We start from the raw sequence: 144,179 nt of genomic DNA, 5'->3' as shown, positions 1-144,179 counted from the left end.
CCCCCCCCCCCCCCCCCCCCCCTCTGGGCTGCTGCCGCTGTCGATCTATTTTCCCTTAATGTTCCGTGAGATAGTCAAGGAACGGTTGCCACCGCCTGGAGAACCCCTGAACCGATCCTCTCAACGCAAACTTCATTCAGTTTTATGAACCCTGCCATATTGTTTATCCAGGCCTCCACGCCGGGGGTTTCACTTCCTTCCACATAAGTAAGATCCTTTGCCGGGCTACCAGGGACGCAAAGGCCAGAATATCGGCCTCTTTCACCTCCTGCACTCCCGGCTCTTCCGCTACCCCAAATATAGCTAACCCCCAGCCTGGCTTGACCCGGACCTTCACCACCTTTGAAATCACCCTTGCCACTCCCCTCCAGTACTCATCCAGTGCCGGACACGACCGGAACATATATGTGTGGTTCGCCGGGCTTCCCAAGCACCTCCCGCACCTGTCCTCCACTCCGAAGAACCTGCTCAGCCTTGCTCCCGTCATGTGTGCTCTGTGTAGAACCTTGAATTGTATCAGGCTAAGCCTGGCACACGAGGAAGAGGAATTTACCCTACTTAGGGCATCAGCCCACAGCCCCTCCTCAATCTCCTCCCCCAGCTCTTCTTCCCATTTTCCTTTCAGCTTTTGGGGCAGCACGGTAGCACAAGTGGATAGCACTGTGGCTTCACAGCGCCAGGGTCCCAGGTTCGATTCCCGGCTTGGGTCACTGTCTGTGCGGAGTCTGCACGTCCTCCCCGTGTCTGCGTGGGTTTCCTCCGGGTGCTCCGGTTTCCTCCCACAGTCCAAAGACGTGCAGGTTAGGTAGATTGGCAATGCTAAATTGCCCTTAGTGACCAAAAAGGTTAGGAGGGGTTGTTGGGTTACGGGGATAGGGTGGAAGTGAGGGCTTAAGTGGGTCGGTGCAGACTCGATGGGCCGAATGGCCTCCTTCTGCACTGTATGTTCTATGTTCTATGTTCCTCTACCAGCGCCTCCCCCTCGTCTCTCATCTCCTGATATATTTCGGACACTTTGCCCTCCCCGACCCATACCCCCGAAATCACTCTATCCTGGATCCCCTGTGTCGGGAGCAGCGGAAATTCCCTCACCTGTTGCTCGTAAACATCCTCACTTGCATGTATCTGAAGATATTCCCCGGGGGCAACTCATACTTTTCCTCCAGCGCGCCCAGGCTCGCAAACTCCCCATCAATGAACAAGTCTCTCAATCTCCTAATTCCTGCCCGATGCCAGCTCTGGAACCGTCCGTCCATCCTTCTTGGGACAAACCTATGGTTATTCCTGATTGGTGACCACACCGAGGCACCCGTCACCCCCCTATGTCGCCTCCATTGCCCCCAGATCCTTAAGGCTGCCACCACCACTGGGTTTGTGGTATACCTTTTCGGGGAAAGCGGTAGCGGCGCCGTCACCAGTGCCTTTAGGCTCGTTCCTTTACAGGACGCCATCTCCAGCCTCTTCCACGCCGCCCCCTCTCCCTCACTCATCCACTTACAAACCATCGGCACATTGGCGGCCCAGTAGTAGTCGTCCAGATTCGGCAACACCAGTCCCCCTCTGTCCCTGCTGCGCTGCAGGAACCCCCTCCTTACCCTCGGGGTCTTCCCTGCCACACGAAACTCATAACACTCCTGTCTATTTTCTTGAAAAAGGCCTTAGTGATCAGAATGGGGAGACATTGAAACACAAAAAGAAACCTTGGGAGGACCATCATTTTTACCGCCTGCACTCTGCCCGCCAGTGAGAGCGGCGGCATATCCCACCTCTTGAAATCCTCCTCCATCTGCTCCACCAGCCGCTCAGATTGAGTTTGTGTAGCGTTCCCCAGCTCTTGGCTACCTGAATCCCCAAATATCGGAAGCTCCTTTCCACTCTCCTTAACGGCAGGGCGTCTATCCCTCTTCCCTGGTCCCCGGGGTGTACTACGAAAAGCTCACTCTTCCCCATATTTAGCCTATATCCCGAAAAATCTCCAAACTCCCTCAATATCTGCATAACCTCTGTCATCCCCTCTACAGGATCTGCCACATATAGCAGTAGGTCATCTGCGGAGAGTGACACTCGATGTTCCTCTCCCCCTCTAACCACCCCCCTCCATTTCTTAGAGTCTCTCAACGCTATGGCCAGTGGTTCAATTGCCAGCGCAAACAGTAATGGGGACAGGGGGCACCCCTGCCTTGTTCCCCTATGTAACCGAAAATACTCCGATCTTTGCCGATTTGTGACTACACTTGCCACTGGGGCCCCATATAGGAGTTTGACCCAACTGACAAACCCCTCCCCGAACCCAAACCTCCTCAACACCTCCCATAGATACTCCCACTCTACCCTATCGAATGCCTTCTCTGCATCCATCGCTACCACTATCTCTGCCTCCCCCTCCGCTGGGGGCATCATTATCACCCCCAACAGCCGTCGCACGTTGACATTCAGTTGTCTCCCCTTTACAAACCCTGTCTGGTCTTCATGCACCACCCCCGGGACACAATCCTCGTCGCCAGCACTTTTGCCAGCAAGTTGGCGTCTACATTCAAGAGCGAGATAGGCCTATATGACCCGCATTGCAGCGGATCTTTATCCCGCTTCCGGATTAGTGATATCGTCGCCTCCGACATTGTCGGGGGTAGAGTCCCCCCTTCTCTGGCCTCGTTAAAGGTTCTCGCCAGCAGCAGGGCCAACAAGTCCACATATTTCCTGTAAAATTCCACCGGGAACAAGTCTGGTCCCGGGGCCTGCCCTGCCTGCATGTTCCCCAGCCCTTTAGTCACCTCATCCACCTCAATTGGCGCCCCAGAACTGCCACCTCCTGCTCCTCTACCCTCGGGAACGTTAGTTGGTCCAGAAACTGTTGCATTCCCTCTTTTCCCTCCGGGGTTTGGGACCTATATAGCCTCTCATAAAAGGTCTTAAACACCTCATTTACCTTCCCTGCTCTCCGCTCCGTAGTTCCCGTTTCATCCCTGACTCCCCCAATTTCCCTCGCCGCTATCCTCTTACGAAGCTGGTGGGCCAGCAGCCGGCTCGCCTTTTCCCCATATTCGTATCTCATACCCTGTGCCTTCCTCCACTGTGCCTCTGCCTTCCCTGTGGTCAACAGGTCAAATTCCGTCTGAAGTCTTCGCCTCGCTCTATATAGACCTTCGTCCGGGTCCTCCGCATATCTTTTATCCACCCTCAAAATCTCCCCCACTAATCTCTCCCTTTCTTTGCCCTCTTTTTTCTCCTTGTAAGCCCTAATGGAGATCAACTCTCCCCTAACCACCGCCTTCAGCGCATCCCATACTACCCCCACCTGGACCTCACCATCATCATTGGCCTCCAGGTACATCTCAATACATCCCCGCACCCTTCCACAGACCCCCTCATCCGCCAATAGTCCCACATCCAGTCGCCAGAGTGGGCGCTGTTCCCTCTCCTCTCCTAGTTCCAGATCCACCCAGTGCGGGGCATGGTCTGAAACGGCTATGGCCGAATACTCCATTCCTGCCACCCTCGAAATCAGTGCCCTGCTCAAAACAAAGAAATCTATCCGGGAGTATACCTTATGGACATGGGAGAAAAAGGAGAACTCTTTGGCCAACGGCCTAGCAAATCTCCACGGATCCACTCCCCCCATTTGCTCCATGAACCCCCTAAGCACCTTGGCCGCTGCCGGCCTTCTTCCGGTCCTGGATCTAGACCGATCTAACCCTTGATCCAGCACAGTATTGAAATGCCCCCCCTTTACCAGGCTTCCCACCTCCAGGTCCGGGATACGTCCCAGCATCCGCTTCATAAATCCCGCGTCATCCCAGTTCGGGGCATATACATTTACCAGCATGACTTCCCTTCCCTGCAATCTACCACTCACCATCACATATCTACCCCCGTTGTCCACCACTATATTCCTAGCCTCGAACGACACCCGTTTCCCCACCAATATCGCCACCCCTCTATTTTTCGCGTCCAACCCTGAGTGGAACACCTGTCCCACCCATCCTTTCCTTAACCTAACCTGATCCGCCACCTTCAGATGCGTCTCCTGAAGCATGACCACATCTGCCTTCAGTCCTTTTAAGTGCGCGAACACTCGGCTCCTCTTAATCGGCCCATTTAGGCCTCTCACATTCCACGTGATTAGCCGGATTGCCCCCCCCTCCCCCCCTGCCGATTAGCCATCCCCTATTCTAGGCCAGTCCCCCGTCCAGGTCCCGCGCACCCACCTGTCCCCCAGGCGGCGCCCTCCCGTCCCGACCACCTCTTCCCTTGCCAGCTCCCTCTCGCTCCCAGCAGCAGCAACCCAGTTGATAACCCCCCCCCCCGCTAGATCCCCATATAGCATGTTTACTCCCCCCATGATACTTCCGAAAGCCAGCTGACTCCAACTGACCCTGGCTTCCCCCACTCTCTCCTTGACCTATCTTCCCGCCATCATCTCCCTAGCACGGGAAAAAACCCGCGCTTTCCATGGCGCAGCTCCCCCATTCCCCATCCCCCCCCTCAGTCCCTTTTTCCACCGGCGCCCACATTTCTCAGTGTCCCCCCCCGTCAAGAAGAGAAAAAACCCTGTCTATCGTCTCGATACTGTGAACCTCCCATTCCCCAATTTACATTTCTATACATCGACATCGCGTCTCCCCCACAGCATCAGTCCCTCAGTTCTGGTCCAGTTTCTCTTCTTGGATGAAGGTCCATGCCTCATCCGACGTTTCAAAGTAGTAATGTTTGCCTTGGTGCGTGACCCACAATCGCGCCGGCTGCAGCATCCCAAACTTTACTTTCTTCTTGTGAAGCACAGCCTTGGCCCGATTAAAGCTTGCCCTCCTTATCGCCACCTCCGCGCTCCAGTCCTGAAACACTCGTATCACCGCATTCTCTCACCTGCTACTCCGTACCTTCTTGGCCCAGCTCAAAACGGCCTCTCTGTCGGTGAAGCGGTGAAATCTCACCACTATCGCTCTTGGTGGTTCTCCAGCCTTTGGTCTCCTCACAAGGACTCGGTGAGCCCCTTCCACCTCCAGTGGGCCCGAGGGGGCCTCAGCTCCCATTAGCGAATGGAGCATGCTGCTCACATAAGCCCCAACGTCAGCTCCCTCCACTCCTTCGGGGAGACCCAGAATCCGGAGGTTCTTTCTCCTCGAGCTGTTCTCCAGGACTTCGAGCCTTTCAATACGCCTCTTATGTAGCGCCTCGTGCATCTCCATTTTTACCGCTAGGCCCAGAATCTCATCCTCGTTTTCGGATGCCTTTGCCTTCACCCCACGGAGCTCTATCGCCTGGGCCTTTTGTGTTTCTTTCAGCCCATCGATTGCCAATAACATCGGCGCCAGTACCTCCTTCTTTAATTCCTCCACACACCGTGGGAGGAATTCCTGCTGGTCCGGGCCCCATGTCGTCTGGGCTCCATCCGTCGCCATCTTGCTTCTTCCTTCTCTTCTCTGCCGCTGCTCCAAAGGATCCTTCGCAATCTGGCCACTATCACCGATCCTTTCCATACACACCCGGGGGGACTCCTTCCTTCGTAACCCCACACTGGGTTTGGTCCAAACAAATTTCTGTTGGGGCTCCCGAAAAGAGCCCAAAAGTCCGTTAGAACGGGAGCTGCCGAAACGTGCGGCTTAACAGTGCATCGCCGCAACCGGAAGTGAGGCATTCATTTTGATTACTCAAGGAAATAGCTGACAAATATGATAGACTGAATGGATTCCTACTGTGCTATGTATATCTCTGGTTGAATATGAAGAATTTTGTCAAGGCAATGTGAGGATGGAAAGCTTCTTGTACAATATTTATATCTCTCAATTAATGTCACAAAAACAGATTATCTGGTCTATGGGAGTTTGCTGTGCAAATCAATGCTATATTTCTTACATTACAACAATGGCCAGACTACACTAAACCATTCACGTGATGCAAAGCACTTTGAGACATCCAGTGGTTGTGAAAAAAGCTATTTGCATTTAAGTCTTGCTTTACCTTAATCCTTAGACCTGGCCTCAACCGCCCAATGGGCTCTAAAAGAGGACATAATTTGCAAAGTTGCAAATGGTGCATGTCCTGGCATGTGCCCGACGAAAAGCTGTGGCCTCAACTGCATTCAGTCAGCTGATTTTACATACCGGCAAAATAAATATTATTTCATCAATTGGGTTATTGTAGACCATAAGTCAGAAGTCTGAAGACCTTATATAGTCATAACTGAACATACGAACAAAAGATAAACACAAGTCAACTGCATGAACTTCAGCAAAGTGAAAACTAATATTAAAATACTTGGCATATGAAACTGGAGCTGTTGCGATTTGGTTATATTTGTTGGTAATGGTGCTTGACTTGATGCCAATATGTTTGAAAAGCTAAAAGAAATCCACAAATGTTTGCTTTCAAATCAAAGAACGTCATGTTGGATCATAGGAGGTGATCCCCCATCATCAAAATGAAACATGGTCAACTTATTTGAAGCAGGGTTCATTATACATATGATACTCTTGTTTATTCGTAAGAACAATACCCTCAGCTTGCATTTATATAGTGTCTTTCGAATAGTGAAACATCCCAAGGTGCTTCACCAGAGCTCTAGTAGACAGCGTAGAGAGGCAAAGAGGTTTCGGGAGGGAATTCCAGAGGTCTAGACACCCGAAAATACAGGTGGCAATAATAGAATGATTAAAATCAGGGATGCACAACATCGGAGGAGCACAGAGATCTCACAGAATTGTGGAGCTGGAGAAGATTACACAGATATAGACAGGTGAAGTCATGACGAGATTTGAAAACAAAAATTAAAACTTTAAAATTGTGGTATTGTCAGATCGGGGTTAATATAGATCAACGAGAACACGGGTGAAGGGTGAACAGGACTTGGTGCAAGTTAGGATATAGGCAGCAGAGCTTTGGATAAACACTTAAAGCAGTTGACAGGCACAATAGCAATGGTTACATATATTCATTTTAGTTCTTACGATTTCTTTCTCTCTGAGTCAATGTTGTGGCCCCACTTGAGCACATGATCCAAGGTGGGACTTCACTGTAGTTGTAAGGGTGTGCTGCATTATCAGAAGTGATGACTGGATTCTCTGTCGTCGGGATTCTCCGTTACGCCGGCAGCTCGGGGATTTTCCGACGGCGTGGGGCTGCCCACAATGGGAAACCCCATTGGCCAGCTGGCGAGACAGAGAATCCCGCTCGATATCTTTTGACCCTCAACACGGGCCTCCTTCTCCAGCTCTTCATTTTCCTCATTATCCTCCATCTCAAATAACATAGCGTCTGCCCCCTACAGGGTCCACTCCCCTGCACACGGCGACTATTTTGGAAACCGTTGTAGGGGAACACTGGAGTTCCAAGTCAGGATGGTGTGTGGCTTGGAAGTGAGCTTGGAAGGGAATCCCGTCTCCCCCTCCCCTGTGACTCCCACCCCACTACCTCCCTCCCACCAACACTCACCTATGGCCTGGGATCCAGCAGTGATACGCGGCCTCAGGCGAATGTCATACAAGCAGCTGCCAGTCAATAGAGCTGCTGTCTTGTAATTGGCCCGGCTGCTCTCGCCGGATGGGACTTCGGCCACCCCGGGATCAAGGCTGGCCCTCCACTGGCCTGTCAAATGTCTGAGAGAAACAAGATGTTGTGGACCTTCCCGAGAGAAGCAACGCAGAGTTTTCACCGGCTCTCCATCCCGTGGCTGGAACACATGTGTCAAGGGTGAGCAAGCATCCCAGGATTGGGGGCTATTCCTACAATTGAGGTGGTTGGCCTGTGTCTCGGGTTCTATGTTGCTGGACTGTCCCTGTGACTTAGAACTTGAAATTATACACAGCACACAACTGTGCACATTAGTGCACCTTACTGCCCTAACTGCATAGGTCCGCCGACAGCACTCCTCCACCCCACCTTCTGATGGTTCTGTCAGCACCACTGCCAGCTTGTACAGTTCCCCCATGCCAAAGTGTCCCTTAATTTTTTTTCCCTGTGCATTGGTCACCCTGCCCATTGCCTCTACAAGATTCCTCCCCTCGCATACCTTCCTGATGCCTCTAATTGAAGCCCTTACCAAGTAAACGGTGAAAACAAGACCTGAAATGCACCAATTGTAATGGAATCAATTGTACATTCAAATTTATGTTGAGTTTATATGAAATTCCCAACTAATCACAATAGAAATTTTAAAAAACATGTTTATTCCTAATGTATTAAACTATGGATCACAGTTGCAATTTTCACATGAGAATCATGTATGGGTTTTAGTATAAGCAGCAATAAGTGTCAAGATTTTTTTTAGAACCTCTTAACTGTTGTCAGCTAATTTTCTTGACAGATTGAATAACTTAAAAGAATCCATGCCAGTGAGAACTGCACATGATATAGCCAAAAGGACCTCTCCATTCTTATACTCTGTTATCCTTAAAATGCAGTAAAAAGATTGACTGTATGGCTGTAATTAAAAAATGTTCCTAACTTTCAAGATTTATATTATTTTGCAAAGACCAACAATGTTTCTTCAATCCCTATAAGTACTGTAAATATTCTTTCTTTATTATATGCCAACACTACTTAAAGTCACTCAATTCTATGTAATATTCTACGAGATGAATCAAACTATAAAGACTGACATAGCCAAACAGTGAGCAATCTCCCATTACAATGTCAGGTTGCGTTTACTATGTGTTTTGAAACTCTAGGCATAAGAACGTTTAAGTCTGACGATGTACATTCAAAAGTAAATATCTAAGTCTTTTCGAGTGGAACTCTGTAGAATCCTAAGACTTGACGTTCAACAGTAAAAGTGAGGAATTTCAGTATAAAATAATTGACCAGTCAAATCAAATCTTTGGAGTATTTTTTAAGTTTATTGTTTCAGGTTTCTTGGATCCATCCTCTATGTGTTGGGTTGAGAATAGAATCAATGCATCAATGCTGCGTCCAAGGCCTGTGATGCTGTCATAATATTTGCAATCACACAAGTCTTGGCACTTCAGGGGACAGACCTATTGCCACTGCATCACATTATTTGACAGTTTACATTGTTACCTTGGAAGGTCAGTTATCACAGTTGATCCACCCTGTCAAGGTTCTTCCTGACAATTATTGTTTTTAGCGATTCATCCTCCAGCCCCAGCCCTTCCTTATTCATATGGAGTATCAGACTCCCCGCATATTTCTAGGTCAGGCTTCTGCCACTTATGTCATTTCCTTCTGGCATGCTGACAAGGAATCCACAAGGCAAGGGTCAAGCTTCCATTTTATTGGCCTATCCTTCAGCTTCTGGGTCAGCCTGAGTGCTACTAATAGTCTGTTATCAGCTCCTTCAGATTTGAGAGTTGCGGAGGAGCTTCTTCTTGAGGTGGAGTACATTTTCCTATCTTTTTCGGGAAACGCAAACCATACTTGTCGGGCAATCCCATTGCCTTTCTCTTGACTGGAAAAGAATTATTGCCTATGCATCCTGGTTTTATATCAGCATCATTTATTATTGCCTGTCACTGAACGAGATACGAAATATCAATTCCTCAGCTGTTAGGGAGGGGGGAGGACGCTATAAATAGCAAAGGACTGCGACCCGGAAGGAAATTATGGTAATTTCATCACAGAAAAACCCTCTAACATGCTGAGCTTTTATTTTTAATGCTAACCTACACTGAAACACGCACTGCTAAGAGTTTATGAAATGATTTTCAAATGTGAAATGGGGAAGGGGGGAACTGCAACACAATGTAATTCTATTATAAAAAGATCAATTCATTTATTTCATTCTTAACTTAATTAAAAGACAACTTGAATTAGAGAAAAGTCACGTCATTTTAAAGTTACCAACAAAACAAACATAACTTTGTTTGCTCTTCTACACAAAAGATTATGGTGACTATGAAATGATCACAGTGCATGGCCATGGCACAGGAGAAGATAGTTGCTCAATAGTTAGCAGTTTGTTTAATTCGAGGCTCATAATATAACTGCAAGGATTTCAATTTGTACATGGCAAGTATTGTAATGTCAGACATTTTTACACATTTTGGAACTTTTATGCAACTCAGTTTGTTTTTTGCGCATATGATCGCTAACCTAAATGTCATTTGAGAGGAATAATCCCACCATTTAACATTCCTCACTATGAATCCAGTGCCGGTTGAAATAAATTTGTAGAAATCACTAATCAAAGACATGCAATCCTGAAACTCATAAACCTCTGTGTCAAAAGAGGCTTCAGTATTTGCTGTTATTTTATGCTTAATATTAAGGGCCTTATTTTAACCCCCACGCACCCTCTCCCCCTGGGCCTGCTGGAAAAGGTTGTGGTGAAGGGTTAAGATGGCACAAGAGTTTGTGACTTGTTCCCTCAGACTATCTTAGCTTGCCTGAATTTAGACACAGGAAGACGATTGGTCCCAGAGGAACAGGGGCCCAATTGAAATGTGAAGTCTCATCCCAATGAGATCATCAGAATACTCATGTCATCTTAACGGCGGCCAACTAAGAGCCACCCAGTCTTGAACCCATCACTGAAAATTAGCAGTAGGCAGCATCTTTGCTATATATAACCCAGGTAACTTAGAAGCTATATAACATTTTATTCATTACTTGGGAGCCAGATGAAGAGAAGAGCAGAACTTCGAAGATGGGCCTTCTGGAAGAGCGATGGCAGTGAGGTTATCTTGTTCATTTAATGCCTACTTCCCAATCACAGAAGTTCCATTTTTTTTCCTCCCACCTTGCCCCAACATTCCCTCCCTCTGTGCCTGCTTAAAAACTTGCTCCATCTCTAATTCTTTCCAGTTCTGATGAAAGGTCATAAAACCTTGGGCCCAGTTTTAACTCACTCAAAACTCAAACTTACACAGTTAGAATTAGGATCAGTTTCTCTCTCCACAACGTGGTGTGTGACTGGCTAAGCAATTCCTGCACTTTCTGTTTCTGTCTCTGTATCCTCATCCCTTCCTTGCTCCATGTCACTGTTTTCACGCTGAATGTTCCATCGACTGCCCTGCACTCTCATCGACTTCCCCACATGAGTGGATGTCAAGAGGCCAGTGGTCTCTCACCCACAACCAGGCTTCCTCCTCCCCTAATCTTCCTACCCGCTCTGAAAGTGGCTTTGTTTGCTTTCAAAGTTCAAATACCTGTCTGCACTTGCTGTAGTTTTACAGAAAGCATAATACACATTAGATTAAGATAGAAGTTTAAATATCAGACACAATTCTTTTTTAAATTAAAAATCTCTGAAATTTTCATCGTGTGTTACAATCCTCAAAAAGACCCGTAACTTTTTTTTAAAAGAAAGGATGAAACCCCAATGAAAGGAAAAGTCCCGGACAAGTCTTTTCTTTTTATAACCTTCCCTGTAAGAAACCAACTAAAATCAATATAACTCAAACATTAATTAACAGGTGAAGGATATTTGAAATCAAAAGGTACATTTAATTTTAATTAGTTAACACAACACAAATACACCTCACATTGTTACAAGCACTCACATTACTTTGTGCACAAATGTGGGACCACATGAAATCTTTCCAACTGCACCTTCCTTTTGTAGGATCTCCCATTTCCCATTCAACTGTTTTGGTTCCTGAGTCACAAACACCAGCAGCCATCTTCCATCTGAAGTACCTGGACACAGTCACCGCCAGTAGGGCGCAAGTCTACAACCCCTCTCATGGGTCACAACAGGTTTTTTTTATTTGTTTATTGGATGTGGGTATCGCAGGCTGTGCCAGCATCTATTGTCCATCCTTAATTGAAGGGGCAGTTAAGTGTCAACCACACTTAATGCATAGAATCCTCAGATGCTCCCATCTTTGACATCTTTAAATGGTCTGTGGCAACACTGAAACAACAGCTATGGGTATTGTCCAATCCACAATGCCTCGCTCTATCTGCCGTCAGTGTTATCTCCTTTCCAGCTGTATAACATACACAGCAGTCCAGTCACTGCTCTATTATATGAGTTGTGCTTCAATATGAGAGCCCATTTTAAGACTACCAAACGAAAAACTGTTTCATTCAGAGACAGCATAATATGTTTTCTCTTTGTGCCAATTCCCAGTGTTGAGAACTTCCTGCCACAAAGGCAGGCTGAAGAAACTCAACACCACTGCAATTAGCTTTCTACTTACCCTTTGCTTCTTCACTATTCATCCCCGTGCCATCCACCAGATCACATGAGAATTTCTTGGAACCTAATGATGCCATAATCAGGAAATTAATTAAACCTCTTTCAAAAAATTGCCGTGTCCACTTTGTTCTGAAAGGGACACCTCACAAAAGAAAATACAGGTGCGCATGGATCATCACACATGGAATGAAGAAATCTAACATTCCACAAATATAATTTAATTTTTTAGGACCAGTGAGGTTGTTCAGCAGTAATTAAGACCATTAAAAGGCCAATTACAGCTCCTTGAACAAGGTATAACCTTTTCAAAGGTGCTGACAGTGAGAATAATTGTTTGCAAAGTAAAAGTTCAAGTTACTTCCATTAATTGTTGTCTTCCATCGACAAGAACTTCAACAGTGCACCCTGCGCAAGAGCGGGTCGTCAGTAACAGCACATCTGGATTTCTGTGTTTAACTGTATAGCACAGATGTCGTAAGTTGCTGTCAATTTCATAAATCAGTAGTTGTGTGATTTCTGGAAAGCTTGGTGTCCAGATTGCATCATCTCACAATTCTATAGTCTAACTATAAAATGTCAGCTATTAGGGTAGAAACTGATTCACTCTCATTTTCAGGCAGAACACCTGTACTGGGCATGAAGCCTTTACTTAAACATGTGGGCATCATAACATAGAGAAATTAGTCCCAGTGGCTCATTAACATTAAACAATCCTCTAAATGCTACCTGCACAGCTTATTGGCACCCATGTGGCAATAAGATTATTTAAAAGTAGCCTGGACTTCTTAAAAGGGAGCTGCACTAAGCTGCTAAACACTGGAATCTCTCGTGGACAATTCAGACATGCCTAAAGCAGCCAGTATGAGTGGACACAGATGCTGCTATGCGGGACCTGGTTCAGACAGTTAACAGAAGGAGTGAGGGGCTGTTCAGGTTAAGGGGTGAAAGTGTCTCCAAACAGGTAGCCAGGCAGCAGTGGCAAGACATGGCAGAATAGGTTAACAGCAGGAGGAATGAACCCAGAACATAACTGCGGTGTCACAAGAAGTTCAATGGTCTCACCCAGGTTGTTAAGCTAGGACACCGACCTCAGATCTTAGTCTAACTCTGTCCTCAGCTCAGTTTCACATGTAACCCCACTACTTGCAAGCTGTCCTTTCCCCCCATTTCTTTCCCCCTCTTACAGTCACTGCAGCACATTTCACTCCACCTCATTTTGCTACTAGTCACATATTCAACGCCTGCTATTCAGAAAATCCACAGAATCCCAGTAGGCAGAAGGAGGCCATTTGGCCCATCGAATTTGCACCGACCCTGCGAAAGAGCACCCTATCTAGACCCACTACCCTGCCCTATCCCAGTAACCCCACCTAACCAATACATCTTTGGACATAAAGGGGCAACTTAGCACAGCCAATCCACCTAACCTGCACATCTTTGGACTGTGGGAGGAAACTCTAATTCCCAGAGGAAACCCATGCAGACACAGGGTGAACTTGCAAACTCCACACAGTCATCCAAGGCCGGAATCAAACCCGGGTTCCTGACGCTGTGAGGAAGCAATGCTAACCACTGTGCCACTGTGCTTATGCGCCACCATGCCGTGTTACTTTCTTACTACAGATCTGACACGTTTCACACAATATTGACACTATTCCAGCAGGACCTGCACGTCCTCAAAACATCTCATTAAGCTACCAAGAATCCTGTGGAGAAAGCCTGCCTATGACACAGGAAAATAGGCATGCACAGGAGGAGGTTGAGCCTACTCCATGTCCTGTACCCAGTTGAGGAGGAGGTTCTAAGGATTGTGGATAGAGGTGATTCAGGCCACTAGCTACTGGCATTGCAGGAGGACACATCCGGCATGGTTTTAGTGCACCTTATCCTCCGTTTCCCATTTCAATATCACTCTGTATACTCTACTTGTCTAAATGTAATTGCTTTCAGCAACCATTCACATCTCTCTGCTTATCCTTGACACTAACTGCCCATATTTTTCATTTCAAATACAGAAGTTGTACAAGGACTTGGCATCTGACAAAGAGGAGAGCAGCACAACAAATGACACGCATCAACTGACCTTAACCTTGCAGGCACCCGCTCTGATGTTGGCACCATGCACAAGTGTAGCTTAGATTGGCCAACACTACTTCGATATTAATGATTTGGATGAGGGAATGAAATGTAAGATCTCCAAATTTGCAGATGATACAATGTTGGGTGGGAGGGTGAACTGTGAGGAGGATGCAGAGATGTTTCAGCGGGATTTGGACAGGCTCAGTGATTGGGCATATGCATGGCAAATGCAGTACAATGTGGGTAAATGTGAGGTCATCCACTTCGGAGCAAAAATAGGAAAGCAGATTATTATTTGAATGGGTGTAAATTGAGAGAGGTGGATACTCAGTGAGACGTTGGTGTCCTCATGCATCAGTCACTGAAAGTAAGCACGCAGGTACAGCAGGTAGTAAAGAAGACAAATGGTATGTTGGCCATCATAGCGAGAGGATTTGAGTATAGAAATAGGGATGTTTTACTGCATTGTATAGGGCATCGGTGAGGCCACTGTGGAATCTGTGGAATTCACCACCACAGCAAGTAGTGTTGATTCCCAAATTTCTTTCTCCGTCAGTCTGGCCTCAATAAAAGTCGAGATGGATTTGCAAGTAAAAAGAAGTTATTTTATTCAGCTTGCAAGCTACCTAGTCCACAGTGATACAGATAACATGTTGCTTTCTGCAGCCCCGGGAACTAAGTGAAGGTCCCAGACAAAGAGATCAGTACTCATACATTCAAATGGCATCAAGTTTCACATATTCGACACCCATAGGTCATCCTATGTCCCTCCTGACTTGTTTGATCTATTCTGATTGGCTCACTTCCAATCCCTTTCTCCGGCCCCTATCAATGCAGCATCACTCTCATAGACACACCTCTTCCTGCTTTTTCCATGCGGTCTAAAATCCTTTGTCTCTACTTGCCAGAATCAAAGTGGCTTATTTCTACATTACATTAACTAATATCTCTAAAGTAACTATTTTATATCACATTCGTCAGTAGTTGAGGCCAAAACATTGTGTAATTTCAAGAAGGAATTAGATATAGCTCTTGGGGCTAAAGGGATCAAGGGATATGGGGGAAGGCGGGATCAGGGTTTTGAACTTGATGATCAGCCATGATCATAATGAATGGCGGAGCAGACTCGAAGGGCCAAATAACCTCCTCCTGCTTCTATTTTCAATTTTCTATGTGTGCGAGAGAATCGACAGAGGGATTGGATGACCCAGGAACCAAATTACCCAAGGGAGAGTTTGGACCTAAATCTTGCTGCTGAGGGTATAGTTAATAACTTTGATTGCCCACACGGTAGACAAACGATAGTTGTACAACATGAACGACTTAATACACTGGGCTGCTTATGAATGAGTTTCTGCATCTTAACACAGTGTATAACTTTGTATGGGTGAACACAACCATGCAGTCAACCATGGAGCAAATAGAACACGAACGACCTGGAACTCTAAGATCACTGCCTGTATCCTGGGCTGCTGTGGGAGGCGAGGGAGGAGACTGCAGGAACTCTGATGCCACAGGGTAAGTGCCAGAGGATTGGAGGACAGCTAATGTGGTACCATTATTCAAGAAGGGAAGTAGGGGAAAAAACAGTCCATTACAGGCCAGTGACTCGAACATCAGCGGTAGGGAAATTATTAGAAAATATCCAAGAGACAGAAGTAATACCATTTGGAGGGGTAAGGAATAATCAAGGATAGCATGGCTTTGTCAAGGGGAAATCATGTCCAACAAATTTAATTGAATTTTTTGAGGAGGCAACTAGGTGTGTAGTCGAGAGCAATGCAATTTATGTAGTCAACATGAACTTCAGTATGGCTTCTGACAAGGTCCCACATGCGAGACTAATCAAGAAGGTAAGAGCCCATGGGTTCGAGGGCAATTTGGCAAATTGGACCCAGATTTGGCTTAGTGGCAGGAGGCGGAGGGTGATGTTGGAAGGTTGGTCTTGTGACTGGATGCCTGTATCCCATGATGCACCACAGGAGTTCTCACTGCGGTTGTGTTTCTGCCTTTCAAGGCAGGAAAGGTCCTGGGGGAGCCTTAGTTTACACTGCACTCTGTTCTCAGACAGAGTTGCGGGAATTCTGAGTCTCATCCCACAAGCACGACTGTAGTACCACGAGAGAGGCAAATGCTGTCCTTTCTCTAGATGGCAGTATGCCTACTTCCCCCTCAGCCTCTCAACAGCTGCCTTTGTTGGTGTCAAGCAGCCAGTTAGGCCAGACTGCCCCAACCACCACTGGGGTGCATCAGTCTGCAGTCCAGCCTTCTAGCCCTGAACTCCTTGAGGTTGCCCACCACGGCCATCTCAAGTGTCCTCTGTGGTAGTCTTTGCTAGACTAAGTTTCTTCCATTCTGAAGAGCAGTGAATCAAGAGGCTGCACTTTTCCAAGCAGCTTGTTGAAGACCTCGGTAGGCTCCCGCATTAGGACCCACTGCCAAAGTCATTGCAGCATTTAACGTCTTTGCCACTGGCTCCTTCCAGTCTGCCACAGGGACATTCCCCAGCCTGTAGTACATTAACACCGAGCCAGTACATCATCTTTCCCATTGACATCAATAGTCGACAGGATTGAGCCCGGGATCTGCTGGAGTGTCTGGCTTGCCTGTGCACATGTTGCTATCAGTTCACCACAGCAGCAGTCAGTAGCTTTCATTATCTGCTCATTCCCTGTCCTGAAAACTTAAACACGGCCCCTCCCCATTCGCAGTCCTTGCTACATGTTTCACGACTCCTCTCAACCCCTCAGTAAGGAATGTCAAAACCATTCAGTTAACTTTTTATAAATGATGTACTGGCAATGGAGACTCAGAAGCTGATGTAAAGCCCAGTGTTTCATGGAAAAGTGAGGAAGGAAGGAGTCCTGGGACTAGTTTCTGGCTTTGCAAGAGCTAGGGTATGAGTAGAGAATGCGATCAGTTTTTGTTGTGATTAAATGTAGGAGGAGGGCAAATTAGGGACCAAAAAGGGGATTAACAGATGGAGGCAGGGGGTATAGATGGGGTATTAAATTAATTATTTATCAAGGAAGAAGATGCTACCCAGACCATGGTAATCTAGACACTAGAGGAGCATAAAATTGATAAGGAGGACGTATTGGCCCGGCTGTCTGCACTTAAAAGTTGATAAAGCACCAAAACCGGATGAGGTGCATCTGAAGGTACGGAGGGAAATGAGAGTGGAAATTGCTGAGGCACTGGCCATCATTTTTCAATCTTCCTTAGACTCAGGGGTGGTTCCAGATGACTGGAGAATTGCAAATGTTACACCCTCGTTCAAGATCAGGGGCGGAATTCTCCGCAATCGGCGCGATGTCCACCGACCGGCGCCAGAAACGGCGCGAATCAGTCCGGCATCGCGCCATCCCAAAGGTGCGGAATCCTCCGCATCATGAGCGGCCAAGCCCTAACCTTGAGGGGCTAGGCCGGCGCTGGACTGATTTCCACCCCGCCAGCTGGCGGGAAAGGCCTTTGATGCCCCACCAGCTGGCGCGAAACTGACTTTGCCGGGCGGTGCAGGCGCCGGAGCGTCAGCGGCAGCTCACGGCATCCCCGCGCATGCGCAGTGGAGGGGGTCTCTTCTGCCTCCGCCATGGTGGAAACCATGGCGAAGGCGGAAGGAAAAGAGTGCCCCCACGGCACAGGCCCGCCCGCGGATCGGTGGGCCCCGATCTCAGGCCAGGCCACCGTGGGGGCACACCCCGGGGCCCGATCGCCCCGTGCCCCACCCAGGACCCCAGAGCCCGCCCGCGCCGCCTTGTCCCGCCAGTAAGAGTGGTGGTTTAATCCACGCCGGCGGGACAGGCATTCCAGCAGCGGGACTTCAGCCCATCCGGGCCGGAGAATCGCTGGGGGGGGCCGCCAACCGGCGCGGCGCGATTCCCGCCCCCGCCGAATATCCGGTGCCGGAGAATTCGGCAACCGGCAGGGGTAGGATTCACGCCAGCCCCCGGCGATTCTCCGACTCGGCGGGGGGTCGCAGAATCCCGCCCCAGGTCAGCAAGAACTTCCGGGTGCGGCTATGCTGAGCTAAGTCGCACGTTCGGCAGCTCCCGCCAGAAACTGACTTTTGGGCTCTTTTGAGGGGCCCCAACGACAATTGTTCGACGGTTCCCAGTGTGGGAAGGTGATAGTACGGTTCCCCCGGCACTGTATGGATTGGACCAGGAGTGGAGCGGTCAAGATAGTGATTTTAGTGCAGCAAAAAGTGCGAGGGAGGAGAAGCAAGATGGCGGCGGGCGGAGACCAAGCAGCGTGGGCGCTCTGGTCGCAGGAACAGCAGGAGTTCCTCAAACGCTGCTTTGCGGAGCTGAAGGCAGAACTGCTAGAGCCGATGAAGGTGTCGATCGACAAGCTGGTGGAGACCCAGAAGGCCCAAGGGGCGGCGATCCGGGAGGTGCGGCAAAAAACCTCGGAGAACGAGGATGAGATCCTGGGCCTGGCGGTGAAGGTGGAGGCACACGAGGCGCTGCACAAGAAGTGGCAAGAAAAATTTGAGGAAATGGAGAATCGGTCGAGGAGGAAGAATCTCCGGATTCTGGGTCTCCCAGAGGGAGTGGAGGGGTCTGATGCCGGGGCGTATGTGGTCACGATGCTCGATGCGCTTATGGGCGCGGGAGCTTTCCCGAGACCCCTGGAGCTGGACAGGGCTCATCGAGTCCTGGCGAGGAGGCCCAAGGCCAACGAGCCGCCAAGAGCGGTAATGGTGCAGCTCCACCGCTTTATGGACAGAGAGTGTGTCCTGAGATGGGCCAAAAAAGAACGGAGCAGCAGGTGGGAGATCACAGAGATCAGAATATACCAGGACTGGAGCGCGGAGGTGGCCAAGAAGAAAGCCGGCTTCAACCGGGCAAAGGCGGTTCTACATCGGAAGGGGGTGAAGTTCGGGATGCTGCAGCCAGCGCGATTGTGGGTCATATTTCAGGATCAGCACCACTACTTCGAGACGCCGGAGGAGGCGTGGACCTTTATCCAAACTGAAAAGTTGGACTCGAACTGAGGGTTTGTTGGGAGGAGGTGCTTAGGGGGCTTACTGTGTTTGGGGGGATGCTCTGTTCTGTTTTCTTTGGTGCTGGGTGGGGTTGGGCGAAATGGTTCGATGTGGGGGCTGTGTGATGTGGGCGTCGGTGTTGGAAGGACAGGGCTCCACGGAGGCCCGGGGATGGGGAGTTGAGACAAGGCCGCAAAGAGGGAGCTGTGCCAGAGTGGGCGGGGCCGGCTTGGATGGAAAGCGCGGGCTTTTTCCCGCGCTGGGGAAGGAAGGGGGCGGGGCCGGGGAAAAGGGCAGTGCTGGAGAGGAGCACACGCTGATTGCCAGGGGGAGGTGGAGGGATTCTCACATGGGGTTGTCGATGGAGTGGCGGGAGAGGCCGGGGTCAGCAGGAGTCAGCTGACTTACGGGCGTGCCATGGGGGGAGCAAAACGGCTAGAGGAGGATCTAGCTGGGGGGGGGGACGGCGACGGGGTGGGGAGGGGGGGACTGGGTTGCTGCTGCATTGGCCAAAGGGGAGCTGGAGCTAGGAGAGGGAGTCGGGGGGGGGGGGGGGGGTCTGCCACCTGGGGGAATGGAGGGTGCGGGAGGCGCGGGCACGTGGCTGGCCTAAAAAGGGAGATGGCTAGTCGGCAGAGTGGGGGGGGGGGGGGGGGGGGGGGGGGGGCCTGACCCGGCTGATAACTTGGAATGTGAGGGGCCTGAATGGGCCGGTCAAGAGGGCCCGGGTGTTCGCGCACCTAAAGGGATTGAAGGCAGGTGTGGTTATGCTCCAGGAGATGCGTTTGAAGGTGGCAGATCAGGTTAGGCTTAGAAAGGGGTGGGTAGGGAAGGTCTTTCACTCGGGGTTGGAGGCGAAGAATAGAGGGGTGGCGATTCTGGTGGGGAAGCGGGTGTCATTTGAGGCGCTGAACATTGTGGCAGATAATGGAGGACGGTACGTGATGGTGAGTGGTAGGTTGCAGGGGGTGCGGGTGGTATTGGTGAACGTATATGCCCCGAATTGGGATGATGCCAGATTCATGAAGTGCATGTTGGGTCAGATTCCGGATTTGGAGACGGGGAGCCTGATAATGAGGGGGGACTTCAACACGGTGCTGGACCCAGCACTGGACCGTTCTAGGTCCAGGACGGGTAAGAGGCCGGCTGCGGCCAAGGTGCTCAGGGGGTTTATGGACCAGATGGGGGGAGTGGATCCATGGAGGTTTGCCAGGCCGGTGGCCAGGGAATTTTCCTTTTTTTCCCACGTACATAAAGCCTACTCCCGGATAGATTTTTTCATCGTGAGTAGGGCGTTAATCCCAAGAGTGGAGGGCACGGAATATTCGGCCATAGTCATTTCAGATCATGCCCCGCATTGGGTGGAGCTGGAGTTGGGGGAGGAGAGGGACCAGCGCCTGCTGTGGCGGCTCGATGTGGGACTGTTGGCAGATGAGGAGGTGTGCGGGCGGATTCGGGGGTGCATCGAAAGATACTTAGAGGCCAACGACAATGGGGAGGTGCAGGTGGGGGTAGTCTGGGAGGCGTTAAAGGCGGTGGTCAGGGGAGAGCTAATCTCCGTTAGGGTCCATAGGGAGAGAAGAGAGGGGGAGAGACTGGTGGGGGATATATTAAGGGTGGACAGGAGCTATGCAGAGGCCCCCGAGGAAGGACTACTTAGGGAGCGACGGAACCTCCAGACGGAATTCGACTTGCTGACGACTGAGAAAGTAGAGGTGCAGTGGAGGAAAGCGCAGGGGGGGGCGTATGAGTATGGGGAGAAGGCGAGTCGGATGCTGGCACATCAGCTTCGGAAGAGGGAGGCAGCGAGGGAGATTGGTGGAGTTAGGGATAAAAGGGGGAACACGGTGCGGAGTGCGGTGGGAATAAATGAGGCATTCAGGGACTTCATTGAGGATCTGTACAGGTCGGAGTCCCCGACGGGGAGGGGGGGATGCGGCAATTTCTAGATCGGCTGAGGTTCCCGAGGGTGGAGGAGGAGCAGGTGGTTGGGCTGGGGGCACAGATTGGGCTGGAGGAGCTGGCCAAGGGACTAGATGGCATGCAGGCAGGGAAGGCCCCGGGGCCGGATGGGTTCCCAGTAGAAATATATGGGAAGTACGTGGACCTGCTGGGCCCGCTGCTAGTGAGGACTTTCAATGAGGCGAGGGAGGGGGGATCTTGCCCCCGACAATGCCCAGGGCGTTGATCTCTTTGATCTTGAAGCTGGACAAGGACCCATTACAGTGTAGATCGTACAGGCCGATCTCGCTTCTCAATGTCGACGCGAAGTTGCTGGCGAAGGTTCTGGCCACGAGAATTGAGGACTGTGTCCCGAGGGTGTTTTATGAGGGCCAGACGGGATTTGTGAAGGGTAGGCAGCTGAACACCAATGTGCGGAGGCTCCTTAATGTAATTATGATGCCTTCGGTGGAGGGGGAAGCGGAGGGAGTAGCGGCTATGGACGCGGAGAAGGCCTTCGATAGGGTGGAGTGGGAGTATCTTTGGGAGGTGCTGCGGAGGTTTGGGTTCGGGGAGGGTTTCATCAGTTGGGTTAGGCTACTATATAAAGCCCCGGTGGCGAGTGTGGCTACGAACCGGCGGAGGTCGGAGTACTTTCGGCTGTACCGGGGGACGAGGCAGGGGTGTCCCCTGTCCCATTTGTTGTTTGTACTGGCAATTGAGCCACTGGCCATGGCATTGAGGGAGTCCAGGAACTGGAGGGGATTGGATCGGCGGGGAGAGGAACATTGGATGTCGCTGTATGCCGATGACCTGTTATTGTATGTTGCGGACCCAGTGGAGGAGATGGCGGAGGTCATGCGGATCCTCAGGGAGTTTGGGGACTTTTCGGGGTATAAACTTAACATGGGGAAGAGTGAGCTCTTTGTGGTGCACCCAGGAGACCAGGGAAGGGGGATAGATGAGCTTCCGCTGAAGAGGGCAGAAAGGAGCTTTCGGTACCTGGGGATCCAGGTAGCTAGGAGTTGGGGGGCCCTGCACAAGCTCAATTTGACGTGGTTGGTGGAGCAGATGGAGGAGAATTTTAAAAGATGGGCTATGTTGCCACTCTCGTTGGCGGGTAGGGTGCAGTTGGTTAAAATGACGGTCCTTCCGATATTTCTCTTTGTATTTCAGTGCCTTCCCATTCTGATCCCTAAGGCCTTTTTTAAATGGTTAAGCAGGAGCATCATGGGATTCGTGTGGGCGAATAAGACCCCAAGGGTAAAAAGGGTTTCCCTGGAGCGTAGCAGGGACAGAGGAGGGCTGGCGTTGCCGAATCTATGTGGCTACTACTGGGCGGCCAATGTGGCGATGATCCGTAAGTGGGTAATGGAAGGGGAGGGGGCGGCGTGGAAGAGGCTAGAGATGGCATCCTGTGTGGGCACGAGTCTGAGGGCGCTGGTGACGGCACTGTTGCCGCTCCCGCCAACAAGGTACACCATGAGTCCGGTGCTGGCAGCGACTCTGAAGATTTGGGGGCAGTGGAGGCGTCATGGGGTGAGGTGGGGGACTCGGTTTGGTCCTCAATTCGAGAGAACCATCGGTTCGTCCCGGGAAAGATGGATGGGGGGTTTCTGAGCTGGCATCGGGCAGGGATTAAAAGAATGGGGGACCTGTTAATTGATGGGACGTTTGCGAGCCTAGGGACACTGGAGGAGAAGTTTGGGCTACCCCCGGGAAACGCTTTCAGGTACATGCAAGTGAGGGCGTTCGTGAGGCGGCAGGTGAGGGAATTCCTGCTGCTTCCAGCACACAGAATTCAGGACAGGGTGATTTCGGGTATATGGGTCGGAGAAGGCAAGGTTTCGGCGATTTATCAGGAGCTGCAAGAAGAGGAGGAGACCTCGGTGGAGGAGCTAAAGGGCAAATGGGAGGAGTCCGTGGGCTGATGCCCTGAGTAGGGTTAATACTTCCTCCTCTTGCACCAGGCTCAACTTGATACAGTTTCAAGTTGTTCACAGAGCGCATATGACAGGGGCGAGGTTGAGTAGGTTCTTTGGGGTGGAGGACAGATGTGGTAGGTGCTCGGGGAGCCCAGCAAATCACGCCCATATGTTCTGGACGTGCTCGGCGCTGGATAGGTTTTGGAGGGGCTTTGCAAGGACTATGTCCAAGGGAGTGAACGCCCAGGTCAAGCCGAGCTGGGGATTCGCATTATTTTGGGTATCGGACGGGCCAGGAGTGTAGGAGGCGAAAGAGGCCGGTATTCTGGCTTTTGCGTCCCTGGTATCCCGGCGGAGGATTTTGTTACTGTGGAAGGATGCGAAGCCCCCTAATGTGGAAGCCTCGATTAATGACATGGCAGGGTTCATCAAGCTGGAGAGGATAAAGTTTGCCTTACGAGGGTCTGTGCAGGGGTTCTTCAGGCGGTGGCAACCGTTTCTAGACTATCTCGCGGAGCGTTAGGAGGAGGTCAGCAGCAGCAGCAGCCCAGGGTGGGGGGGGGGGAGGGTTTTTTTCTTTTGGGGAGGTGTTTGGGTTAGGGTGGGGTGTTTCCCTATTTGTGTTTTTATTGTTATATGGGGGGTTATGGTAGTTTGGGGAAATGCTATGTATAATTCTTGCGGGTTGTGTTCTTATGTTCTTGTTTCTTTTTTCTGTAGGGGGGGGGGGATTTTGTTGAAAATCTGTTGAAATTTTGAATAAAGATATATTTTTTGAAAAACATTTGGAGCGAAATTCTCCATCCCGCCCCGCCACATTTCTGCCCCGACCCGCCGGCGGGATGCTCCGTTACACCGGCCGGTCAATGGGGTTTCCCATTGTGGGGCAGCCCCACGCCGTCGGGAAACCCCCGGGCGCCGGCAAAACGGAGACTCCCGCCGGCGGAGAATGACGCCCCAGGTCAGCAACTACAGGTCAGTCAGTTTAAATTTGGTAGTGGAGAAACTCTTAGAAACAATAATTTGGGACAAAAGTAACAGTGACATGGGCAAATGTGGGTTAATTAAGAAAAGCCAGCATCGATTTCTTAAAGGAAAATTCTGTTCAACTAACTTGCTGGAGTTTTTTGAGGAGGGAATGGGGAGGGTTGATGACGGCAATGCTGTTGATGAGGTGTACATAGACTTCCAAAAGGCAGTCGATACAGCGCCGCACAACTGACTTGTGAGAAAGTTACAACTCATTGAATAAAAGGGACAGTGGCAATATGGATGTAAAATTGGCTGAGTGACAGGAAGCAGAGAGTAATGGTTACCGGATGTTTTTGCGGGAAGGTTTGTAGGGGAGTTCCCCAGGGGTCAATGTTGGGACTTGCTTTTCCTGATATATATTAATGACCTGAACTTTGGTGTAAAGGATATAATTTCAAAATTTGCAAATGATACAAATCTTGGGAGATGTTTACGAGAATGGTTCCAGGCATGAGGAACTTTAGTTATAAAGATAGATAGCACCCTTTTCCTTGGAGAAGAGAAGGCTGAGAGCAGATTTTGAGGTATGCAAAATCATGAGAGCTCTGGACAGTGTAGATAGGGAGAAATTGGTCCCAATTGCAATAGGATCGAGAACAAGAGGACACAGATCTAAAGTCATTGGCAATAGAAACAAAAGCAATATGCGGGAAAAAATGTTCACACAGTGAGCGGTTAAGGTCTGGAATGCACTGCCTGAAAGTGTGGTAGAGACAGGTTCAACTGAGGAATTCAAATGGGAATTCGGCAGCTATTAGAAAAAGGAATGATGTGGGGGCCTCGCATGAAAAATCAGAAAACCTAGCAGCAGCCCAGCAATTCATTCTCTTAACGATCCTGTCTCCAGACTCATGCCACAGAAATCTACAATTGTGCTTTTAAGAGGTGCCACTTTAAATAGGCCTTAGGCAGCCCACAGGATATTGCACTGTGAGAAGAGGCAGACAGCCATTTCCCAGTGCGATCAGGTGGCTAGCCTAACAACACTATAACGCAAGGCCAGGGCATTACCCTGACAATGTCACGGGGACTTTCCCTGCCTGCCTCCCACCCAATTCACCTGAGGAAGGAGCTGTGCTCCGAAAGTTGGTGATTCGAAACAAACCTGTTGGACTTTAACCTGGTGTTGTAAGACTTCTTACTGTGCCCACCCCAGTCCAACGCCGGCATCTCCACATCATGCATATTCATGGCATGTGGACAGAATTTTCAGGGGCACTCCCTTATGTTAACGTGATATTAAATAGAATGTTGTGTCGATATCTCAGGGAAAATACTTCCAACTTTAGATTTGCTTGGCAAAACTATGGAGAAAAGAATCTGATGATTTGAGGAAAAGTGCTCTATTTCAAGGCAGTGCCACAATACAAGTAGCAATAGCGCTACTGGAGCTGCTGTGGAGGGAGGAAGAGGTTATTCCAAGTACAGTTAAGAGTGTTGTAGTTTGACCACTATTGTTTCTGGTTTCTTTCTTTACTCAAATAAATACAAAGTTATAGACAAATTCAATTGGTGGACATTGATGGGCATATTACTACGATATGTTCAAATAAAAAGAAAGGTTCCAGCTAAAGCTGCTTAGAAGTTAGCAACTCTGGGTACATTGAAATAGAAATTTGTGCTGGCAAATGAAGAAGACAATCAGCAACAGCAAAGATGGGGCGGACACTTGTTGTTTTGAGAATTACATTGTCAGTCCTTTCATTCCAGATACATTTCTGGAATGTTGTTCATACAGCTAAGGTTCTTCCAAGATGTACAGTGACAAAACATTGTGCCTAACACAACCAGAGGTTTTAAAGAAGCATTTGTTGCCATCTGAATTTGTGGTTGGAGTTTGGATTGAATTGGATTTGTTTATTGTCATGTGTACCGAGGTACAGTGAAAAGTATTTTTCTGCGAGCAGCTCAACAGATCATTAAATACATGGGAAGAAAAAAAAATACATAATAGGGCAACACAACATATACAATGTAACTACATAAGCACTGGCATCAGATGAAGCATACAGGGTGTAGTGTTAATGAGGTCAGTCCATAAGAGGGTCATTTAGGAGTCTGGTGACAGTGGGGAAGAAGCTGTTTTTGAGTCTGTTCGTGCGTGTTCTCAGACTTCTGTATCTCCTGCCCGATGGAAGAAGTTGGAAGAGTGAGTAAGCCGGGTGGGAGGGATCTTTGATTATGCTGCCCGCTTTCCACAGGCAGCGGGAGGTGTAGATAGAGTCAATGGATGGGAGGCAGGTTCGTGTGATGGACTGGGCGGTGTTCACGACTCTCTGAAGTTTCTTGCGGTCCTGGGCTGAGCAGTTGCCATACCAGGCTGTGATGGAGCCAGATAGGATGCTTTCTATGGTGCATCTGTAAAAGTTGGTAAGGGTTAATGTGGACATGCCGAATTTCCTTAGTTTCCTGAGGAAGTATAGGCGCTGTTGTGCTTTCTTGGTGGGAGCGTCGACGTGGGTAGACCAGGACAGATTTTTGGAGATGTGCACCCCTAGGAATTTGAAACTGCTAATCATCTCCACCTCAGCCCCGTTGATGCTGACAGGGGTGTGTACAGTACTTTGCTTCCTGAAGTCAATGACCAGCTCTTTAGTTTTGCTGGCATTGAGGGAGAGATTGTTGTCGCTACACCACTCCACTAGGTTCTCTATCTCCCGCCTGTATTCTGACTCGTCATTATTCGAGATCCGGCCCACTATGGTCGTATCGTCAGCAAACTTGTAGATGGAGTTGGAACCAAATTTTGCCACGCAGTCGTGTGTGAACAGGGAGTAGAGTAGGGGGCTAAGTACGCAGCCTTGCGGGGCCCCGGTGTTGAGGACTATTGTGGAGGAGGTGTTGTTGTTCATTCTTACTGATTGTGGTCTGTTGGTCAGAAAAACAAGGATCCAGTTGCAGAGTGGGGAGCCAAGTCCCAGGTTTTGGAGCTTTGATATGAGCTTGGCTGGGATTATGGTGTTGAAGATTTAATTTAATATTAAGATTAATATTTAATATTTATTAGAGGCCAAATAATTTCTAACTCCACCTGAGTTCCCAGGCAGAGCTGTGTCCCACTTAATTCCTGGTTGGTGTCATACCTACAACAGAGTTTATCAGATAGCGCTGTGACTTTGTTGGATGGCATTTCAAGAACATACGTGCTTCAGTTGCTTCTGTTACAGACTTTTTCTCACGATCAGATATTGCCCTTACTGGGATGTAATTATTGGATCATCCATGAAATTTCTTTTTGGTAAGTAGGACAATGTCTGAGGTCCACTCAGAAAGCACAGAATCACAAATTTGCAGAGACATCTCCAGCCCCAGAAAACACTGTCCATTGGTACAGTCACAATAAGCTAGTCATCGAGCACGTGAATCTTTCTCGGTTGATGAGATTGATGATGGGAACAGGTATAGTAATGCTGATGCAATCTATTACTCTATTTGTTTCGTACAGCTCCTGAAGCATCATGAAACCTTTTGTGAATGTTCAAAAACAATATAGAAGTGCAGATTGTTATTGTATATGGAGGCACAACAGCAGGACTGAGCATGTTACAAGGGGGCATAACTATAAGGTTCAAGGTGGGAGATATAGGAGAGATGTCCGAGGTAGGTTCTTTACTCAGAGTGGTGAGGGTGTGGAATGGACTGCCTGCTGTGATAGTGGAGTCGGACACTTTAGGAACTTTCAAGCAGTTATTAGATAGGCACATGGAGCACACCAGAATGACAGGCAATGGGATAGCTTGATCTTGGTTTCGGACAATTCTCGGCACAACATCGAGGGCCGAAGGGCCTGTTCTGTGCTGTACTGTTCTATGTTCTATGTTCTATGTATTTCCTGGACATGCACCCGTGCGCATATTAGGATAGGTCAGGAGACAGCCAGCCCGAACTACTTTGAGTGCTTTTTACTTCAGGGATACGAGCAGCTTTTGTGACCCTACTGTGCTTCAAATGATTCAGTTCTCTGGTCTGTGCCTGTAATTCCCAATTACATGATTGTTCAAGGCTTGTGGTGCACAGTAGAAACAGTACCATTTGCAAACAAAGTCAAGGAGATTGATTTCCTCTTAAAACTGTAAATACCTGAGAATAGATTGGGTTTTCACTGAGTAGTGTACGTTAATCATTAACTTTAGAAAATATATTTATAGATCAATGCAGCTTTAATAATATTACAATGTGAAACTGTGCTGACAGCATGCACCAAATCCACAAGAAATCCAACTTTCTTCAAATGAACTTCCTACATTTACTGTAAATGCTCATTCATTGGTAAGAAGTATTGTTATCAGTTGACGTACAAGTTTGAATGAATATTTTTCTTTTGCAACAATCAGTTCAGATTGATGAACTGACTGCTTGGGTGAACCATTACATCAGAATCAGGCTGTCTTTTTTTTTAAGAAAAGTTAACACAATTGAAACCTTTTTTGACCTTGGGAGTTTTTGACAACAGCAGTTTTGCTCAGTTGGACACAGACAAAAAGTAAGTACAATGCTAAATGACCTTTCAGTCTTTCCCATTTGTAAATGGAGCAGAATTTTCTTTGAAGTACATTCCTGAGACAGCACCTGGTTACAGGTTTGAAGGCAGGTCAGAACTATAGTCAATTATGACATTGATTTAATGGACCAGTCGGAAGAATGGTTTTAGTTTGGTATTTTGGTCATCTATTAAATTGATTTAACTCAATTTACGAGCAAAGACCACTGTGACTTGTTCATTTGCAAACTGTCCCCGCTTGTGAGCATGGTAGTGACTGGTAAGCACTATTGATCAAGGGTGGCATTCTATTGTGAAAGAATCAGATACACAGAGGCCTTTGAGTGAGAGGAAACAGCACCCCTTGTAGCCAGGAGAAGGCATTTCAAATCATTGTCAACTAGCGCAAACATGACTCCTTGTCATGGGGTTCATTGCTCGTTACACTTGCGCAGGCCTCTATTTCCCTGATCCTTAAGAAGCACAAGGACATTATGGAATGTGGGTCGTTTCAACCTATTTCACTTTTGAAAGCAGTCGCAAAATTACTCGCAAAGATGCTGGCACTGCGGTTGGAATCCTGCCCCCCGAGAGGTGATCTCGGGAGACCAGACAGGCCTTGTCAAGGGTCGGCAATTGTCGGCCAATTTACTTTGGCTATTAAATATTGTCCTTCCCCCCTCTCTAGTGCCTGAATTGGAGGTGATTGTTTCCCTGGACTCTGAAAAAGCTTTTGATAGGGTGGAGGGGAATATATTGCTTTGAGATTCTTGGGAGGTTTAGATTTGGGTAAAAGTTTATATGCTGGATTCATTTACCGTATAGGGCTCCCACTGCTAGTGTCTGCACAAATGCTTTGAACTCTGGTTACTTTCTGCTGAATAGGTGCACGAGGCAGGGATGCCCATTGTCTCTGCTCCTATTTGCTTTAGCAATAGAATCGCTCACTATAGCGCTGAGGTCTTCCAGCAAGTGGAGGGGGATAAATCGGGTAGAGGTGGAGCATAGAATGTCCTTGTATGCAGATGATCTGATTCTTTATATTATGGACTCAGTATTCACTATGGATGAGATAATGAAGCTACTTAGGAATTTTGGATCCTTCTCTGGATATAAATTGAATTTGGATAAGAGCGAATACTTCAAGGTTACCTTCTGGGGTGTGGAGCCCATCTGGGGACAATACCTTTTTGCCTTGCCAGATCAGTGCTTTCATTATCTGGGTATCCGGGTAGCCCACGATTGGGCCTCACTTCATAAACTAAACTATGCTGGTCTGGTTAATGGGGTCAAATCTAACTTACAGAAGCGGGATAACCTCCCTCTGTCCTTGGTGGGCAGGGTTCAGACCGTTCAAATTAATGTCCTCCCGAGATTTTTATTTCTTCTTCAGTGTTTCTCCATTTTTTCCCCAAGTCCTTCTTTGTCAGAGTTAACAAATGTTACACGAGGGAGATTTAGGAACTTAGGTTCAGAAATGAGGCCCAAAAGTAGCAGGCAGTTTAGGGGTTAAACAGACTGAGGGGGAAAACACCTGCTATCATGGAGTCAGAGTGATACACCCATACCTGGCCGAGTTACATTGTCTCAGTCAGACTTAAACTCGCTAATGAGAATACACAGGAGGCCCCAGATCCATTCTCTTTCGGGACACTCCTGTATGACCAGCCATCAGCCCATTACAGAGTCTGATGGCCTCTTTGTCTATCAATGGGAGGTTTGTTGCATATCATTAGCATGGCTCTATTCTTTTGTGCAGCACGGTAGCATAGTGGTTAGCACAGTTGCTTCACAACTCCAGGGTCCCAGGTTTGATTCCCGGCTTCGGTCACAGTCTGTGTGGAGTCTGCACGTTCTCCCTGTGTGTGCGTGGGTTTCCTCCGGGTGCTCCGGTTTCCTCCCACAGTCCAAAGATGTGCAGGTTAGGTGGATTGGCCACTCTAAATGGCCCTTAGTGTCCAAGAAAAAAGGTTAGATGGGGTTACTGGGTTACGGGGATAAAGGGGGATAGGGTGGAGGTGTGGGGCTTAAGTAGGGTGCTCTTTCCAAGGGCCGGTGCAGACTTGATGGGCTGAATGTCCTCCTGCTGCACTATAAATTCTATGATTCTTTTGTAGAAGCAGGAGTGGGCCATCAAACAGCCAAGGTAACAATGATAGGTTCAAGTCTGGAACCCCAGAGAATCTTTGTTTGCGGGGCTGGGCAGAGCTTAGAAAGAGAGGAAAATAATCCTGTTTTGATCAGGTAGAGGAGAAGGATTTGGAAATCAGCCAAGAGAGGTCATGAATGTTGCCACCGAGGCAGGCTTTGGAAAAGGATTCTAAATGCCTGTCCTTAACAAAAGAAAAATGTATTGGTGAATGCAATATTGTCTTTGTCTGCCTGTGTAATTGGCATGGGAGCTGCATGTTCTGTTAAAGTGCTGTTTAATGGGAACTAATGTGTTTTTTTAAATTAAAGTACCCAATTATTTTTTCCAATTAAGGGGAAATTTAGCGTGGCCAATCCACCTAACCTGTACATCTTTGGGTGAAACCCACGCAGACACGGGGAGAATTTACAAACTCCAGACAGACAGTGACCCAGAGCCGGGATCGAACCCGGGTCCTCAGCACCATAGGCAATAGCGCTAACCACTGCGTCACTGTGCCATTAGGGAACCAATGTGTTCATGTAAAGAAACTATATGTAATCTGTTGTTGTTTGGGCTGAAGTTTAAAACTTTTAATATTGTTTTCTTTTCTTTTGTTTTAATGAAGTTTGTTTATAAAATAACCAAGCCCTATTATCACACCTGGAACTAATCAATCTTTCCGCACCATCTTAAAACTTAATAAAAGTTATGTTTCTAGTTCAGTCTCTTAGCCATTGTTGAGAGCTGACCAGATTACCGTAACACAAATTAGTATCTTCTTACATTTGGGCGGTTAAGGTCCCAAGGATCCATAGGGCGTTCCTTATGAGACATAGACAGTCAGGTGGTCTAGCCTTACGCAATTTGTTATTTATTATTGGGCAGCCAATATTGAGAACGTACTGGGGTAGCTTAGTGATCCGAATTCTATATGGGGACAAGTGGAGATGAGTTCATGTAAGGGTTCTAGTCTGGGTGCCTTAGTGACTGCCTCGCTGCCATTCTCTTTTCTTCAAATCCGGTAGTGGTGTCCACCCTGAGAATTTGGAAGCCTTTCAGACAGCAGTTTAAACTTAGCTCCATGTCCTTGCTGCAATAATCATCTCTTTTTGGCAGCGGGTTTAGGCTCGACGCTTAGGTCATGGGAGCAGAAAGGTTTTGAGGGGTTTGGGGACTTATTCATGGAGCGAAGGTTTGCCAGATTTGTGGGGCTGTCGGAAAAATGACAACTCCCTGGTTCCAATCCATCTAGATATTTTCAGATCTGTAATTTTCTGCATACGGCCTTTCCCTATTTTCCCTTGGCACCACCTTCCTGTTGAAGAGGAGTCTGTCTTTGGCCAGGACTGGTGGGGGGAGTATGACATGTTTTTATGACCAGAGGAGTATGACATGTTTTTATGACCAGATCCCACCAGCGAAGTCAGCTCTGTTGAATGAAGCAAAGGTGAAATGGGGGAATGAATTGGGTCCTATTCTGGATGATGAGGTGTGGAGCGAGGCTCTTCACAGGGTCAACTCCACATCCTCTTGTGGTCTCCTTAGTCTGATCCAATTCAAGGTGGTGCACAGGGCTCACCTGACCAAGATGAGGAGGAGTTGATTTTCTTCTGGGGTGGAATACAGGTGTGAATGTTGTTCTTGGGGGCTGGCTAATCACTCTCATATGTTCTGGTCTTGTCCCAAGTTAGTAAGCTTTCTTCAACACCATGTCAGAGATACTTAATGGCGTTCTGGAACCATGTCCACTGGTGGCCATTTTGGGGGTGTCAGACTTGCCGGTGCTGTAGATGGGGGTGAAGGCTGATGTTGCTTCATTGATAGCCCAGAGGTGAGTTCTACCTGGGTGGAGGTCTCCTACTCTGCCCCTGCCTTGGCTTGGGTGGGTGACCTCATGTGGTTCCGACATCTGGAGAAGGTCAAGTAAATCTTTATAGGGTTGAAAGAAGGGTTATTTATTTCCTTTTTCATGGAGTTAGTCATCGTCAGTTAAGGGGGAGTTAGGTTTATTGGTGTTCTTTATTGTTGATTGAGTTCATTTTGCATTGTGATTTGAAGTAACTGTTATGTTTCCAGTGATAAAGGTTTCAATAAAAAAAATTTTTTAAACTAGCACAGACATCTCAGGTAGTCTCCAGACTGTTGGGTATTTGGAAAAGGATAGGTAAAGCTGGGAGTACAGGAAATCAAAACATGTGTAACAAAAAGCAGCTGTCAGAGTATTTCAAATAATGTGCAATTGTCATTATTAATCCAGTAGGATAAAACTTCCAATCAGCAGAGCCTAACATGTCCCATCTATAGCTCTGTGCGTTAAACAATTAAGCATTATCAGTTTAACATAAAAATAATTCAGGAGGAATGCCTTGAGGATTGGTATGTATATTTCACTGATCAGACGTTCCACCATAACAAGACAGATCCATATGTTCCCATAATCTGTCAGATTAAAGAAAAGCCTATTCTAACTATAGCACCAATCAAATTCAGTTCCAACCAGCCTACTATCTTTCAGTCACCTCTATGGCCTTCAGCATACTAAATGTATAAACGTTGCTGGAAATATAGTTTGGGTTCTTTATATATATAAATATCAAATTGTATTACATCTACAAAACAACCTCAACATGTTGGGTGCTGTTAGCTGCAACATAGCACTAACAGGCACCACAATAGCCAATCTGTCAGATTCAGTGGGCTGGATTTTCCGCACCCCGATGCCAAAATCCGGTTCGGCGACGGGGAGGAGAATCCGTTTTTGGGCATGAAATCGGGAACGGCGCCGGTTTCGCTATTCTCCGCCCCACGAAAATTGGCGTACTCGGGTAGTACGCCATGCCGAGTATCCAACGCCTCAGGCCATTGCCTGAGGCCCGCCCCGCTATTCTCCGTCCCCGACCGGCTGAATTCCCGATGGCATGGTTCTAATATGGTCCTGCTGTTCGGGACCCTCGCATGGCGGCTGCGGACTCAGTCCGGAGCCGCCACAGTCGGGTAGGGCCGATTGGAGGGCAGGAGGAGCTTCATTCGGGACTGGGAGCTATGTGTGTGGGTGGTCTGGGGTGGGCAACGGCCAATGTGGGGCACTACTTCGGCGGTCCAGGTCCGCAGGCTGAGTCTGTCATGGAGCACGGTGCCGCCGCTGGAGGCTGCCGCCGTGCGCATGCGCAGCCTCTGACCCGGAAGTGCAGGAGGCCATATCGGCAGCTGGAGCTGCGAGCTCTATGACAGCTGCCTGCTAGCCCCCTGCAAGATGGTGAATCTGTGGCCTTTTGACACCAGTTTTCCTGGTGTAAAAAGGACCACAGTTTCCACGATGGCGTGGGGCCATAGTCCCTAAAACGGAGGATCCAGGCCAATATCTCTGCTGGCTCAATGACTTCCAGATCATGTTGAGTTGCTGATTCCTATTGAATCTCTGTCAACATGTTTAGAGTTCCCAGCCAAGCTTTAGACTTGAGATAAGTGGTTGTTGGGAAACCATAGATCAGTAAGCGGCTGCAGTAATGCAGCTTGTAGAATCATGTGAATTTGGATAGTTAAAAGATGTATTCCCTTCGCCAAACAGACCCCTCAGTGAGAGAACACCTACTGAAAGGGGAGAAAGTTACAGTCAGGAAAGTGAAAGATGTGTGTAGGAATGTGGAGCTTATAAAACTTCAGTTTGAGCAGATATACGGCAGAGCAGACCAGGAGATACATTATGCTGAGAGATTTCCCGGGCCGAAAGAGCACAGCAATCATCGTCAAAAGGCAGGATGCAAATAATGCAGAAGACATCATACAAAGGAAAAGGAGAAGTGCACAGTGTGGAGTAAGCGGTGTTTTCACTGGAAGAAGCAGAATCGTTTTGCACACAATTACTTGGCTGGATTGAAGCAAAGCAAGACTATACAGTTGGGCACTGGAGAGATATCAGCAGAAGAGTCTGATGATGCAGCAGATTTGTTCAGTCAAGTCTATAGGTGATAAATGGTTTGTGACTGTTACAATGGTGACTGCAGAAGGAAAGTATCAAGAGTACATGAAGTTTCAGACAGACACTGGGGCGCCATACAGCATTATGACCTTCATAGACCTGTGCAAAGGAGCTCAACATGGTGATCCGAAAATGAAGCTCTTGAAAGTATGTTTGAGGCTATATGATGGCACGATACTCATATTGAGAGGACAGGTTAGTCTGAGAACCCAATGCAAAGGCGAGAAGGAAGATCTAAAATTCCAGATCATAGATGGGACCCAATTGAGAGTTGATAGCATTCATTCAAGGCTTTCAAAATCTCTGTTGTCTGTTTTCTTTGTTCATCAGTTGGTTTTAGGGTGATATACAGTTTGTCGTCCCTCCCCAGTAGTGTTAGAAGTGTGGCTACTCTTATCAGTTTCAGCTTGTTAATGAGATCTGTTGTAACTCGTAGTTTCACCATTGCAAGTGGAAAAACTGCCAGTTCTTCAAGTATCATCACATTTTGTTCCTAAGGGAGCTAGGATTGGTAAATTAAGTGCCATGTTCACACACAGTATTTTACTTACAACCTTCTGTTTGCTTTTCCTTGTCCTTTTTAGCAGCTTTTTGATGATTTGAACGGTTGCATGTGCCATTCTGAGCTGTATCTTCTCTGTAGCATTTTCAGCATTTCAAAATTCTCTTTTATCCCCACTTCCTGATACCATTTGTCAAGTTCAAAGACAGTTGTGCTTCTCAGCATCTTTGCGAGTGAGTGATCTTTATTCACCTGATTGTGAATTACAGAGGCAGAGCCTCACGGCAGAAGTAACATGACAGCAAGGCAGCAGATAGGACATGTAGTACTGTTACATTTCAAAACCCAAACACCCAACTTTTAATAACGAACGGACGATCCAAACAATGCTCACAGGTGAGGAAATGCTTACTTGACTCAGATAGCAGAAGCCATCAAAGTCTGTCCATTCATGAGAGGAAGAAAGAGAAGAAAGCTGCTGAAAACACTTGAGATTTAAGGCAAATGTTTGCATGCTACCTGCAAAAGAATACATATGTTGCCTCCACAAGTCGAAAACATCTGCAGGTCACACGTTGGAGACCACGCTAAATACTTGCAAGTTGTTTTGCATAATTGTTAGAAACATTGCAAAAGTCTTCAAAGACTAAAGAATCACTGTCAGGATTCAAATTGACCTATCAGTTCCCAAGACTAGTGTGAAAGATGTGCCATCTTTTTCACCTCACTCAACATGCACAGTTAATTCTTTCTGGTTCTGCTATTGACTAGTTGTTAAAAGTATAAACTTAAAGGATGTTCAGTAATTATCAGAATCCATCACTTGGTTAGGAATTAACAAGATCGTAGAACACATCACAAAACATAACTTCCTCCTGCTGCTCCAAATGGGGAGATTTGAATTTTCCTGTAGAAGACAGGGAGTAAAACTAAAATGTTCTTCCTGTGACTCTCTACAGAAACCATTGAATAAAAATTAGTGGAGGGGATCTATAATGGGATGATGATCCACTCCATCACACTACTGCCTATGGGTGAAGATGAAGCGTTGCCATGTGCTCTCCATCTACAGCGGCAGGTCAAATCCCACAAATTGGAACTTCAGGTGTCTTTTTTGATGCTGAAGCCAATTAGAACATCACCTCTCTTATCTCAGAGATCGATCTGAGATCAACTAACTTCTCGTGATTTTTACTAAGGCTGGTGTTCTGCTAGATCCACCAGTCTGAGACAGATGCATAGAGCTCCGTCTCCTGGAAGATAAAATTTTAACACGAGCAAATATAACCTGAAATCCTGAACTTGTTTAAATTTGAGATGACTATAACTGCCTTGAGTGATGTCTGAAACACAATCGTTCAAAATCCGGACTGGAGCCAAGCAAGGCTGTGTGATAGCCCCTACACTACTTACAATCCACAGACAGTGGTAATTCACCTCATCATTTTTCAACTGTTCTCTGGTGTTGGTATTAAATGCCACCTCGATGGAATTAAACTCAGTCGTCTCCATGTTAAAATTAAAATGACTATCTCCGGATTCATCCTCCAGATTCAAAGGGAAGACCATTGAACAAATGCTAGTGTCCTTCTTGAAGCCAGCTCCACAAGCATTCAGGAAAAACTACTGAAAAATCAGCTTTGTTTGCTTGGACACTGTTCCCTTCCAGTTCCTGTTTTCTCAATTCTCAAATGGCCGACGTTCCAGGGGAAGTCAAAGAAAATGCTTCAAAGATGCCCTGAAGCTCTCCTTGAGGTGCCCTCAATGACTGGGAAGTGCTTTACTAATCATTCAAAATGGCACCAACTTGTCAATAAAACTACATCATGCTTTGAGTCACAGCGTCTTAATGATGAAGCAGAGCAGTGGAGGAGAAGGGGAGATCTGTGGTTCAAGAATCTGCCTATTCAATCACATGAAGTGGGCGACACAGTGGCACAGTGGTTAGCACTGCTGCCTCACAGTGACAGGGACACAGGTTCAATTCCGGCCATGGGTGACTGTGCAGTGTTTGCACTTTCTCCCTGTGCCTGCATGGGCTTCCTCTGGATGCTCTGGTTTCCTCCCACAGTCCAAAGATATGCAGGTTAGGTGGATTGACCATGCTAAATTTCCTCTTAGTGTCCAATGATGTGTAGGTTAGGTGGGGGTACAGGGTTACGGGGATAAGGCGGGGGAGTAGGTCTAGGTAGGGTACTCTTTCAGCGGGTCGGTGCAGACTCGATGGGCTGAATGGCCTCCTTCTGCATTGTAGAAATCCTATGATTCATTGAAGACCCGTGGCAGAAATCTGCAACCCTGAGTAGATATCATTCTTGAATTGAGGTTAGCTGATGTTGACTCTAAAATGATTCTACTAATGTTTATCAACTGCATTTGTTCCAAATTCAAGTTATATTAAATGCAATGCAAAGCAAAGCAAGAGATGCATTTTGAAGCATTTTTGGAAGTAGGTGCCACTGGCACGAACAACACTGATCGCCTATCCCCACAAAGGTGATGATGGGCCTCATGCATCTTAAACCACTGTAGTGGCTTACTAGGCTATTTCAGTGTGGGGATGGAATCGAATGTAGGGTAAGGGCAACAGATTTCCTTCCCTGAAATACATTAGTTGTTGCCCTCTATACAGCAACATGACAGCTCCTTGGGAACTTCTCACAGATAGAAGTTTTTATTTCCTGGTCATTTTTAAAAACTGAAGTTTAAAATTGTCATGGTGGCTTTTTTAACCGTTGATTAATAGTCCAGGTTGCTGAATTACTCGTCGAGTAACTTAACCACTGCATTAATGTGTCATTTCACTTCCTGACTCAAAATGCACTAAAGTTGGGTGGAATCAACACATAAGTAGCAAAACCAATTACGTCCATTTGGGTCAGAATATGAGACATTGCTGCCCTCTTCTGAACAGCATAGGTATGAATTGTACAACTCATAATTAGTGCTGATGAGACATATAGTTGAACTTGACATTAAATAACCCACATTTTGCAAAGACTGTAGCCTCCAGAGTCTTCAGAATGACAATTTTTTAGAGCAGGTTGGTGAATTGGAATGTATCTTCATATTGTTAATGACCATACTTCAAATAAAGTTAGACCAATTAAGTTTTGCCCTACAGATGAGCCCAAACTTGTTTTGGGAAAGATAAAACTGCACATCGAATATTTAACGTATACTTCAAATGATTTTTCTGCACATTGAAGATATTTAATGTTCATTTTGGTTAATAATAACCATCTCCACTCCTTCATAGTCTTCTTTCGTGTACTCATTAAATTTAGCAGAAGTTTTTTCAAATGCCTAATTGGAAAGGGTTGATGGATTATTCATACAGATTCAGAACTGCTCTGAGGATTGCAGCCACTCAAAACTGAGTTCAGTTTAGTTTTCTCTTGACAGGAAAAATAAAGTGTCTGGATCTTACCTCAGTAACTAATTGTATTCCTCCCTCCACAAATACGACTCTGAGATTGTTTGCAGCAGGATTGCTGCTGTTTTAGCACAGCAGCAGTGATCTATGGCATGCATAGATTTAACAGGTCCACAACTCGCAGAGCAAAACCAGTCAGATAGTTCCTGCAAATTGACTTGTTTAAAAACGCAGGTGTTGCATTCATAGAATCCCTACCGTTGCAGAAGGAGGCCATTCGGCCCATCGAGTCTGCACCGACCCTCTGAAGGAGCACCCTACCTTGGCCCATTCCCTCACCCTGTGTTATCCCTTGTGTCTGAATAAAGCCCGTTATCTTACAGTTGAAGTAGATGCTTTATTTGTATGAGTTCCTTCTCTCTCCAGCGCTTATACCATGTTACATCTGAGCTGCCTGTCTGCGGCCTGCTCACCAGCTGCCGTTCCTGTGAAGCGTGCCTCTGACTTCCTATCTGTCTGTATTTATACATCTCCCGTGCTCCCTCTAGTGATTGCTTAATTGTATTGCATTTACATTGACCCCTTGTGTATATACACAGAAATGCAAATCACTACATCCCCTCTTTTTTCTTTTACATATTTTCTGTACAGTGTTAAAGAAAATTGTACAAAACAGTTAGATTAATTATGATATGTAAATCTGTACAAGTGGTGATGATTTTGGTTATTATACAAAACCAATTAATATTTATGAGTACAATCTTAATAAAAAATTTATGAGTCCAAATTTTCTGAATTTGTGCAGTTGAGTTTTTTTTCTGTTGTTGATGTGGTGATATTGATATTGTAACTTCTTTGTGAATGTTGCCAGTGTTCTTGTGTTTTAAGTAACCAACACATCATCACCGAGGTATTCGAATGGTTGAACCACTGATGTTGACTGACTTGGACTTTTTTCTGTGCTTATGGTATCGCTTTAGTGTGTCATCTGCCTTGAAAGCTGGTGTGCTTGTTTGTTCTCGAGCAAGTGTGAATTTGTGAGATTCGTTGTCATGCGCTAGTATGTTTGTATTCTTGTCATTGTTTTGGAGTGTGCTGTTGCATTGTCCATCATGTGCAGAGTTGTGCCATGTTGTACGGGTCGTTGTTTCATTGTTGTTCTTTCTTTATGTCTTTGTTGTTTTCGTTGTTGTTTTTGTCATGCTTGTTGTTTCTGTTTCTGTTGTTTTTGTTGTTCATGTTGTTTTTGTCATGCTTGTTGTTGCTGTTGTTGTCTTTGTTATGCTTCTTGTTGTTGTTTTTGTTGTTACTCATAGTTTTTGTTGTTGTTCTGGTTTCTGCTGTGCTTCTTGTGGTTTTTGTTGTCTTGTTGCGCTCAGTGACTGTTCCATGAGGATAATTTGAGTCATTCTCCAAGTTATTGGCGTCAGTGTCCTTTGTGGTATCTGCTATTTCATTGAGCGTTTCTTCTTGAGGATTGCAAGAATGATCTGATGTGCATTGATCTTGGTGACATCAGTCATTTGTGGTGGATTTGATTCCTCTTCTTTGCTTCCTTAGTGCTCCTCTTCTGGAGTCAAAATCTTCAAGATTTCATTTACTTGTGGGTAGTTTCAATTGTGGATGAGGTTTCAATTGATGTGGTCTCACTGGACTCATGGGTAGCTCTACTCGGATTATTGAGTTCTTCTGTACAGACGAGCTGAGATCTGTCAGTCTCGCTGTGTTCCTGCACGTCCTGTATGTCGATTGTGATCACATTGTCACTGTTTTCACATACAGTGGGTAGACTTACATTGTCTTTGTGTTGATTATGTGAGCTGGGTAGACTTTCATAATCTTCTTTTTCTTGTTCAAGTGAGGTGGATAGACCTTCATGATCTTGATCATGCATGGCATTCACTATGGAGTCTTTAATTGCTTCCATTTTGGAGTTTGTCAATGAGATCTCTGTGGAGGCTTGCATCGCTCTCTCTGTGGAGTCTTTCATTGCTCTCTCTGTGGAGTTGTGCCGTGTTCTCTCTGCGGAGTCAACCTGTGCTCTCTCAATGGAATCGGTCAGTACTCTCTGTGTGGCGTTGTGTTCTTCTTGGCTATTTGACAGGTTGCTGTCATCCAATGTATCGACGATCTGCCATTGCATCATGGTATTGGATTCATCTACCATGAGTAGAGTCATATTGAGCTTTGCAACCGTGTTGCTGATGCTCTGATTAGTATATCCGAATAATTCAGCCATGTCTGAGTAGTATTTTTCGATAAACAAATCATCTTTTTTTGTTTCAGGTTTGTTATTGTTCTCTTCATGTTCAATGAACAAATCATCTTCCTTGGTTTCGGATTTGTCATTGTGCTCTTCACTTTGGGTGGTGCAAATTGCTTGTTCCAGGGTGCTGCAAAATTATTTTCAACTGCTGTTAGAAGTTCAGGCAATGTTGTGCCTTTTGAGGTTGAATTTGTTGGTTTTGTGCCTTTAAGAGATGTTTGTGATTTTCGGGCATTTCCCCTTTAAGTGGGCGTGGTCTGTGGCTGCTGACATCATGACGTTCGTTGGAATCGATTGCGCATGCGCAAATCGATGTTCCTTTACTGTGCACTTTTTTGCAAACCGCGCATGCACGACTTGCACATACGCAGATCGATCGACGAACGGTGTTCGATCTTCTGATGGCGCATGCGTGGCTTGCGCATGTGCAGACCGATCTGCGCCTTTTGTTCCCCGGGCAGTTTAAAATGTGCTCAGACACCATTTGAACTTCTTCAGACCCATGAAAAAGAACTTTTACGGTGTTTTTTTCTTGTTAAAAACTTTGCGATCTGCACTTGTCAATCGCGATTTCCAACATTAAACCTTTCTGTTCAGGTAATAATTGTTTGAGTTTCGCATCACTCATTCCCTGTGCAATTTGGTCTTCAAGCATTGAATGTCTTAAAACAGCATCGTTACGGGTGTTAAGTGATCTTCAAATTTTTTGAGTATTACTTCTAATTTGGTGTTGTCTTCGCCTTTCAAGTATTTAAACCCATTATATATTTCTCTAAGCTTCATGTCCTGCAAGGAGCAGTGCTACTTTCATTTCTTCTGAGGCCATGCTCAAATCATTAGCTATGATATATATGTCGAACACTTTATGTTTAAAACTTTTCCATCTATGACTTAAATTACCGGTTGTTTTCAACTGCGGTGGAGTTCCAACAAGTTTCATCGAATCAGCGAAGTCTCACCACATCGAATGTCCGGTACGTATTTTCTTGTCATTTCAATCTTTCTGTGTCTGCATCTTGTGTAACCTTATAGTAAGCATTCTGAAAATTCTTGGTACCATATGTTACTCGTTGTGTCTGACAGTTGAAGTAGATGCTTTATTTGTATGAGTTCGTTCTCTCTCCAGCGCTTATACTATGTTACATCTGAGCTGCCTGTCTGTGTCCTGCACGCCAGCTGCCGTTCCTGTGAAGAGTGCTTCTGACTTCCTGTCTGTCTGTATTTATACATCTCCCGTGCTCCCTCTAGTGATTGCTTAGTTATATTGCATTTACATTGACCCCTTGTGTATATACACAGAAATGCAGATCACTACACGCCCTACCCCCATAATCCCACTCAACCTTTGGACATTAAGCAGCAATTTATCATGGCCAATCCACCCAACCTGCACATCATTGGACCGTGGCAGGAAACCGGAGCACCCGGAGGCAACCCACGCAGAGGAGAAAGTGATTCAGGTGAGGAGAGGTGGAAAGGTCGCTTTCTTTTCCCACTCATTTGACCATAGCAGTTTTTAAAAAGGATATGCTGGTCAATTCACTGTGTTTAACTGAATTTACTTTCAACTGTAAAAGGCTCACAGAGGCAGGTTTCCTTGTAAGATATTTTAAGAAAAGGAAGTGTTTATTGTACTGAACATGCAGCCTAATAAAAATAATAAAGATGCTCTGACTCTCCGACACTCATGCATTCTGCAGCTCACACACACACGTAAGTTACAAAGTGGGAGGCTAGATTAAGCAGCATCATAAAGTCCAATAAAGTTAGTGGTGTATGGATCTCATAGATTGATGACCTGGGTGGTTTCAGGTTTGGCTTGATAGTCTCCCACAATTCAACATTAAGACAGTCTAAAGATATTGATGGACAATTTATTTCTGTTCTTCTTGAAGCAGATGCTGTGATGATTGTTAAAACACTGACTGTGGTGACTGGATAGTCAAAATGGCAGCCAGGGCTCGAGCTGACAGGATGGATGGAGAGAGTGTACCCAAGCAGGGTTCCTGCTACTCAGGTGACCATTCTTCTTTTTCGTACCGAGAACAAAGCTATTTCTTAAACACAAAGGAGGGTCAGTTGGCTCATCAACTCTCACCACTTCACCAGTTAGCCAAACATGGTCATACTGAGTTGATTCCAGGTCAATGGTTTAGATATGATTAGATTATCATTGGACAAGTTCCTTTCTCAGCTAGGGTCCATTCCCCAAAGTTATGTCTATTGCTTATCCCCATCCAGTTGAATCCACAGGTTATTGCCTGGATGAATTGGTCAGGAGATGGTCCATTTATACTCCTCCAAGGTGATTGTCCCTGAAGGAGTTTTATAGACAGGTTGACTCCATTTTAAAGTCTTTTGAATTCATGAGCTACTGTCATGGCAAACATTCAGCCATCTTAGAAGCTGTTTTAAATTATTGGAACACTTCTGCCTTTTGAAATTCAACCAATGGTTTTCAACCCAAAAAATACACAAAGTTATTTTTGGCACAAAGCATTGTTTTATGTTTCTGTGAAATGTTTCTGAAAAATGACTGGCTTGGAATTGACTGATCTTTGACAGTGCGGTATATTTGGAACTGACTGGGACTCCTGGTGGCAACATGTAGATGGAGGTCACATACTGGGTGGCTACCGCTAGAGCTTTTGTTTTTTGGCCCTTTTCACCTGGTTTTAGGGGCAAATTTTATATGAACGATCTCCAGTAAAGTTGTGGTAATTATGGGATGTCAAAAGCCCAACGGAAGAATACGGGCCGAAAAGAAATGAGCGTTAGTCCGCCTGAGAGCACGGATTGGGTGCGGAGTGCTGTGGGAGGAAAGATGGCAGGAGCTAGCTCGCCAGGTGGGGCTGCGCCCATTAGGGTGGATACATGGCTGAGGTGATAGTAGAGGAGAGGTGTTGAAGGTGGTGGAGGAGGCATTTTCACGGCACAGCGACCAGCTCACCTCGATGGGAGAGGAGCTGCGGAAGGTGGAGGAGAGTTATAAAGGGCAGAGATTCAAGGTGGAGGACCTGGAGAACAGGCCACAGCAGCAGAATCTGCGGATTGTGGACCTGCCTGAGGGGCTGGAGGCCGACGGAGTGTTTCTCGGAGATGTTCGCCAAGTTGTTGTGGGAGGAGGAGACAGCTCCCTCTTTGAACTGGATGGGGCTCATCGGTCGTTCCTGCCGAAGGCGAATGATCCACCAAGAGCTGTGGCAGTCATTTTTCACAGCAATCAGACAAAGGTGAAGGTGTTGAGATGGGCCAAACTGAATCGAGAGATGAGGTGGAAAGGCAGTAGTATTCGTATATATCAGGACGTCACGGTGGAGCTGGCAAGGTAGCGGGCAGCCTTGAATAGGGTGAAGGCAGCACTTTACAAGAGTAATGAGCAGTCTGGGGTGGTCTACCCGGCGAAGTTAAGAGTTACGCATAACTCCAAGGACTATTACTTTGAGACGGTGGAGGAGGCGGAGGCATTCGTGAGGACTGAAGGATTGGGACTGAATTGAGTTTGGACTTTGCTTTCTTTTGTTGTGTTTGGGAGGGGGCGATTTGGGGACGTAGGGGTAAAGTGTTGGGATTTTTCCCCCCTTTGTTTGGGGTTTTTCATGTGGGGTTGTTTATAAGGGCTGGGTGTGTGGGGAATTTTCTGTTGTTTTTGTACCGGCATGCGGGGGGGAGGGGGCTTTGGTGGGGCCCACCTCGCTAGCAGTCCTAAGTTGGCTAGTGAGCGCGAGTGAGGTGGGGGGAGTAGCTGTGGCTGGCCGAGCCTGTGTGGATGGGTTTCAATGGGCGTGGGAGGTGTGAATGGAAGGGGGATAGGGGTAATGCAGAGAGCAGAGGTTTCGAGAGGATGTGTTTGTGGGGTTTCTGGGAAGGTGGGAGGGGTAGCTGGTTGATGGTGACTAGGGGAAGGGCCTGGTCCGGCTCATGGGGCAGGGCCAGGGATGGTGGTCATAATGTTCTATGTTCTATAACTGATAGGAGGGGTAGGGGATGTGAGAGACAACCAGTCCAAATGGTAACGTGGAACATGCGGGGGTTGGGTGGACCGGTGAAGCGAGCGAGAGATTTCTCGCATCCGAAGAGCTTTAGGGCCAATATGGTGCTGTTGCAGGAGACCCATTTGAGGGTGATAGGCCAGGTTAGGCTTCGGAAGGTTTGGGTGAGTCAGGTGCTCCACTCGGGCTTTGAGGAGGACCCAGGTGGTTGCGGTATTAGTTGGTAAGATAGTTAGGTTTCAGATGCAGAAGATGGTGGCAGACCAGGGGGGCAGATACCTTATAGTGACTGGTGCTTTGGAGGGGAGGTTTGTGGTGTTGGTTAGGGTGTACGTCCCATATTAGGATGATGTAGTTGTCATGTTGGGTGTTCTGGTTCACAAACAAGCCAACAATGCTGGAAGTGGTGTAACGCTATTTTATTAACTGTTCAACTATGCTAACATACTGTAAACGTGGGTATAAGCAATACCAGCTTAACTGTGGACCCTTTCCTATCACTAACTATGGTGAGGCACTCAGCACATGGTGAATGTCTGTGATGTAGGCTGTGAGCTCTGTGCTCTGAGCTGGCTGCTGCTAGAATCCGCGGGAACTCTCCTGTCCCCTGTCTTTATCGTGCTTGTGCTCTCACTGGTGATTGGCTGCGGTGTTATGTATGCTGGTTGGTCCTACTGCATGTCCATCAATGTATATATGTGATTGCACCATAATGTACTGATGTATATTATGACATCCCCTTTTTTACAAAGAACATGTGCCTATGTGAGAATAAATAACGTGTAATGAGTGTATCTGACCATGCGTGTGCAGTATTTACATAACTATGTACATGAGGCTAGTCTAGATACACGGGAAGGTGCCTGGTGCAGAGAAAAGAAAAACGGTGTTACACCAACAACAAAACTAATAACGAATGCTATAAACAAACTAGTGAAATGCTGAAACAGGATGAAAGAACAAAGCATTGAGTCCAACATTGTAAGGCTCATAAATCAAGTCTCTGAGGTGGGCGACAAATTCTGGTTGACCGCCTCAAGGGTGGGTCAGGAGCCACCGGCTGAGGAACAGTCTGGGCCACGGCGAAGTGAGGAGGATGCAGAGTATCCGGAAGCTCTACAAAGTCCAGGTCGGGGACAACAGGAGGGCGTGGCACCGATGGAGGATCACGTAGCGAGCATGGAACCAGACGAAGAGCACGCCGATTGCGGCGGCAAATGGAGCCATCAGGCAGACGAACCAGGAATGAGCGGGGAGCCACCAGCCGAAGAACCACAGCAGTCGCAGACCAGCCACCCTCCGGAAGATGGATTTGGACGTTGTCACCTGGCACCAGAGCAGGAAGATCAGTCGCTTAAGCGTCATGCGCCGCCTTGTGCTGCGTGCGAGACTGTTGCATCCGCTGAAGGACCGGAGCATGGTCGAGGTCTGGGATGTGAATGGACGGTACAGTGGTCCTGAGGGTGCGACCCATCAGCAGCTGGGCTGGTGGCAGGCCCGTGGACAGTGGAGCCTAGCGATAGGCCAGCAAGGCGAGGCATAAGTCGGATCCTGCATCAGCAGCCTTGCAGAGGAGCCTCTTTACGATGTGGATGCCCTTTTCTGCTTTGCCATTTGACTGGGGGTGCAGGGGACTGGACGTCACGTGTACAAAGTTGTACCTGCTAGCGAAGTGAGACCATTCCTGGCTCGCGAAGCAGGGGCCATTGTCCGACATCAAAGTGAGTGGGATGCGGTGACAAGCAAAGGTCTCTTTGCAGGCACGGATAACAGCCGATGACGTGATGTCGTGCAGGCGTACAACCTCGGGATAGCTGGAACAATAATCAACTAGGAGAACATAGACCCTGCCGAGCGCATGGAACAGGTCCACGCCTACCTTAGACCAAGGGGACGTGACCAACTAATGGGGCTGAAAGGTCTCCCATGGTTGGGCCGGCTGGAACCGCTGACAGGTGGGGCAATTGAGCACAGTGTTGGAAATTGGATGGAAGAATTGTTGGTTTGACACTCAGGGTTTGAAATGCTGACCATGTGAGGAGATTGGCGGAAGCACCAGTGTCCAGACGGAATCTGATCTGGGATCGATTGACCGTCAGGGTGGCACACCACTCGTCGTCCGGATCAATGCTGTGTACCAACAGCGACTGGTGCTTTCGATTCGGGGACAGCCTGTTCTTGGTTATGACGGCGACTCGAAAAGGCTCCCTGTCCTCGGTGTCACTGGTCTGCATGAAGTCAGGATCGGACTCGGTGAAGGTGGGTTGGATTGCCCGAAGATTCCTGCGAGGTTGGTTAAATCGTTGCGAGTTGGCAGGCTGGGCTGCTCGACAGCAGGCAGCATAGTGGCCAAGCCTGCCACAGCGTAGGCACTGTCGCGATTTTGCAGGGCATTGCTGCTTTAAGTGGGCAGAGCCACAGTTGCCGCATGTCATGACGTCAGTGCGTTCGTTGCGCCACCGCGCATGCGCGGTATGGTCTAGCATGGTGCAGGCCTGCGCATCGCATTCCTCCACGTCACCGTCCCCTCGTTTGGCGCGTACAAGCACGGGAGGCCTCGGAAAGCGGACAAAATGGCCGCCCTCCTCCAGACAGCGGCCCGGGAGGTGTTCGATCGTTTGGACCCGTTCCGCCTCATGGGGTCCTTGCCGTGCCGTTTCAGCTGCCTGTATGTGGGAGTACCGGCTGGTGGCATTCTCATGCAGGACACAGGTCTCGATGGCAGTCGCTAGGGTTAGTTGCTTAACTTTAAGGAGCTGCTGACGCAGGGTGTCCGACATGAACCCAAAAACAATGTGGGCGTGTATCATGGAGTCGGAGGTGGGCCCGTAGCCGCAGGATTGCGCGAGGATGCAGAGGTGTGTTAAATAGGATTGGAAAGGCTCGTCCTTACCCTGCAAGCACTGCTGGAACAGGTACCTTTCGAAGCTTTCGTAGACTTCAACACTGAAGTGTGTGTCGAATTTGAGGAGCACCGTCTTGTACTTGGTCTTGTCCTCGTCGTCCACGAATGTCAGGGAGTTAAAGATGTGGATGGCATGTTGCCCAGCCGTGGAGAGAAGAAGGGCTATCTTCCTGGTGTCCGATGCATTCTCCCTGTCCGTGGCCTAGAGGAAGAGCTGGAAGCGCTGTTTAAATATCTTCCAATTTACCCCGGGATTGCCAGCGATGCGGAGCGGCGGCGGCGGGTTGATGTTCTCCATGCTGTAAGATGCCGGAATGCTGAGAAGTTGCAGGTAGGTCTCACAAGTGCTAGATTGCGGCCACTCCTTGTACCATATTGTGTTGGGTGTTCTGGTTCACAAACAAGCCAACAATGCTGGAAGTGGTGTGACGCTATTTTATTAACTGTTCAACTATGCTAACATACTGTAAACATGGGTATAACCAATAGATGCTTAATAGTGGACCCTTTCCTATCACTAACTATGGTGAGGCACTCAGCACATGGTGAATGTCTGTGATGCAGGCTGTGAGCTCTGTGCTCTGAGCTGGCTGCTGCAAGAATCCGCGGGAACTCTCCTGTCCCCTGTCTTTATCGTGCTTGTGCTCTCACTGGTGATTGGCTGCGGTGTTATGTATGCTGGTTGGTCCTACTGCATGTCCATCAGTGTGTGTATGTGATTGCACCATTGTAGCCATGTAAAATGGCTGACTCCCGATTAGAATGGCCAAACCCCGATTTAAAATGGCGAACGGAAGAGGCTGATGGGAAAATCAGCCAACAGGACTCAAACAGACAGCTGCAGGTAAAACAGTGTATTCGCCTCTGGAGAAGCCAGACCAAACCGATACCTGCAGCCATCAACATAACAACACCCCAGCAATCTGCATAGTAATCAGCCATCCCCGGGAACAATTGCTACAAATTAGCAACACAAAGCCGACCCAGACCTTTCGGCGCCAGCAGGAGCTGACACAAAGAAAGGTAAACGACCACCTCTCGATCAAGGAATCGCTCCAGTATTGGAGAATATCGAACCAAGTGATTGGGACCAAGTCCAATCACTTGGAACCAGGTACAAGTTCCGCAGCGAGAGGCGGGAAGCCCCTGGGGACTATAAGAATAGGGGCCAAGTTCAAATCGACCCTTCTTCTCCGCTGCGCACCCTTCGAGACCCTTGCTGAAAGAAACCGTAAGTTTTACTCCAACGATCACTACCAGATAGACACTCCTGACTATCGACCTGTACCAGCTTTTGAATCCCGCAGGCTCAGAACCCATTCGAAAGGCCATTCATTTCCCTGACCTGGTGGGCCATTTCCAAAGTTAAGTATTGGCCTGTTAGTGGTAGGTAGTAGTTTAGAAGTAGAATTATTGTATAAGTATTAATTGCGGTATATAATAAATGAGCGTTGATTTAACTCTTACCCAGCGGTGTGTTGGATTATTAATCATTACTCGGACTTGAACCACATGGCGGTATCAGAAAGATACCTGGTGACTCAAGAGCAAAGGTGACAGAATTAGAGCAAATAAACTAAGGCTAAAACGAGCAACACCATAATGTACTGATGTATATTATGACAGTAGTGTTTATGAAAAGAATGTTGGCTGCCATACCAAGTCTGGACACACATCAGTTAATTTTAGGTGGAGACTTAAACACTGCGTTGCATCCGAAGATGGATCAGGCCAGGCCACATTTGTTGACCCCTTTAGAGAGGGCGAAGGTGTTGACAGCATTTATGAAGTAGATGGGGGGAGCGGACCCGTGGTGGTTCTTACATCCAGGATGTAGAGAGTATTCCTTTTTTTTGCTAGTGCATAACGTATGTTTGAGGATTGATTTCCTTATTATGGGGAGGTAGTTGTTCTCGGGGGTGAGGAAAGCGGAATACTCAGCAATTGTTATTTCCGATCATGCTCCGCATTTGGTGGATATGGTCCTTGAGGTGGGGCCTGTACAGAGGCAGGCGTGGAGGTTGGACGTGCGGCTGCTCGCAGATCTGAGTTTTTGTGGGAGGATGGGAAAGGTGATTGATGATTATGTGGGCTTCAATAAGAATGGGGAGGTCTCGCGGTTCGTAGCTTGGGAGGTGCTGAAGGAAGTACAGGCATTGTTTGACTTTCTGTCTACAGGGAAAGTGGTACATCAGTTGATCCGGGTGAGGGCGTAATAAATAAATATGGGGAGATGGCCAGTCGCTTGTTGGCAGGATAGCGTCGCCGGCAGGCAGTCTCGCAAGAGATTGTTCGGTCCGGGATGGGGCGAAGGGGCTGATGGCGGCAGCAGAGCAGGTGAACAGGGCATTTGAGGAGTTTTATAAAAGGTGGTATAGATCGGAGCCCCCGGGAGATGAGTCAGATATGAGAGACTTTTTGGGGAGCTTGAGTATCTTAGAGTAGGAGAGGAGGAGTGGGCAGGGTTGGAAAAAACAGTGGGGATTGAGGAGGGTTAGACGGCGATAGGAAAGATGCAAATGGGTAAAGAACTGGAGCCGGACTGGTTCTTGGTGGAATTCTACAAAAGTTTCTGGATAGGTTGGCACCATTGCTGATGGAGATGTTTGAGGATGCGGTGACTAAGGGGGCGTTCCCAGAGACGATGGGACGGGCGTCTATTTCGCTGTTGCTAAAAAAGGCTAAGGACCTGGTGAAGTGTGGGTCGTATCAGCCAATATCTCTGCTAAATGTGGATGCCAAGATTCGTGCCAAGGTGTTGCCGCTTAGGTTGGAAGAGTGCATTCCGCAGGTGATTGGGGAGGATCAGACGGGATTTGTAAAGGGTAGGCAGTTGTCCTCGAATGTGCGACGTTTGTTAAAGGTGGTGCTTTTCCCATCAGAAGGCGGGGAGCCGGAGATGACGGTGGCACTGGATGTGGAGAAGTAGATTGTTTGTTTGAGTAGAGTGGAATTACTTGTTTGTGGTGTTGAAATGGTTTGAGATTGGGCTTTAGTTGTGGCGTCGGTCAAGTTATGTAAGGAGCCAAAGGCCAGTATGCAAACGAATGAGGTGAATTTGGAATATTTTCAGTTGTACAGGGGAACAAGACAGGAGTATCCCTTATCCCTTCTCTTGTTTGCTTTGGTGATAGAGCTCTGGGCCATTGCACTGAGGTGCTCAGGTAAGTGGCGCTGGAGATGGGGCTGTGGTGTGAGGTGTTGCGGAGGGCGAATGCCTCGACCTTGTGTGCAAGGTTGCCATTAATACAGTTAGAGGCGGTGCACAGGGTGCACCTGATGCCCTGTGCACCACCTCTAACTGTTGTTTGAGGGGGTGGAGGACATTTGCCAATGGTATGTGTGAGGTCCGGCCAACCTGTACATATGATCTGGTCCTGCCCAAAGCTGGAGCAATTTTGGAGGATGTTTTCCAGCACCATGCCGGTGATCCTGCATGTAGACTTGGAGCCCAGTCCCCTGGGAGCCATATAGTATGGGGTTTCAGCCCTGCCAGAGCTGCAGATGGAGGTGGGGGCAGATTAGCCTTCTCCTCATGACTGCTGGCAGGCGGATCATGTTGGGGTGGAGGTCAGTTTCTCCGCCGTGTCTCTGTGTGGCTTGGGGACCTGATATAGTTTCTGTATTTGGAGAAGATTAAGTTTGCTTTGAAAGGGACGATTGAGGCGTTCCACAAGAGATGCAGTCTGTTTATTCTACACTTTAACAGTTGGTTACCGTCAGTTGCTAAGGGGATGGGGTGGTTGGGGTGGTGGGGATGGGGTTGCAAGGGGTTTCTTGGTGTTATTGGGTGTTGGCTGGTGAAGTGGAGGACGGGATTCAGTTCTTCTTGCTGTTTTTGCATTGTTTTGTTTTATGTATAAAATGATAAAATGTTATAAAACGAATAAAAATATATATTTTTTTAAATATTTGGAATTGACCGATATCTGATTTTCTGGTATATTTGGAATTGACTCATATCCAGTTGTGTGGTATATTTGGATTTGACTGATATCTGATTCTGTGGTATATTTGGAATTGACTCATATCCAGTTGTGTGGTATATTTGGATTTGACTGATATCTGATTCTGTGGTATATTTGGAATTGACTCATATCCAGTTGTGTGGTATATTTGGATTTGACTGATATCTGATTTTGTGGTATATTTGGAATTGACTCATATCCAGTTGTGTGGTATATTTGGATTTGACTGATATCTGATTTTGTGGTATATTTGGAATTGACTCATATCCAGTTGTGTGGTATATTTGGATTTGACTGATATCTAATTTTGTGGTATATTTCGGCAGCACAGTGGGTAGCACTGCTGCTTCACAACTTCAGGGTCCCAGGTTCGATTCCCGGCTTGGGCCACTGCCTGTGCGGAGTCCACACGTTCTCCCTGTATCTGCGTGGGTTTCCTCCGGGTGCTCCAGTTTCCTCCCACAAGTCCCAAAAGAGGTGCTGTTAGGTAATTTGGACATTCTGAATTCTCCCTGTGTACCCGAACAGGCGCTGGAATGTGGTGTCTAGGGGCTTTTCACAGTAACCTCATTGCAGTGTTAATCTATGCCTACTTGTGACAATAAAGATCATTATTATTATTTTGAATTGACTGATATCTGATTGCATGGTATATTTGGAATTCATAGAATTTACAGTGCAGAAGGAGGCCATTCGGCCCATCGAGTCCACACCGGCTCCTGGAAAGAGCACCCCATCCAAGGTCAACACCTCCACCCTATCCCCATAACCCAGCAACCCCACCCAACATTAAGGGCAATTTTGGACACTAAGGGCAATTTATCATGGCCAATCCACCTAACCTGCACATCTTTGGACTGTGGGAGGAAACCGGAGCACCCGGAGGAAACCCACGCACACACGGGGAGGATGTGCAGACTCCGCACAGTGACCCAAGCCGGAATCGAACCTGGAACTCTAGAGCTGTGAAGCAATTGTGCTATCCACAATGCTACCGTGCTGCCCCGTGCTGATTGATATCTGATAGTGTGACATATTTAGAACTGAATCATATCTGATTGTATGGTATATTTAGAATTGACTGCTATCTGAACTAAGATAAAATAAAATAAAATGTTATTGTCACCAGTAGGCTGACATTAACACTGCAATTAAGTTACTGTGAAAAGCCCCTGTGGGTATATTTAGAATTGACTGATATCAGATTGTGTGGTATATTTGGAATTGACTGATATCTGACTGTGTGGTATATTTGGAATTGACTGATATCAGATTGTGTGGTATATTTGGAAATGACTGATATCCGACTGCGTGGTATATTTAGAATTGACTGATATCTGATTGTGCGGTATATTTGGAAATGACTGATATCTGATTGTGTGGTATATTTGGAATTCACTGATGTCAGATTGTGTGGCACAGTTGGAATTTCCTGATATCTGATTGTGTGGTGTATTTATATTTGACTGATATCTGATTGTGTGGTATATTTGGAATTGACTGATATCTGATTGTGTGGTATATTTGGAAATGACTGATATCCGACTGCGTGGTATATTTAGAATTGACTGATATCTGACTGTGTGGTATATTTGGAAATGACTGACATCTGATTGTGTGGTATATTTGGAATTCACTGATGTCAGATTGTGTGGCACAGTTGGAATTTCCTGATATCTGATTGTGTGGTGTATTTATATTTGACTGATATCTGATTGTGTGATATATTTGGTACAGAGGCGAGGGTAGCTGGTCTCTTCAACGCAAAGTTTAGTGCTTGTACCATTTGTTTTTGTAGAAAAGTGTTGTGAACTGTTTCAATAATCAGAGTATCCACACCGCCCCCCCCCCCCCCTCCCCGTACATTGGTACTGAGGGGAGGGTACCCTGTTTCTCCAACACAAAATGAGTGTTTGTACCGTTTGGCCTTGTATATATTTTTTACTGTTTTAATTAAAAAGATATATTTGGAATTGACTGTTATGTGATTGTGTGGTACATTTAGAATTGACTGATATCTGATTGTGCGGTATATTTGGAAATGACTGATATCTGATTGTGTGGTATATTTGGAATTGACTGATATCTGACTGTGTGGTATATTTAGAATTGACTGATATCAGATTGTGTGGTATTTTTGGAATTGACTGATATCTGATTGTGCGGTATATTTGGAAATGACTGATATCCGACTGCGTGGTATATTTGGAAATGACTGATATCTGATTGTGTGGTATAGTTAGAATTGACTGATATCTGATTGTGCGGTATATTTGGAATTGACTGATATCTGATTGTGCGGTATATTTGGAATTGACTGATATCTGACTGTGTGGTATATTTGGAAATGACTGATATCTGATTGTGCGGTATATTTGGAATTGACTGATATCTGATTGTGTGGTATATTTGGAAATGACTGATATCCGACTGCGTGGTATATTTAGAATTGACTGATATCTGATTGTGCGGTATATTTGGAAATGACTGATATCTGATTGTGTGGTATATTTAGAATTGACTGATATCCGACTGCGTGGTATATTTAGAACTGACTGATATCTGGTTATGTAGTATATTTGGAATTGACTGATATCTGATTGTGTGGTATATTTAGAACTGACTGATATCTGGTTGTGTGGTATATTTGGAAATGACTGATATCCGACTGTGTGGTATATTTGGAAATGACTGATATCCGACTGTGTGGTATATTTAGAATTGACTGATATCTGATTGTGTGGTATATTTGGAAATGACTGATATCCGACTGTGTGGTATATTTGGAAATGACTGATATCCGACTGTGTGGTATATTTGGAAATGACTGATATCTGATTGTGTGGTATAGTTAGAATTGACTGATATCTGATTGTGCGGTATATTTGGAAATGACTGATATCTGATTGTGTGGTATATTTGGAATTGACTGATATCTGATTGTGTGGTATATTTGGAAATGACTGATATCTGATTGTGTGGTATATTTGGAATTGACTGATATCCGACTGCGTGGTATATTTAGAATTGACTGATATCTGATTGTGTGGTATATTTGGAATTGACTGATATCTGATTGTGTGGTATATTTGGAATTGACTGATATCTGATTGTGTGGTATATTTGGAATTGACTGATATCTGATTGTGTGGTATATTTAGAATTGACTGATATCAGATTGTGCGGTATATTTGGAAATGACTGATATCCGACTGTGTGGTATATTTGGAACTGACTGATATCTGGTTGTGTGGTATATTTAGAATTGACTGATATCCAACTGTGTGGTATACTTGGAAATGACTGATATCTGATTGTGCGGTATATTTGGAATTGACTGATACCTGATTGTGGGATACATTTGGAATTGACTGATATCTGATTGTGTGGTATATTTGGAATTGACTGATATCTGATTGTGTGGTATATTTGGAATTGATTGATATCGGATTGTGCAGCATATTTGGAATTAACTGATATCCGATTGTGTGGTACATTTGGAATTGACTGATATCTGATTGTGTGGCATATTTGGAATTGACTGATATCTGATTCTGTGGTCTATTTGGAGTTCACTGATATCTGATTGTGGGATACATTTGGAATTGACTGATATCTGATTGTGTGGTACATTTGGAATTGACTGATATCTGATTCTGTGGTACATTTGGAATTCACTGATATCTGATTCTGTGGTACATTTGGAATTGACTGATACCTGATTGTGTGGCATGTTTGGAATTGACTGATATCCGATTGTGTGGTACATTTGGAATTGACTGATATCTGATTGTGGGATACATTTGGAGTTGACTGATATCTGATTGTTGGATACATTTGGAATTGACTGATATCTGATTGTGTGGTGTATTTATATTTGACTGATATCTGATTGTGTGATATATTTGGTACAGAGGCGAGGGTAGCTGGTCTCTTCAACGCAAAGTTTAGTGCTTGTACCATTTGTTTTTGTAGAAAAGTGTTGTGAACTGTTTCAATAATCAGAGTATCCACACCGCCCCCCCCCCCCCTCCCCGTACATTGGTACTGAGGGGAGGGTACCCTGTTTCTCCAACACAAAATGAGTGTTTGTACCGTTTGGCCTTGTATATATTTTTTACTGTTTTAATTAAAAAGATATATTTGGAATTGACTGTTATGTGATTGTGTGGTACATTTAGAATTGACTGATATCTGATTGTGCGGTATATTTGGAAATGACTGATATCTGATTGTGTGGTATATTTGGAATTGACTGATATCTGACTGTGTGGTATATTTAGAATTGACTGATATCAGATTGTGTGGTATTTTTGGAATTGACTGATATCTGATTGTGCGGTATATTTGGAAATGACTGATATCCGACTGCGTGGTATATTTGGAAATGACTGATATCTGATTGTGTGGTATAGTTAGAATTGACTGATATCTGATTGTGCGGTATATTTGGAATTGACTGATATCTGATTGTGCGGTATATTTGGAATTGACTGATATCTGACTGTGTGGTATATTTGGAAATGACTGATATCTGATTGTGCGGTATATTTGGAATTGACTGATATCTGATTGTGTGGTATATTTGGAAATGACTGATATCCGACTGCGTGGTATATTTAGAATTGACTGATATCTGATTGTGCGGTATATTTGGAAATGACTGATATCTGATTGTGTGGTATATTTAGAATTGACTGATATCCGACTGCGTGGTATATTTAGAACTGACTGATATCTGGTTATGTAGTATATTTGGAATTGACTGATATCTGATTGTGTGGTATATTTAGAACTGACTGATATCTGGTTGTGTGGTATATTTGGAAATGACTGATATCCGACTGTGTGGTATATTTGGAAATGACTGATATCCGACTGTGTGGTATATTTAGAATTGACTGATATCTGATTGTGTGGTATATTTGGAAATGACTGATATCCGACTGTGTGGTATATTTGGAAATGACTGATATCCGACTGTGTGGTATATTTGGAAATGACTGATATCTGATTGTGTGGTATAGTTAGAATTGACTGATATCTGATTGTGCGGTATATTTGGAAATGACTGATATCTGATTGTGTGGTATATTTGGAATTGACTGATATCTGATTGTGTGGTATATTTGGAAATGACTGATATCTGATTGTGTGGTATATTTGGAATTGACTGATGTCCGACTGCGTGGTATATTTAGAATTGACTGATATCTGATTGTGTGGTATATTTGGAATTGACTGATATCTGATTGTGTGGTATATTTGGAATTGACTGATATCTGATTGTGTGGTATATTTGGAATTGACTGATATCTGATTGTGTGGTATATTTAGAATTGACTGATATCAGATTGTGCGGTATATTTGGAAATGACTGATATCCGACTGTGTGGTATATTTGGAACTGACTGATATCTGGTTGTGTGGTATATTTAGAATTGACTGATATCCAACTGTGTGGTATACTTGGAAATGACTGATATCTGATTGTGCGGTATATTTGGAATTGACTGATACCTGATTGTGGGATACATTTGGAATTGACTGATATCTGATTGTGTGGTATATTTGGAATTGACTGATATCTGATTGTGTGGTATATTTGGAATTGATTGATATCGGATTGTGCAGCATATTTGGAATTAACTGATATCCGATTGTGTGGTACATTTGGAATTGACTGATATCTGATTGTGTGGCATATTTGGAATTGACTGATATCTGATTCTGTGGTCTATTTGGAGTTCACTGATATCTGATTGTGGGATACATTTGGAATTGACTGATATCTGATTGTGTGGTACATTTGGAATTGACTGATATCTGATTCTGTGGTACATTTGGAATTCACTGATATCTGATTCTGTGGTACATTTGGAATTGACTGATACCTGATTGTGTGGCATGTTTGGAATTGACTGATATCCGATTGTGTGGTACATTTGGAATTGACTGATATCTGATTGTGGGATACATTTGGAGTTGACTGATATCTGATTGTTGGATACATTTGGAATTGACTGATATCTGATTGTGTGGTGTATTTATATTTGACTGATATCTGATTGTGTGATATATTTGGTACAGAGGCGAGGGTAGCTGGTCTCTTCAACGCAAAGTTTAGTGCTTGTACCATTTGTTTTTGTAGAAAAGTGTTGTGAACTGTTTCAATAATCAGAGTATCCACACCGCCCCCCCCCCCCCCCTCCCCGTACATTGGTACTGAGGGGAGGGTACCCTGTTTCTCCAACACAAAATGAGTGTTTGTACCGTTTGGCCTTGTATATATTTTTTACTGTTTTAATTAAAAAGATATATTTGGAATTGACTGTTATGTGATTGTGTGGTACATTTAGAATTGACTGATATCTGATTGTGCGGTATATTTGGAAATGACTGATATCTGATTGTGTGGTATATTTGGAATTGACTGATATCTGACTGTGTGGTATATTTAGAATTGACTGATATCAGATTGTGTGGTATTTTTGGAATTGACTGATATCTGATTGTGCGGTATATTTGGAAATGACTGATATCCGACTGCGTGGTATATTTGGAAATGACTGATATCTGATTGTGTGGTATAGTTAGAATTGACTGATATCTGATTGTGCGGTATATTTGGAATTGACTGATATCTGATTGTGCGGTATATTTGGAATTGACTGATATCTGACTGTGTGGTATATTTGGAAATGACTGATATCTGATTGTGCGGTATATTTGGAATTGACTGATATCTGATTGTGTGGTATATTTGGAAATGACTGATATCCGACTGCGTGGTATATTTAGAATTGACTGATATCTGATTGTGCGGTATATTTGGAAATGACTGATATCTGATTGTGTGGTATATTTAGAATTGACTGATATCCGACTGCGTGGTATATTTAGAACTGACTGATATCTGGTTATGTAGTATATTTGGAATTGACTGATATCTGATTGTGTGGTATATTTAGAACTGACTGATATCTGGTTGTGTGGTATATTTGGAAATGACTGATATCCGACTGTGTGGTATATTTGGAAATGACTGATATCCGACTGTGTGGTATATTTAGAATTGACTGATATCTGATTGTGTGGTATATTTGGAAATGACTGATATCCGACTGTGTGGTATATTTGGAAATGACTGATATCCGACTGTGTGGTATATTTGGAAATGACTGATATCTGATTGTGTGGTATAGTTAGAATTGACTGATATCTGATTGTGCGGTATATTTGGAAATGACTGATATCTGATTGTGTGGTATATTTGGAATTGACTGATATCTGATTGTGTGGTATATTTGGAAATGACTGATATCTGATTGTGTGGTATATTTGGAATTGACTGATGTCCGACTGCGTGGTATATTTAGAATTGACTGATATCTGATTGTGTGGTATATTTGGAATTGACTGATATCTGATTGTGTGGTATATTTGGAATTGACTGATATCTGATTGTGTGGTATATTTGGAATTGACTGATATCTGATTGTGTGGTATATTTAGAATTGACTGATATCAGATTGTGCGGTATATTTGGAAATGACTGATATCCGACTGTGTGGTATATTTGGAACTGACTGATATCTGGTTGTGTGGTATATTTAGAATTGACTGATATCCAACTGTGTGGTATACTTGGAAATGACTGATATCTGATTGTGCGGTATATTTGGAATTGACTGATACCTGATTGTGGGATACATTTGGAATTGACTGATATCTGATTGTGTGGTATATTTGGAATTGACTGATATCTGATTGTGTGGTATATTTGGAATTGATTGATATCGGATTGTGCAGCATATTTGGAATTAACTGATATCCGATTGTGTGGTACATTTGGAATTGACTGATATCTGATTGTGTGGCATATTTGGAATTGACTGATATCTGATTCTGTGGTCTATTTGGAGTTCACTGATATCTGATTGTGGGATACATTTGGAATTGACTGATATCTGATTGTGTGGTACATTTGGAATTGACTGATATCTGATTCTGTGGTACATTTGGAATTCACTGATATCTGATTCTGTGGTACATTTGGAATTGACTGATACCTGATTGTGTGGCATGTTTGGAATTGACTGATATCCGATTGTGTGGTACATTTGGAATTGACTGATATCTGATTGTGGGATACATTTGGAGTTGACTGATATCTGATTGTTGGATACATTTGGAATTGACTGATATCTGATTGTGTGGTACATTTGGAGTTGACTGATATCCGATTGTGTGGTACATTTGGAATTGAATGATATCTGATTCTGTGGTACATTTGGAGTTGACTGATATCTGATTGTGTGGTACATTTGGAATTGACTGATTTCCGATTGTGTGGTACAATTGGAGTTGACTGATATCTGATTGTGGGATACATTTGGAATTGACTGATATCTGATTCTGTGGTACATTTGGAGTTGACTGATATCTGATTGTGGGATACATTTGAAATTGACTGATATCTGATTCTGTGGTACATTTGGAGTTGACTGATATCTGATTGTGGGATACATTTGGAGTTGACTGATATCTGATTGTGTGGTACATTTGGAATTGACTGATAGCCGATTGTGTGGTACATTTGGAATTGACTGATATCTGATTGTGGGATACATTTGGAATTGACTGATATCTGATTGTGGGATACATTTGGAATTAACTGATATCTGATTGTGGGATACATTTGGAATTGACTGATATCTGATTGTGGGATACATTTGGAATTAACTGATAGCCGATTATGTGGTACATTTGGAATTTACTGATATCCGATTGTGTGGTACATTTGGAATTGACTGATATCTGATTGTGGGATACATTTGGAATTGACTGATATCTGATTGTGGGATACATTTGGAATTGACTGATATCTGATTGTGGAATACATTTGGAATTAACTGATAGCCGATTGTGTGGTACATTTGGAATTGACTGATATCCGATTGTGTGGTACATTTGGAATTGACTGATTTCTGATTGTGGGATACATTTGGAATTGACTGATATCTGATTGTGGGATACATTTGGAATTAACTGATAGCCGATTGTGTGGTACATTTGGAATTGACTGATAGCCGATTGTGTGGTACATTTGGAATTGACTGATATCTGATTGTGGGATACATTTGGAATTGTCTGGTATCTGATTGTGTGACATATTGTAATTTTTTTTTTAATAAACAATTTTATTGAGGTATTTTGGGCATTGTAAACAGTTACAGTGTACAGAAATGTGCAAATATCAACACAAAGCAGAAACATAGTGCAAAAGACCACTCCTCTCTCATAAACTGTCCCCGCCTATTTATCCCTCCTATTCTCCTCTACTCTACCCACCCCCCCGCTGACATTTAATGCCCCGCGAGGAAGTCGATGAATGGTTGCCACCTTCGGGCGAACCCTAATACAGATCCTCATAAGGCGAACTTAATTTTTTCCAGCCCTAAAAAGCTCGACATGTCCGAGAGCCATGCTTCGGTCTTTGGGGGCTTTGAGTCCCTCCATGCCAGCAGTATACGTTGCCGGGCTACCAGGGAAGCAAAGGCCAAGACGTCGGCTTTCCTCTCCTCCTGGACCCCCGGATCTTCCGAGACCCAAACAATTGCCACCACTGGACTCATCATCACCCTAGTTTTCAGTACCTGGGACATGACGTCCGCAAATCCCTCCCAGTATCTCCTAAGTTTTGGGCATGCCCAGAACATGTGGACGTGATTCGCTGGCCCTCCCACACACCTCGCGTATTTATCCTCCACCCAAAAAAATTTACTCATCCGGGCCACCGTCATGTGGGCCCGGTGGACGACCTTGAACTGAATCAGGCTGAGCCTGGCGCATGTTACAGTTGAATTTACCCTACTGAGGGCTTCCGCCCATACCCCCTCCTCCATCTTCTCGCCGAGTTCCTCCTCCCACTTGAGCTTCAGTTCCTTTGTCTGGGACTCCTCCCCTTTCATAAGTTCACGGTAAATATCCGAGACTTTCCCCTTTCCTACCTCTCCCCTAGACACTACTCTGTCCTGGATCCCATTTGGCGGGAGGCGTGGGAAGGATGGGACCTGTCTACGTATGAAGTCACGCGCTTGCAAGTACCGAAAGTCATTCCCTCTGATTAGTCTGAATTTCTCCTCCAAGGCCATCATGCTCGAGATGCTCCTCCCAAGAACATATCGCCCATCCTTCCCACCCCCGCCACGCTCGGAATCCACCATCCATACTCCCAGGGGCGAATCGGTGCTTGTCGCACATTGGAGACCAGACCGATGCTCCCACCTCCCCTATATGCTTCCTCCACTGGCCCCAGATCCGCAGGGCTGCCACCACAACCGGGCTGGTGGAGTACCTGGCCGGCGGAAGCGGTAGGGGGGCCGTGACCAGGGCTGCCAAATTGGTGCCCCTGCACAAAGCCACCTCCCCTCGCCCCCAAATAGACCCCGTACCCACCATCCAACTCCTTACCATGGCTATGTTGGACGCCCAGTAGTAGTTGCTGAGGTTCGGCAGCGCCAGCCCCCCCTCGCTACGGTTCCTCTCAAGCGTCACTTTCCTCACCCGCGGGAATTCCCCGCCCAGACAAAGCCCATAATGATCTTGTTGACCCTTTTGAAGAAGGACCGCGGGATGAAAATCGGGAGGCACTGAAAAATAAACAGGAATCTAGGGAGGATGGTCATCTTTACCGTCTGCACCCTCCCCGCAAGTGACAGCGGAAGTGCATCCCATCTCCGAAACTCCCTCTTCATTTGTTCCACCACTCTAGTCAAATTTAGCTCATGCAGCCTGCCCCAGTCTCGTGCCACCTGTATCCCTAAGTATCAGAAACTTTCTCCGATCATCCTAAATGGCAGCCCCTTCACCCTGTTCTCCTGGCCCCCTCGCCTGCACCCCAAACATCTCACTCTTAACCATGTTCAGTTTGTACGCTGAAAACCTGCCAAATTCTCTCAATGTTCCTAGTGTACTGTCCATCCCAGCCAGCGGGTCCGATACGTACAGGAGCAGGTCACCCACGTACAGCGATATCCTGTGTTCCACCCCTCCCCTAATCATTCCCTTCCACCCCCTCGCATCTCTCAGGGCAATCGCCAACGGCTCTATTGCCAGTGCAAACAGCAACGGGGAGAGTGGGCATCCCTGCCTGGCCCCCCGGTGTAATCTAAAGTACTCTGATGTTGTCCTATTCATCCTCACCCTAGCTTTTGGGGCCTGGTACAAAAGTCTAACCCAGTCAACAAAGCCCTCCCTGAACCCAAACCGTCCGAGTACCTCCCACAAATAGTCCCACTCCACCCAGTCAAAGGCCTTCTCGGCATCCATTGCCACCACTGCCTCTACTCTCAGCCCTCCGGGGGCAGCATGATCACATTGAGTAGTCTTCTCAAGTTGGCTACCAGCTGTCTCCCTTTCATAAACCCTGTTTGGTCTTCCTCAATCACCTCCGGGACACAGTCCTCAATTCTAAGCGCCAAGACCTTACCAGGAGCTTGGCGTCGACGTTGATCAGGGAAATTGGTCTATATGACCCACACGCTTCCGGGTCTTTATCCCACTTTAATATCAGTGAAATGGTAGCCTGTGACATCGTCAGGGGTACCATCCCTCTGTCCCTCGCCTCGTTAAATACCCTAGTCAGCACCGGCCCCACTATCTCCGAGAATTATTTATAGAACTCCACTGGGTATCCATCCGGCCCCGGGGATTTACCCGACGTCATGGCCTTCAAGCCTCCCCAGTACTTCCTCAGCTCTGATCAGGGCCCCCAGTCCGTCTACCAGCCCCCTACCCACTTTTGGGAAGGTCAGTCCGTCTAAGAAATGCTTCATCTCCTCCGGCTCCCCAGGGGGTTCCGAGGTATAGAGCTTGCTGTAAGACTCCGAAACACCCTGTTCAGTCCTGACGGGTCATCCACTCTGTTCCCCATACCGTCCACTACCCTGCCTATTTCTCTGGCCGCCTCCTTCCTCCTGAGTTGCTGCGCAAGCATTCGACTAGCTTTCTCCCCATGCTCATAGACCACACCCTTTGCCTTCCTGAGTTGTTCCACTGCCCTGCTCGTGGACAACACTCCCAACACGGCCTGCAGTCTCCGTCCATCTCTAAGTAGGTCCTCCCTCGGGACCTCTGCGTATTCCCTATCTGTCCGGTGGATCTCCTTGACCAGTCTGTCCATCTCCGCTCTGTCCATTCTATCTCTGTGGGCCCGAATTGAAATCAGCTCCCCCCTTACCATCACCTTCAGCGCCTCCCACAGGGTCGCTGCTGAGATTTCCTCTGTGTCATTAACCTGCAGGTAGTCCTGCATGCACTTCTGCAGTCTCTCGCACACCCCCTCCTCCGCTAGCAATCCTACATCCAACCTCCATTGCGGGTGCTGGTAGCTCCCTTTGCAGACCTGCAGATCAACCCAGTGTGGGGCATGATCCGAGATGGCGATCGCCGAGTACTCAGTATTTTTTACCCCGCCAACACAGTCTCTGCTCATGATGAAAAAAATCGGACAGGCTGAACTTATGAACCCGTCACCCCCGCCGGACTTCATTTTTTAACAGTGGGTGAATGTGGTGAATGTATTATGCCAATAATCCACCATTGTATTTGTATCTGTGCTGTTGCCCTTGTATTTGTACCTGTGCTATGCTGCTGCCCTTGTGGGCTCCTCCTATGGGCCATTGTATGGCATTATCCATAGGGGAACATGTTGGGGCCTGTATGGGCTCTGCCCATGGCTCCTCCCCTTGAAGGGAGGTATAAAGAGCAGTCGACCTGCAGGTGGTTCTCAGTATTGGGTCAGTCGCAGGCAGGCACTGTTCTAAGTTGATTAAAGCCACAGTTTACTTCTACTCCCATCTCGAGTGAATTGATTGTCGCATCAATTTAATCAACTTAAACGCAACTATGGAATCTGCCCTCAAACCTGACCGTCTGGAACTCGATCCGCAGGCTGCGGAGGCGAAATCTGATTGTGTGGTATAGTTAGAATTGACTGATATCTGATTGTGTGGTATAGTTAGAATTGACTGATATCTGATTGTGTGGTATACTTGGAACTGACTGATATCCGACTGTGTGGTACATTTGGAATTGACTGATATCTGATTGTGTGGTATATTTGGAACTGACTGATATCTGATTGTATGGTATTTTTGGAATTGACTGATATCTGATTGTGTGGAATAGTTAGAATTGACTGATATCTGATTGTGTGGTATACTTGGAACTGACTGATATCTGATTGTATGGTATTTTTTGAATTGACTGATATCTGGTTGTGTGACATATTTGGAATTGACTGATATCTGATTGTGTGGTACATTTGGAATTGACTGATATCTGATTGTGTGGTACATTTGGAATTGACTGATATCTGATAGTGTGGTTTATTTGGAATTGACTGATATCCGACTGTGTGGTATATTTGGAATTGACTGATATCTGATTGTGTTTTATATTTGAATTGACTGATATCTGATTCTGTGATATATTTGGAATTGACTGATATCCGATTGTGTGGTATATTTGGAATTGACTGATATCTGATTGTGTGGTATACTTGGAATTGACTGATATCTGATTGTGTGGTATATTTGGAAGTTGACTCATATCTGATTGTATGATATATTTGGAATTGACTGATATCCGACTGTGTGGTATATTTGGAATTGACTGATATCCGACTGTGTGGTATATTTGGAATTGACTGATTTCTGTGGGGTATATTTGGAATTGACTGATGCCTGATTGTGTGGTATACTTGGAATTGACTGATACCTGATTGTGTGGTATACTTGAAATGACTGATATCTGATTGTTAGGTATATTTGGAAGTTGACTGATATCCAATTGTCTGGGATGTTTACATGTGCACAAATGAAAAATTCACAGTTTTTCTTCATAAAGCTAAAGTACCGTGTTATATTCAGACTCTTTGGCAACATTACACAATCCTCCTGAGCCTTGCTAAACTGTTTCTCTCCTAGTACAAGCCACTTGCCTTCTTGTATTATTTGCTGGCTAAGTATCTGATATGTCCCAAGCAATGAGCAGTGTTATCCTGCTTTCTGCAGAGGTTGGCTGTCCTTATTCATTCTGGTGTCTGGGGGAGCAGTTGTGTTTTGTGCTCTTTAACTTGTTTGAATATTTCCATAACAATCACCAGAACAACAGGAGATTTTGTACCATGCTGGATGTTCTTGCTACTTAATTTCATTGCATTTTGTCCACAAAGACAAATTACACATAATTAACTCTTAAATATTATTGTGATCAGAGAAACCAGATAGCCTAATTTACCTTGATATTGTTTCAACGAGAGAATGTTTTTAAAAATTAATTTAGAGGACGTGGGCTTCGCTGGCTAGGCAAACATTTATTGTCCATCCTTAATTGTTCTCAAGAAGATGGTGGTGAGCTGCCTTCTTGAACCACTGCAGTCCTTGAGGTGTAGGTACACCCACTGTGCAATTTGGGAGGGATTTCCAGCATTTTGACACAGCGCCAGTGAAGGATTAGTGATATATTTCCAAGTCAGGATGGTGAGTGACTTGGAGGGGAACTTCCAGGTGGTGGGGTTCTCATATATCTGCTACTCTTGTCCTTCTAGATGGGAGTGGTCATGGGTTTGGAAGGTGCTGTCGAAGGAGCCTTGGTGCATTTTGCAGATGGTATATACTGCTGCTACTGTGCAGTTGAATATAATGAAGATTGAGACGAATAGCTTGTTGGGTACTAAGGAAATTAAGGGATTATAGGAGGAAACGAGCCAGTCAGCTCAAAGGGCTGAATGGTCTCCTGCTGCTTCTATTTCTTCTGTTCATTTGTTCTAAAACAGTGATTCTCAATCCTTTGGTGTCAAATGAGTTTATAATCAGGGACCCCCTTCAATCATCTATATTACAATACTAGTTCGATAAAACTCCCTGAACATTTCCATTACTGAACATATTCATTAGTGTCTTGTTGAAGGGACTTAAGTGCAATTTGGTCAATGTGGTGAACACTAATGTGATTGTTGACGTGTAAAATATTATTCTCCCTTCAACTGAAAGATAATCCTACAGGTTCAGCAGCATGCCTTCCAAATACTTCAGTGCATAACACCTCCCTGCTCCTCCTGGAGTGGCATTAGGCTCGATGGTTCCAATCGGAGACACTGACGTAATTCCAAATGTTATCCTCCACCACATGCCGACTCACTGAACAGCTTGCGGAGTGTTTCCAGATTTTTTTCCAACCCCCTCTGTTGTTTATTGCATTACTGACACGCATCATTGTTTTTCTTTATTCATTTATGGGATGTGGGCATCACTGTCAAGGTGTTGCCTATCCCTATATGACTTGTTGGAGCAAACGTAAGAGTCATCCATTTTGCTGTGGGTCAGGACTCACATCACCACCAGATGTTGTAATGATGACTAATTGGCTTCCCTAACAGATGTTAAAGAACCAGGTAAGTTAATTTTTATATACAACAATTGTTGTAATGGTGACTAAGTAAAGACTTTATATTTCAGATTGTTTTATTGATTGAATTTAAATTCTACTAGCTGTCAGGGTAGGGTATGAACTCATGTTCCCAGGGCAATAAATAGCCTGGGCCTATAGATTACCAGACCAGTGACATTACCATTATTTTACCATCACCCCATCATAGACTCATCATAACACACACAAGGAGGCTTTTCAGCCCATCAAGTCCATGCTCGAGTAGTTATGCCATTGGGGCATCACCTGCAACTCAAAGGGTCAGCAGCACACGCTTTGGGTGTGGTTGGCACTGTTACTTCACAGCGCGAGGGTCCCAGGTTCGATTCCCGGTTTGGGTAACTGTCCGTGCAGAGTCTGCACGTTCTCCCCGTGTCTGCGTGGGTTTACTCTGGATGCTCCGGTTTCCTCCCACAAGTCCCGTAAAACGTGCTGTTAGGTAATTTGGACATTCTGAATTCTCCCTCAGTGTACCCGAACAGACGCTGGAATGTGGCGACCAGGGGATTTTCACAGTGCAGTGTTGATGTAAGCCTACTTGTGAAAATAAAGATTATTATTATTGACTTGCACAAATGCAGCAACAGATCACATTCACGTTCTTTTGCAGGCCTCCTCTGGAAAGACTTTACTGCCTTCAGGGCTCTCTGGGCTCCAGTTTGAGAACCACTGCTCCAAAAAGATGTGTTTGCTTTCTACCCAACTTACACATGGTTCTGCAAGGTCTGGGTCTATAAACAAGATAGCTTAAAGATATTTAAATATCAGGCCATCCGGTAGTGGCATGTGAGAGGAGGTAGCACACCAACCAGCTTCGATCAGGATCCAAACTTTTCTAGGCCCATTTGCCCGATTTATCAGGGGATTTTTACAGGATCCCAACGCCAAATAAATGGGGAAAAGGGAGCGTAAAAGGCTACAGAAGACAACTGGGCAGCACGGTAGCATAGTGGTTAGCACAGTTGCTTCACAGCTCCAGGGTCCCAGGCTCGATTCCCGGCTTGGGTCACTGTCTGTGCAGAGTCTGCACGTTCTCTCCATGTCTGCGTGGGTTTCCTCCGGGTGCTCCGATTTCCTCCCACAGTCCAAAGATGTGCACGTTAGGTGGATTGGCCATGCTAAATTGCCCTTAGTGTCCAAAGAAAGGTTAGGTGGAGTTACAGGGATAGGGTGGAGATGTCTGGATAGGGTGGAGGTGTGGGCTTGGGTAGGGTGCTCTTTCCAAGGGCCGGTACAGACTCGATGGCCGAATGGCCTTCTTCTGCGCTGTAAATTCTATGATTCTATGAACTCTTCGACGGATTCGGAGGCCTCATACAGCTTGTCAATAGACCAAATGGTGGAGGCAGCGTTGTCAATGATGGCCACCCCAATCACTGCAGTCATGCTTTTGGGGGTGCTCGGAAAGGAGTTTGAGAAGCATTTCGACAGGCAATGGGAGCTGATGTTGGAGAGGCTATTGAAAACTTGACAAAACTGACATTGTAGTAAAGAAACAGGGCGAGGTCCTAGATGGAATGCAGAAAGCACTGATGATGCAAGGTGAGCAGCTTCTGTCGTTGGAGGTCGAGATGGCGGAGGTCGCCATGTAAACAAGTGATTGAAGGCTAAGATTGATGGCCTAGAAAATTGGTCAAGGAGGCAGAACCTCCGAGTCGGGGTGTTGCCAGAGAGGATGGAGGGCCCAAAGTCCACTCAATACCTGTCTTGAGATGTTTTGGAAAATGATGGTGGAGGGCGGACCTATGACCCCTTTGAAGCTGGACAGGGCCCATCGAACAACAGTGGCAGCCCCACCCGAAAGAGCCACCTTGAGCACTTATTGTTTGCTTCCATAGCTTTAGGGAGGAGAAAGTCCTGAAGTGGGATAAAGAAAACCGTGAGTTGAAATGGGAGGAAAACCTGATAAGAATTTACCAGGATGTGAGAGCTGAGCTGGCGAGGAAGTGAGCAGCCTTTAATAAGGTTTTTGCTGCTCGATGTAAGAAAGGAGTTTGGTTAGGGGTGGTATAGGCAAGGCTGCGGGTCACGTCTGAGTCCAAAGACTTATTATTTCAAGGCACTGGAGGAGGCGGACACCTTCATTGTAAGTCACGGACTCGGGTCCAGTTAAGTGTATTCGATGCGATCTTCGATTTCTATGAGTTGAGATAGGTGTTATAACATCCTGTATAGAGTTTATGATATTTGTTGGTAAAATTTGTTTTTCTGTCTGTGGGGTTGACGAGGTATATATTTTTTTATGAGACACGAGAGGGGCTGGTTTATTATTATTATTATTATATATTGGGGGGCAGGCATATGGTAAGTGGGTCGTTGGCGGGCACATTGGTGGTGATAGTGAATGTATATGCCATACACAAACACATCAGCTGATTCTTGCGGGAGACTGCAATTGTGTGCTGGATCCTAAAATGTAGTCGATTTCGGCGGGAGAACACCTGGTGAGTCAGTTTCAGCGGGAGCATTGAGGAAGGAGGTTGCTGGGAGGTAAGTCAACCTTTAAAAGCACTTGTCTTTGCAGGGGCAGGCCAGTCGATTTCGGCGGGAGAACAGCTGGTGAGTCAGTTTCAGCGGGAGCATTGCGGAAGGAGGTTGCTGGGAGGTAAGTCAACCTTTAAAAGCACTTGTCTTTGCAGGGGCAGGCCAGTCGATTTCGGCGTGAGAACAGCTGGTGAGTCAGTTTCAGCGGGAGCATTGCGGAAGGAGGTTGCTGGGAGGTAAGTCAACCTTTTTTTTTAATAAATATTTTATTGAAAATTTTTGGTCAACCAACACAGTACATTGTGCATCCTTTACACAATATTATAACAGCACAAATAACAATGACCTATTTTATATAAGCAAAAAACAAAAAATGAATAAATATTAAATAACAAAAATGAAAACTAGCCCTAATTGGCAACTGCCTTGTCACAAGTTACACCCCCCCCCCCGCCCCCCCCCCACCCCTCCCCCCCCCCCCCCCCCCCCCAAATCCTGGGCTGCTGCTGCTGCCTTCTTTTTCCCCTTCCATCTATCTATCCGCAAGGTATTCGACGAACGGTTGCCACCGCCTGGTGAACCCTTGAGCCGACCCCCTTAGGACGAACTTAATCCGCTCTAGCTTTATAAACCCCGCCATGTCATTTATCCAGGTCTCCACCCCCGGGGGCTTGGCTTCCTTCCACATTAGCAATATCCTGCGCCGGGCTACTAGGGACGCAAAGGCCAAAACATCGGCCTCTCTCGCCTCCTGCACTCCCGGCTCTTGTGCTACCCCAAATATAGCCAACCCCCAGCTTGGTTCGACCCGGACCCCCACTACTTTTGAAAGCACCTTTGTCACCCCCATCCAAAACCCCCGTAGTGCCGGGCATGACCAAAACATATGGGTATGATTCGTTGGGCTTCTCGAGCACCTCGCACACCTATCCTCCACCCCAAAAAATTTACTGAGCCGCGCTCCAGTCATATGCGCCCTGTGTAATACCTTAAACTGAATCAGGCTTAGCCTGGCACACGAGGACGACGAGTTTACCCTACTTAGGGCATCCGCCCACAGCCCCTCCTCGATCTCCTCCCCCAGCTCTTCTTCCCATTTCCCTTTTAGTTCATCTACCATAGTCTCCCCTTCGTCCCTCATTTCCCTATATATATCTGACACCTTACCATCCCCCACCCATGTCTTTGGGATCACTCTGTCCTGCACCTCTTGTGTCGGGAGCTGCGGAAAATCCCTCACCTGTTGCCTCGCAAAAGCCCTCAGTTGCATATACCTGAATGCATTCCCTTGGGGCAACCCATATTTCTCGGTCAGCGCTCCCAGACTCGCGAACTTCCCATCCACAAATAGATCTTTCAGTTGCGTTATTCCTGCTCTTTGCCACATTCCATATCCCCCATCCATTCCCCCCGGGGCAAACCAATGGTTGTTTCTTATCGGGGACCCCCCCAAAGCTCCAGTCTTTCCCCTATGCCGTCTCCACTGTCCCCAAATCTTCAGTGTAGCTACCACCACCGGGCTTGTGGTGTAGTTCCTCGGTGAGAACGGCAATGGGGCTGTCACCATAGCCTGCAGGCTAGTCCCCCTACAGGACGCCCTCTCTAATCCCCTCTTCCACGCCGCTCCCTCCTCCTCTCCCATCCACTTACTCACCATTGAAATATTAGCGGCCCAATAGTACTCACTTAGGCTCGGTAGTGCCAGCCCCCCCCCCCTATCCCTGCTACGCTGTAAGAATCCCTTCCTCACTCTCGGGGTCTTCCCGGCCCAAACAAAACCCATGATGCTCTTTTCAATCCTTTTAAAAAAAGCCTTCGTGATCACCACCGGGAGGCACTGAAACACAAAGAGGAATCTCGGGAGGACCACCATCTTAACCGCCTGCACCCTCCCTGCCATTGACAGGGCTACCATATCCCATCTCTTGAAATCTTCCTCCATCTGTTCCACCAACCGCGTTAAATTTAACCTGTGCAGTGTGCCCCAATTCTTAGCTATCTGGATCCCCAGGTAACGAAAGTCTCTTGTTACCTTCCTCAACGGTAGGTCCTCTATTTCTCTACTCTGCTCCCCAGGATGCACCACAAACAGCTCACTCTTCCCCATGTTCAATTTATACCCTGAAAAATCCCCAAACTCCCCAAGTATCCGCATTATTTCTGGCATCCCCTCCGCCGGATCCGCCACATATAGTAGCAAATCGTCCGCATACAAAGATACCCGGTGTTCTTCTCCTCCCCTAAGTACTCCCCTCCACTTCTTGGAACCCCTCAGCGCTATCGCCAGGGGCTCAATCGCCAGTGCAAACAGTAATGGGGACAGAGGGCATCCCTGCCTTGTCCCTCTATGGAGCCGAAAATATGCCGATCCCCGTCCATTCGTGACCACACTCGCCACTGGGGCCCTATACAATAGCTGCACCCATCTAACATACCCCTCTCCAAAACCAAATCTCCTCAACACCTCCCACAAATAATCCCATTCCACTCTATCAAATGCTTTCTCGGCATCCATCGCCACTACTATCTCTGTTTCACCCTCTGGTGGGGCCATCATCATTACCCCTAACAGCCTCCGTATATTTGTGTTCAGCTGTCTCCCCTTCACAAACCCAGTTTGGTCCTCGTGAACCACCCCCGGGACACATTCCTCTATCCTCATTGCCATTACCTTGGCCAGGACCTTGGCATCCACATTTAGGAGGGAAATTGGTCTGTAGGACCCGCATTGTAGCGGGTCCTTTTCCTTCTTTAAGAGAAGCGATATCGTTGCTTCAGACATAGTCGGGGGCAGTTGTCCCCTTTCCTTTGCCTCATTAAAGGTCCTCGTCAGTACCGGGGCGAGCAAGTCCAAATATTTTCTATAAAATTCGACTGGGAATCCGTCCGGTCCCGGGGCCTTTCCCGTCTGCATGCTCCTAATTCCTTTCACCACTTCTTCTACCTCGATCTGTGCTCCCAGTCCCACCCTTTCCTGCTCTTTCACCTTGGGAATTTCCAGCCGATCCAAAAAGTCCATCATTCTCTCCCTCCCATCCGGGGGTTGAGCTTCATATAATTTTTTATAAAATGTCTTGAACACTTCATTCACTCTCTCCGCTCCCCGCTCCATCTCTCCTTCCTCGTCCCTCACTCCCCCTATTTCCCTCGCTGCTCCCCTTTTCCTCAATTGGTGTGCCAGCAACCTGCTCGCCTTCTCCCCATATTCATACTGTACACCCTGTGCCTTCCTCCATTGTGCCTCTGCAGTGCCTGTAGTCAGCAAGTCAAATTCCACATGCAGCCTTTGCTTTTCCCTGTACAATCCCTCCTCCGGTGCTTCCGCATATTGTCTGTCCACCCTCAAAAGTTCTTGCAGCAACCGCTCCCGTTCCTTACTCTCCTGCTTCCCTTTATGTGCCCTTATTGATATCAGCTCCCCCCTAACCACCGCCTTCAACGCCTCCCAGACCACTCCCACCTGGACCTCCCCATTGTCATTGAGTTCCAAGTACTTTTCAATACATCCCCTCACCCTTAGACACACCCCCTCATCCGCCATTAGTCCCATGTCCATTCTCCAGGGTGGGCGCCCTCCTGTTTCCTCCCCTATCTCCAAGTCCACCCAGTGTGGGGCATGATCCGAAATGGCTATAGCCGTATACTCCGTTCCCCTCACCTTCGGGATCAATGCCCTACCCAGCACGAAAAAGTCTATGCGCGAATAGACTTTATGGACATAGGAGAAAAACGAGAACTCCTTACTCCTAGGTCTACTGAATCTCCACGGGTCCACACCTCCCATCTGCTCCATAAAATCTTTAAGCACCTTGGCTGCTGCCGGCCTCCTTCCAGTCCTGGACTTCGACCTATCCAGCCCTGGTTCCAACACCGTGTTAAAGTCTCCCCCCATTATCAGCTTTCCCGTCTCCAGGTCCGGAATGCGTCCTAGCATCCGCCTCATAAAATTGGCATCATCCCAGTTCGGGGCATACACGTTTACCAAAACCACCGTCTCTCCCTGTAGTTTGCCACTCACCATCACGTATCTGCCCCCGTTATCCGCCACTATAGTCTTTGCCTCGAACATTACCCGCTTCCCCACTAATATAGCCACCCCCCTGTTTTTCGCATCTAGCCCCGAATGGAACACCTGCCCCACCCATCCTTTGCGCAGCCTAACCTGGTCTATCAGTTTCAGGTGCGTTTCCTGTAACATAACCACATCTGCTTTAAGTTTCTTAAGGTGTGCGAGTACCCGTGCCCTCTTTATCGGCCCGTTGAGCCCTCTCACGTTCCACGTGATCAGCCGAGTTGGGGGGCTTCCCACCCCCCCCCTTGCCGATTAGCCATCATCTTTTTCCAGCTTCGCACCCAGTTCCCACGCAGCTGTATCTCCCCCAGGCGGTGCCCCCCCGCCCATCCTCTCCCGTACCCGCTCCCCCCTTTCCCCAGCAGCAGCAACCCAGTAATTCCCCCCTCCCACCCCCCCCCGCTAGCGTAATTACTCCCCCCATGTTGCTCCCAGAAGTCAGCAAACTCTGGCTGACCTCGGCTTCCCCCCGTGACCACGGCTCGCACCGTGCGACGCCCCCTCCTTCCGGCTTCTCTATTCCCGCCATAATTATCATAGCGCGGGAGCCAAGCCCGCGCTTCTCCCTTGGCCCCGCCCCCCATGGCCAACGCCCCATCTCCTCTCCCTCCCCACCTCCCCCCATCACCCCCTGTGGGAGAGAGAAAAGTTACCACACCGCAGGATTAGAACATAAAACCCCTCTTCGCCCCCCCCATTCGCCCCACCACTTTGTCCAAACGTTCTTTTTAATAATCCACTCATTCCAGTTTTTCTTCTACAATAAAAGTCCACGCTTCATCCGCCGTCTCAAAGTAGTGGTGCCTCCCTTGATATGTGACCCACAGTCTTGCCGGTTGCAGCATTCCAAATTTTATCCTCCTTTTATGAAGCACCGCCTTGGCCCGATTAAAGCTCGCCCTCCTTCTCGCCACCTCCGCACTCCAGTCTTGATAAACGCGGATCACCGCGTTCTCCCATTTACTGCTCCGAGTTTTCTTCGCCCATCTAAGGACCATTTCTCTATCCTTGAAACGGAGGAATCTCACCACTATGGCTCTGGGAGTTTCTCCTGCTCTCGGTCCTCGCGCCATAACTCGGTATGCTCCCTCCACCTCCAACGGACCCGCCGGGGCCTCCGCTCCCATTAACGAGTGCAGCATCGTGCTCACATATGCCCCGACGTCCGCACCCTCCACACCTTCAGGAAGACCAAGAATCCTCAGGTTGTTCCTCCTTGCGTTGTTTTCCAGTGCCTCCAACCTCTCCACACATCGTTTCTGATGTGCCTCCTGTATCTCCGTCTTCACCACCAGGCCCTGTATATCGTCCTCATTCTCAGCTGCCTTCGCCTTCACGACCCGAAGCTCCCGCTCCTGGGTCTTTTGTTCCTCCTTTAGCCCTTCAATCGCCTGTAGTATCGGGGCCAACAGCTCTTTCTTCATTTCCTTTTTTATCTCTTCCACGCAGCATTTCAAGAACTCTTGTTGTTCAGGGCCCCATGTGAAACTGCCACCTTCCGACGCCATCTTGGTTTTTGCTTGCCTTCCTTGCCGCTGTTCCAAAGGATCCGCTGCAATCCGGCCACTTGCCTCTCCTTTTTCCATCCGTGTCCAGGGGGAATTCCCTTCTGGTTTACCGCACGGTGTTTTTAGCCGTTAAAATTGCCGTTGGGGCTCCTATCAAGAGCCCAAAAGTCCGTTTCACCGGGAGCTGCCGAAACGTGCGACTCAGCTGGACATCGCCGCACCCGGAAGCAGGTAAGTCAACCTTTAAAAGCACTTGTCTTTGCAGGGGCAGGCCAGTCGATTTCGGCGGGAGAACAGCTGGTGAGTCAGTTTCAGCGGGAGCATTGCGGAAGGAGGTTGCTGGGAGGTAAGTCAACCTTTAAAAGCACTTGTCTTTGCAGGGGCAGGCCAGTCGATTTCGGCGTGAGAGCAGCTGGTGAGTCAGTTTCAGCGGGAGCATTGCGGAAGGAGGTTGCTGGGAGGTAAGTCAACCTTTAAAAGCACTTGTCTTTGCAGGGGCAGGCCAGTCGATTTCGGCGTGAGAACAGCTGGTGAGTCAGTTTCAGCGGGAGCATTGCGGAAGTGGCTGCTGGGAGGTAAGTCAACCTTTAAAAGCACTTGTCTTTGCAGGGGCAGGCCAGTCGATTTCGGTGGGAGTGGAGCTGGCTGGTTAGTCAATTTCAGCAGGAGCTGAGAATTTTTCTTTTTTTTTTTAAATTAGTTTTTTAGGCGGGAACAGGAAGTCGACCCGCGGACGTCTGGGAAGACCCTCACCAATAAATTCTGGTGGAGAGGAAACCCGAGACACTACACGTGTAGTGTCTCCCACCTGCCCTCCTCCTCTAACCTAATAATAAAACCCATTGATCTGAGGTAAGTACCATATTTTATTATATTATTATTATTTTTTATTAAAAATTTAATTTAGTTGTTAGCCAGATCTTGGTAGAAAGTTAGAGGAATGGCAGGGAAGGGAGTGCAATGTTCCTCCTGCAGGATGTTTGAGGTGAGGGATGCAGTTAGTGTCCCTGCTGATTTTACCTGCAGGAAGTGCTGCCATCTCCAGCTCCTCCAAGACCGAGTTAGGGAACTGGAGCTGGAGTTGGAAGAACTTCGGATCATTCGGGAGGCAGAAGGGGTCATAGATAGCAGCTTCAGGGAATTAGTTACACCAAAGATTGGAGATAGGTGGGTAACTGTAAGAGGGACTGGGAAGAAGCAGTCAGTGCAGGGATCCCCTGCGGTCGTTCCCCTGAGAAACAAGTATACCGCTTTGGATACTTGTGGGGGGGGGGGGACTTACCAGGGGTAAGCCATGGGGTACGGGCCTCTGGCACGGAGTCTGTCCCTGTTGCTCAGAAGGGAAGGGGGGAGAGGAGCAGAGCATTAGTAATTGGGGACTCTATAGTCAGGGGCACAGATAGGAGATTTTGTGGGAGCGTGAGAGACTCACGTTTGGTATGTTGTCTCCCAGGTGCAAGGGTACGTGATGTCTCGGATCGTGTTTTCCGGGTCCTTAGGGGGGAGGGGGAGCAGCCCCAAGTCGTGGTCCACATTGGCACTAACGACATAGGTAGGAAAGGGGACAAGGATGTCAGGCAGGCTTTCAGGGAGCTAGGATGGAAGCTCAGAACTAGAACAAACAGAGTTGTTATCTCTGGGTTGTTGCCCGTGCCACGTGATAGTGAGATGAGGAATAGGGAGAGAGAGCATTTAAACATGTGGCTACAGGGATGGTGCAGGCGGGAGGGATTCAGATTTTTGGATAACTGGGGCTCTTTCTGGGGAAGGTGGGACCTCTACAGACAGGATGGTCTACATCTGAACCTGAGGGGCACAAATATCCTTGGGGGGAGATTTGTTAGTGCTCTTTGGGGGGGTTTAAACTAATGCAGCAGGGGCATGGGAACCTGGATTGTAGTTTTAGGGTAAGGGAGAATGAGAGTATAGAGGTCAGGAGCACAGATTTGACGTCGCAGGAGGGGGCCAGTGTTCAGGTAGGTGGTTTGAAGTGTGTCTACTTCAATGCCAGGAGTATACGAAACAAGGTAGGGGAACTGGCAGCATAGGTTGGTACCTGGGACTTCGATGTTGTGGCCATTTCGGAGACATGGATAGAGCAGGGACAGGAATGGATGTTGCAGGTTCCGGGGTTTAGGTGTTTTAGTAAGCTCAGAGAAGGAGGCAAAAGAGGGGGAGGTGTGGCGCTGCTAGTCAAGAGCAGTATTACAGTGGCGGAGAGGATGCTAGATGGGGACTCTTCTTCCGAGGTAGTATGGGCTGAAGTTAGAAACAGGAAAGGAGAGGTCACCCTGTTGGGAGTTTTTTATAGGCCTCCTAATAGTTCTAGGGATGTAGAGGAAAGGATGGCGAAGATGATTCTGGATATGAGCGAAAGTAACAGGGTAGTTATTATGGGAGACTTTAACTTTCCAAATATTGACTGGAAAAGATATAGTTCGAGTACAATAGATGGGTCGTTTTTTGTACAGTGTGTGCAGGAGGGTTTCCTGAAACAATATGTTGACAGGCCAACAAGAGGCGAGGCCACGTTGGATTTGGTTTTGGGTAATGAACCAGGCCAGGTGTTGGATTTGGAGGTAGGAGAGCACTTTGGGGACAGTGACCACAATTCGGTGACGTTTACGTTAATGATGGAAAGGGATAAGTATACACCGCAGGGCAAGAGTTATAGCTGGGGGAAGGGCAATTATGATGCCATTAGACGTGACTTGGGGGGGATAAGGTGGAGAAGTAGGCTGCAAGTGTTGGGCACACTGGATAAGTGGGGCTTGTTCAAGGATCAGCTACTGCGTGTTCTTGATAAGTATGTACCGGTCAGACAGGGAGGAAGGCGTCGAGCGAGGGAACCGTGGTTTACCAAGGAAGTGGAATCTCTTGTTAAGAGGAAGAAGGAGGCCTATGTGAAGATGAAGTGTGAAGTTTCGGTTGGGGCGATGGATAGTTACAAGGTAGCGAGGAAGGATCTAAAGAGAGAGCTAAGACGAGCAAGGAGGGGACATGAGAAGTATTTGGCAGGAAGGATCAAGGAAAACCCAAAAGCTTTCTATAGGTATGTCAGGAATAAGCGAATGACTAGGGAAAGAGTAGGACCAGTCAAGGACAGGGATGGGAAATTGTGTGTGGAGTCTGAAGAGATAGGCGAGATACTAAATGAATATTTTTCGTCAGTATTCACTCAGGAAAAAGATAATGTTGTGGAGGAGAATGCTGAGCCCCAGGCTAATAGAATAGATGGTATTGAGATACGTAGGGAAGAGGTGTTGGCAATTCTGGACAGGCTGAAAATAGGTAAGTCCCCGGGACCTGATGGGATTTATCCTAGGATTCTCTGGGAGGCCAGGGACGAGATTGCTGGACCTTTGGCTTTGATTTTTATGTCATCATTGGCTACAGGAATATTGCCAGAGGACTGGAGGACAGCAAATGTGGTCCCTTTGTTCAAAAAGGGGAGCAGAAACAACCCCGGCAACTATAGACCGGTGAGCCTCACGTCTGTAGTGGGTAAAGTCTTGGAGGGGATTATAAGAGACAAGATTTATAATCATCTAGATAGGAATAATATGATCAGGGATAGTCAGCATGGCTTTGTGAAGGGTAGGTCATGCCTCACAAACCTTATTGAGTTCTTTGAGAAGGTGACTGAACAGGTAGACGAGGGTAGAGCAGTTGATGTGGTGTATATGGATTTCAGCAAAGCGTTTGATAAGGTTCCCCACGGTAGGCTATTGCAAAAAATACGGAGGCTGGGGATTGAGGGTGATTTAGAGATGTGGATCAGAAATTGGCTAGCTGAAAGAAGACAGAGGGTGGTGGTTGATGGGAAATGTTCAGAATGGAGTACAGTCACAAGTGGAGTACCACAAGGATCTGTTCTGGGGCCGTTGCTGTTTGTCATTTTTATCAATGACCTAGAGGAAGGCGCAGAAGGGTGGGTGAGTAAATTTGCAGACGATACTAAAGTCGGTGGTGTTGTCGATAGTGTGGAAGGATGTAGCAGGTAACAGAGGGATATAGATAAGCTGCAGAGCTGGGCTGAGAGGTGGCAAATGGAGTTTAATGTAGAGAAGTGTGAGGTGATTCACTTTGGAAGGAATAACAGGAATGCGGAATATTTGGCTAATGGTAAAGTTCTTGAAAGTGTGGATGAGCAGAGGGATCTAGGTGTCCATGTACATAGATCCCTGAAAGTTGCCACCCAGGTTGATAGGGTTGTGAAGAAGGCCTATGGAGTGTTGCCCTTTATTGGTAGAGGGATTGAGTTCCGGAGTCGGGAGGTCATGTTGCAGCTGTACAGAACTCTGGTACGGCCGCATTTGGAGTATTGCGTACAGTTCTGGTCATCGCATTATAGGAAGGACGTGGAGGCTTTGGAGCGGGTGCAGAGGAGATTTACCAGGATGTTGCCTGGTATGGAGGGAAAATCTTATGAGGAAAGGCTGATGGACTTGAGGTTGTTTTCGTTGGAGAGAAGAAGGTTAAGAGGAGACTTAATAGAGGCATACAAAATGATCAGGGGGTTGGATAGGGTGGACAGTGAGAGCCTTCTCCCGCGGATGGATATGGCTGGCACGAGGGGACATAACTTTAAATTGAGGGGTAATAGATATAGGACAGAGGTCAGAGGTCGGTTCTTTACGCAAAGAGTCGTGAGGCCGTGGAATGCCCTACCTGCTACAGTAGTGAACTCGCCAACATTGAGGGCATTTAAAAGTTTATTGGATAAACATATGGATGATAATGGCATAGTGTAGGTTAGATGGCTTTTGTTTCGGTGCAACATCGTGGGCCGAAGGGCCTGTACTGCGCTGTATTGTTCTATGTTCTATGTTCTAAAATGGACCGATCCAGGCCTAAATCGTTGGCTCTGTCGGGGGTACCAAAGGCACTTCAAGCCTTTATAGAGCAGATGGACGGGGCAAATCTGTGGAGATTTCTGAACCCAAGGGTTAAGGAGATTTAATAATTTTTGTTAGTACATAGAGTTTACTCCAGGATTGATTTCTTTCTAATGGGTAGGTCCCTGGTCCCTTGGGTAAAAAGAGCGGAATATTCGGCAATAGTTTCTGACTATGCTCCACACTTAGTGGATTTGGTCTTGGAGATGGGTCCCACTCAGCGCCCTCCGTGGAGGTTAGATGTGGCACTTTTAGCGGAGAAGGGGTTTTGTAATCACATGGTTACAAAGAACAAAGAACAGTACAGCACAGGAACAAGCCCTTTGGCCCTACAACGATCATGATGCCTGAATAAACTAAAACCTTCTGCACTTCTGGGGTCTGTATCCCTCTATTCCCATCCTATTCATGTATTTGTCAAGATGCCTCTTAATCGTCGCTATCGTATCTGCTTCCACCACCTCCTCCGGCAGTGCGTTCCAGGAACTCAACACCCTCTGTGTAAAATACCTGCCTCTCACATCTCCTCTATACTTTCACCCTCACACCTTAAACCGATGTAATAATAATAATTGGTTATTGTTACAAGAAGGCTTCAATGAAGTTATTGTGAAAAGCCCCTAGTTGCCATATTCCGGCGCCTGTTCGGGGAAGCCAGTACGGGAATTGAACCCGCGCTGCTACCTTGTTCTTCATTACAAGCCAGCTGTTTAGCCACTGTGCTAAACCAGCCCCTTCAGGACCAGACTACATCAGCCCAATGCTCTTCACCTGCTGCCTCACAGCGCTGAGGTCCCAGTTTCGATCCCGGCTCTGGGTCACTGTCCATGTGGAGTTTGCACATTCTCCCTGTATTTGCGTGGGTTTTTCCCCACAACCCAAAGATGTGCAGGGTAGGTGGATTGGCCACGCTAAATTGCCCCTTAATTGAAAAAATTAATTGGGTACACTAAATTTAAAAAAAAAGATTTTTTTAAAAAATCTTTACAGGTCGGAGCCCCCAGGGAACTGGACGAGCATGTCAGAGTTCCGAGATTGGTTGTCCATCCCAGTGGTGGAGAGAGAGAGAAGGAAGAATATGGAGACCCTGTTAAGCCCTGAAGAAGTGTTGAAGAGCATTGGGCTGATGCAGTCGGGGAAGGCCCCTGGCCCTGATGGGTATCCCGTCAAATTTTATAAGACATTTGCGGGCCAACTGGTACCACTGATAATAGACATGTTCAATGATTCTTTGGCTCAGGAGCATTGCACAATACACTTTTACAGGCCTCCATCTCCTTCATTTTGAAAAAGAATAAAGACCCAACAGAATGTGGATCGTACAGGCCCACTTCCTTTTTAACTGTGGACCACGGTGCTGGTCCTGCAACTGGAGACATGTGTCCCAGCGGTAATTACAGAGGACCAGACAGGCTTTGTCAAGGGGCAACAGTTATCTTTTAATATACGATGGTGCTGAATATTGTCCTCTCTCCCCCTAGAGCTTGTGAACCAAGGTGATTATCTCGATGGATGCGGAGAAGGCCTTTGACAGAGTAGTGTGGGAATAGCTCTTTGAGGTTTGGACTTGGGCCGAAGTTCATTTCATGGGTTTGGCTATTGTATAGATCGCCTAAGATAAGTGTACGCACTAACGCATTGAGCTTGGGGCACTTTCTCCTGAATAGAGGCACGAGGCAGGGGTGCCCATTGTCACCACTCCTATTTGCACAGGCGACTGAATACTTAGCCATTGCGTTGACGTCTTCGGGGGGATAAGGCAGGGGGGAAAGGAACACTAGATATCTTTGTACACTGACGACCTGCTCTTGTGTGTTACGGACGCAGTCTCCACTATGAAAGCTACTGAGGAGCCGTGGCTCCTTTTCAGGGTATAAACTGAACCTGGAGAAGAGTAAATACTTTCCAGTTAAAACCCCCGGGGAGGGGAGACAAACTGGAGGGATTGACTTCCGTCTTGCCAGAGGTAGTTTCCGTGATCTGGGTATTCGGGTGGCCCATGGTTGATCTACGCTTCATAGGTTAGATTATACAAGTCTGGTGAGCACAGTGAAGTCAGACCTATAAAAGTGGGAGAGCCTTCCACTATCACTGGCTGGCAGAGTCCAGACTGTTAAGATGAACATTTATCCAAGGTTTTGTTTCACTGCCTCCCTGTTTTCCTCCCCAAGTATTTCTTTGCCAGGATTAGCAGATTGTTGGCCTCTTTTATTTGGGGAAGTAAGTCACCAAGAACCCACAGGGTGTTCCTTCAGAAGGGCCGACAGTTGAGGGGTCTGGTGTTATCCATCTTTCTGTTTTATTCTTGGGCCAATATTGAAAAGGTGCTGGGATAGTTGGGGGAGCCGAACTGCTCGGAGCTGGTTTAGCACAGTGGGCTAAACAGCTGGCTTGTATTTCAGATCAATGCCAGCAGCGCAGGTTCAATTCCTGTACCGGCCTCCCCGAACAGGCGCTGGAATGTGGAGGCTAGGGGCTTTTCACAGTAACTTCATTGAAGCCTACATGTGACAATAAGCGATTATTATTATAGTGAGTCAGACAGAGGAGGGTTCATTTGGGGGCTCGGATTTGCGGGCTTTGGTGATGGCCTTGCTCCCGCTCTCCCTGACAAAGTATTCCTCGAACCCGGTAGTGATCTCTACTTTAAGGATATGGAAGCAGTTTAGGCAGCATTACTAACTGAGCTCCCGGTCACTATTGGCCCTAGCTGCAGCAATCCCTTGTGCCGCCGAGTCTGGATGGGACATTTAAGTCATGGAGGGGAAAGGACCTTGAGAGCTTTGGGGATCTGTTCGTGGAGGGACGGACGATTTGCCAGTTTGGAGGAGCTCTCGGTGAAATTTTAACTGTCAGGGACACAATCGATCCACTACTTCCAGCAACGCAATTTTATCCAGAATTTTATACATTTCCTTTAGCCCCGCAACCCACCCTGCTTGGGTGAATCCTATTGCTAGCGGGGTCTGAGGAGGGGAGCATTTCAAACATTTATGGCAGATCATGTCAAAGGTGAGCAAAGTGGGTGGGGGAGGTAGGTCCTATTCTGGATGAAGAGATGTGATGTGAAGCCCTTAGCAGAGTGAATTTCACTTCCTCCTGCGTGCAGCTTTGCCTGATTCAGCTCAAAGTGGTACATAGAATTCATCTAACTAAGGCAAGGATGAATGGTTCTTCATGGGAGTGGAGGACAAATATGAGCGGTGCTATCGGGGGCCCATTCAACACATCCATGTTCTGGTCATGCCCTGGGATGGCAAGCTTTTGGATCTTCTTCTTTTACAGCATGTCAGCGATTCTCAATATGGATCCGGAGCCTGGTCCGTTGCTGGCCATTTTTGGGGTGTCGGACTCATTAGGACTGCAGACCGAGGTGAAAGCGAATGTTCTGGCCTTTGCCTCACTGATAGCCTCCGCGGAGGTGAGTTCTGCTGGGATGGTTGACCTTATGGAGTTTCTCTATCTGGAAAAGGTCACACCATTAGAGGGTCGGTGGAGGGATTTTACCTGAGGTGACAGCCATTCATTTCCTACTTTAAAGAACTAGTCATCATCAGCTGTTTGGGGGAGTAATTAGTATCGTTATGAAAAGATGATATGATAGGTTGTATTAGTCTTGTTTTTTCTGTGTGCTTTTATCATTACAATATACTGTGTAACATCAGCTATGTTACTGATGTCCTGTTTGATATAAACAAAACTTTTAAATACAAATATTCAAATATCATTCCTCAGAATCCTATTTATTGAACAGACTGCTGCTGTATTCGGATATCCCTCATTGAATTTGAACTGTAAATCTGAATAACAATGCAATAGGCTTATATTGAGAAGACAAATGGAACACTGGACTATCTGAACAGTGAGTTGGTATTACTCATTCATCTGTAAACTTGGGGAAAAATATGAACAAGAGAGATTTACAAGAACAAACAGCAGAAGCAGCGCCTCATTGTGTTTTTGGACTGACTTCCTTTATGGCTTTAACTCCCTCAATACCTTATCTGCTTGATAGCACTGCTGAAAGATTTGAAGTTGCGGCAAAGGAACTTCCTCAGAAGCTGCACACCTAGCTTGAGTTTATATTCTGTCATATTAAATGATGGCTCAGTACCAAAGATAACCGACACCTTTTCTTTGCCACTACAGTTAAATAAACAAATTGCGTTGAAGTGTGAGGATTTTACATGAGCAAAACATACAAGTCCAGCCTATATTTGTATATATATAACAGATCATAGCACAGTGGTAGCACCATTGCTTCACAGCTCCAGGGTCCCAGGTTTGATTCCCGGCTTGAGTCAGTCTGTGTGGAGTCTGCACACTCTACCTTGTTTGCGTGGGTTTCCTCCCACAAGTCCCGAAAGACGTGCTGTTAGGTAATTTGGACATTCTGAATTCTCCCTCTGTGCACCCGAACAGGCGCCAGAATGTGGCGACTAGGGGCTTTTCACAGTAACGTCATTGCAGTGTTAATGTAAGCCTACTTGTGACAGTAAAGATTATTATATAGAGGTCCTCAAAGGATTGGATTTTTCAACAAAGATGATAAATGGCCTATTTATTTATTTTGCAGATCAAATAATTGTACAGCTTATTGAACTTTGTAAAATAACATTTAGAATGCAGAAGCCTCCTCCCCGAATTCATTTGAGGTCACAGGCCAATCTGGCATGACATTCTCATTATGTTGATTTTCCAAAACAAAACTTGCCCCATATTATTCATTCTCATAACGCTCAGTGAGGACAGGGGTCACTCTGAACTGAGAATCAGCTCGGTTTAACCTCTTAACTTGGAAGGAGAGAGAAACTGGTGCAGTGTCACACTGGGGTAGTGTACCTCGCTGGCTCTGCCCAAATAGTCTCAAACCGCCGGCTCTGTAACATTTGCAGCTTTGAGATCTCCGGTTGGCCACTTGGCCTGGGCTCGAAGTCTTGAAAGTTTATTTTGGCATTTTGTGCCTTTTGGGGATGCCATAGGCGGGGAGAGACGAGCTGGGAAGTTGGTGAGCGTGTCTGCCTGGCTCTGTTCCGGGGGGTGGACTTCATTGAGAAGGATTGCGGCGGCTGCCGCGCCCTGTTTGATGGAGAGCGGAGATCCGGCTGGGATGGAGAGCGCTCCGGCTCCTGTCCTCACTCGGGACTCTCTGATCCACATCTTCACTCGGCTGGGGGCCGATGATTTGAGACGGGCCTCTCTGGTGAACCAGGTAAAGAAGCTGGGCGGAGAGGCGGGTTGTCCCAGCACTGACTGAGAGAGAGTTAACAGCAGTCAGGGCGCTCCTGGCCCAGCCAGCACAGAGCAGCTCAGTGGGAATGACTCTATCTAAACCCCAGCACCATTCAACACTCGAGTTCCCTCCAGGAATAGTGCAGCCTGATTTATTCCGCGTACTTCTTGATGTGCAGGCAGCCTAATCTAGATAAAGCAGGGGTTCCCCAGTAAACAGCCCCTGTCAAGACACACACTTCAGCCAGTCACGATCCAGTTATCTTTCCCACCAAGGTCTGGGTGAGAGATTGCTGCAATCCTGCTTCTTTACTGCAGTCCATTGGAATCGGTCCCATATTTACTAGGCCATGGGTGGGAGACTATTCCACAGAAACGGGACTGCAAATGTTCACAAAAATACTTCTAAAGGGAAGCAAAGGGCTCCTGGGCGGAATGGGGATTGCACTGGGCGGAATGCAAACCAGCAGAGACCTGGAGAGAATGGAAGGGCGGCTGGTTTAAACGTTTCCGCCTCACATTTAGAAGCTGACCGAGGAGTTGTGCAGAGTTGCCGTAGGCCCAGCACACCCACTGCTTGCTTCCTCTTTTCCAACACATTTGATTCACATAAACAACCAGGTAAACGAAATCATATGAACTGAGAGACGAATTAAAGGGACAGTCCCTTAAAGGGAAACTGCCTTTGAAAAAAAAAATTACAAATGAGACTCAAAACACCAAACCAAACCGCGATTGATGGGGTCAATCAGGCACTTCCAACTCTCTGATTCCTGCTGTCCAGTTGCGCGCTAACTCTCTCTTGCTCACTAATATCTGGATAATTGTGTTGCTGGAGCATTCATCTTACTTGACCTCTGCACCCTTTGACGAGACCAATCTCAATGTCCTCCTCTGCTCTCCTCTGTACAGCTGGGTGGGGCTATTCTGTTTGCTTCCAATCGGAGCTATCTGATTGTGGCCCAGACATCTCTTGGCAACCTGTTCCTGCCCCACTACCTATCCACCATCCCTCGAACCCCTCATGCGTTGCCTGCTGTGTCCTCAGACTGCTCGACCTGGATTTTCATCCTTGCAGCGTGCACTGGGAGACGACAAAATTCCCGGCTCAGCCCACCCACCTCGGGAGGAAGTGTATTCGCAGGGATAGGATTTCCACTGGGGGAAAGTGTGGGATGGAGTCGGCCCAGCCGACTGTGGAAACATTTGGGAGGCAGCCTGGTAAGGTGCCACTAGGTGCCGAGGAAAGCTGTGTAAAAGGCTCGCCTTTAGGTGCTGTGTGTCCTCCAGGTCCTCACCCTGCACACCCACACACACTCCCAATGCCTCATCCATGCCATCTCATGCCCTCACCCACCCCGAACCATCATGCCCCCATGTTAAGATATATTCCCCACCCACCCCATATGGCTACTCAAATCCCCATGCCAAGGTATTCCCGCACACACACACACTTGCTCCTCATGCCACTATGCCCAACACTCCTCTGTCACTCATACCCTCCATGCAATTACTACCCCAACAAGCCCATCACCCCATATGCTATGCCACGTTATGCTCCAAACAACTCAATCACCCTTCATGCCCCAATCTAAGATATGCTTCTCTACCTCACCCCATGGCCCTTTCTAGCCCCATGCCAATCAATGCCCCTCGCCAACCCATTGGCCCTTTCAAGGCTCTACATCAATTGTATCAGCTCATGCCAACCCATGCTCCCATACTCATCCAGTATAAATCATGGGCAGACTTCAGGACACATGCAGAGATGTTGTAAAATAATTTTCTGAAAAGTTATAAATGTCTATTGCAGATTTCACTATATTGAAAGAAGACGCTCATTCAAAAAAACTCATTTGCGACATTTGCATTCCTTCAACAAAATAAAGCCTTATAACAAATATTTAATTCAAGTGTACAATCCCTTATAACAACAAGCATTGGAATTCATCAACCATCACTTCAAAGAGTCTAAAACACTTGGAGCTGTCAATTAAACTGTGAATTGACAGGCACCCTACTGTGGGAATGTGTGATTATGAAATCAATCATGCAACACGAATCCAGTAATGGAAACCCCCAAGCTTACCTCAACATCGTTAAATAGCAAGCAACAATTTTCCTTAACAGTCTGGAGGCTTTTTAAATGCCATGAGAGCTCCCTTTGAGAGGTGCTTTAGTCAGGCCTCTTTGACAGGTTCTCTTGGCATTTTTGACAGGTCCTTTAACAGGTGCGTCTGACAATTTTGACAGGTCTGATGATAGTTCCAGCATGTTTGATGGTAATGGGTTCATGCACATTTTACGTACATTTATGCCTACTTTTAACATTTTCAAAGAACACCTGACCTCCCCCAAAGGAATCTCCAAAGGATATCCAAGAGGTTCAGACCTTCTTTTACCTGGTCTAATAAAGCCCACTTCAGTGAAGGCAGTTGATGACTTAAATAGCCAGCTGCCTCCATAAAATACACATGCACGAAACACGCCCTCCCCTTATTCCCAATAGGAAATGCCGTGTTCGGGGGTGAAACTTGTGTTTTTGGGGCAGTTCCATCATGGGAGAAACCTGGGCCTCTGACTGTTGTCTGTGGCTGAACCGAATTGTCCCTAACTTCAGTATCTGACTTGAACCCAAGTCAACATTTTGGTCCTGCATGCACTATATCGTAAAGATCATCTACTTTCATCTCCACAACATCACCTAGCTCTGCCACTACATCAGCCTATCTGCTGCTGAAACCCTCATCTATCCTTTTTCACCACCTGACTTGACTATTTCACAACTCTACTGGCTTAACTTAACCAAAATATTCTGCCTATATTGCATCCTACCCCACATTGTGTCTTGCTTATTTACCGTCCCTGATTTGGCTTATCCACACGAACTACCCGTCTCCAAACACCCAAAATTTACATTTTTATCATTGTGTTTAGGTGCATCTGTGACCTTGCCCCACCATATCTCTGATTGTTGTGTATCTCCATTTCGCTTTGCCTAATCGTGGGCGGCTAGGCTTTCGGTCTCCTACGCTTCACACTCTGGAAATCTCCAAATCTCTCTGCGTTCCTCCTTTAATAGCTGCCTTAGAACTTAACTTTGATGGGCTTTCAATTGTTCCTCCTGATATCTCCTCTTAGCTCGATGCCTGGTTTAGTATACTCTTCTAATATGCGCTTTGTGACCTCTTTGTGTGTTTGAGGTGCTGCAGTAATTCAAGTTGTTGCTGCTGAAAATAGTGAGGCCTTGCCCCAGGTCAGTACATTAGCAGACAGGAGGCTGAATAGGTCCAACCAGCAACAATTATGGTCGAATTACTTATCGTTATCAATATTGCAAAGTTCCCAAGTCAGAGTTGTGTGGTTTACCATTCACCCACTCAAATTGGGAGCTTCTATGACTGAGGATTTCCAGACACCTTTCTATGGATTGTGTGGGAATGAGCTGCGAGCAAGGAGCCCCATGTGGCTGCTCCGCCATTTAATAAGATTATGGCTGATCTGATAGTAACCTAAAGACTGCATCTCACCTACCCACAACCCCCCCTCCCCCCCCCCCCCCCAATAATCTATCACCCCCCCCTTGCTAACCAAAAATCTATCCACCTCTGCTTTAAAAAATATTCAAACTGGTTTAAAACAATTTATTTGGAAGTTCCGAATTAACTTGTTGCAATTTTTGTAGCAAACTTTGCATCTCGTCAGTGACTCCATAATTTAATAGATTTTTCCCATCAAATTCAAATCCAACAAAGAATAAATATTCATATCTTGTAATTACAGGCTTGGAATGATGCTGCAGAAACTCCTTGGCTGTGGAGGTGAGACTGGTCTGTTACTGTCGGCTGTCTGCTCTATTGTGCGCAATAAAATAATGTGCATTTGCTGAGCACCTTTTATGACCTCAGGACATCTCAAAGTAATTTACAGCTGATGTACTTCCAATTGTCACTATTGTAATATGGGAACGTCTAACAAATAGCAATGTGATATTTTAGTAATGTTGGCTGAGGAATAAATATTGTTCAGGTGGAACTTGCTGTCCTTTGTGATGGTGGCATGGGATCTTTTACATCTACCAGAGGGCAGATGGGGCCTGTTCCGAACAATATTACCAGTGCCGCACACCCCAACTCCTTCCATTCCATCTCTCAGCATTGTTCGAAACTTACTGCCGAGTCCTTCAACTCCTTTCTCACGAAACTGACCACCCAGCATTACTTCTTGCTGTCCTTGTGAACTAACAACCTAAATGATTCCCCCTTTCGAAATCATTATCTTTTAAAAAAATATATATTTATTAAGATTTTTTGACAACACAATTTTTTCCCCTTACAAACAATAACCCCACCCCCCCGTAACAAAATAACACAAAATCACATTGAGCAAGATATATACATGGCAAAATGGTATATTTACATAGATTTATACACTGGCTCTCGCCCGCACATGCCAGTTTCCCCCACCCTCCATGCTATCTCCCGCTCATCCATCCCCCCTCAAACAGTCTCTCGTTCCCCCCCCCCCCCCGCCAGGGTTGCTGCTGCTGCTGACCGGCCTTCCTCTAACGCTCCTTGAGGTAGTCTAGGAATGGTTGCCACCGCCTGTAGAACCCCTGCGCAGACACTCTCAAGGCGAACTTAATCCTCTCCAACTTAATGAACCCGGCCATGTCGTTTATCCAGGCCTCCAGGCTAGGGGGCTTCGCCTCCTTCCACAATAACAAGATCCTTCGCCGGGCTACTAGGGATGCAAAGGCCAGAATTCCAGCCTCTTTCGCCTCCTGCACTCCCGGCTCATCCACTACTCCGAATATTGCTAGCCCCCAGCTTGGCTTGACCCGGACTTTCACCACCTGAGATATTGCTCCCGCCACTCCTCTCCAGAACCCCTCCAGTGCCGGGCATGACCAAAACATGTGGACATGGTTCGCCGGACTCCCTGAACACCTTCCACATCTGTCCTCTACCCCGAAGAACCTACTCAACCTCGCCCCCGTCAAGTGCGCCCTGTGAACCACCTTAAATTGTATCAGGCTAAGCCTGGCACACGAGGAGGAGGAATTAACCCTACCTAGGGCATCAGCCCACAAACCTTCCTCGATCTCCTCCCCCAGTTCCTCCTCCCATTTACCCTTCAACTCTTCTGCTAGGGCTTCCCCCTCTTCTTTCATCTCTTGGTGTACTGCCGAAACCTTGCCCTCCCTGACCCATACACCCGAGATCACCCTGTCTTGACTTTCTGTGCCGGGAATTCCCTGACCTCGCCTCACAAAAGCCCTCACCTGCATATATCTAAATGCATTTCCCGGGGGTAACTCAAACTTCTCCTCCAGTGCCCCTAGGCTCGCAAATGTCCCGTCAATGAACAGGTCCCCCATTCTTCTAATCCCCGCCCGATGCCAGCCCTGGAACCCCCCGTCCATCTTCCCCGGGACAAACCAGTGGTTACCCCTGATCGGGGACCACACCGAGGCTCCCACTGCACCCCTGTGCCGTCTCCACTGGCCCCAGATCCTTAATGTTGCCGCCACCACCGGGCTCGTGGTATACTTTGATGGCGAGAACGGCAGCGGTGCCGTCACCAACGCCCCCAAGCTTGTTCCTTTACAGGACGCCATCTCCATCCTCTTCCATGCCACCCCCTCTCCCTCCATAACCCACTTGCGGATCATCGCCACATTTGCTGCCCAGTAGTAGCTCCCTAGGTTTGGCAGCGCCAACCCTCCTCGGTCCCTACTGCGTTCCAGGAACCCTCTCCTTACCCTCGGGGTCTTATTCGCCCACACAAACCCCATAATACTCCTACTTACTCTCTTAAAAAAGCCCTTGGTGATCACGATGGGAAGGCACTGAAACACAAACAAAAACCTCGGAAGGACCACCATTTTGACCGACTGCACTCTACCCGCCAACGAAAGCGGCAACATGTCCCATCTTTTGAAGTCCGCCTCCATTTGGTCCACCAACCTCGTCAGATTCAATTTGTGTAGGGCCCCCCCAACCCCTAGCTATCTAGATCCCCAGATACCGAAAACTCCCCATCGTCCTCCTCAGCGGTAGGTCCCCTATCCCTCTTTCTTGGTCCCCTGCCTGTAATACAAAAAGCTAACTCTTCCCTACATTGAGCTTATAGCCCGAGAACTCCCCAAACTCCCTCAGAGTCTGCATTACCTCCACCATCCCCTCCATTGGGTCCGCCACATACAACAGCAGATCATCCGCGTATAGCGACACCCGATGCTCTTCTCCCCCGCGGACCACCCCCCTCCATTTATTAGACTCCCTCAGTGCTATGGCCAAGGGTTCAATCGCCAATGCAAACAACAGGGGGGACAGGGGGCACCCCTGCCTCAATCCTCGGTACAGCCGAAAGTACTCCGACCTCCGCCGGTTCGTCACCACACTCGCCACCGGGGCACTGTAAAGGAGCTTAACCCAGCAAATAAACCCTCCCCCAAAACCAAACCTACGCAACACCTCCCAGAGGTACTCCCACTCTACTCAGTCGGTCAAAGGCCTTTTCCGCGTCCATAGCTGCCACTATCTCCGCCTCTCCCTCCTCCGACGTCATCATTATCACGTTTAAGAGCCGCCGCACCTTAGTGTTTAATTGCCTGCCCTTTACGAATCCCATCTGGTCCTCATGTATCACCCCCGGTACACAGTCCTCAATCCTCGTGGCCAGCACTTTTGCCAATAACTTAGCGTCCACATTGAGGAGCGAAATCGGCCTGTACGATCCACATTGCAGTGGGTCCTTGTCTCGCTTCAGAATCAAGGAAATTGTCGCCTCCGACATTGTCGGGGGCAGGGTCCCCTCCTCTCTTGCCTCGTTAAAGGTCCTCACTAGTAGCGGGGCCAATAGGTCCACATACTTTCTATAGAACTCCACCGGAAACCCGTCCGGTCCCGGGGCCTTCCCCGCCTGCATACTCCCCAGACCCTTACTCAGCTCCTCCAACCCGATTGGTGCCCCCAAACCAGCCGCCTCTTGCTCCTCCACCCTCGGGAACTGCAGTTGGTCTAGGAATCGTCTCATCCCCTCTTCCCCCCCCGGGGGCTGGGATCTGTACAGCTCTTCATAGAAGGCTTTGAATACCTTGTTTATTTTGGATGCACTCCGAACCGTGGCTCCCCCTCCATCTTTGATTCCCCCTATTTCCCTCGCTGCCGTCCTCTTACGGAGCTGGTGTGCCAGCATCCGACTGGCCTTTTCCCCGTACTCGTAGGTCGCCCCCTGCGCCTTCCTCCACTGTGCCTCCGCCTTCCCCGTGGTCAACAGGTCAAACTCCGTCTGGAGCCGTCGCCTTTCCCCAAGTAATCTCTCCTCCGGGGCCTCTGCGTATCTCCTGTCCACTCGCAAAATCTCCCCCACTAACCTCTCCCTTTCCATACCCTCTGTCTTCTCCCTATGAACCCTGATGGAGATTAGCTCTCCCCTGATCACCGCCTTCAACGCCTCCCATACCACCCCCACTCGCACCTCCCCGTTGTCGTTGGCCTCCAAGTACCTTTCGATACATCCCCTTACCTTCCCACACACCACCCCATCTGCCAACAGTCCCACGTCCAGCCGCCACAGGGGGCGTTGGTCCCTCTCCTCTCCCAGCCCCATTTCCACCCAGTGCGGGGCATGGTCCAAAACGGCTATGGCCGAATACTCCGTCCCCTCCACCCTCGGGATGAACGCCCTGCCCAGAACAAAGAAATCTATCCGGGAGTAGGCCTTGTGCACGTGGGAAAAGAAAGAAAATTCCCTGGCCTGCGGTCTTACAAACCTCCATGGGTCCACTCCCCCCCCATCTGATCCATAAACCCCCTGAGCACCTTGGCCGCCGCCGGCCTCTTTCCCGTCCTTGATCTGGAGCGGTCCAGTGCTGGATCCAGCACTGTATTAAAGTCCCCTCCCATTATCAGTCCTCCTACCTCCAGGTCCGGAATGCGCCCCAACATGCGCTTCATGAATCCAGCATCATCCCAGTTCGGGGCGTATACATTTACCAACACCACACACGTCCCTTGCAACCTACCACTCACCATCACATATCTCCCACCATTATCCACTACGATAGTCTTGGCCTCAAATGACACATGTTTTCCCACCAGAATTGCCACCCCTCTATTTTTCGCGTCCAGTCCCGAGTGAAATACCTGTCCTACCCATCCCCTTCTTAACCTAACCTGGTCCGCCACCTTCAGGTGTGTCTCTTGGAGCATTGCCACGTCTGCCTTCAGTCCCTTCAAGTGCGCGAACACTCGAGCCCTCTTCACCGGCCCATTCAGGTCCCTCACGTTCCCCGTTATCAGCCGGATTGGAGGGGCTCTCACCCCCCCGCCGGCTAGCCATCTCCTTTTCTGGGCCAGTCCCTTGTCCGCGTCTCCCTCACTCTCCAGTCCCCCAGCCGGGGGACCCCCGTCCCAGCCACCTCTTCTGTGTCCCATTCCCTTTCGGCCAGTGCAGCAGCAACCCTCCCCCCCCCCCCCCCCCCCCGGCTAGACCCCTGTCTAGCTTTTTTGCTCCCCCCATATCACTCCCGTAAGTCAGCTGATACCTGCTGACCCCAGCTTCCCACGCCATCCCTTTGACCCCCCCGTGTGGGAGTCTCCCCATCAATATACGTTCCTTCGTTCCCCTTCCCGCCTTTCTTCCCGCACGCGGGAAAAGAACCCCGCGCTTTCCAAAGCCTGCCCCGCCCCCTCTGGCGCAGCTCCTGTCTCGGCCTTGTCTCTCTCCCCCAGCCCATATAACATTCCCTGCGCGTGATTGACCCCCTATATACAACAACCATCGTACTTTAACCCTCAAACACCCCCCACCCTCACAAACCCTCAATTAGAGTCCAACTTTTCAGTTAGTATAAAGGTCCACGCTTCTTCAGGCGTTTCGAAGTAGTGGTGTTGGCCATTATGTGTTACCCACAGTCGCGCTGGCTGCAACATTCCAAATTTCACTCCTTTCCGATGCAGCACCGCTTTGGCCCGGTTGAAACCCGCTCTCCGCTTAGCGACCTCCGTGCTCCAGTCCGGGTATATTCTGATCTCTGCGTTGTCCCACTTGCTGCTCCGCTCCTTCTTGGACCATTTCAGGACCCTCGCTCTGTCCGTAAACCGATGAAATCTCACCACCATCGCCCTTGGCGGCTCATTTGCCTTGGGCTTCCTCGCCAGCACTCGGTGCGCCCCTTCTGGCTCCAGCAATCCCGGGGGGGGCCTCCGCGCCCATCAGCGCCCCGATCATTGTGCCCGCATATGCCGCGGCATCAGCCCCCTCCACTCCTTCTGGGAGACCCAGGATCCTCAGATTATTCTTCCTCGACCTATTCTCCAGTTCTTCGAGTCTTCCCGCCCACGTCTTGTGTAGCGCCTCGTGCCGCTCCACTTTCACCGCCAGGCCCAAGAGCTCGTCCTCATTCTCACTTACTTTGTCCTGGATCTTCACCTCGTGGGCTTTCTGGGTTGCCCCCAGTCCTTCAATTATTGCCAACATAGGCGCCACCATCTCCTTACGCAGCTCCTCGAAGCAGCGCTTGATGAATTCCTGCATCTCCTCTTTGTCCCCAGCTGCCGCCATTTTGCTTGTTTTCCCTCTCTTCTGCCGCTGCTCCAATGCCACTTTTTTGGCCGTTTCGCTGCGGGTCCGGTCCATACAAGTTAGTAGGGGACCTCTCTCCTCTCTTCCCCACGGATTGGCTGTGAAAAAAGTTCCGTTGGGGCTCTTCTAGCGAGCCCGAAAGTCCGTTTTCGCGGGAGCTGCCGAATCGTGCGGCTTAGCTCCGCATAGCCGCAACCGGAAGTCCCCTTCAAAATCATTATCAACCTTCCTTCTTTAAAATCCATGCCTGACCCCTCTCCATACGATCTATTGTTCCATTTCCACCCTTTTTTTTTCTCTTCAAGGTCCAGGAGTATGTTGGTGCCTCCCACATCTGTACTTTTATCCCCAATCTGTTTTTTGCCCCACCCATAACCAAATTGACAAGTGACATTGTCGGTGACTAGGACCATTATCGTCCCTGACTACTCCTGCAGTCTTTCTCATGGTTGACCACACCACTCTCCTCTGTGACGAATGCAGAATGCTGGAAATCTGAAATAAAAAGAGAAAATGTTGTAAATATTCAACAGGTCTGGCCTCGTCTGTGTCTGTTTCTCTCTCCACAGACGTTGTCAGACCTGCTGAGTATTTCTAGCATTTTCTGTTCTAATTCATCTCCTCTGTTGGCCAGCTCAGTGGTGGTGCCTTGGTTCCATTCTTACCTGGTTAAATCATAGTCTGATCATATTCAGCAATGCCTTCTGTTTGCATCTCACACCAAATCTGACAAGGGTCCATCTTGAGCCCCTCCATTCGCTTGAAACATGAAACACATCAGGACCTTTGATTTGGTTAAATGCTCGTGTTTAAATGCAAGTTGGTGTATATTAAATCTAAGAGTTATTGTTTGAATTTTACTCCTTTTTAAATTAACTTGTTTTGGTTGTGCTTCACTCCTCTCCTTTTAAGTTCCTGCTGGGATATGGTTACAAAGCACCCCTTGATCACTCAAAATATCGTAATTTCTTTCATAATTCAGGTCAAGCTTACCCACTTCCTATTGTAGTTGCTGGACAGTGAGCAGAACCCTGGTCAATTCTTCCCTTACTTTAATAGGAGTGCACCTTAGCAGATAGAGGATTGTCATGTGAGAGTACCTTTAAGAAATGGGTGTTTACTACTGCAGTGATGTCAGAGAGTGGGTGGAGCTGGGCTGTCTGTCAGCTTTTTACTTTCATTTTTGAGCAGGCTGCAGGGTGGGTTTTAGTTTAGTTTTCAGAGCTGGATAGCTGCAGTCACAGCCAGAAGGTGTATGAATCTCTCTCTGTAATCTAAAGACTGTAAATCGATCCTGGTGATTTAAAACTAATAACAGTAGTGACTTTAACCTGATGTGCTTCTGATAAGGGTTTTGTTTTTAAGTCGTATGGATATGTAGCCATCTGGGATGGCCACTTCCCGATTACAAAATGGACACTTGCAAAGACTGCAGGAAAAATTGGACAATACTAAGAAACAAGCAGGTGCAAGCTGTGTCTGTTGATTAGAACCTTAAAAGCTCAGACAGGACAGAAACTACCAAACGATTTACATACTAATGAGCCATCTCCAGGGACAAAAGGGAAATATTTAGATACACAATGTTAGGACAGACTCCCCGGCGCCAGAAGAAGCTAAGACAAAGCTGATTGACAGTCACAGGACACGCCCAGCGCTCAGGGAACCACCCCTCTATTGGAGGAAAATCGATACCGATGATTGGGAAAGACCCAATTAATTGAGGCCAAGTTCCCAACTAGTTGAGGCCGAAGCCCTTTTGAGTATAAAAGGTATCCCCCAAGGGAGAACACTCTCCTTTGGCTTTGGCTCTCAGCGAAGAGAGAGACCAGCCTAGCAGCTGCATCAGACCAAGTAGGTTCCAAGTCAACGCACGCAACGAGACGCTCCTAGTTGCTACCCTGTAAACAGCTCAACCCAACAGCGTCAGAACTGAGCAACGGCCATTGTTCCTCTGACTGAGTGGGCGCCCAAAGCTAAGTATAGGCCTTAGTAATAGTGGTAGTTTAGTTTGTAGAGTTTATGCACGAGTAAATTTGACTGTGTGTAAATAAATGAGCATTGCTTTTGAACTTACTAACTGGTGTATCGAGTCATTGATCAGTATTCGGTTCTGAACCTTGTGGCGGTGTCAAAAGATAGCTGGCAACTCTTGAGCAAACGTGATTAAATAGAGCCAAATTAAGAACCAACCAAAAGTTAGCAACAGATGTTAAAAAGGAAAGCTTAAAGGTTTACTTAGTGTTGTAGTCTTTGGGGGTTGTATTTGAATTAATGGTTGCTAAGATGTTCACTGTATGTTTTAAAAAGGTTAACTTGAGTTCATAGCATAAACATTGTTTTGCTTTAAAAAATGCTTTTCCATTTCTGCTGTATCACACCTGTAGAGTGGACCGTATGCTCCCCATACCACAATCTAGTAAAAGTTGTGGGTCAGGTGAACTCCATGATACACTAAACCCTGGCCCATAACACGATCAAACCGTGAACATTTTTGCTCTGCACAGCTCTGCTTATGAATGGATAGCCTCAATTTTACAGACTAAGATGTAAATATTGTTAATTGGATAGTGAGTGTAACAAGAGTACATCAGACGACTGGTGTAATATGCTATGCATTTAACTTAAACTTCATGATCCTTTTAAAATTCATTTTTGGGACACGTTTGGCCTTGTTGCTCTTTGGAAAGTGGGGGTGGACATTCTTCTTAAACCACTGCAGTAAAGGTGCTCCTACAATGCTGTTAGGTAGGGAGTTCCATGCCTTTGACCCTGTAATGATGAAGAATGGCAATATATGCGCAAGTCACGATGGTTGTGACTTGGAGAAGATAGTGTTCCCATGCATGCGCTGCCCTCGTCTAACAGGGAGTTAGCAATTGCAGGTTTGTGAAGTGTTGCAGAGAAGCCTTGATGAATTTCTGCAGTGTATCCAGAAGATCGTATCCACTGAAGCCATTGTTCCCCAGTTAGGCCAGTGAATGAAGTGCTGGTCAGGTAGACTGCTTTATCTTTTCAGTTTGGTGTAGTTGCACCCAGACAAGTAGAGAATTTCCCAATACACACATGACTTGCGGCAAGAGGAATTCCTTCTGGGAATCATTCACCACAAAATACCCAGCATCTGACTTGCTCCAGTAGCCAGTGTATATAGTTGGTCTAGTTAAGTTTGGATGATTGAGCTGTACTAAATGTTTGATAGAAATACATGCCATTTGGATTTACAGAAGATTGTGTCTGGAGCGCTGGATCTTCTGCAATCTCTCCAACACTGACCGTGAAATAAATTCCTGGAAAAGATATTATTTACATCGTTCCAAAACGGAGCAACACATGGCATCAGGGCGTAGCACTTCCGATTATACCTGTACAACTTTCAGAGGTCACAGTGGTAAGTGGAAAATAGTTTGCTTTTTCTGCAGTAAGGACAATTCTTTTTTTAAATTTAATGTACCCAATTCATTCTTTCCAATTAAAGGGCAATTTAGCGTGGCCAATTCACCTACCCTGCAAACATGGGAGAATGTGCAAGGACAATTCTTAAATTATTGCTTCTTCCATCAATTCTAACCTGAACCAAACAGATCGCTCAAAGGTCCAGGGGTCAATATCTGGGGCACTCCTCGCAGGGTACACCCTTATCTCAGCTCAAAAAACCATCACCAACATTTCTAAACCTCCCCCCCGACTCAGAAACAATACTGGATATTTTTCATAGAGAAGACAGCACACTGGAGCAGAGCTTTCGATCCTTGTCGTCTATAGCGCTCTCTATTTTCTGTTGTAATCCTCTTTCCTCTCAGACCCTTTCATATTCAGCCCTTTCAAATACATCCTATTCCTCGTTAGATAATGCTCTAGTCTTTTCTACAATAGTCATTAATGGTGAAACATTCCCTGGTCTAATAGCTCACTGTTCAAAAACCTTGCTTCTCCTTCTCCTCCTTTCCAGTCAGAATTCCCAGTCTGTGTCTTTCGTCCCCATTCATCCCATGATAAAGTCCATTCACTCACATATTGGCTGTTCCTTTCCAGTGTAATTCCCATGTTGGGCCTGCTCTGGTGTTGCAGAGGATGCTCGGCTCCATTGTCCCTTTCCTCCCCTGCCCAAATCCCAATCTCCTGACCCACATTTCCCACTCTCCCTCCTCCATGCCCACCCCATTGCCCCTTTCTTCTCCTGCCCAAATCCTAATCTCCTGACCTGCATTTTCCAGTCTCCCTCCTCCATGCCCACCCCATTGTCCCTTCTTCTTCCCCTGTCCAAATCCCAATCTCCTGACCCGCATTTCCCAGTTTCCCTCTTACTACTCTTGGACCCCCAATCTCCTGAACGCCTCCCCCCCCCCCACCCACCCCCCAATTGCCCCACCCCAAGCCACAATCTCTTGACCACCCTGTCCTCCCACCCATCCCCCACTCAATGACACACACTTCCCGAAGTGCTAATCCCCTGGCATATAACTCTGGTTTACCCTAGCCCTGCATCATCACCACAGCATCCTTCCTTCTTATCTGGTCAGACATTTGGCAACCCACTGACCTTGTTTCTGGTTACCTGAATCAGAAACGTCTCTTGTGTTGATAATTAGTAATATCATGGAGGGGCCACGGGGGCTGCTGCATTGAAGGATTTAAAGTGTAATCTTCTCCCAAGCTAGCAGGGTGCCCTCTGCTCCTGAAAATCCTGAATGTTAAAACTGTGGAACCAGTTACCATTTTAATATTCCACCCACAGCACTCATCGCAGCAGAACAGGTTAAAATCAGAGTTATAATCTCAAAAGTAAAAAGTAGAAATAGAGGATTCTATGCAAATAACAATTCAATCTGGATATTGCTTCTAACCAGCCCCCTCGTGATGATCTGCAATAACCCAGAAAATTATTAATAGAACCCATGTTTGTTTCTCTCTTTAAAGACAGTATCACTGGTCTGCAGTACCTGAGTAATCCTGACCATCAATTTGATACTGGGATCTGTAAATCATTGGTTTGTACAGCATCTAGAGATCGTACACTGCGAGCATGGAGCATTCAAGAGGTTGGCACAATCTGTTATAAATCTACTTCATGTTAACTGGTTCAGTGGGAATAATTGTCATTGTATTTTGTCAATGTGCATTGTAAAAAAAAATTATAAATTGTCAAATAGTGAAAAGTACGTACAGATAACAAGCCTATTTTCATGAGTGCATGGTCCCCAACATTGGCTTTATTCCAGATGAGTTGTCAATATAAAGCAATAGAATGGTTATATTAACCTATGTTATTCAGTGTCAGTTAACATGATTAAATAAATGTACACATTCATCCTTATTAAGTGCAAACAAATGACTAATGCCTGTAAAATTTGGGGCAGCACGGTAGCATAGTGGTTAGCACCATGGCTTCACAGCGCCAGGGTCCAAGGTTTGATTCCCTGCTGGGTCACTGTCTGTGCGGAGTCTGCACGTTCTCCCAGTGTCTGCGTGGGTTTCCTCCAGGTGCTCCGGATTCCTCCAACAGTCCAAAGATGTGCAGGTTAGGTGGATTGGCTATGCTAAATTGCTCTTAGGTTAGATGGGGTTGCGGCGTTATGGGGATAGAGTGAGGAGGTGTGGGGTTAAGTAGGATGCTCTTTCAAAGAGCCGGTGCAGACTTGATGGGCCAAATGGCCTCCTTCCGCACTGTAAATTCTATGATACACACACGGAGTATTGTGTTTCAAGACGATGTGTAAGAGGCAATGAAAAGTTCAAAGACCACAGTTAGTGCCAGATGAAGAATTTCTTTACACTGAGTATAGTCAACATATGGAACAGCTTGCTATTCGATGTGGTAATTAAGAATTCCACTGACTATGGATTTTGATGACAATAATTCAGTTTGCAGTTATTTCAGCACATCCATTAGAAGGCCATCATTTCTATCCATAAAGTTTCTTACAAAACTGTATGTGAGATGTTTGACCAGAAGGCTTGTTTCACCTGTACATCAGTAAATCACATCAGCAATATTCCTTTGCTTCAAAAGGGTAAACAACTGTGGTCAACTCCAGTACAAGAAGAGCCATTGGTGAAATTAATAACTGTTCCACAAGAAGACCTTGCAATCACTGCAGACTCCAAAGGAACAATCAAAGTTTGGAATGGACGGACTGGAGACGAATTAGCTGTATCTGCTACGGCACTTACAGTTTGCAATTTGGTGACCTACAACATGAATAACCAGCTGTGCCTAACTGTATGTCAAGTTATGTATTTAATAATATTAGTGTCCTGGAATTTTAAAATGTGTGCATTGGTATGAAATGTTTATATCAGATGCCAGAATGAAATCATTTATATTGGTTGTTGAAATATATTATTCATCTTACGTTTGTTTATTTGCCCTTTTGGATTAATACTTACCCCGTTTACCATCATGTTACTTCATCCAAGATTAGATCAGGGTCCTTCCTATGCCTGTAGTCAATGTTCTATGACTTGTTCAACAGATATACTGGAATGCGTAGAACTGGTCAAGCCCTGAAAATTGGTAATAACCAGGCTGAAAATTTCTGACTTTGAACACCCATTGGGGAATGCATTCAGTTTGGGAATCCAGCATTTTTAAATTACTGCATTTCTTGGGTTTCGGGCAACAAAGTATTCTTCTACTTGTTCTGTCCTGGTTTGCTTGCTTAAAATTGTGACATGTCTGACAATGATAAAGACCGAGTATTTTGCAGAAGGCAAAAAGATACAGAATTGATTCTTGTGACTGAAATGAAAATGTATAGGAAAATGTTTCTATCATTCACAGTTTGGAGAATGTGGCATCATTTCACCTGAGATAATATGGGCAAAGTTGGTGCTGAAAATTCAGTTTCAACTCACTGGTACACAGAGTACTTAGATTTCCCGATCTTTGTGATTTTCCTCCATCTCTTAAAACTATCTTATCCAGCTGTTCAGTGTCTGCATTCTAGTTTTCATTGTTTGAATGAAGGTATATTTTCCGTTTCAAATTCTCCCCATCCGATGTAGTTTTTCCCATTTCCCTGCTATTTTTTCCCTAGGATTTGTATTTTTAGAATGTCAAATGCTCTGCTGGGATGGTTTTTTTTATACTAAGCCAGGACCTGAAAATTGAAAACAATCCATAACAGTCGCAAGTAAATGTCAGATGGTGACTTTTCATTACGTTTTATGTTCCAAATCAATACAAGTGGTGTCTCACGGTTTAGCCCATGGGGAGTTGTGACACAAACCTGGACATTCACACAGCAGCTGATGGCAGGCAGGATATGGAAAGACAGTGTGATCAAAGGCCTCGTGGGAAGAGGCTTAAAAGGGGGAAATCATACATCCAAGATAATCTCTCTCACACACACACACACACACACACACACACACAGTGGACAACATGGCACAATAATTAAGAACAAGGAGAATAAGAGATCTAGAAGTGTAACACAAGAGATAGGCTTAGTAAACCATATGACCCTTTAGACTGCTCCGTCATTCAAGAAGATCGGGGCTAATCTTCAACTCCACTTTCCCACCTTATTCCCATATCCCTTTATTCCCTGAGACACCAAATATTTGTCTACGCCAGCACTAAATAAAACATCCACAGCCCTGCGGGATAGAAATTCCAAAGATTCATAACTCTGAATGAAGAAATTTCTCATATTAATGTTAAATGTTGCTGGCTTATCCCTAAACAGTGCTCTCGTTCTCTAGATTCCCAGACAGGGGAAACAACTTCTGTGTCTACTGGGTCAAGTCCCTTCACAATATTGTATGTATCAATGAGATCAGCTCATTCTTCTAAATGCCAGAGGGTATAGGCCCAATTTACTCAGCCTCTCATCATAGGCAAATCCTCTAATAGCAGGGATGAATCTAGTGAATCTTCAAGTACATTCTTCTTTTAATGTGGGGACCCCACATTGGGTGGCATGGTGGCACAGTGGCTAGCCCTGCTGCTTCTCAGCGCCAGAAACCCAGGTTCGATTCTGACCTTGAGTGACTGGGTGAAGTTTGCACATTCTCCCCATGTCTGCGTGGATTTCCTCCGGGTGCTCCGGTTTCCTCCCACAGTTCAAAGATGTGCCGGTTAGGTGGATTGCCTATGCCCCCAGGTGGGGTTATGGGAAAGGGCTTAGGTAGGGTGCTTTTTCAGAAGGTCGGTGCAGACTCAATATGCTAAATGGGTTCCTTCTGACTGGGAATTCTATGATCCAGTGTGATCTCACCAAAGTCCTGTACAATTGTAGCAAGACGTCCTTATTCTTATATTCCAATCCCTCTACAATAATAGCCAACATGCCATTTACCTTCTTAATTGCTTGCTGTACTTGCATGCTAACTTTCTGAGTTCCTTTTATGAACATTTACAAGTTTCAGACTCTTAAAAAAATTCTGCTTTAATACATGGTTAATATAAAATTAGAAATTATTGGGCTTGTTTTTCTTATATTATAAACCATATTTGTAGTAACATATATTGTGGGTGAGAAACCATCATGGGCACAATCTAGCGGCTTTGTTAGCCATGGGCGCAAATCCCGTAATGGCCACAAGCTGAAAATTCTGAATTCGCCCTCTGTGTACCTGAACAGGCACCGGAATGTGGTGACTAGGGGCTTTTCACAGGAACTTCATTGCATTGTTAATGTAAGCCTACTTGTGACAAAAGATTATTATTATTAAATCACGTGGACTGCCAAAAACAGGATTTGTGCCGGCGAGATCTGTTTGAGATCTTTCCCGCCAGTGATGTAATCAGGTTCAACTGGATTTCCATAGATTTAAATAAATTTGAATATAATTAGCTTGATGTTGTAGCGTTTGCCCACGACACATCTTCCTCCCCTGGAGATGTGACGCCACACTGGTGAGATTCACGACTAGTTTTCAAAAGCGAAAATCTTGGTGTGATAACCACACCAGGGGCACAGAGGTGATTGTAGAACCAGAGGGTTGAGGGGCAAGGCTGTGCATTTCACCCTGGCAGTGCCCACTGGGGGTCACTGCCGGCAGTCCCCCCAGTCCCTGGCGGGCAGAGGGAGCTCCTGGGCCGGGTGCAGCCTCCTCCGGCGGTCCCCCCGGTCCCTGGCGGGCACAGGGAGCTCCTGGGCCGGGTGCACATGGAGGGGGCAATGCCAAGAGGGCTATGGCAATGGGCAACCCTCCTCCATTGGGGGTGGGGATAAGAGGAGAGAGCCCTAATGCCTGCGAGAAGGGAAAGGAAGAGCCCAGTGCATACAAAGGTCGGTGCGTAAAAAAAGGGGAGAGCCATGCTGGTGTGGGTGTGGGGAAAAGTGGGAGAGTCCCAATGCCCGACGGAGGGCTGCTCTGATGCTTGGAGCAAGGGAAGGGGGGAATCCTGACCTCCCTGGGGGAAGGAAGGGGCCTTATAAGCTGATATTGGGATGTCCTTCTTAAAGGGTGCCTCAATCTCAGAGTCCCAGCTCTGTCAGCATGTTTAGGTCCCACCCCTTCAGCTGGCTGTGTGATCCTCGCCAGCACTTTGAAATTAAATCATGCAAGAAAAGGCATCTGTGAAGCCGGTGAGTTTCACTCAGCTTTACTCTCCTGATCCAACACGCAGTGCAGGTGCAATTTTGGGAAAATGTCATCCCGGGTTTGCTTGCAGCTTCTTCGGTTGAGAAAACGCAATGAATTGAGCCAATCAGGAAAGCATGATATCTGTTTTATACTACAACACATTTCAGGTATAAATTATGCTAAGAATTTTGATTTAAAAGTCAGAGATGTATTACTTATGTCACAGCTAGAGGTTGGATTAAGATTATTGAAAAACTTTCACATAAAAATTTAGGACATAAGGAAATAATAATGGTCAAAATACTTAAATATTTATTTATTCTGTTTTAATGTAATTCTACTTTTATTCTTTGTGCTTTGATTCTTGCACTTTTAGAAATTCTGACGTTAAAATTAATTCCAGTTCAAAGCATAATCTAAACAAGGATATAATAGCCGTCAGTAACTTTTTATGTTCGGCTAACTTGAATTTTGTTGTAAAATAAAATCCTCGTTTCAGCACAGTTGTATTTTTCTTTCAGAATGTTCGACCTGTTGGATTTTCTGATATATCTTCTGTTTGTGTAACAGGTTATTGTGATATCCATGTGTTTGAATTATATTTAAGTCATTTGTGTTATAATTTCTATGCAATGGACAAGAAAGTTTATCTTAATCAGTTTGTTATTTAGTTTCAGTGATTCCACCATAATTATTGCAGTTTCAAATTTGTACTTTGCCAAACTAAAAATGTTAATAGATTTAATTTAAAATTTGGTTTAAAAAGAATCATAGCGTCTGTTGGTGATAAACAATATGACCAGCATTTATTTTTCATTGTAGGTTGGAAGTGGAAGAGGTGCACTTATCACACTAACCATTCCGAATCTTAGCCAGGTCTCTCACTTATCAGTAATTGATGCTTATAAAGTAGATTTTTTACTGGTATCACCAAATCACCGTTGGATCATTGCTGGTACAAAGGAAAGTTATGATATTCCTGCCAAGGTAAACAGATGCTCACTATGATCTTGTAACTTGTATGTATTTTATGAATATAAAATTATGTATATTCCATCATCTGACTGCTGATCTAGATCTAGCAGATCTGACATGTTTTTGAAATTAACCATTTAATCATTGCATTGTCACAGCTCACAATAATGCAAATCAATATTAACGCACACCACTGCAAAGGTGGCAGTGTAAGTGAAGAATCAGGTTGATATTAAAACTAAAAGACGTGAACTCACTCACCCCTCGGAAGTAGCTTGACACCGTTTTGGCTTCATACTGGCTGTAGTATAACTACAGGCTTAAAAGATTACACGGAAATCCACTGGACTTGTTGGGAATACTTGGTAACTAAATCTGTAACATATTTGCATATGTACATAGGTAGAAGCAGTGTGTGAAGTGCAGGCAACAATACAACTTGGTTCTTTCATTATACCATCACGTTCTGCAGAATCCTAACAGATTCTACAATTTAATATGTCTGGTTCAAAGGGAATGTAGATCAGAAATCCATTTGAAGACGATCAGTATTCACAACTTGTGGCTTACAAAATTTTCCATTCAATTGACATTGCCACCGGATCATAAAATTTACCCCTTTAGTCATGAAGAGCTCAAAGACATTGTTCAAAATGGCAGCGTACAATTTCAACAGCTACCTTTTACAAATAATTTAATTTTAAGAGATTAATTTGATTTAAATATCTTTATTAGTGTCACAAGTAGGCTTACATTAACACTGCAATGAAGTTACTGCGAAAATCCCCTCGTCGCCACACTCCGGCACCTGTTCAGGTACAGAGGGAGAATTCAGAATGTCCAATTCACCCAAAAAGCATATCTTTCGGGACTTGTGGGAGGAAATGGGAACACCCAGAGGAAACCCACTCAGACACAGGGAGAACGTGCAGACAGTAACCCAAGCCGGGAATCAAACCTGGGTCCCAGGCACTGTGGAGCAACAGTGCTAACCACTGTGCTACCATGCGGCTGTTTTCACAAAGAAAAGGTTGGACCTAAGCCCTGTCATAGGTTCATGACCCCACTCCAGGACTAAAGCACAATCTAAATTTCAGTGCCTTCCTGAAGGAGGTGCCATATTTTGGGTAGGTCAGGCGAATGCAAAAGATCCTTTGGCTAACATTCATCTCAACTAACATCATTCCTGTCCTGTCATGCATCTCATTCTATATGTGCAGGGCCCTGCTTTGTACAAAATAGTCATTAACTTTTGCTTCTAAAACAATAGTTCATTGTCTTAATTCCTATCTGTTTCCACATCAAAACTGGAACAAGATGCAATTAGTTCTTATGATTTAGTGTCAGTTTCAGAAATTTATGAAGTTTTAGCAGATTACAGATTTTGAAACAGAAAATAATTGAGGATTTTTTAAATATAAGGTCCATTTCACACACTGAAATATCTCAACGGTCACATTAAATACAAATCAAATACAATAGTGTCAAAGATTGAGATATTTCCTCTCCCATGTCCAATGACAGGGAGTGGGTGTTACTGGCATTTATTGTCCATTCCTAATTGCCCTTCAAGTGAAGGCGAGACACCTTCTTGAAGGGCTCCAGTCCATGTGAAGTAGGTACAGCCGCAGTGCTTTTATGACCTACAAGTTAAATTGTGAATGGGCCCCATTGTTCTTGCTAAATTTTCGGTTCACTTTGGATCTCTGTCCTTTTGAGTAAGTGTTAGAGAGATTATAAAACCAAACTATGTGGGTCAATAAAACAGATGCTATGAATTGTTATTTTTCCATGCCTTACTGGACAAATGGAATAAAAGACAAAGTATTAAAAACATCTAGTCTCATATAGGAGCTAAGCCACTAAAACAAGATGTATTTCTTCTAGGTGTTGGGGACAGAACATTTAATGAATTCTGTTGATGATGACAGATTGACAACCGATTCCTTACCACTAAATAGTTGTTTCACAGCTTGTTGGTTACCAAAAAGGTCATCTAGAGTGGTTACCTTAATCCATAGCGACGTCACATCTTCTGAAATAAGTATTGTTACTCTTGATATTGCTCTTCAGAAAGCAAAACACAAGTCGGAAATACAAGGTATAAAGATTTCTGCACTATGCTACAAAACAATGCAATGCGATTTTGCAATCCTGAGTTTATTTATAGTTACTGCAGGCTTTGCTTTTGAAATGCTTTTTTTCTTAATATCCTGAAGGTTCAGCTTCTTGGTTTCTATCCCATACGCTGTTTACAGTTTATATGTTTGTATTTATGTTAATTTGCACGGTGTAGTTAATCTGAACTAAATCTCTCCATTAATTTAGTTGATTAGTGCACTGCAACACACTCCAATGGTCTCCTATTACATGTGTCATTTATACTGGACTAGATATCCCAGTCTTGATAGATAGCGAGTGTGTATACTTGGGCAAATTCACAATTGGGTTCACTGGGCTGTATATTCTCCATTGACAAACACCCGGTCCTGATTGTCGAGACTTGCATATGAAGATTGTCCAGCATTGTGAAGTAGTGGAGGGTGGCACTGCATTTGGATGGATGCCGAGGTGTTTATTCTAACCATTCGATCTAATAGCCGCATAAGTTTGTCGAAGAATGGTCCAGATCTTCAAAAAGCTGCAGAAAGCAGTACATCTATCATAGACATTGATTAAATTGCTAACTAGATCTAGGAATGGGGCTGGTGTGAAGTGTTAATATTTCTTCCATCATTAAGCACTTTGCACACTACACTTTCATCTGTAATGTGATTTTAATAATTTGATTTTTTTTAAATAAAAGCTAAACAGGTTGGATATTTCACCTGCAAAGTAGCTGCCAGGAGTAACAATATACTTCTTGAAGGCCATGGAACTAATACCATCATTTTGGCACAAGGCATAGAACTGAAACTATTTTCCATCGAAGGAATGCACCTTGCCAGCTTTAGTGACCATGAGGAAACTATCAGTGGAATTCAAGTGGTATGAATTTCTGTAATTTGTTTGATACAAGTTAACATGGCTGCCTAATTATTAAACTGTTTTCATATTTTTGTTATATAAAGGATCCCTTCCGAGTGGTCACTGCATCAATGGATTTGTCACTTAGAGTATACACCTGGAAAAGACAACCAAACAAATGTCTTGGTCTTGAAAGTAATTACCATTTACTGGGGGGATCACATCTGAGGTCCAGGTAGGATCTATTTCCTTGTTTGGTACAATCATTTTGGGAGTAACGGGGAATGACAACTTGTTTATATAACACCGGAAACAAAGCACTACAAGTGAGGTAGGGAATGAAATGAGAACCAGGCAACAGTTGGTGGAATTGACCTAAAAAGTGATCCAACAGAGATTTTAAGGAGACTCCCTTTGGAAAACAGAAATTTAGAATATAGGTGAACCCAAGTTCTTCTGAAGATTGGAGTTGACTAAATTTTAGAGAAGTCAGTTTGAAGATGACTGTCATAGATGAGACTTTCTGCACCCGAGTAATGATATGGAGATGGATGTAGATGGTCTTGCCAATTAAAATGGGTTGGGTTTATGGGCAATATAGCTCGTCATTGAGTTCAGCCCAAGCAAGCAGTTTGGGGGTGGGAGGGGGGGGGGGGGGGGGGTGGAATGAAGGATAGGATGTGCAATTTATAGAAGCACAGCAGAATTTTGTTACTCTTGCCAATTTTAAAGCTCATGCATTCAGATTAATCAATGACCAGATGGAATAGTAACAATAGTTGGATTAAGGGGGATTGTGGAAGCTAACCTTGTACTTAAAAATTTGCTAATCAGGGGAAGAATGGGGAAGGGCAAGGATGGGGAAGGGCAAGGATGGAATTCGATGCATTGCAGAGGTGATCCTACAGAGCTGGAGAATCCAGTGCACCTGTACTGTAAAGATGTAGAGTAGAAGCCCGCGAGAGCAATAAAATAGAGGTAGACCAATCCATCTGAAACCAAAATTTGTGATAAAATTAGATTCCCTCCAGATTATTATTTATCACTAAGACTGGATTTTTCAAAAATAACATATAGCGTTATAATTTTTACTGTCTTCTTTTCACAGAGGATTTATAAGTGTATTGTGTGACTACGTAAGCATTGTGGGTGCTATTCTAGCAAAGGATGGAAAAGATGTCCTAAAAGCATTCTACTTCAATCTGTGAGAAATTCACTCTGCCGCATGAATACTATGTTAATAATTTGTTTTAATTATTTTGCAAAATAACTGAAAAATGTTGATTGTTAATTTGTACAGTGGAGCTGCATTTTTTTTTTTAATCACCAGATTTTATTTTGATTCCTGACTAGCCGTGTATTGTACAATTACTCTGTCAAGCTAAAATAACACAAAACCACATTTTAATTGGTTTCTGTGGTTGTCACATTAAATGTTCTCATATAAGCTGGTTCCATAGAATCTTTTACCCACTATGACCATATTTTATTGATAAGGGCACTTATGGAATAATGAAATGCAATTAAGTAGAGTGGGCCAGGTGTAAAAATTACAACTCACTGCCACTTCTGTGGTAACACAAACGTAATTCAGCCCACTCTTAATAAATAATGTTTTGTACAACAAAGTAAAGTAAATTTTTAAAGAACACAATAAACCGGTGTTGAAAATTTCTGAAATGCTGGTCCAGATTTTGCACTGAATGGTCACGCATTTTATGTCAGCATGAAACAAGATAATGTCTTTTTATGGTGTTGATTCCTTTAAATGGAAGGTACTATGCTGTAAGATACAGTAAATGTTGAATTTCTCTGAGGATTTGGAGATTTCCTGGCCAGCTTTTCCAGATATTTAAAAATGGAAAGTGGGTGCAGGGGCAGGGTCTGTGCTGCTGGAACTGGGTTAGACTTGGATGGGAACGAGAGGTGGACAGTCCAGAAAATGGCCATCACCATGAAGAAAACAGTGAGGGAGGACAAATGGAGGAAGTGAGGAGGGGTAAGAGAGAGGGAGATGTGAAGGGAGAGAATGAGAGGGAATGGAGAGAGAGGGGACAGGGGAAAGGGAGATGGAGGCGAGGGGGAAAGGAAGAGAAAGGGGAGGGAGAGGGGGAGAGAGAACAAGAACATCTGTGTGCCAAGACTATGGAGATGAAACATAGATTTCATAAATTTTACAGTGCAAGAGGCCATTTGGCCCCTCGAGTCTGCACTGGCCCTTGGAAAAAGCACGTTATCCAAGCCCACACACATGTTCAATATGGTGACAAATAGGCTAACAAATTAGTCTTCTAATTGAAAGCTTATTTTTAAAATGCACATTTTTTTTGTTTTTATTAACAGCAATATAAATTTCTAATGCCTTGTTACAAAATTTGCTCACCAGCCCAGTGAGTGAGAAGAAAAATGAAATGGGGCCTTTCATGTGAAAATGTTGTGCCCATTTATAAATACTGGACTTACTTACAATGTACTTCTGCAGCATAGCTTTGAACTTAAAAATAAATATAGATTTTACTGCTGGGAAACAAGACTCAAGCTTTTGTTATTGTTTCATTGGGCTTGATTATAGTCAACAGTGCTCACATTTGTTGCCCATCCCTAATTGCCCTCGAGGTGATGGTGAGCCGCCTTCTTGAACCACTGCAATCCATCTGCCGTAAATATACACAGTGCTGTTCAGATCCAAGTCGAGATAATGAATGAATGGGAGGGAATGTTGCAGGTGGTGGTGATCCCATGTTTCTGCTACTCTTGTCCTTTAGGTGTTAATGATTGTGGGTTTGGAAGGTGATGTCGAAGGAGCCTTAACAAATTGATGCAGTGTGCCTTGTATATGGTACACACTATTGCCACTATGCATTGGTAGAAGATATAAATGTTTAAAGTGTATGGGTAGCCCAACAAGCGGGCTGCTTTGTTCTGGATAGTGTTGAGCTTCTTGTGTGTCGTTGAAGCTACACACATCCGGATAAATGATGAGTATTCCAGTTTTTTTCAAAATTATTTTCCCGGATTCCACTTCTGCAAACTGGCTGACCTTCAGGACCCCCGCCATGTTCCTTTGCCCAGTCTATCCTGAGTCAAGGCAGTGTTTCGGACACTAAGGTTTTCTTGCCCCAGTCAAGGGACAGAAATAAAAGAATCCAATTTTCCTGTTCATATATTAGCCTTATGTTATTATTAGTGCAAAAGCTGCTAGGATGATTAAGAAACACTATTCCATGATGGACTCAAAGTTAAACTCCGTAGGGAAAGTTCTGCAAACTGTCCTCATGACTTCCAACGGTAATCAAACAAAACTTGGAGATCTGTGCATTTCCACATCTCTAGCAATTGTGAGAAACCAAAGGAGTATTTTTTTGTGAAGATTGAAAGACTGCACTCTCATATCAGAAAACTAATCACAGGTTATGAAATATTTACAAATTAATACTTTTTTAAAAATGTAGAATCTCTTACCTTCCTATTTCAGTCTCAAACATTAGCCTTCCAACTACCATTCCAAAAGTAGTTAGGCATAAATGTGAGATTTAGAGGAGTCTTCAAGTTACCATGTCCTTGCTGCCATTATCATTCTGCGAGGCAGAGGTCGCAGATTTAGGACCCTGTGTCATTAAGGAGTATTTCTCGGCTCCACTTCTGGTATGTTCAAAGTGCTGAGGGGCCAGTACTTTAATGTGGGTCGAAATAAAACACCAGGTGAATGGATTCTGGTGACAGCAACTTACTCCCAACAGTGAGCAGTTGCAACAAGTCAGGAGTGAAGTTAAGGGCAGCGAGTGAGGCGGCGCACAACCAGCACAAGACATTCACTGAACAAGTTTGAATAAATGAACTCAGTGACTATCCTTTGCTTTGATATTTTCCCCCATCTCTTCTGTCACAGATCTGTCTCACTCATTTCACTGGATTGTTTTGAAGGATAGGTCTATGTGTCCATGTACCTGAATCCCCCACACTCTCCTGTTCAACAAAGTACAGGGCACGACCCTTAACTCCGCAACCCTTCTGACACCTGCTCATGACCCACCTGCGAGTCACGACCCACATTTTGAAAAAGCCTGAAGTATTCCATCATACTCCTGGCTTGTAGAGGGTGAACAGAATTTGGTGGGTCAAGTGGTAAGTTACCCACTGCAGAATTCCCAGCCTCAGTCCAGTTAAGCTTCTGGTCAAGGGTAACATCTCCCAGGATGTTTATGGTGTGGAATTCAGTAAATTCTGATCCATGGTAATGTTGCTAAAAGTCAGAGATTTGGTTAGATTTTCTCCAGTTGGAGATGGTCACCCATCTGAGTTCAGCAACTCATTTTTACCAATAGAAACCTTGCATGTGGGAACAAGATATTCTTCACAATCACAAAATTAAACGACAAATTTGCAAGAAAAATATTTATTTAAATAAAATTACAAAAATCTTCCAGGTATGAAAATGTATTTTCAAAGCAGTTACACCAAAACAAACGACAAACATTAACAATATTTGACAACTTGTAATATAAATAATTTATGTCAACAACACTAGCAAAAAAAAAAAAAAAAAACTTACAACAGTAGACCATATAGTATTCAAACACAGAAATTCACAAACAGACCAGAACCAATGCTATTATACATCACCTTTATAAACTTATTGTGCGTTGATTAGTCAGGTCTGTGGAAGTTTAAGACGTCCAGTTGTGATGTTCAGTATGATGCCCTAGGAAAGGCAGCAAGTTGTATAGTTATCTCCTTTGGGCCAAAATTTCAGTCCTCGAACTATGCAACCTACTACCTCTACCCAGGAGCTCACTATATTCTCCACATTGATCAGCTTGGTTTTTTTTCTGTAATGGAAAATTAATGAAATATTTTAAAGTACAAGTACTGATTAGTGGAGCCTTCAGTATCCAGTAAGAGGCCTATGACCATTTTGGTTTCTTATTTTTGCAAAAATAAGAGCTCCGTCCAGAAAAGACATACATGTTTATTTTTGAAAAAAAACCTCAACACCACTCCAGTACTCTGTTATTTTGCACCCCACCCTCACATTTCACCTCCTCTACTGAAAGCTTTGAATTCTTGCTGCTTTACAGTTCATGGGCAGCCACCCTCTAATATCGTGCCAAAATGCACATTAAAAGCCATATCAACCAATGAGCATTGATAGGCTGAAAAAGCCATATCAACACCAATAAGCATTGATAGGCTGCTTAAATATATGAGGCATCACAGTGAAACCCAATCCTGCACCCAACTGATGTTCACACATGCAGTTTTCAACGGAGGGCTTTGCTGGAAAGAGAAAGCTTCAATGCCTTTTCTGTCCAAAAGCCAGCACTGTTTAAGTCAACTGCAGGTTTGCACTGCTAACTTGGCTGAGATAAGTTAATATGGCACTGAGAGATGATGGAATCTGGCACATTCCTGGTCTATATGGCTCAGCTGGTCACTGAATAAGTTAGCTAAGCTAGTCTACTTATTTCAACTGCATGTGAAAAGAGCAAAATGCTTTTTGAATAAACTCAATTTGGATATGAACATAACAAGGCAAGAATTTAGTGAGATTTCAGAATCATAAAATATAAAAACTTTAAGAAACACACAGGAAAGGGTAAATAAACCAAATTAGTAATACAGAATAAACAAGCTCAGCTTCCCACTGTTTTGTCAAATGTTCTGCAATATTTAGTTAAATACTAATGCAAAATATACCCAAGAAATGAAATTAACAAAAATTAATGATATGAAGTGCACGGGGAAATTAATTTTCGCAAATATTTATACGGAGAATATTTGATTAAACATCACAAGTCAAGAAACACTAGACTAAGGCTGTAAACTTTACTGCGATTCCCACACAGACTCCTTTCAAAATATCTACATGTACAGTGCAAAAGTGAATAGAAAAACAGGAAGAAAATGTATTGCATGATTTGCAATTTGTTTGCTGTCAACACCTAGAATGAGGTTAGATAAGAACACACTCCTGTCCTCTAAATAATATGTACAAGATGCAAAATGCCACTTTTCTCTTATTTTATAATGGATATATAACAGCACTGCATGCAACGTATCACTGGATGTTATTTTGCTGCGGAAGATATTCTGCTACCTTAGGAAAGACAGTAGATTGTATAGTTATCTCCCAGTGTGGGTGTGACCCTAAAACTATACAACCTACTACCTCATCCCAAAGTGCAAACTCTACTTCTGATGCATTCTTTATTCGGTTTATGCAATTAATGCTTAATGCTCTGTGAATACAGAGTAAAACAATTAACGTTTTAACATGCGCCACACTACAAATTCAGACTCTCACATCGATAGTTAAGATGTGGAGATGAACTGGGGTGAGCACAGTACAAAGTCTTAAAACACCAGGTTAAAGTCCAACAGGTTTGTTTCAAATCACTAGCTTTCAGAGCACTATTCCTTCCTCAGGTGAATCTGAGAAAAACCTGTTGGACTTTAACCTGGTGTTGTAAGACTTCTTACTATGGATAGTTAATTAAGACGCATCTACTTAAACATAGCCCAAATACCCAAAATGCCGTGGTAACATCATTATTTGGTATGAAAAATTACCTGGAAACATTATTAATCTCCATTAAGTATTAATCCACGAAACCTAATCCCAGGCCTCTGCCAGTAGCACATTTGACCGAGATGCTAAGAGTTGTATAGTTGGATCACAAACTGGCTCTTGCTCAAATTCCCCTCTCTGTACACTGAATTTGACTTTATGGATCACTTCAGAGTCATCAAATGGAAAATGAGGTACAAACATGTCCTATTGTCACAGTACAGTACAACAAATATCAACAAGGTAGATATTTTACATGTACCTGTACACTTTATATAATCTTTACAGTAAGAAATATATTAGATTCATCTCTTACAGGTCTGACATTATTTAGCCACGGTTTGCCGATGAATAAACTTACTTCATTTTAAATCTCAGAATATACTTTGTTCATCAGAAATATACTTTTTTTTAAACAATCGTATTTTAAAGCTATTCCAGTACAAATACCCCAATCAAATATTAATGCTTTTGACAAAATATTTGAGGTATTATAGCTTTAAAATAATTTTTTAGTAAAATAAACTTTTACTAGTCTGTCTTCTACTTCTAGGTGTTTCTATTTCTGAATCTCTTTCAATTGTGCTTTGTTGCTCTCCTTCCCAGTCATTTATCAAGTGGTTTTATTATCCCAGTTATTGTTCTTGCATATGTTAATTTTTCCTTTATTGTATGTCAAGAGGTCAATATGGGTGCAATGACTATTATTGTACATCTGAAAAACTATTCAAATTGCTGCTTGAATTTTATTAAAACATCTACAGCCAAAGTTAGAGATCTCAGCATAAAAATCAATAACACTCACAGTTTATATACCTGATCCAGATGGTGGGTATCAATTATGACTAAAGCAATATTTCATTGTTTGATACGTTATTAAAACCATTAAAGGAGGCATTGAGAGACCAAGAACCAAAGTAGATCAGCAATGATTTAGGTGATAGGCAAAGCAGAGGGCAAGAAACACTGACAATTTTGAAAGAAACACAAGAGATGGAATAAGGTTCCAAGAAAGGGAAGAAGATGCCAAAAAAATTGGAAGAGTGACCAGGATTTCATTTGGTGATAATGGGCACTGTGGCAGTTTAGGATGGTAACTAGCTGAAGAGAACATGCTGCCACCCATGAGCCTAGTTTCAGTCAAAGCCAGGATATCAATGCAATCCTTCACAATAAAATCATGGATGACAGACCTTGTTCACATGTTGCAGCATTACCGATGTAGCTGAGAAAAGGAATTGTCCCTATTGATAATATTTTCATTATAAGAGAGTTACCAAAATGAGATCTGAAGAGTACTATTGGGTAAAACTATAGTGCATTAGCAGAACCAACAAAACATTTGCAGTCAAATTATTATCTTGATTGCAGTACTTCTTTAAGTACAAGGGTTTCTCGTCATCCTTTTACAGAATCAAAACTTCTCACTCTGGAAAAAGCGACATCAAGTTGTCCATTTGTACAACAGGCCTAGGAATTTGACTCGTGGCTTGTTTATTGTCCTAAAATAATTGGGAACTGTTTTCTCCTGAGTTGAAAGGCAGATTTACATCTGATGGGCTCAATATTATTCAAAGTATAAATACTGTTTCCTTGAAATCTGCCTGTTATGATTTCAGCATCTATCACTGAAGAACCAAAGCTTCCTAACTACCAATCGTGTTCCATGAACAAGTCCTTGTTTAGGATTCAAATTTTGTGTAACATAAACTTTGACTTAAGGAAGGAAGTTATGCAATGTCATGGCCATTGGAGTTAGACTTTGTAAAAACTCTTGAATCAATGTTAATATATTCGTTTAGTTGACCTGACAGCGTTGTTAAATTTTCCCATTCAAATCCAGTGAATCTTCATTTTCAGCACAAGAAAACACCTTAACCTTTGACTAAGCTGTATCAAATGACTGCCTCCACCACTGAGCCACACCTAACCAATTCCATCATCTCATCCACCCCTCCCACACCACTACATACATTCCATCTTCATCCCCACAGAAACAATCTTTCCAGACACAGTAACTTGCTGTTAGGCTCCCATTCCCCTTTGCTGATTTTATTCTCCATCAACGTCCCACCCGCCTCCCACCAACCGTTCAGCTAGGTGTGCATCAGTCCTTCATGCACCCAGGAAACACCCATGCACCAGGCATCACTCACCTAAAAACCAGCCACCTGATACATTCCTTAAACTGACCAATTATAACAGTCTAGACAAACAAAAACTGATTATCATATTTTGCTCGAGGTCGCAACCGAAGGTGTTGTCTGGAGCATGTTTTCTCAAATAATCTCATTTTTTCCCTTTAACTTTGTGATTATTTGGACATTTTAAATGGAGTTATCCTGGATCCTTCAAGAAGTCTACTACAATCTGGTCCAGCCAGATAAATAGTTGGCTACAAGAACTGATCAGAGGCTAGGATCCTGCAACAAACAACTTGCCTCCCGACTCCCCAAAGCCTGTCCACATCTACAAGGCACAAGTCAGGAGCATCATGGAATACTCTTCACTTGCTTGGTGAGTGCACCACCTACAACACTCAAGGAGCTTGACACGATTCAGGACAAAGCGGCCCATTTAATTGGCACCCCATCTACTGGCTTAAATATTCACTCCCTCCACCATCGACAAGAGTGGCAGCAGTGTCAACAAGATGCACTGCAGCAACTCACCAAGGCTCCTTTTACAGCACCTTCCAAATGCAGGACAAGGGCAGCAGATACATGGGACACCACGAGCTGCAAGTTCCCCAACAAGACACACCATCCTGATTTGGAACTATTTTGTCATTCTTTCACGGTCACTGGTTCAAAATCCTGGAATCCGTTTCTTAACAGTTAGGGATGGTAAATAAATGCTGGCTTAAACAGCGACGCCCAACTCTTGAAAGAATATTTTTTTTTAAAACCCGTGGTGACGTGTTCAGAGTGATCAATCATTCATTTTTTAACCTCTGCTTGGATATATAGTATCCAAGATATCAATCCCAGGAGACAGAAGGTGCTGGCAAGCTCTGTGAATAAATGTTATCTTAATAAATTAAAATGAGAAACTGCAGTGTCACAGCCGAATAAAATTAAACTCAAAACTTTACAACAGATACCGAACTTAATGAACCAGGTGGAAAATTTCATACAAAGGTGAAAACTGTCGTCTGTCTGCATCAAGAAAATAATGAATTCACTCTGAAGAGGAATGACAATTGATTTTCTGGGTTGTCAACTTGAGCATGCTTAACTGTCTGAAGGGTACTGAAAGGAAGATTACACTGTTGGTGTAATCATTTACAAAAGGAATTTCTTCAAATGTTAGCACTGAGAAAGTGTTAGCTGCAATACCCAGTGAATTGCAATAGTATAGAATGCTGGCACTTAAGTTGAAAAACCCTCATTGAAATGTTAGTGTGTTCCGTTAAGACACAAAAGCCTAATTCTTCTATTGTATAGCATTTGGCAAACCCACAAGTAAAAGGGATCACCATTCACAGCGTAGACTTTTTCCTTGGCTTCTAATCAAAAGCCTCAAAATACAGACAACGCCTAATTTAAAAAAAGGTATTCCTATGAAAAAATATTAGACCAAACCAACTGAATTCTAGCAGCAAACAACCACTACTTAGTTTGGAGAGGAAGAGCCAGAAAACTGTCCCACCTGGTGCACCTCTCCCTGGCCATCCAGGGGCCTCCAATGCCCTGGGAGACGCCCCAGTGCTGTTCTGCCCGTGGACCAGTACTAATCGTCACTCGCTTCGAGCCGGTTAGATCCCAGCTATCTTTATACCCAATCAGTTTGTCGATGTGCCATTTGTCAATGTACACTGTTGATTATTCTTTGTCTACTATATACATACTGTGTACGTTCCCTTTACCGCAGAAAAATACTTTTCACTGTACTTTGGTATATGTGACAATAAATCAAATCAAACCAAGATGTGGTAATACCAAGGGGTGGGATTTAATGGGACAAGTTCTAAGTGCCGTAGCAAGTGACGCTGCCCAGGAGCTCCTCGACGGCTACGCTGGCGAGCTTCTGACTGCTATTTGATGGCACTGTCATTTTTTTGGGCCCCTGCGAGTTTCTCTCGACGCTATTCCACACTTTAGACATCGGGCTGCCACTTTGGAAGGGTGCACAATCTCTAAATGAGCTTGAGTCCCCCATGCCCCCCACCTACAGGCAATGTCACCCCCCACACACATGTGTATTACCCCACCCCACCCCCACTCCCACCAGTGAGGTCACCCTGCTATGGAGTCACTGAGGGCACCCCCCTTTTCAGGCCGTCCCACACCCCCTTTCCGGTATCCCCACCCTCCACAATCTTCCGGTGGTTCCTCATTCCCGCCCATCAACCCACCTACCCTCCATATACCCCCCCATCCCTCTTTTCATGGCCATCGCTCCTCACAGGCCCTGGCACTGCCACCCTAGCAGTGCTCCTGCCAAGGTGGATCTGACAGCTTGGCACCTTGGCAGTGCCAGGGTAGCAGTGCCAAGGTGCCATAGCGAGAGCCAGAGTGCCACATTGCCTTGTCCCTGATCACCCAGAGGCCTCCCATGGCCTGGGAAACCCCCAGGTGCTGTCCCACCTGGTGCACATTTGTGTGGATCAGTACTAATCGTCGCTCGCAGTGAGCCAGTTCGATCCCAGGAGGCCATTAGATACGACGACCATCTCATTAATGAGATCGAGATCGACCTTAATTGGTGATTATTTGTTTCTTGCCGCGCCAAGGCGAGATCCAGAATCCGCCAACGGAAGAGAGCCACTTTGATCACAAACCTTGGCGGCGCCAGTTGAGATTCCCCATTTAGGCAGCTCCGCGGTCTAAGCAGCTCACACGGATTCTCGCCAGGCATGACGAGGCCATTAAATCACTCCCAAAATTTCACTCTGTGATGTACTTCCTCTTCAACGAACCATTCAAGATACAGTGGCTTCTGCATTTTAATTCAGGAGTATAAATTTACTCTTTGAACAATTAACCATTTTGGCATATTTTGAGATATCCATTTAGTATAAGAGGTACTACAGTAGAAATCTCCAATTTCAAAAATACATATTTTTCATAACTACTAACAATAGGTTAAGAGTACGCTGCACGTGATATATCTGTGAATATAAAAAAATACGATGCAGTTAATTTCTCATTTAGAGGTAACAGCAATGAGTTAAACTGATTTTCGTAGGCAAACATAATACTCACTGCAAAGATTAAGCAGGTACATTTACTGAATGGGATGCACTGAGCCTTACACACGAGGGAAGGTTTGACTTCTGGAGTATGTTGAATTAACCAATTTCACCAAGTCAACAGTTAGGAACTGCAGCTGCTTTACTGCCCAAAGCTTGGAAAGGGAAAAAAAAAAAACTTTCACTGATATTCAGCAAATCTCTTCAAATTCTGCACTTGTGCAAGAAAGACAAAATCACTTCAAGTTCAGCTGGGATGCTTTCTACAAGTGACCCACTGACACTAGGATCACAAAGTTCTATTACCCCTGAAAAAGGGCTGAGGTGATTGTGAATCACGGTTAACCCAGGTCGTTGCTTCTGAAGCAGTTGCATTGGTAATTGGTACTGCCTGCCAATTTATATGATTGCGGTATGCAACACTAAGCACTCCTGAGCTGGAACACAAAATCGTTTGAGGGCAAGTTACCCCGCACTACTTAAAGCCAACTTGCACTTCTTAAAGGGAAGGTGCATGTTGGTGGGAGGAGGTGTTAGAAGTAAATTCAACCATGAGTTTGACCTGGAAAGGTCGCAAGAATGGCACATCATGGCAGAGAGTATGCTCCAAGGTTTCTCAATGCAGAACGGGCTGGTTCAGCACACTAGGCTAAATCGCTGGCTTTTATAGCAGACCAGCAGCACGGTTCAATTCCCGTACCAGCCTCCCCGAACAGGCGCCGGAATGTGGCGACTAGGGGCTTTTAACAGTAACTTAATTGAAGCCTACTCATAACAGTAAGCGATTTTCACTTCATTTCAACTGGAGAACTTGCTGCAGGAGGCGGACAAGAGAAGAGAGATCCACCAGACAGACACTGTAGCAAGAGGAGGTAGCAACACAAAACAATTTCAGCAGTGTAACCCTTAGGGATCTGGATGCAATGCTGCAAGAGGTTCAAAGACCTCACCTGAGTGGTCAAAGTCCGTGAGTGCATCCTCAAATGCCATAATCCATCACTAGCCTCAAACGCTTCTCAACTTATCACCTTCCCTTCACTTACCAACAATCTCTACCAACTACAAATCGTATTTAACACTCATAGCTTCACCTCACCCTCACACACTTAGCACTGTTGCAAGCCACACACGCCCACATCTCAGCCTGCATGCAATGCTAGCAATTTGACCATGACAGTCACAGCAGTAAGACACATTGCACCTCACTCACTGGCACACCTCTCTCACTCTCTCTTGCAGGACAAGGTGGTGCAGAACTGCAAGCAGCAGCACGAACCAGCAGGGAACAGGTGCAGATGCACGACCTCATCTCCCTCAGGCGATGGCATTTTACGTAATTCGAATGGCCATGATGGAGCTCACGTCCAGCCGCAGAACTAAAACCATGGAAATGTACGTATTCTCAAAGTAAATTCTTCTTCTCCCACATCCCACAATCTCTTCTAATTTACAAACTGCAGGTGGTTTAAGCATTCACTTCTTGCTTTCTCCTCCTCTTTTCACCACTATCCTTGTGAATTGCTTCTTTCAGATTGCAAGAATTATTACATGGCCAGGTGGTGTGCAAAAGCAAGAAGAGAAAGGGGATGAAGGGGCTGATGAAGAAACAGCATCACTCGCTTTTACATTTGCAGATATCAGCTCAGATAGCGATACTACATTTACTTCAGAGGCTAACTTAACAGACAAGATTTACATGTGGCATGTGGTCTGCAGCCAGGTCAGCACATGAGGGAGAGATCCATGGCCCATGAGGCAGTGGTGCTAGGCTGTGTGGTCAAGTTGTTCAACGGCCAGCACAATGTCTGCTTGCACTGCTACAATGTGAAGTACTGGTCAGGAAGTGGTCAGCACTCTTCGGATACAGCTACTGGACAGTGAGAGGGAAGCCAGGCCAAGTTTGCCAGCCAGGAATACCGATCAAACAAGGCCAGTCAATACGGCTGAAACATGTCAACACTGGGCAGTCGTTACTTTGTGTTGCTCTCTGGAAACCAGGAAGTCAGTGTTTTGGTGAGAATGGAGAGGTGAACAACTCATTAAGAAGAAACTGAAATCCGGAACAAAAGCCGTATAAAAATGATTTCTTGAGGATTGGCTTTATTGTGCCAATGCAAATCAGGATGAAAAACCCATGAACCCATGTATGTTACATGCAGGAAGTACTGGCAAATGGAAGTTTGAAACACCCAAATCTTCAAAGGCACTTGAAGACTAAACGTGGCGAGTTCGATGACAAACCTCTTGATTTTGTTTCAAAGGAAAAAAACTGACTTAAATCATCAGCTGAAGCCCTTAGCAGATCTTTAGCATTGTGAGATTGTGAGGACCAAGCAAATTAGATCGTGGGGAACAAGCAAGTGAGATCGTAGGGACCAAGCAGGCTCACCTGTCACATTAAAGGTAAGCAATAATGGTGCGTCAGAAAGGTCGGCCAGCGTGGGTCGCAATGTTGACAAAGTTTGAAAGACACTGACCTAGGGACACATTTTTCAGCATAAATCAATCCATGCAAGAAAGTAGGAGTAAAAGGAGGCAAAACAAGTAGAAACTAGTTTGCTGGTGCAGCCCATTGCTGTGTCATGATTCTCTTGCAAGGTGAGTTCTAGATATGAGCCTAGATCATGGAAATAATTGCAAGGCAGTAAAATGACCTACTGCATCAAGATTGAAACAGATTTTGTTGAATCACTGATCCAAAAATCAATCACATTACGTAGTAACTGCCCCTGGAATGTAGTTATTATTTTGATTAAATCATTCATTATTGAGATAAAGTATTGCCAACATTTTAATTTTAACATATTAGACAGCATGAAGAAGTAATTCTGAAAAGGCAATTGAAATTCACTCGTCAATACTGTGGAATAAATGCTGCAGTAACATGTCATAGCTGCAGGCCTGAACACAAGCTAGTTGGTTATTTATTATATATTTCAAAATGATCTCAATTTTATGTAATTTATTCCATGTCAATAAGAACTGTTAAAATGACTAAATTTCAAGATTAATTTATGTTGTATTCTAATTACAAATTCATTCCAGTGACTTAAATCCATTACGAGAGTTCAATGAGAACTTGTGTGCATATTTTCCTGAATTTCTACAACCTTTTATAATTAACTCTATCTTCCACCTTTTAATGCACATCTACAGCTCTTCCTTTGCCTTCTTCAACTAAATTTGCTTTCTACACATCCCAACGCTCTTCACCCCACCGTGCCATTAGCCACATGGCCCTAAACTCTGGGATTCTTCCCCTAGATGTATGAAGTAGGTTGAATTTGCCATGGTCAATACTCATGGAATAAGAGAAATAGCACACCAACATTTTCCATAATTCCTCAAATACAATTGATTTATACTGTCTAAAATTTAGGAACCTGCTACAGTAAACCTACTATGTAATGAAAACTAGTTAATTAGGCAATATTTTTTGAAAAATAATGTTTTGAGTTTGCATTTTTTGAGGGGGAAGGGTGGTAGCAAATCAGCATAAAAGAATGATAATTACTTCAAAAATATTGAGGACATGCTATGTAAACTACAAGCAAAATGCTAGAGTCCTTAATTTGTGTTGTTTTATAAAATTGGATGATCATTTCTGCAAAGAAAACAAGTTCCTCCTCAGAAAATAATCAATTTAGAATAAAAGTATCTCAGCCTCACACTGCACCAGATCATTCATCTCAACGAACAGCCATGTTTGTTTTGTGTGTGCAGCTTTAGAATTTCCTGTATTGTGCTAGTTATACTAGATTTAGATGTTTTATTTCCATATTTTAAAACAGCTTAAACTGTAGAGTTTCTAATAATCTGAGCACAATGTTTAGCCCATGAGTATTTTGAAATGCACACCTACATTGCAGTGTTGTCCCTACAGATCAGAAACAATCACTCGCCATTATTTTGTACATCCATCCAAATAGAAAATTACCTTTTGTTACTTTAATTTGTGTTACTCGTTTTAACTCTTAAAACATTTTTTTTTGTTGAAATTTCAGTTCAACAAATAGTTTACTGTAGGTATTTTCATTTTGCCATAGTCCTTGCTAATGTGTCACTGGCTTAGTTACCGTGCCCCTCAAGCAATTCAAAGAATCGATACCAACTCAAAATTAACATCCAAAATATTAGTAAAAACAAATACTATTTACATCCTTGGCTCAGAAGCAAAAATGGCGTCTCATTAGAAAAGGAAAAATTGTAACATGACACTGAATGCTATTTTTGTTGCCAAAATATAGATACTTGCCGCACTTCAAACGCAAGCCAAATAGGGACAGGGAATCCTCTCCTTAGAATCATTCTCTCTGTAGAACAAAAAAAAAAGTGACGCTGTTAGCTCCTTTTGTGGAACACAATGTAAAAATGTGAGAAAAAAAGATTTTAAAAAGGTTAAAGAAAGACGTCTTCAATTTAAATTCGATTACCTTTGCTACATTTGACAACTACTGAAAAACCTATATAAAGATTATTTATATAAGCTTTACAGACAAAACAAAATTCTTTAAAAAAAACAAGCCTTGATGAACAGACAAGCAGTACTTCTGATGCATGCTAACGCCCTTACAAAACTAGCCTCGTATTCATTTACATTAATATTCAAAAGGGCGGATGTCATTCTACAATCCAATGTGGATGCTCACACAATTCCAAAATTACAAACAAAACACACAAATACATCAACAGACCTTCTGCGCCATATTATACTGATATATTCTTTCATGCTGACATACGAACAATGAATTTTATTTAATTGTCTATTTAATGTTTGGTCACAGTTTGGCATAAATCCCAGACTTGCTCTCATATGCACCCTCGCACCCCTCTGTCTGTAACCTCCTCCAAAGAATTTGTTTTCACATTGAGGACAGATGGGAGCAACTACTTGGCACCCAAATGGATACGTATGAGAAATATACTGGCAGCGACACAAAAACGTGAACTGTTGCAAGGAACTGGCACAGGGCCTTCCTCGGATTAGCATTTTACCCGAATTCAGAAAAGAAAATCAAACGGGTGCGCCATTACATTCCATTTCTGTGTAGAAAATAATTTCACTTGCCTTTATACTGCCTTAGTAATAAAGATATGTCGCACAGGAAAACAAATCCAAAATAACCAAGGCATTGCTTGCTTCAGAAAGTATGTTAATGCATGCCCGCTTCTCTAACTCTAGCTACGTCAGTTGCAGGGTAAACCATGGATTACCTCCAAAATAATCCACACTGATTTTGTTTGTGAGTGTACTCACTGCAAATAGTTAGACCAAGACATGATGGTATGGCAATTGTGATTTGAAGTTTACAAAGTAGTGACTGATATAAGTAATATTCTTCCATTTTGAGTACCACAAAGAAATTGACAATTTATACCAAAATTATGAACAAAGATCATTAAGAGCGAATAATGTTGTTCACCACACCATGACAATGTTGCTTCAGCAAGACAACATATTAAGTTATCAGTTTACTATAATTACTGGATAAGCATAGTATGTCTTACCTTCAAGACAAATATAAAACTGAATTTAATTTTTCACAAATCAACATACAGGATTTAGATAGGCTGCAATAACCGTTTGACTTCCAAAAATTAGTTAAATGATTTTACATCGAAAACGTCATTACTTGTGACTTTGTGAATAAATAAGTCTTGAACCCAAGACAGAAAAGTTAAACAAAATGTAGAATCCTACTTATGAAGCTCACTGTTGTTTTGAACAGTCTGAACCATGTCCAATAGGGTGATATTAGCTGTAAAATCCATTTAACACGAGGTAGCTAGCAACAAGGCACTATTTTTTTTAAACCAGCATTTCAGGCCATCCCATTCTTTGGCCTGAATTCAGTCATGGATCGTCTTTTATAACAAAGAAACAGGAAGGACAAATAAACAGGTTTTTTTATTTTAGGTTTACCTTTAGTTTCTTTGCACTTCAGAAAATTCGAACTGAAGCCAAAATGCCACATCTTTGGATAGCTACAAAGAATGCAGACTAAAAAAAGGACATGCACATTTTAGAAGCCAGCCAACAGAGAAAAGATAGTTATAAGCTCACATATTAACAGCATCGCTGCATAAATCTCTGCTCAAATTTAAGATTTTATCATTGCAGCATCTCACCATTTCTCCTAACTACTTAGAAATTGGGAGGATAACTATTTATTATTTCTAATTTCTTATTTTGTTCTTTCAGGCAGATTACTGAAAACAAGCAGTTTATTTGCTTTTTCAATATACTGGCTACCTCAACACAAAAATGATCTAAACATAATAGGCATATCCAATTTGCATTTACACCAACAAATAGGTTTAATTTAAATTATTTTAATAGGCTTTAAAATTTTCCACATTAGCTGGTAACTATTTACCTATTCTTCCTTGAGCTTTTATGGAAATCATCAGTGGAATTCTCCGTCGGCGGGATCCTGCGGTCCGCCGGCAGCGCACCCACGCCTGTGGATTTCCAGACGTCGTGGGGTGGCCACACTGGGAAACCGCATTGGCCGGCTGTGGGAAAGGAGAATCCCACTGCCAGCGGGGGCATGCCATGCAGGAAAACACAGCTAGCGGATCAGTGAATCCCACCCCATGAATTTTATTTTGCAGTGAAAATGCAAGGGAAGCAGATTGATACAAAGCAGATCTTTCAAGTTTTCCAAACAAGTAAAATCTCAACACAGAAATAGGATTTTACTTATCTGGCAATCATATACTCAGCAACATTTAAGCTTTCAAACATAAATCAACAACTGTAGCTGGTCTTGCTACATTTCAGCTAACACAATATAAACAGACACCCTCAAACACAAAGCAGTGTGGCCAACTCATTAGGGACAATTTCTATCAATCACATTTCAAGTTTTCAATGGAAATAATTATGCATTTTAATTAAAACAAACCTGTAAACTTGTTCAAAACACATTAACTCGCAAACATACTCAAATTAAACAAAATACAAATGCTACAAATAGTTAAACATCCCCAGATACTGAGCCACAAAGACCGTAGATTTTCCACATTAGACCTTAGGCCAGGTGACCACAATCTTGGTTAAAGAGATATGTTTTAAGAACATCAGAGGACAGGCTGCAAGGTAGAGACATTTAGTGAGTAAATTCCAGAGCTTAGGGCCCACTTAACTCATTGCCAACAATGATGGGAGCAATGAAAATTGAGAATGCACATAAGGCCAAAAATTGTGCAATTGTAAACAAGTCAAGATTGTGGAACTGGAGATTTTGGATATGAGAAGTGATGTGTCAATTAAGGTTTTGAAAACAAAAATGTTAAAATTGAGGTATTTCTGGGCAAACAGAAGTCAGCAAGCACTGGGGTGATGGATGAATGGAAATTGGTACTAGTTAGGATACAGGAAGCAATTTTGGACGAGCTCAAATTTACAAACTATGCAAGGTGGGAGTAGCTTAATTTAAAGTCCTTTGTGATATTGCTAAAGGATTTAGATGCGGTATTTCCCGGTGTATTGAAAATATGGAAACATCAAATCTTTGAAGATGAATGACACTTTGCTTTCCAAACTATGAACTCCAAAATTGTGTTTACCTCAAAATCACAGTATCAAGAAAATGCTGTAACATTTCAGTAACTGCTGGAAACAAGATACACAAATATATAAAGAACATTAATGGAAATCTGAACTAAACATTTTTCATTTCTGCTGGCAAGCCTAACCTCATGTGAACTGAACATACTCCGTGACTTAACTCATATTTCCACCCTTTCAATACACTGATCTGTGTACCTCTTAATCAAAACACCAACTGCCCCGCTCCCCCCCGCTGACATTTACCATTCCTTAAAGAAGGCGATGAAGAACCTCCATCTCAAAAGGAGCCCCATCTCTGACCCCCAATGGCAAATTTTACTTTTTTCCAAATGAAGGAATTCCACCAAGTCACTTACCCACTCCGCCACCTTGGGCGATTCCAAATCCTGCGACCCTAATCACATCAACGATCAATCACAATTCCTAATCCTGCGTTACATAGTGCCTCCGTGCTATCGGAAGGGCAACAGCCAACACATCAGCCCCTCCCCCCTCCTTCACACTCGGATCTGCTGACACCCCAAGTATCGCCACCCATGGGCTCGCAACCACCCTCACCCCCAGAATCTCGGACATAGTCCCCACAAAGGACTTCCAAAACTCCTCCAACTTCGCGCAGGCCCAAAATATATGGGTGATTGGCTGGTCCCCTCGAGCACTGTCTGCATCCATCCCCTACCCCTGGAAAACACTGACTCACCCGTGACACTGTCATGTGCACTCTGTGTCCAACTTTAAACTGAACATAACATGTTCTAGGAGTTTTACAGCACAGAATGTGAATTAAATATTGTCTATCCATACTGAGAATTAAGATCCTGGGCAGTCCTCCAGAGTGAAATATCAGTCTACTCGCATGATCAAATGGATATGTTACAAAATAGTAACACATAGTAAAATAAAATTTTTTAAATGTACACAATGATAAATATATTCTATTTGAATTTTTTTTTAAAAATGCAAACTTCCAGTTCAAGAAACGTTTTATATATTCCCAAATAAAATATTTCCAACATCTGCAGTGATCATGTAGTGTTGAGGTACAGAAACAGGTTAATGACTCTTCAAATCCATGACAATGCTTTTCCCCATGGGCTACCTAGCTTAATCCCATTTTCCTGCTTGTTCTCTACAACTGTGTGATAGACTGGTGATGTTCTGGTTGGAAGACATCAATTTTGGGAAGTTTTGCTCGTGGCCCAGTGTGTCAGGAGCAAGAAGCTCACGGCAGTAAACTGAAATCACAAGGCTGCAGCGTTCTCTCTCCATTACGGTGTTCACCAGTAGCATGGCTCTACACCATAAAATTACTTCCCAGTGATAAAAGCACCAATCCTGTATGTCAAGAAATGAATCAGCACCATGCAATTAGGTTGTATTAGGAACATTTTACCGGATGAAGGCCCAGAGACTTTCATGTGAAAACATTTCAATTGTATGCTTCAGCTTATATTTGCACAAAAGCGGAGTATGATCATGCAAGACGAGCAAAGGGCAGTAAGGCTGCATGAATGATTCAGTGCATCAGCAGTAAAAGAGTAACAGTGGTTAAGGAGCACTTTGTGATAGCTACTTGGTATAAGAAAACATTGCATAACCTTATCTGGGTAGCTTTATTCTAGTCCATAATCTTTCTCCTCACCCTAGCGTTGCTAACATCATTCAGCCTGCTATCACCAATCTTTTCAGGGCTAGTGCCTCTTTTAGCATCCTATCTTCATTCAGTAAGTAAACCAGAATGGGCATGAATGAAAATGAACCATTTTGAAGGAATACGTTAATAGTAAACCTATTCCCTTGGCTTGCAGCCAAAAATAGACTTCTAAATGGCTGCTACAGGCTTTTAATTTCACACTCAAAAATGTTAATGGGGTCTCTTACATTGTACAATCTGTACGTGAATAGGAATGTCGACTGATATTTTCCACTGTTTGCTATCTTTATCAAAAGAAGACAGGAGAACAGTGCAGTCCACTAAGTTTTATACCTGTCCATAAACAATGAGATACCCCTCTCCAGCTAAGATGAGGGAAGATTGGAGAAAAGAATGGGGAATAAAAACAACAATATTTGGGGCAGAGTCAGAAAGAGAAAATTCAAGAACCTGTCAAAAAGAGGACATCCAAATTGTTTTAGCTAGAAATTTGGGAGGCTGTGTTGAAAATGTCCAATTTTGGTGTACGATATGGTAATTCCACAAAAATAATATTCTACACAGCCAGGCATAATAAAGCAAACCTAATACAACCGTTGATGTGATTAGAATAGTACAGTACTGTGGCATAATGCAAGAAATTAACACAATGGAAGCAGTACCTTCAACAAAGTTAACAAAATGCATTAAAGTAAAGAGGTCAAGGAGTCAAAGAGTAATTCTATATTTCAACACATTACAATGCTGAGATCAGGATTACAGAAATAGCTGCAAGCAGGATTGATTTATAGTTCTTTCAATGCAGTTAATATTTCTCTCCCATCATATGAATGCAAGAATATATTTGGACAGGGAAAGACCAGCTGTCCCATCAAACATGCCCCACACAGTTGTAATGCCATCAGGTAGCACGGTAGCTTGGTGGTTAGCACAGTTGCTTCACAGCTCCAAGGTCCCAGGTTCGATTCCCAGCTTGGGTCAGTCTGTGTGGCATCTGCACGTTCTCCCCGTGTGTGTGTGTGTGGGTTTCTTCTGGGTGCTCTGGTTTCCTCCCACAGTCCAAAGATGTGGGGGTTAGGTGCATTGGCCATGCTAAATTGCCCTTAGTGTCCAAAAAGGTTAATTGGGGTTACTGGGTTAAGGGGATGGGGTGGAGGAGGTGCGTGTTTGAGTGAGGTGCTCTTCCCAAGGGCCGGTGCAGACTTGATGGGCCGAATGGCCACCTTCTGCATTGTAAATTCTATGAAATCATATTAATAGGATTCAGTTTCTTCTGGATGTATCAGCTGCATGCCTTTCCATTTCAGAAGATGACAAATCTTTTATATTTGTTACACATGAGGATGAATTTAATTAAAATGTGCAATCATATAGGTGGCCACAGCAAATATTCATTCAGGTGGTATAGCAACAGTTATTTTGTGTTAATAAAAATAGAAAATGTTGGAAATACTCAGCAGTTCAGGCAACATCTGTGGAGAGAGAAAAACAAAGTTAATGTTTATTTTCCTTTGTGCATGCTGACAATTAGGAATAATTTTACTTTTAACCAGGTATTCATGCTAGGTCTTGTACCAAAGACAACATTACATTTTCCACACAGAACTACGTGCAGTGAAATAACTTGCATTTGTATGTGGATCTAGGATAGTAAAACATCTCAAGGCACTAAAACGGGACAGCGAGATGGAAAGGTTCAGGAAGAAAACTTAAGAGTTTAGGGCCAAGCGAACTGAAACACAGCTTTCAATTGAACAATTGAAATTGTGGATAAAATTGTGAATTGTGGCAAGAATAGGAAGAGAACAGAGATCTCAGCGGTACATACAGTTGGAGGAGATGACAAGATGACAGTGGTAGGAGAGGGGCGAGGACATCAGAGGACTTGAAAACAAATATGAGGGTTTTAAAATTAAGGTGTTGTTAGACCAGGTGCTAGTAAGGTAAGCAAGCAGAGGGACGATGGATAAATGAACTTGGGAGTGAGTCAAAATATGAGCAGCAGAATTTGAAATGAGGACATGTATGAAAGATGAGAGAATGGGAAACTGACTAGGAAACTTGACCATTCCAATGTAATATCAGTAACAAAGACATGGATGAGGGTTTCAACAATAGATAAGGTGAGGCAGTTACCCAGGTAGAAGAAGGCAGTTAGTGATTGTGTGGTTATGTGGCTCAAACACAACATTATGGTTGCGAACGGTCTCACTCAGCTTAAGACATTTGCCAGGGATGGAAACAGTATCAGAAAATGCAAGGACCTCAGTCTTTCCTGTAATTAGTTGGAAGAAATATTTACTCATCTAATATGGGATGTCAGGTAAGTAGTGTGACAATCAAAGACGTTGGAAGAGTCCCCATAGAGGTGGCGGTGAGATAGAGTGGAGTATTGTGACAGACATGTGCAACCTAATATGTTTTGGTATGATATTGATGGACAGCTTATATAGAGAAATAGAAGGGGGCCAAGGATAGATTTTTAGGGAACTCCAAAGATTAACATTCCATGAGTAAAAGGAGTGATATTGATGGTGATTTCCTGGCCACGATTCGATAGATTAAAATGGAAGTATCACACAGCCGGATAATGGAGGAGAGTGAAAGGGGATATTGTGGCCTACTGTGTTGAGGGCTGCAAGTAGGTCAGAAACATAAAAATAGAAGACCATTCGGCCCTTCGAGCCTGCTCCGCCATTCATTATGATCATGGCTGATCATCCAACTCAATCGCCCAATCCCACTTTCCCCCATATCCTTTGACCCCTTCACCCTAAGTGGTGTATCTTGTTTCTTGAAAACATACAATGTTTTGCATCAACAACTTCCTGTGGTAACGAATTCCAACGGTCGACCACTCTCTGGGAGAAGAATTTTCTCCTCGTCTCTGTCCTAGATGGTCTATCCCGTATCTTCAGACTGTGACCCATGGTTCTGGACACACCCACCATTGGGAACATCCTTCCTCCATCTACCCTGACTAGTCCTGTTAGACTTTTATAGGTTTCTAGGAGATTTCCCCCCGCCCCCACAGCCCCTCATTCTTCTGAACTCCAGCGAACACAATCCTAGCTGATTCAATCTCTCCTCATACGTCAGTCCCACATCCCAGGAATCAGTCTGCTAAACCATCTACTCCCTCTGGAGCAAGAGCATCCTTTCTCAGATAAGGAGACTGAAATTGCACACAATATTCTAGATGTGGCCTCACCAAGGCCCTGTATAATTACAGCAAAACATCCCTGCTCCTGTACTCGAATTCTCTCACTATGAAGGCCAACATACCATTTGCCTTCTTTATCGCCGGCTGTACCTGCATGCTTATACATGCTAGATGAGGGATAAATTATGGTCAGAGCCAGAAAAAGCGCCATTTGCGACTATGACAAGCACAATTTCAGTACTGTAGCTGAGCCAGAAACATGATTAAAGGAAAGATATGCGCAAATTTAGCAAGCAACAGGGCATTCAAAGCCCAAGAGAAAAGAGAGGTTGGAAATTGGACAAAAGCGCGCAAGAAAGGAGTAAAGGAGAGGTTTTTTGAGAAGAGGTGATGGGAGCAGATTTGAAGGCAGAGGGAAGAATACCTGATGAGAGAGAACCATTAACATCAGCTAATATAGGGCCAGAAAATGGAAGTTAATTGGTCAGCAGTTTGGTCGGAATAGAACTGAGGAAGCAAAAGGGAGATTTTATGGTTAAGATGAGGTCGGAGAGCATGTTACAGGAGATGGGATAGAATCTAGAGAAAAAACATCAGGGCTAGGGTAGTTTGTCCTGATGGGCAGGAAGCGAGAGAGGCAGCTGAACAGATAATCTCCATGTTTGCTCACATAACAAGCTAAATAATAGGAAGTCTCATGAACCTCTTTTATCCTCAATGATTTACCTGATTATCTGCCAAAACCGTTTTGGCATAGTCTTGTGTCAAATATTATCTTGTTCCACAAGCCACCGCCAATCTCCTTCTGTCTTATGCAAGTCAGATTCATAGCCAAAGATAGTAATTTAATTTGTAAATTCTATTCTACTTATCTTCATTCTCAGATCTTCATTCTCAGACCTTAAGTGTTAAGTCAAAATTTATCTCCATTCAATTTCCATTAACCACCACAGAGGTTGTTTGGCTATAGTGGATAATGTAGGTTCCACTGCAAAACAAACTATTTGCCTATAAATCTGTTAACATGCTTTCCTGTATTCCTCCCAGATACAATTTAACAGAGAGGATTCAATACATGCACCATGTCACACTGTCCAAAAATAACTCCAATAATACGAGGAAAGCAACATTACAGTATATCATAGGCAGCTGCCAAACATTAACATGATGTGGAGATGCCGGCGTTGGACTGGGGTGAGCACAGTACGAAGTCTTACAACACCAGGTTAAAGTCCAACAGGTTTGTTTCGATGTCACTAGCTTTCGGAGCGCTGCTCCTTCCTCAGGTGAAACATTAACATGTTACTGATGCGTCAGCTGTGACTCAGCAATTTCCCCTCTGAGCCAGAAGGTTGTGGGTTCAAATCCTACTCCAGGACTAGTGCACAAAAGTCTCGGCGGACACTCCAGTGCACTACTGAGTGGTGCATTGTTGGAGGTGTTGTCTTTCAGATGAAACGTTAAATCGAGGACCTCCAAGCCCTCTCAGTTGAACGTAATTATTTTGAAAAAAAAGAATACATCCCTGCCCGATATTTATCCTTTAATCAACTTCACGAACAGATTATCTGATCATTTATCATTGGTCAGTGTGGTAGTGAGCTGTGAGCTAATTGGCTGCCAGGTTTCCTACATTACAACTATACTTCAAAAGTATTTCATTGGCTGTAAAGTGCTTTGAGACGTCCAGTAGTCGTGAAAGGCATTTTATAAATGTGCCATTTTTGATGGTCTTGATCAGTTGTCATACAAGATTTGATGACAATTTCTCAGGTCAGCTTTACTCACAAACGTGCTACGGATGGAATTTATGTTCAGCTAGCAGTTCATCAGTCTTACAGCTTTAATCTTCCCTATACTGGGCCATCTGCAAAGGCAAAGTCGGAAAAAAGACAAGATGCAGTTATTGCCCCTAACCTGCAAACTCTGAAATTCTTTTGAGACTATTCAAAACAAAATGTAGAACATTTAGTTATCTTAAAACATGCCACTAAGCATCTGCAATGGCAAGACTTCCCAATTCATTACAATAAATAGAATTGATAGAACTTTGAATCAAAAGCTAAAAGCCAAAACAGTCAAATGTAAATCAGATAAATTCATATTTAAACATTACAGATCAAACTCTACTTTGAAAACTGTGTTTAGCTCTGGTTAGTGACAAATCCTGAAGGCAGCCCAAAGAACACCACATGACTGTTCCATTGTGTCAAGGCTGGAGTTATCAGAAAGACCAGGAAAAGCAAAACCGGGCTCACCAGCTGAGAAACCAGGCATCTGAAGTAACCTTATAGAAGTGCAAGATGGTTGCGGGAATAGAAAAAAGTTAATTTCCAACAGTACTTTAAATTAAATTGCATGAGAGTGAACAACATGCAAAACTGATTTCCAAATAGGATACTGAAGAGGAAAAACACCAGTGTTGTTTAAAAAGCTGCTCATTACAACGAAAGGCAGAGGAGATACTTCGGGATCATTTTGGTAGGTGTGCCGAACGGCCTTATTCATCTGCAATTATACGGTGGTTAGCACTAGTGCTAGGTCCAATATTTATTTTTAATGGGATGTTATCGTGCTTTTACATAAAAAGTAAAACTATAACTGTTCATGCATCCATGGGGAAGCTAAAGCTTAAAACTGACAATTATCCATTTGGTATCATTACACTGTCTTTCTGGAACAGTTTAGAATTTATTCTATAGATTGAGGGCTAGCTGCTTATTTTATAAGAGCTACCCGTATCCTATATTAAAACAGCCTCAAGTTGTTAATGTGCCCATGACTGTCTCAATATACTGCATTCAATTTCTAAAACGTAACATTTTTCTTGCACCAATTAATTTACAATACACTTCTAAATGAAGTTATTTATTGCACACTTAGGAATTTCAAAATATTTGTACATATTTCTATTTATCCATGTACACATCTATACAAACTGCACACCAGCAACAAATGTTTTCTTACTTTGTTATTGCTTGTAGAAAAGTGAATTGAATTATAAAGCAGAACATCTTCCTTTGTTATTCTAGCATTTTTTTAATTAGGAAGAAGGTACCCAAATCCACCTCTTTGCAGATTTCTCATTAAAGTAGCTACATCTAGTTTTAGAAGATAATTTTTCATGAGTATTTGTTGACTCATTTTTTTAAAATGCAAAAGTAAGTAGGGAACTGGTCCCTTTATCCAAGTTCATTCTGCCTGTCTTCAGGTCATCTGAATTATTTATGATAAATAACATACATTTATTTCAATTTACACTTAGCAACTGCGCTGAACTTCTCATTGTGCTTTTGGGACTGTCGCAGTGACAAAATTGAAAATAAATTTGTTGCGTCAGTACTACTAACCTTTTACTGGTTTCATGTTATCTTGTTGTGCAAAAGCAATTTAGGCTTTGAGGTCTTTTGGCACAGCTTCAATGTTTCAGAATCCACATGCTTTATACAAAGTAGTCGCCATTGAATCATAAATATTTATAGTGCACATCAAGTTTGCACCAACCCTCCGAAAGAGCACCTCACTCAGGATCACTCTCCCACCCTATCCCCGTTACGTTCCAGGTGACCATAGGCTGCTTTCCCCTTTGGGGGGCAGAGCTGACTGGTGGCGATTTAACCCGGGCATCACCATACCTCAGGCGAGGGGCAAGGTTGAGAAGGTAGGGCCTTCATGAAGAACCTCAGTCGGTACAGGAATTGAACCTGCGCGGTTGGCCTTGCTCTGCATCGCCAACTAGCGGTCCAGCTGAGCTAAACCAAATGTTTAGGTTTACATGCTTTATAATACTGTGGATAGCAGCAAAGATTGGGGGTGGGGCTGGAAATGCATTTTCAGAGAATGTTTACAATTTCTAAAACCTACGATCCATAATTGTCCCCAAGCCACGGTAGCAGTGGTTAGCACTGTTGCTTCACAGCGCCAGGGTCCCAGGTTCGATCACTGTCTGTGTGGAGTTCTGTGTGGAGTCTGCACTTTCTGCCTGTGTCTGCGTGGGTTTCCTCTGGTGCTCTGGTTTCTTCCCACTAATCCCAAAAGACATGCTTGTTAGGTGAATTGGACACTCTGAATTCTCCCTCAGCGTACCCAAACAGGCATCGGAATATGGCGACTAGGAGCTCTTTTCACAGTAACTTCATTGCAGTGTTAATGTAAGCCTACTTGTGACAAAAAAGATTATATTACTGTGTTGGCTTAATTCTTTTTAATGTGAAAATGAGTAAGAAACGGATTCACCCATTCAAGGCCTGCCCCCTGGTCATCTGAACAAACCGAATAGAAACTAGCATACAAAATTTCAAGGAAAATGCAACTTTTTTGACAGATGATACAAAGAATATTTCTTAGATTTTTGACAGATTATATATACATGTTATTTTAATTGTGTCTAAAATATGTTTGGATTTATTTCAAAATTAAATGACATTGGAACCTTAATTTTTCTTTGATTTATTCACAGGATGTGAGCATCATTGTCAAGGCCATCATTTATTACTCTATCCCTAATTTCCCTTGAGAAGATAGTGGGCTGCTCTTCTTTAACTACTGCAGCCTACCTACGTTGTACTGTTGTCATAAGAGCTTTTCAAAATATGACAAGTCAAGCATTCGAAACAGGAAGCAGACATCTGGAAACTAAAATCGGAAGAACTAACCAACTAAAAAAAATATTTTAAATTTGCTCACAAAAGAAAAACGGCTGATTTTGGTGATATTTTTGGATCATCTCATTCTCATATTGACTTTATCGTCTTGAGATATGCTTACTGAGCTGTCAGAATCATGGCACTATGCAGGATACATGCTTGCATCAACAATAATGTGCATTTATATAGCACCTTTAACAAAATTAAAAGCATTCAAAAGGGACCTGCATGAATGCTTTGTCGGAGGAGAATAAATCCTTTCACCCTCTCTGCACCTTGTCTTACTGTTTTATATGCTCTGCTAATCCATTTATAATGTATTAAAATCAGTAGTTGTTAATTACATGCTGCCATATCTGTCACCAATCTTCATTTGGGAATTATACAAAAGCATTAAAACATCATCCAAGTCATATATAACTTGCAAATCTATCACCATTCCCGGAAGTCCATATCTAAGAGAACTGTGGCAGTATTATCAGCATATGGGCTGCCTAGGTTCAAGAAGGCGACTCACCACTATATTTTCAAGGACAGTTAGTGATGGGCAAATAACACCGTTCCTGCCAGCAACATCCATATACTGTGAATGAATAAATAAAAAAAAGCACAGATAAAACTGCTGCCATTTGAATTATTGTAGCTGTGCTAAAGTAAAAAGGATTTACATTTACATAGCACCTTTCAGAACCACAGGACTTCCCAAAGCATCTTACAGACAATGAAGTACTTTTAAGTGTAGAATCTGTTGTAAGGTAGGAACACGACAGATAATTTGCACAAAGCAAGCTCCCACATACAGAAATGTGAGATGATCTGTTTCACTGAAGTAGATTATGGGATAAATATTGGCCAGTACACTGGGGAGAATTCCCCTTCTCATCTTCAAAAGAGTGCTATAATCTTTTATGGGCACCTGAGAGGGAGGTCTGAGCTCAATTTAATGCAATGTCTAAAAAAAAAGCACATCCAACAGTGCAGCACTCCCTCCATGCTGCACTGGACTGTCAGCCATGATTTTTGTGCTTTATGAAATTAAAGAATAACCTTCAGACCTGGAAGTGAGAGCACGATCAACAGATGACACTGTAAAGTCACCATAGTCCCTGATGACCATCGGCTGCTTTTCCCTTTGAGGGGGAGAGCTGACTGGTGGTTTAACCTGAGGATCACCACACCTTATGCGAGGGGAAAAGGTTGAAAAGGTGGGCCTTCATGAATAACCTATGTAGATGACACTACATAGTTTGCTGCACCCATAAACACTCCTGCTTGTCCTTGTGCACTGGTTTTATAACCATGTTGTGTCAACTGTCATAGAATGGTTACAGCACTGAAGACAACCATTCAGCCTGCCGCGCCTGTGTGATTCACCTAGTTCCACTCCCTACTCTCTCCCCATAGCCCTGTAATTCTTTTCTCTTCAGATAATTGGTCAATCTACATTTGAAAGCCACAAATGAATCTGCCTTCAGCACTCTCAGTTCATTGCACATCCTAACCATTGACGGCGTAAAAATGTTTTCATCGTGTCACCTTTACTTCTTATGCATATCACCGTCAAGCAATACTCTGATTCTTCATCCTTCTACCAACGGGATCAATTTCTCCCTATCATTTTGCCCATATTTTGAACACCTTTATGAAATCTCTTTATCTTCTCTTCAATCTATCTATATAACTGAAGATCATCATTCCATTCACCATTATCAGGTATCTTTTCTGCACCCACTATTAAGTCTTCACAGCCTTCCTGAAATGTGGTGCCCAGAGCTGGATAAATACTCCATTTGTGGCCGAACCTGTGTTTTTGTACTCCATCCCCCCCCCCGTCCCCACTTACAAAGCCCAAGATCCTATATGCTTTATTACTGTTTCCTCAACTTCTGACATTTTCAATGATTTGTGCACAAATACCCCAGGTCATTCTGCTCCTGCAGCCCCGTAAGAACTGTACACTTTATTTGATATTGTCTCTCCTCCTTCACCCTGCCACAGCACAGCGGCACAGTGGTTAGTACTGCTAAGTCACAGCCAGGAACCCGGATTCAATTCCAGCCTTGGGCGAGTCTGTGCAGTGGAGTTTGTACTTTCTCCGTATCTGCATGGGTTTCATCGGGGTGCTCTGGTTTCCTCCCACAGTCCAAAGATGTACAGGTTAGGTGGACTGGCCATGTTAAATTGCTTCCTAGTGTCCTTTGCATCCATTCCACATGCCTGGCTATGTCCTTTTGAAGTTCTACATTATCTTTCTCACACTTCACAATAGTCCCAAACCTTTGGTCATTTGCAGCTCTGAAATTGCACCATGCACATCCAAAGCTAGGTGATTAATAATAATAATAAATCGCTTATTGTCACAAGTAGGCTTCAAATGAAGCTGTGAAAAGCCCCTAGTTGCCACATTCTGGCGCCTGTTCGGGGAGGTCGGTACGGGAATTGAACCCGTGCACAATTTAACATGTTCTGCATTACAAGCCAGCTGTTCAGCAGGAAAAACAGGGTCCTAACAAGACATTTGATGTAGCCCACTGTTCATTCTCCAAGCTGAAAAGCAACCATTCACCACTACTCTCTGTTTACTGTCAATCAACCAATTTCATATCCATGCTGCACCGATCCCTTTCATTCCATGAGCTGTATCTTTGCTCACAAGCCTGTAGGGCACATCAAATAAAGTTTGAAATCCATATAGACAATTTGCACTCTTTGAAATGCTCTTCTACCCAATACAAAATACCAAATGAGTTCTACAGCTACACTGCACTTTCACAGTGACACATGATAACTAATTCACGCCATCACGCCAATGTAAACATGCAGTAAAATTGACTTATCCACATGCACTCTAAATAAAGGTTTTGACTTAGAATGCCTTTTTATAAAATGTAGGTTTTGCCCGTCTAAATGTTAAGTCTTACTGAGCAATTGATCTTCCCTTACTTAAGTTACTAATTTGAGAATTCAATTAATTTTAAGGGGAGCTTAGGAAAGCATTTTATAATCTATATTTTCCCATCCAGTCATCCACAAAGCTTCAATTTTCACTTGGCGCAGGCTGACCGGTGCCGAACCCAATTCATATTTCTTCTTCATGGATGCAGTAGTCGTTCAGAGCGGCGAAGCTAAACTTGCAGGATGACCTTCACCCATTTGCAGGACCAATTGATGTGAAGTATTTGGAAGTTACGCCTTTCCATTCCGTTAACACAGCGACTTGTCGGATCTTTCAAGATAACCTTGTTAATGGTGCACTGGCAACTTTGGCGGGGGGAGGGAGGGGTGTGATTCCAATTATAAAGCGGCGATCTAATTCACTTCAGCGTGGAAGGGTTTACTCGTCGAATTGTTTCGCTTCTTATTCGTCTCCATTAAAATCAGAGCCCGGTGGCTGCAAAAGCGCCAAATCCGCCTGCTCAAGGCCAAGGTCTTCACTGCAGACCCACGCCAGGCCGGAAGCTACGTCAGAGCCGGGTGATTGACGGATTCGAGCAGCCAATCACAGAACGGCAGGAAGCCGCCCCCAATCAGAACACAGCGGCCAGCTGCCAGCCCCCAATCAGAGCAGGGCCCGCTGGGGTAGGCGGGATTTCCGGCGGAGGTCCCGGGCCAGCGGCGAGCGCGCCTGGCCAGCCACTCAAAAGGGGAATCGACGGGGAGTTGCGCTTCTCCTCCCTTCCCGGCCGGGTCCGCCGGGACCACCCTTCTAACACCGCCGGCTGATGTTCGGCGCCGCACCGGGCAGGCGGTGCGGGATTCCCCCCGCCGCCAAAAGTCGGCAGAAACTTTCCGCTGCCGGATTGAAAAAAAAAATGGCGCCTCTGGTCGGAATGTTTTACGCGTGAACCGTCTCTCCCAAGTCAAACAATTCCTCCCTTCCGCTGGGAAGCTGTGCGTTTGAACGGTACCCCGCCGCCCGATCACAGCCTCTGGCCGGTCACACTCTTACCTGCCGCCGCCTCACCGCACTCCAGATCTCAGCCTCACTATCGGGTCCGCGCGCCCCACGTGACCTGGAGCCCACAGCGCAGGCGCCAAACCGTCTCCTGGTTGCGCCCCCTGCAGTCTCCAATGTGCAACACGGTCCACATCGCTGAAGCTAGAGCGTTACTGAGAGAAGATTATTTATTAAGCAACATTTTAAAAATGAAAATCGCTTATTGTCACAAGTAGGCTTCAAATGAAGTTACTGTGAAAAGCCCCTAGTCGCCACATTCCAGTGCCTGTTCGGGGAGGCTGGTACGGGAATATTTATAACCGTGCTGCTGGCCTGCCTTGGTCTGCTTTCAAAGCCAGCGATTTAGCCCTGTGCTAAACCAGACCCCGAAGGGGGCAAGGGAATTATTATTAAACAACACTTATTAAACTACTTTCACATCATTAGACCAAGGGATTTTTTTTGCAGGAACAGAGCCCCTGTAAATACTTGTGCTTTACTGTTGATGTTCATACATTTATTGTTCAGTTTTTTTGCACCAACTCAAAAAGAAAACAACCGCAAATAAACATTTCAGAACATTGAAAACCTGTTCCTGCTCCCCCGTTCCATTGATCAACAAGTTAAATAAAACAGTGGTGGACTCATGGGCAGAAAATAATTAGTTGCCTCTTCCACTAACTTTCTAAATGCCCCTATACAGACAAGTTTGATATGGCTGCAGAGAGAATTTGCTAAAAACATTAATATAGGGGTATGACGGACTGAAGGTTTGTTAGACTTGCACAGACTCCATTGTGTTTTAAACGGGCTGTTTAGCACAGGGCTAAATCGCTGGCTTTGAAAGCAGGCCAGCAGCACGTTTCAATTCCCGTAACAGCCTCCCCGAACAGGCGCCGGAATGTGGCGACTAGCGGCTTTTCACAGTAACTTCATTTGAAGCCTACTTGTGACAATAAGCGATTTTCATTTCATTTCATTTGTGGGCTGAAATGTAACAAATGCAATTCATTGCAAATTTGTCATTTTCAGGGCAAAATCGGATTTTAAAATCCCAATGGTAAAGAAACGAGATCTCAGGGTGTAAACACATCTTTAAATGAAAGATTGCTATGGACCCAAGATGATTTACCACCATCCCCAGATCTACATATGGAATGCTATATGTCCATTCGTGCCTGTGCCAACTCTTTTAAAGAGCTGTCCAAATTAGTCCCACTCCTAGCTCTGTCCCTTTAACCCTGTAAAGGTTTCCCTTCAGGAAATTACACAAATCCCTTTTGAAAGTCACTAATAAATTACTTCCATCACCCTTTCAGGCAATACATGCCAGATCATGGCTTGCTATATATTTTTTCTCTCATGTTGCTTCTGGTACTTTGCCCACTGTCTGGTTGCTAACCCTTCTATCATGATTCTGAACAATTTATCAAAATCTCTCTACTGTAAAATGGATGTTTAATAGCCCCAAGTTCTGGAATACCCTTCCTACACTGCTCTACCTCACTTTCCTCCTTCATGACTCCTTAAAACCTACTTATTTAACCAAGATTTTGATCATTTGATCTAACATCTTATATGGGTTGATATCATATTATGTTTTCTAATGCTCCTATAAAACATCTCGGTATTTTTTACTTATTCCATTGCTGTATAAATATAAGTAGTTAAGGAGAACAACCCAGCTTCCCCATTCTACTGATGAATTCCGCATCCCTCGCACCATTCTATTAAATATATACTGCACCATTTCCAAGACTAACATCCATCCTAAAGTGTGGTGCCTAGAATTGAACATCCTGCTCCAGCTGAGGCTTAACTGGTGCTTCCCGCACCAGCCTCCCCGAACAGGCACCGTGGCGACTAGGGACTTTTCACAGAAACTTGATTTGAAGCCTACTTGTGACAATAAGTGAAAATCATATAAAAGTTGAACATAACTTCTTTGCTTTTATCCTCGTATGCTGCTATAAAAAAAAGCAAAGATTTCACAGCCTTCTCAATGTCTTCTGCAACCTTCAAAGATGTGTAGACATTAATTTCCAGGTCTCTTAACCACCACCTTAAATATTGTATCACCCAAATTATTTTGATTCTTCTGACCAGATGAATCACTTCACACTTGTGTCAAATTTCATCTGCCAGTCTGCCTGGTTCAACAGCTGCCAACGTCTTCGTGAAGATTGTTATCCTCCTCATTGTTTATTACATTTCTAACTTTCGTGCCATGTGTAAACTTTGACGACCCAAGTGCAGGTCATTAATTTTTTTTAAAAATATATTTTATTAAAGTTTTCAAACACAATTTTTTCCCTTACAAATCAAAGAAATAAAAGTAACATGATAACTGCAAAATAACATTGTGTAACTAACATGGTAAACTAACCAAATAACACGAAGTAATACTCCCCCCCCCCCGCCCCCTCTCCCCCTCCAAAAACCCAAACAATTTACCCCCCCCCCCGGGTTGCTGCTGCTGGCCATCTATCTTCCCTCTAACGTTCCGCTAGGTAGTCAAGGAACGGTTGCCACCGTCTGGTGAACCCTTGAGCCGATCCTCTCAGCGCAAACTTCATCTCTAGTTTTATGAACCCCGCCATATCGTTTATCCAGGCCTCCAGTCCGGGGGGTTTCGCTTCCTTCCACATGAGTAAAATCCTACGCCGGGCTACTAGGGACGCAAAGGCCACGACATCGGCCTCTTTCGCCTCCTGCACTCCCGGCTCATCCGCTACTCCAAATATAGCTAACCCCAGCCTGGCTTGACCCGGACCTTCACCACCTTCGAGGTCACTCCCCTCCAATACCCCTCCAGTGCCGGACACAACCAAAACATATGTGTGTAGTTCGCCGGGCTTCCGCCGCACCTCCCACACTTGTCCTCCACTCCGAAGAACCTGCTCAACCTTGCTCCCGTTATGTGTGCTCTATGCAGCACCTTAAATTGGATCAGGCTAAGCCTGGCACACGAGGAAGAGGAATTTACCCTGCTTAGGGCATCAGCCCACAAACC

The 144,179-nt window shown here is 45.0% G+C and overlaps 1 protein-coding gene and 1 long non-coding RNA gene across 13 annotated transcripts; one reads left to right on the top strand and one right to left on the bottom strand.

Moving 5' to 3' along the window:
* The first annotated feature begins 84,971 nt into the window (after positions 1-84,971).
* On the top strand, positions 84,972-137,520 carry fbxw12 (F-box and WD repeat domain containing 12). Of its 4 annotated transcripts, XR_011934168.1 has the most exons (13): positions 84,972-85,335; positions 89,139-89,176; positions 98,177-98,340; positions 99,870-99,991; positions 100,963-101,172; positions 105,309-105,473; positions 107,349-107,562; positions 108,268-108,449; positions 108,533-108,663; positions 109,537-109,632; positions 121,430-121,582; positions 121,722-122,593; positions 137,043-137,518. XR_011934168.1 is itself a non-coding variant. In XM_072472529.1 (12 exons), the coding sequence occupies exons 1-12, from the start codon at positions 85,210-85,212 to the stop codon at positions 121,870-121,872; spliced, it is 1,752 nt and encodes a 583-aa protein (XP_072328630.1). In that variant the 5' UTR covers positions 84,972-85,209; the 3' UTR covers positions 121,873-122,647. The 4 variants fall into 4 exon arrangements, 2 of the variants coding, with proteins under 2 accessions (XP_072328630.1, XP_072328631.1); XR_011934169.1 differs by lacking the exon at positions 89,139-89,176 and having other exon boundaries at positions 137,043-137,520; XM_072472529.1 differs by lacking the exon at positions 137,043-137,518 and having other exon boundaries at positions 121,722-122,647.
* LOC140388408 (uncharacterized) lies at positions 112,809-141,230 on the bottom strand. Of its 9 annotated transcripts, none has more exons than XR_011934177.1 (8): positions 141,179-141,230; positions 137,747-137,812; positions 127,763-134,450; positions 126,114-126,191; positions 124,446-124,503; positions 120,204-120,345; positions 119,780-120,109; positions 112,809-113,257 (listed from the first exon to the last, which is right to left on the bottom strand). It is a non-coding gene; the product is annotated as an uncharacterized lncRNA (long non-coding RNA). The 9 variants fall into 9 exon arrangements; XR_011934178.1 differs by having other exon boundaries at positions 119,780-119,937; XR_011934172.1 differs by lacking the exon at positions 120,204-120,345 and having other exon boundaries at positions 119,780-119,937; positions 127,763-130,892; positions 133,310-134,450.
* Positions 141,231-144,179: the final 2,949 nt, after the last annotated feature.

Source organism: Scyliorhinus torazame, chromosome 13 (genome assembly GCF_047496885.1).
Source record: "Scyliorhinus torazame isolate Kashiwa2021f chromosome 13, sScyTor2.1, whole genome shotgun sequence".
NCBI classification, from domain to species: domain Eukaryota; kingdom Metazoa; phylum Chordata; class Chondrichthyes; order Carcharhiniformes; family Scyliorhinidae; genus Scyliorhinus; species Scyliorhinus torazame.
The sequence above is the reverse complement of the archived record's forward strand: the minus strand, read 5'-3'. Positions and strand labels throughout refer to the sequence as shown.

What these genes read in the sequence shown, in the direction of transcription:
- fbxw12 (XM_072472529.1), top strand. Translation starts at nt 85,210, where the DNA reads ATGGAGAGCGGAGATCCGGCTGGGATGGAGAGCGCTCCGGCTCCTGTC. An exon ending in ACACAAGTCGGAAATACAAG is followed by an intron (nt 107,563 to 108,267) that starts GTATAAAGATTT and finishes TTTAAATAAAAG; the next exon opens with CTAAACAGGTTGGATATTTC. An exon ending in AGAACTAAAACCATGGAAAT is followed by an intron (nt 121,583 to 121,721) that starts GTACGTATTCTC and finishes TGCTTCTTTCAG; the next exon opens with ATTGCAAGAATTATTACATG.